The sequence below is a fragment of the Gymnogyps californianus genome, chromosome 1 (genome assembly GCF_018139145.2).
Source record: "Gymnogyps californianus isolate 813 chromosome 1, ASM1813914v2, whole genome shotgun sequence".
Taxonomy (NCBI): Eukaryota; Metazoa; Chordata; class Aves; order Accipitriformes; family Cathartidae; genus Gymnogyps; species Gymnogyps californianus.
The window spans coordinates 160,444,490-160,580,238 of record NC_059471.1 but is presented as its reverse complement, the minus strand read 5'-3'; the positions used below and the strand labels follow the sequence as shown (position 1 = coordinate 160,580,238).

At 46.4% G+C, this 135,749-nt stretch overlaps 4 protein-coding genes across 5 annotated transcripts; all 4 read left to right on the top strand.

The window, feature by feature from the left end:
• The first annotated feature begins 11,231 nt into the window (after nucleotides 1–11,231).
• On the top strand, nucleotides 11,232–18,867 carry EIF3D (eukaryotic translation initiation factor 3 subunit D). 2 transcript variants are annotated; one of them, XM_050905898.1, is made up of 15 exons: nucleotides 11,232–11,283; nucleotides 11,667–11,801; nucleotides 12,132–12,177; nucleotides 12,573–12,709; nucleotides 12,809–12,894; nucleotides 13,386–13,458; nucleotides 13,598–13,710; nucleotides 13,929–14,061; nucleotides 14,682–14,829; nucleotides 15,083–15,213; nucleotides 15,674–15,759; nucleotides 15,988–16,117; nucleotides 16,604–16,746; nucleotides 17,548–17,828; nucleotides 18,831–18,867. In XM_050905898.1, exons 2-15 carry the CDS (start codon nucleotides 11,679–11,681, stop codon nucleotides 18,842–18,844), a joined length of 1,644 nt encoding a protein of 547 aa, XP_050761855.1. In that variant the 5' UTR covers nucleotides 11,232–11,283; nucleotides 11,667–11,678; the 3' UTR covers nucleotides 18,845–18,867. The 2 variants fall into 2 exon arrangements, with proteins under 2 accessions (XP_050761855.1, XP_050761848.1); XM_050905891.1 differs by having other exon boundaries at nucleotides 13,595–13,710.
• A 532-nt stretch (nucleotides 18,868–19,399) lies between these two features.
• FOXRED2 (FAD dependent oxidoreductase domain containing 2) lies at nucleotides 19,400–28,671 on the top strand. The gene is made up of 9 exons (XM_050898466.1): nucleotides 19,400–19,427; nucleotides 20,019–20,564; nucleotides 22,148–22,399; nucleotides 22,919–23,188; nucleotides 23,910–24,076; nucleotides 24,734–24,899; nucleotides 25,415–25,656; nucleotides 26,540–26,710; nucleotides 27,485–28,671. Exons 2-9 carry the CDS (start codon nucleotides 20,041–20,043, stop codon nucleotides 27,748–27,750), a joined length of 2,058 nt encoding a protein of 685 aa, XP_050754423.1. The 5' UTR covers nucleotides 19,400–19,427; nucleotides 20,019–20,040; the 3' UTR covers nucleotides 27,751–28,671.
• A 1,674-nt stretch (nucleotides 28,672–30,345) lies between these two features.
• Nucleotides 30,346–39,363, top strand: TXN2 (thioredoxin 2). The gene is made up of 4 exons (XM_050914869.1): nucleotides 30,346–30,367; nucleotides 31,114–31,322; nucleotides 33,534–33,657; nucleotides 38,652–39,363. The coding sequence occupies exons 2-4, from the start codon at nucleotides 31,114–31,116 to the stop codon at nucleotides 38,766–38,768; spliced, it is 450 nt and encodes a 149-aa protein (XP_050770826.1). The 5' UTR covers nucleotides 30,346–30,367; the 3' UTR covers nucleotides 38,769–39,363.
• Nucleotides 39,364–62,253: 22,890 nt separating this feature from the next.
• On the top strand, nucleotides 62,254–135,387 carry MYH9 (myosin heavy chain 9). The gene is made up of 41 exons (XM_050910991.1): nucleotides 62,254–62,329; nucleotides 78,159–78,511; nucleotides 84,176–84,332; nucleotides 94,690–94,717; nucleotides 95,527–95,620; nucleotides 100,925–101,017; nucleotides 101,721–101,784; nucleotides 102,350–102,448; nucleotides 103,327–103,470; nucleotides 105,683–105,778; nucleotides 106,896–107,014; nucleotides 108,708–108,860; nucleotides 110,741–110,914; nucleotides 111,739–111,912; nucleotides 112,499–112,613; nucleotides 114,993–115,186; nucleotides 115,524–115,645; nucleotides 116,015–116,084; nucleotides 117,050–117,210; nucleotides 117,940–118,048; nucleotides 119,014–119,145; nucleotides 119,802–120,008; nucleotides 120,523–120,660; nucleotides 121,162–121,285; nucleotides 122,136–122,307; nucleotides 122,895–123,107; nucleotides 123,559–123,703; nucleotides 124,226–124,432; nucleotides 125,404–125,508; nucleotides 126,740–126,892; nucleotides 127,254–127,502; nucleotides 128,125–128,337; nucleotides 129,047–129,259; nucleotides 129,615–129,776; nucleotides 130,449–130,577; nucleotides 130,922–131,010; nucleotides 131,213–131,336; nucleotides 132,416–132,624; nucleotides 133,056–133,164; nucleotides 133,496–133,668; nucleotides 133,854–135,387. Exons 2-41 carry the CDS (start codon nucleotides 78,179–78,181, stop codon nucleotides 133,969–133,971), a joined length of 5,883 nt encoding a protein of 1,960 aa, XP_050766948.1. The 5' UTR covers nucleotides 62,254–62,329; nucleotides 78,159–78,178; the 3' UTR covers nucleotides 133,972–135,387.
• Nucleotides 135,388–135,749: the final 362 nt, after the last annotated feature.

Here is a 135,749-nt window from a genome sequence, read left to right as displayed (position 1 = left end):
AGCTGGGTTGGCAGCGGCTGCCTGGTGGAAATGCTTGGTGTCAGAGCCCGGAGCGGGGGGGGTTACTTACAGCCGGAGCTGCAGACCCAGAAATGGGTGAGGTGGCAGCAGGGCAGGGAGGTGAGAGCCCCGCGAAAGGCATCAGGCACCCGGCGTGTCCCCTCATCTCTTACCCTACCACCAGCAGCAGGGGTGCCACCAACACGCTGACATCCCCTAATCCTCCAGTGGGCTCCCGCTTGCTGTGGGACCCTCCATGGCTTTTTGGAGCGGACCAGGATCCCCACCAGACCCCGTCACCACCAGCTCGGAGGGGTGACAGGGAAGGGCAGCTACCTGAGCGACAAAGCCCGTCTGAAGCACGGCCAGGGTCTGACCCACGGCAGGTGAGCGAGACCATGAGCTGAACGAGCAGGCAGGACCAGGGGGGTTAATTCAGTGGCAGCAGGGGGGCAGCGGGGTGAAGGCACACCCGGCTCCAAGTGTCCCGGCAGACACCAATGGGTCGCAATGCCATCACAGCACCGCAGTCCTCCTCGCCACCCAATGCACCTCGCACAGGTTGATACCGGTGCTCAGCATCCGGATCCCCTGGCCAACACCGATGGGTCCCCACTCTGGCCCTCCCCGGCCCCCTCCTCCAGCCCAACCCCCTCCAGCTCACCTCTCCCCTTTGGGCCCCCAGTAGCACCTCACACCCACCCCACGCCTCCCCAGCATGCCTGTCAGCACACGCATTTCGTCGGCCAGCCGTCGGGATGCTTCACCGCCGAGGTAATGGGGGCGCCCGCCGCCCCATTTCTGCTCCTCCTCCAGGGACCCTTCCCGGGAGCAGCCTCGCCAAGAAGGAGGGCGCAAGGAGGGGAGACGCAGCAAAGCGGGCCAGGCGCCGGCTCTGGGGGACGCTGGGGAGCTCCCAGCCCTGCCACATGCACGTCTAGGACGCAGCCACCTCCCCGCCCCGTCTAGCTCACAGACCCCAAAACCTTCTCACCCCCTCCTCATCCCCTTGCCTGGCTCTGAAGCCACCACCAGTGCTGGGTGCCACCACTCGGGCATGGGTGGGATGAGCTGGAGAAACCCCCCCCATCTTCTCCATCCTCCCTGAGATGTTTCCGACCCCAGCCTGCTGCAGAGCTGGGGGCAAGAGGGTGCTCCCTCGCCACCCCCCCCATGCCAGTGGAGCACTGGGGAGATGCAACTCCACTTCCCACGCGATCCACTGCCCAGAGCGCATGGGGTGCATGGCTCAGCCCCCCCCCCCCAACTCCATGAGGTGCTCCTTCCTCGCAGGATGCAGATGGTCTTACTTTTTCCTCTCTGCTTCTCCCCTTCTCCTTCTGGCTTTTACAGGATGGGGCAACGGAGGGGGAGAGGCAGGGAAACAGCACTGGCCTGAAATCAGGCATGGGGAATGCTGCTCAGACGGGGCCAGCCTCCATGCCATAATAATTAATACTAATACTCAGCACTTATACAGCACTTTTCATGTTCAAAGCACTTTACAAACATTAACTAATTAATCTGTCATATTAAGTGATGTCTTAAAGGGGTGGCATTGAAAGCAAAGGGCTTGTGCATGGGTGGGAGCCCTCATTCCCCCTCTCTCCCAGGGCATATCATTAACACTTGGGTGGGTGCAAGACCCTAAAATGTTACCCTGTGCCCCTCCCGGGTCTCAGTGCTCCCCATGCCACTTGCTTGCCTCTCCCAGTGCTGGCTGTGTGCTCTGGCAGGCCCTGGGTATACCAAGGGTGAGCAGGGCACCAGGGTCTTCTCCACAGCACTGAGCCACTGAGGTCCTGGTAATGCGGAGACTTGTGACTGAGAGGTCAGTTAAAATATTTGGGTTGGTAAAGTACCCCTGCCCCAGTCCCAAGCCCCAGCAGTGGGGGAGGAGAGCCAGCAGGCCCTCTGCAGCACAGCAGGAGCAGAGATGCAGCACGCAAAGTCTGGTCTGATGCCTTCAGCCACATCCCCGTTGTGCCCCAGCCCCGGGACCTCTCTGGGGGCAAAGGCCATTCCCTGCTTTCAGGTGCCGGAGGAAAGCAGTGCCCTGCCCTGCATGGGGCTGATTTCTGACAGCCCCCCCTTCCAAATGTGAGGACACACTCTCAAATGCTGGCCGGGGATGGGTGGAAGGCAGGCAGGGCATCTGCCAGGGAGAGTGCTGCCCCACTCAGACGGAGCAATCCCCTAGGACGGCTCTGGCAAAGGATCCGAGCTCGAGAGGGCACGCTCTGTGCCCAAGGGATGCCGGCCAGTGCTGGCAGCGGTGCCAGGTCTTCCCTCACCACAGAGGCAGCATGGCTGAAGAGCGGGCTCCCTTTGGGGGACAGTACGGGGCGAGGGAGTGCTTCCTGCTGAGTAATGCCCGGCTCCTGGTGCTGGTGGGTCTGCCATTAACGTGTGCTCGCTGCTCCTCTGCTGCCTCTCTGATATAGACCACAGCCAGGGCTGGCTAGGTTTTGCTTCTGTGGGAGATGCTCTGAGAGCTCCTCATGTGGGGAAACCCAGATACTTGGCTATTAAATTAACACCGGGCATTTAACAGCATCATTGAAATGGTTTAAACACCTAGGAGCGGTAATTAGTAATAATGGTTTGGTGAGGGAGGAAATTAAGACCCAGGTATGGAGCCCAATACTTTTCTCTGCAGATAATTTTTAGTGCCAAATGACAACAGAGAGAGGCCAAGCGTCAGACACACAAGCCTACTGTCTTGCTTGCATGTGAGGACTGACATGGGGGAGGAAGACAGCCACATACCTCACCACTCAAAAGCCAAGCACCGAGGCCAAGGATGGAGAGAGGCTCAAGAAGGAGAGCTGATGGAGAAAGGGAGTCTGTGAGGAGGTACAGTCAACCTAATGAAAGCTGCTAGGTGAGCAAGGCTGGCAAAGGGCAGGCCAGCTGAACGTCCTGGAGGTCTGTCCAAGGGTAGACGTGGTTCCAGATGACTCGGCATCCCCTCCCCAGGTGCCTTCCAGCTGCTGGGGGCTTCTTCCCTCCTCTCCTCAGGCCCTTCTGGACACCCCCTGGAGAGAGAGAAAGAAGAGGCAGCAGTTTTGGTAGGGAAGGGAGGCAGAGCGAGGGTAAATTTTAACAGTAGCCAAGGACCTATACAGATTAAGGGGATATGAATTAAATGAGTTTTCCCTCCAAGAGCGGAGAACAAGTCATCCCTCTTGCTAAGCTGAAGCATAGAGCTGGACACTGCAGGGGCTGCTGCCCAGCATGCTGCTCCTCACCCAGGTGGGGCATTTACAAGAAGTCCTGACCAAACCAAGCGCACTCACACCACATTTTGGTGGCTCCACAGATGGCTCCGCAGAGCTCCAGAGCAGCCATGCAGCCAAAATGCCCCATGGAGAGGAGAAACTCCCCTCCAGCCCAGGAGAAGGGACTGGGACCTGTCCCCAGGACATGGGACAGGTCCTAAAAAGACCTTTTCCTGGGGATCTGTGCCCACAAGGGTAGGATGGACATCTGTGACGTCCCAGTGTCCATGGCGGACACTCCATCCTAAAGCCATCAACCACTGGCTGGCAGAGGGGTGCTGAGGACCTGCTGGGCATGGAGCTGCAGTGAGGACCCCCCGCCAGAGAAGCCAGGACCCCGATGGGCCATGCTGCTTCCCATGGGTGCAGCAGCAGAGGCAGGAGACTGGCAGCTGAGTGCTCGCCCAGCCCTCATCTTCCTGGGCTGAAAATCCCAGCTTTGATCTGGCTCCGGCAGAGCCAACGCAGACGTGAACCGTTCTGGCAGGGCGTTGTCATTTGTGCCAGTTTTACACCACGGAGAGGAGTAACATGTGAATGACGCCAAACCCTGCTGGCCTCATTTCGCTTGCCCTTTATTGAAACCTCCGGGCCTTGCACCCCAGGCATGGAGCAACAAGGGTGCAAACGGCTTGCGTGTGCAACGAGGGCTCGGACGAGGTGGCCTCAGCATCCTCCGCAGCGGTCGGCTCTTGACATTGCGGAAAGTCCGCAGCGAAGGAGCTGGCTGGCCCGGCACCGGCAGCTTCAGCAAAGGGGTCAAGATATATGGGTATGGGCTGAGTCCCAGAAACAGATCTGCAAGGGCAAAGCGCTGGGCTTGGGAAAGGGTTTTCTCTGCTGCTGCTCCTCCTGCTGCTCCTGATCCCCTCAGGGATGGAGAAAACAAGGGACTTTGCTCTCTAGGGACCTGTCAATCAGAATCTGCCACCACCATTTAATTTGCTGAATTTATGCCTGCCAGGAGCGCTGGCCTGGCTGCCTGTTCCTGAGCAGGCAGTGCCATCCCGTGGGACAAGCTCGGCACAGCAGCGGAGTCTCAAAGCCGCACTATGCTGGAGCCGGAGCAGCCACACAGATCCCACGGGAGACGCAGCAGTGGGACCCTTGCCCAGTGTCCCACTGGTGCACAGGGGTGGCCACAGACCATTTCCAGTCTGCCAGGGCTCCTCACTACCTGCTTCCCCTCATTCCCCCTCTCCTTCCAGCAGGGAAGCTCAGAGGGGACATGACGACGTAACTCACCTGGACATGGGGGTTCAGCTCACTCCCACCCGGGACAGGCTCCAGCCAGCCCAGGGGCAGGTATGATTTTAGGAGGGGAGGGCAGACGACAAAGCTCTTATCCTGAGCTTGGTGTGGCCATGAGGTTCGAGGCAGCATGTCCCAGCAAGCTGCCTGCCATCAGCAAGCCTCCCCACCTCTCCTCCCCTAAATTTTACAGCTCCTCTGGTCTCCGGCTAGTGCCGGGCCAGGGATCATGCAGGAGTGTTTAGCAGGGAGATACTTCATATGTGCAGAGAAAAGAGCAATCCCACGGAGCAGTTCCCAGGTCAGGGAGCCCCATGGCTGCCCCACATCTCCTCCTGCCCCTGCTGCTCTCCCCTGAGGGCTTGGCACTGCTCGTGGGCCCTTTTGGGGAGTTAGCAGTGCAGGGAAGGTCCCTTCCCAGCCCCTTCCCAGCCCCTCCTGCAGAGGCCACAGCAAAGCCTGGACCCGACCTTAGGAGTCAGCTGTGACCTTGGGAAGTGCTTCACCCAGAGGGACAGGCTGCGGACAGGGAAGAGGAGAGAAGAAAAGACCTTGGGCTGCTGCAGTGAGAGCTTTCTGGAGCAAGGCTGAGAGTGCGCATCCTTCCCAGCTGCCTCGGGGTGCCTGACGCCCGATGGGGGACATACGCAGCACGGCTTTGCCAGAAGGGACAAAAGCACCCGGCTGACTCCTCCAAAGACAGAAGAGAGCAGATGGTGCTGAAATCTGCTCAAGAGGAGAGGAAGGAATAGCCCTGAGGCTCCGCACTCCCTGTACCCCGAGAGGCACATTTGTCCCTGGCCAAGCGTGTCGGCCAGCCCCGTCTCTGACTTACCGAGGGGCAGGGAAGGGAATGGCAACCACGGGCTTGCTGGGCTGCTGTGTGTCCCTTGCCGCTGTTCTCTTTTGTGGGGACTTTCCTGAGTCCCTGGGAGGGGAACAGCATGTTATACATAGGTAGCATCTGCATTCAACTCCTTACTGCCTTGATAACTAGGTCTTGCGCAAATGGGGTTTGACTCTGCTCCCTAGCAGAAATCGCTTGGACTCTTTCTGCCTCCTGACATCCTGCTTAGACCTCTTTGCCTGGCTGGCATAAACAGTAAGCTTTCCAGAGGAGGGACCAGCCAGGCAGGAGTATTTGCAGAGCATGTTTAGCCCCAGAAGATTCTGATTTTTTACAGAGGTTACCGTAACACTGATGATGTTGAAGGAAATAACTGTGGGCGCTTCTGTGCTGGGCAAGGGCCCTTGTAAAGAAAGCCCGTGTTGCCTGTGGTTCTGCTCACACACACCAGGATCCTTTTCAGGGCAGCACTGAATATAGCTCAGGCACTGGAGAACCACAGAGCACGGAGCGGGGCTCCTGCAGCTGAAAAGCGAACCGCTAACTCAGTGGTGAGAAGGCATGGTGTGCCTCGCACCCTCCATCACCTGGGGCCCCATCCTCTTCCCCGCTGTTGGTCCGGCTGGATCTACGCAGCATTTCCCAGATGCAGCAGCCGTGACCTGCTTCTGGCCTCTGTTGACACGGTTCCCCATCACCATGATAGCTTGTATCTCTGATGTATTTCTCCTCCAGTGAGGCAGGGAAACGTTGTCCCTCCCTGCGCAGCATGGAGGTGCCAAGCTCCCACTGGGGAGGCTTACCGGGGTGGCCTGGAGGACAGCCACAGAGCAGGGATTTGCAGCTCAGCCTGTGGACTCCCAAGCTCATACCCCAGCCACTGCACCAGCCTTCCTCTCCTTCTGCGGGCTCGGAGCCAGCAGGGACGCTGCCGGCGCCAGCTGCTCTAATTGAGCTTTGTAGAATAAACTTGTGGAATTAGCCTGTTGGCTGCTGGGATAGAATTCAGCGTTGAGTGCAGATCAAAGGAGGCAATCTTGCTGACAGTTTGCAGGGAGACAGCCGGACCCAGGCTCCTTCTACAGCTCTGGAAATGGCAGTGTTCAGCAGCCAAGGATGAGGACTGAGCGTAATACACGCTGCCTCTTCGATGATACATGTGGTCCAGGCCCTGATGGTCAAAGCTACAGAAGCCTTGGGAGAGATCTGACACTGGTGATAAAAACGGTCAAAGCCAGGCAAGAGACAGCACTAATTCAGAGAAAGACAATTTTTGGGTGCACCATAAATTTGTGGCTTTTCCTGGTAGCATGGAAGGAGCAGACAACGCAAGGCCAGGCTCTGAGCCCAGCCTACAGAAGGAGCATGGTTTAAGAAGGGGAAGCCTGCCCTTGCCAGGTTTCTGTCTGTCCTTGAGGGCGAGACGGTCCGGCCCAGCAGCCATGGGGAGAGCTCAGCATGGCAGGAGGAGAAAGAGGGAGAAAGCCTCGCAGTGAAAGCACTATCTGCTACCAAGAATAATAAATTCAGCACATTCCCTGCGTGGACCTTATTGTACGGACATGGTTGGTCTGAACACACGCAGCAAATCTGCCAGGTGCCACCTGCTCCCAGCCCCGCTAGATCGCACAGGCAGCAAATTCAAACTCAGATTCGCAGCACGTGCACAGTAAAGTTGCTTTATGGTTGTTTTTCCAGGGTTCCTGAAAATCCGATCAAGCACTTCCCTGAAAAAGCTGGTGAGCAACTGCCACGCAAGGAGGGCAGGTTTATAGTTCAGCCTCCAGGGCACCCGGGAGAGGGAGGAAGGCGCTGGAAAGGAGGGCACCTTTCGCAGCGAAGCACCTGGACTGGGAGAACAGCAGACCGAGAAGGCAGATAAAAGTGCAATGGGAAAGATGGGATGCGAAGAGGAAGGCCAGGGAAAGACAGAGGGCTTCCCAGCCTGTGAGCACCGGCCTGTGGCAGGAGCCAGTTCATATACGGCCCAGGTTGGTTGCAACAAGAGCCCAGGAGCCAGCAGTGAGTTTTGCTGCTTTAAAGACCACCATGATGACTTTGGAAGAAGAGTCTGACCTGAAGACGTGTGTAAACATCAGGCTTCTCTGCAGAGGGAAGGTGTTAAGGGTGAAGACTATTTCCCTTGATTTCTGGGTTTGTCAAGAAGTGCGGGGCAGTGGAGACTAAGCATATGGCACAGGCATACTGTGTGTTCGTCGTTTAGCGAGGAAAAAGAACCCAACTGGCTATTTTTTATGCATTTGTTATAAGAATGAGAAAAGGAACTACTGGAAAATAGTGTTTTAATGTGAACATTAGTCTTCCAATCCTCAGCTGCCTCTTTGAGTGGAAGTACAGTCACACAAGCTGGAAAGCAACCCCTGCCTTAAGGCTTTCCAAGGCATCTTCAGTCAAAGCAGAGGTGATCTATTTTCTAGGAAAGGCCCCTCATGGGTTGGGCACTTGCTCTTGCTTTCCTTCACTGAAACCTGGCAAACCTCTGGTAACGCTGCCTGAGCTGCATATTGTCCTCGCTCAGGAGGAGGAGGCTGCTGCACAACGCAGAGCCAGCTCACAGAGCAGCAGCTCTCCAACAAGCCCCAAACCGCGGTGGAGGCTGATGGCGGTGAAGGTTTTGGACTGGAACAGCCACGGTGCTGGAACGAGCCCCTCTTTTACGGGTCTGCTAACACCAGCACAGAGCCCAAAAATGGAGCAGCGGGAGAGAAGAACAGAAAACCAGATGGGAGCAATTTATCCTGGCTGTTCTCATGAGCATCTTCCAGGGAAGAGTGATTAGCCTTATTAACTGATTAAGTGATTAATTAACTGATGAACTGAAATTATAGATCAAGGATCAAATGATTGCAAGCAAGTGTATTTTGAGTACTTTTCCGGGAAACGACGTATCTCACGTGCCTTTAACGAAAGCCAGAGGCCGGGCGGCGAACCGTGTGCGGCAGGGGTGCGCGGGGTCAGCAAGACAGGACGAGAGGTGCACGCAGCTGCGGGGCCCCGGCTGCAGCACGGCACGGGAGACGGGGAGGTGCAGCGCCCGGCGCGAAGCGGCAAGCCAGACAGAGCCGCTCCCTCCCCTCTTCTAGTCAATTTGACCTAAATGTGGCAGAAAATCTCACCCACTTCAAGACCGGATTTTTTTCTTAGAACCTTTCTTCCCCTTGATAAGAAACTGGAAGGTTACGTCCGTGCCCAGAGGAGCATTTATCCTGCACCGGGCACTCCCTACGCATGCTCTCTCCTCCGACCCACGCCTATACCCAACTCTGTCCCCAGAAAAGGTAGTTTGATGGGCTAAGCCCAAACTGCACATGGTCCATCATCTCTGGGAGAGAGCAGCAGTGCTACATTCTCTTGTAAGCACCTCACGCAGGCTCGGGAGCGAAGAGGAAGCCATGGAAAGGAAAGGATTTTGGTTTATCAGTCTATTTGTCATTGCTTCTCTTCATTCATTCCTTAGTCCGGTTTTCTCTTCAGAACTTCTTGCTCTTTTTATCACCATTTCCTAAGCAGTCAGTCCCTCTGAGCCCGTTCAGCCCATTGCCCCGGCTCGGGAGGGCGAGGGACGGGTGCTGTGGGTGTCACCTGGAGCTGGGATCACACCGAGCCACCGCCAGCAACCAGCGAGGCAGTTCCAGCACTAATGATGTTTGTCTCCAAAAAGGCTGTTTAGGTGAGACAGTTACAAATTGTATTTTATAAACTGTATTTCTGTAAGTGGATTTTTTCGCTAGCGGGGAGAAGTGCTTTAATAATCCCACTTCTGATTAATGGCAGGGTGTCTTGGCAAAGCAGAGACTGCTGTGGCTTCAGTTCCTTCTCAAGGAGGAATTACAAGTGGTAAATAACGAAGAAAATGCACACCTCTCTGCCTGGAAAATATTGATCTAGACTCTTCTTAGATAAAAGATACCCAGTAAAATTCTCTAAAGAGCTAGCTTTTAGCCTGTGAGCTGAAGAGATCTGTAAACTGGATCCTGCTCTTTTCAGGGGTAGAGAAAATTTCAATCACTCTGGCATGTGAACATCTGAGATTTAATGATTTATGGCCCTCACTCCCTGAGAAGAAATACTATCCCAATTACAGAGACAGGGATCTGAGGCACATGCTGTATTAAATCACTGGTTCCTTGTCTCCTAGAGAGGCCGTAGGGCTGAATCCTAACTTCCAGCTCTAGGACTCCCCTCCAGCAGGTCAAGGAAAGCCATCAGGGACAATGCAAAACCTTGAATACCACATTGTGAATACAGCAAGGGCAACTGCAATTGCCATTCTTCACACAACTTTACCTCTCAAAGTCAAGTGTTCTAAAACACAAAGTCAGTTGAATGATCACACAACTACAACCTGAAAAGTACCTGCTTTTCTACAAAACCATTGCATAGTTTGGAATATATTTTTATTTCAAGAGGCTGTGTGTGTGAGAAAATTAAGAGGCACAGCATTAAGTCACGCTTCCTGTCCTGTCACATGGCTTTATTGATATGCTTCTTGTCCAGAGCCCTGTTAAGTCTGCTCTCTATCAAAGTCATAAATCTCTTAACTTCTATCTCCATTTTTATCTGTGAAAACAGGAATTTACCTTTACAGTAACTAACTCCATCTCATGTCTGTAGAGCAACCTGGCACAACCAGATGGGGACTGCATGCTAGTAGTTGAAATCTTCATTTGACTAAGCTGAGGATCAGTATTCTTCTAATACATGATTTTAGGCCAGATAATTTGAATTCAAGTTCTTCCACAGAGAAAAAAAAAATATTCTTGAGATTGGGCAGTCCTTTGTGTGGTCGTGAAGCCCAAGTTATCTTCATGAGAGCAGAGGATAGACAGGAGGAGGAAATTAGACAACCTATCCCATCCCACTGCTATCAGGTGAGTCATTTACACCAAAACCATTCCCAACAGACATTTGCCTACCGTAGGCTTAAATACTTCTGCTAAGAGAAGTTCCACATTTCTAGGAAGTTTAATCATCATTACCGGTGGAGAAGATGTTTCTGACAGCTCACCATTGTTTGTTTGAGCTGCCGTGCTCTGCCGTGCCTTCAGCAGACGCAGAAAACAATGTTTTCTTCCTCTTTGTGACAGCCAGGTACAAACCGAACGGTTTTGTCATGTGTCACCCCCGGCTTTTCTACTTAAAAGCCAAAACCAAGGATTTTAATCAATAGGGCAAATTAACTATCATTAGTGTCACTCTCTTCCCACTCCTACGTGTTTTTGTTATTAAGCGGTAATTAAGAGGGAGTGAAATTCGGGTAAATGATACTGTCGTGACAGACGGCACAACAAAGCGGGAAGACAGACCAACTCGGCCCAGGCACACGCCACAGGGGACGCAGCTCCACGGCGTGCGTGGGCCCCTGCGCCCGCCCCGCCGGGCCAGCACCCCGCGGCCCCTCAGCAGCAAGGACAGGCGGCTCCAACGCCCTCGGCCACGAAGCTGGACGCGGAAAGAAACTCCGGCTGCCACGGATGCCGCGGCCGGACCAGGCACGGCCGCCGCCGCCCGCCCCGCGCTGCCACCGCCCTCGGCCCGGGCCCGGCAGCCCGCACAGCCCGCCGGCGGAATAGAGCATAGAGACGCTGGCGCCCACCCGCCGCAGCTTTTCTAGCCCTGCCCTCCTGCAGCTCTATGGCCGTGACGTACTGCGTTCTCTAGGGAGGCGCTTTACGGCAGCCGCACTCTGCTCCTTTGCGTTTGTTTTTTTTGGTGGGGTGTTTTTTTTTTTTTAATTTTACGACAGCGGCGCTCGGCGGCGCTGCTGTCGCGCGGCGCTGACGCGCAAAGGGCGGGCCGGGGTTGCGCGCGGCCTCTTTCCTCACCCACCGCCGCCGCCGCCGTCGCATCCGCTGCCATCGAGGCCGTGACGGGGCCGCGCAGGTGAGGGGGGCGCTGGGGCCGCCCTGGGGCCGGCCTCCTGTCCTACCGGCACCCGCCCGCGGGCATCGGGACCCCCGGCCCCGCCCCGGCGCTGCCACCGGTTCCGGTGGGGGCCAGGTCCCCGCCCGTCCCCCTGCACACACAGTGGCAGCGGCGACCGGGACTCCCCGTCCCACCCTGGCCGCTCCCCTCGGTGCGGGCCCGGCTGGCGGAGGCGGCCTCCCCGCCTTCACCTCATGGTGGCACCGCGCCCTGGCCTGTGCCGAGGCAAGGCCACGGTCCCCGGTGCCGCACCGGAGCGGGCGTCAGGGCGTGCGGCGGGGCTCGCCGCGCGGCAGCTGAGGGTTTGGGGTGGGTTTTTTTGCTGTTTTTTTCCCCTCTAGAAGTTTAAAAAAATGGCGAAGTTTGTGACGCCCGTGATCCAGGACAACCCCTCCGGCTGGGGCCCGTGCGCCGTGCCCGAGCAGTTCAGGGACATGCCCTACCAGCCCTTCAGTAAAGGAGACCGCCTGGGAAAGGTACCTCCGTCGTACCGTGGCGCGTTGGGCCGCTGCTGAACGAGCCCTGCGTGCCTTCTGGCATCCCGCCTCCACACGCTGCCCCCGGTTTTTGCTTCTTGCTACTGTGGCCTGCTCTTCTGACAGCCTTTGCAGGGCATCCTAACACGTAGCAGAGTTGTGAACAATTAGCAGGGCTGGCAAGCGGAGGTGGGAGTTGAAAGGATTAGTTCTGGAGTGTACGGCAGTGTTTGCTTCTGCTGCTTGGAGTCCTGCATGTATAAAGTCAGAGGTGGGGGGGAAACGTCACGTTAATACTCGCTTATTTTGACTGTTTATGCTTGTCCTTAGGTGGCTGATTGGACAGGAGCCACGTATCAGGATAAAAGATATACAAGTACGTGTTGTCTGGTGGCTGCTCCTGTGGTTTATTTCCTACAAAGTTTTCTTCAAGCGTCATTCCTGCTTTCATGTCTCACACCCGCTCTGGTGGTTACCTGCGCACCTCAGCAAGAGAGGCTTCTTAAATTAGGAAGCGTGCCTCGCCCTCGGGAGAGCTTCATGGGGCTCTCCTTGTCCTTAGGGCTTACTCCTGTTTTTTGTACTGCCTCATGACTGGGGCTTCTCAGGGAGGCTTGGAGGGGGAGAAAACATGCCAGGGTAAGGCAGGAGTCCCAATTTATGCATCATTTACGTGAAGGCAGTTGGAGGGAATTTTGGGGGAGAAAGAGGCAAAGTGTCAGGGTTTTTTTCCTAGAAGCTCGGTGTCAAGATGCTTTGTTTTATTTCCAGACAAGTACTCGTCACAGTTTGGTGGTGGAAGTCAATATGCGTATTTCCATGAGGAGGATGAGACTAGCTTCCAGCTGGTGGATACAGCACGAACGCAGAAAACGGCGTACCAGAGGAACCGTATGCGATTTGCACAGGTAACATGTTTTCAGAAACGGGCTCAAAGGAGAGCTTCAGCGGCACAGAATTATTTTGCAACTAAAAGGTTCTTTTTTTTCTTTCCTTCGTTTCTGCAGAGGAACCTTCGGAGAGACAAGGACCGTCGGAACATGCTGCAGTTCAGCATGCAGACGCTGCCAAAGAGTGCCAAGCAGAAGGAGAGGTGAGGCTGCAGATATGAACGTACCATACTTGGGTTGGAGTGCGTGAACATACTGTTGATAAATTTATGAAGTTACTGTAACAGAACCCACTGGAGCGAACAGTCAGCAAGGAAAAATTTCAGGATATTTCAAGTCCGATGTTCTGCTGATGTTGGTGGTAGTTACAAGCATGGATTTCAAAGAGCTATCTGAGAATTTAGGAGAATTTTTGAATCGTATTTAGGAAGTAAACATGGCGTTTTAAAGCGGAGCATACCCTTTCTGAAAACTGTTGCAATCTTTAGAGATGAAAATATTTAAAGAGCTGCTCAGAGTACAGAGCAGAGCTTTTAATGCCTCGGGCAGCTTGATCAACAGACAGCTCAGCAAATGTTTCAGTGGCTCGGTGCCTAAAAGCATTGCTCCTCTAGTCGTAATTTGGAAGCGTAGGAATGGTTGTGGCACGTAGGAATCGAGAACTTCTTGGCTTTTCCCATATTTGTCATTTTAGAGATCGTTTGCGCCTACAAAAGAAGTTTCAGAAGCAGTTTGGAGTGAGGCAGAAATGGGACCAAAAATCACAGGTAAACTAACAAGCTTTCTGCCCCCTGCGATGGTTTGGTTTCTCTGCCTGCGCTCACAGGGCAGCTCTTCTTGCACAAATCCTGATGTGCTGCGTCTCTGTTTCTCTCTCTATCTGTCCTACCTCTGGCCGCACAGCAGAAGCCTCGTGACTCCTCTGTTGAAGTGCGCAGTGATTGGGAAGTGAAAGAAGAGATGGATTTCCCTCGGCTGATGAAGATGCGCTACCTGGAGGTATCGGAGCCCCAGGACATGTGAGTTCCTAAAACAGCCGTTTGCTTGCTTCCTGAACTGACCAGAGTTTTGGAAAGCAGGAGGGCAAGGGTCTCCTGCCCTGGTCCCAGTGTTCTCATTGAGGTACCCAAAGCAGGGGGAGGTAATGGAACACCCAACGGGACCCTCAGTCATGTGCAGTTAGTGGGTCGTGGTCTCTGTAGGGCAGGGTATCAAGATGCTCCTATTACCTCTGCAGAGAGTGCTGTGGAGCCCTAGAATACTATGACAAAGCCTTCGACCGCATTACAACAAGGAATGAGAAGCTACTGAGGAGCATTAAGCGCATCTTCCATACTGTCACTACTACTGATGACCCAGTTATCCGAAAGGTACGTTTACTGGTTTGTAAAACCTATAGTGTGTTTCTCGGTGCGTGCTGTTGTTAGCAGACCAGCTGTCACCGTCAGACCAAAGTTAAGGGCAGAAAAATTCCAGATCCTTAAGCTTGCAAAGGAAAATAAGCATTAGCTGGTATCGTTATTTTTCTTAGCTCCAAGGCAGAGCTAGATTAATGCAAAACTAGGAATACTGGTCAAGGAAAAGCTGTAATTCTGGAAAGGCAAGCAGACCAGTACTTGAGCTATGTTGGGAAAGAAACTTCCATGTCAGAGACCTAGTTCTTGAGGTTTCTGCTTTTGGAGATGAGGAAGGCTTGGAGATTTCTCTCTGTGACCCGATCGGCAATAAGGAGGCATGCCTTTTCCCAACAGAATTAACGTTTTGTAATAGGTTTCTTACTTTTTCCTTGTTTGGGTGAGGGTGGGCCTGGATTGCTGGGTAATACCTCACACCTTGTCTAACAATTGATGGTATACCTACCTAGCTTCCTCAGCATGGGAGAAGAAATTAATGATCTGGTTTGCTAACACTTCTCATCCTGGCTGGGAAAGGGAAGGGGTGTCTGTTCTTGTTGCTGAAACACAGTTTTCTCCTTCTCCTGTATCCATAGCTGGCCAAGACCCAAGGGAATGTGTTTGCCACAGATGCCATCCTGGCCACACTGATGAGCTGCACTCGCTCCGTCTATTCCTGGGACATCATTGTCCAGAGAGTTGGATCCAAGCTTTTCTTTGACAAGAGGGACAATTCAGATTTTGGTGAGGAAAAGTCCTGAAATAAATTTCTGTTACAGTAGCTAAAGGGTCTAGTTTTCTTTATGCTTTTTTGAGTTTATTCTATGTCTCAGTGTCCAGACTTGAGACCCTTAGAACAACCTGATCACTGCAGTACACTTGCTAGCTGTGGGGGTAACTTCAGTATTGATCTGCTCCAGCGTGGGGCTGGAGACTCACTGAAGCTGACGTAGTTACTCCCCCGAGTATGACCACTTGTGTCTGGTTTTCTTCCCAGACCTCCTGACAGTGAGTGAAACAGCCAATGAGCCACCACAGGAAGAGGGCAACTCCTTTAATTCTCCGCGCAACCTTGCCATGGAAGCTACCTACATCAATCATAACTTTTCCCAGCAGTGTCTGAGGATGGTAAGGTCGAGCAGTGCTGGGTAGTAGGGTCTGTGTTTCAGAGAGTCTCAAGAAGAGACTTCATTAAGGCTGCTGTAATACAGCACAGAAGCGTTTCAGTTGACAGAGGTATGTTACACTGTTCTTTCAGTTTTGAAAGAGGTGGGATTACTTCTGGTGAGCAGTGTGACTTTGTTGTAGAAAGATTTTCACCTTTATTCCACAAAGAAGAAATCCCACTCCCATTGGTGAAGTGGGCAGGCTTCTGAGTACACTTAGTGAAGCTGAAGTGCCAGTAGAAGTACTGCCTACAGCGAAGTGACTAATGTGAAGATGAGGCCTCTCATCAGCTGTCTTAATATTTTAGTGTTTTTCTGTATAAGGGAAGTTAGCTACTGTTGCTATAAGAGAATATTTATCCAGTAGGGGAGAGCTCCCTCAGGTTTTTTCTCCTAACATGCCCTTCTGTTTTCTTCTGCAGGGAAAGGAGAAATACAAGTTTCCCAACCCAAACCCCTTTGTGGAGGATGACATGGATAAAAACGAAGTAGCCTCTGTTGCATACAGGTATGTTGATCTCTCTCTAATGCCCAGGTTTGGCAAGGGGGCACGATGTCAGCGTGATACGGAGGCAGAACAAGTTAGGAGTGTTATTGGTACAAGCTTTACCATGAGAGGGATTCCTAGACGTCCTCACAGTGAACAGATAGAGGGGGAAAGGATTTTGGTGAATGCTTGCATGGATCTGGAAGAGAACAAGGGTCAGAAATAACCAGCTGGATTGTTTGTTGGCAGATACCGAAGGTGGAAGCTGGGAGATGATATAGATCTCATTGTCCGCTGTGAACATGATGGAGTGATGACAGGAGCTAATGGAGAAGTGTCATTCATCAACATCAAAACACTGAACGAGTGGGATTCCAGGGTGAGGAAGAACGAGATCCCAAAGCTAGCTCTAACTGCTTCACTGCTGCCTGACATGCCAGGTATAGCAGGCAAGATGAGACCAACATCTGGTGGTGTACCCTGGGTGGTTACGTTCCACCAAAGGAGTGTAACTTTGGTGGACGAGCAGCGCTGATGGGATTCTACCCCAGATGCGAGGTAGCTGGTTTGAACCCTCTTGTCCCCAGGTGTTCGGCACAGTAGCTGGTCTGTTGCCATGCTTCCCTCGTGAACTCTTCCCTTGCAAACTTCCCTTCCTAACCAGCGCCACAAATGTTGGCCAATCCCCGCTGTTCGCGTTTCTCCCTTTCCGGTGCAAGGGCTCTCCTTGTCGGTTGCTGTTCGCATTCCCTTGTATGGTATCGTAAGGTAGATGGAAGAAACTTCCCTATGTGATGTCAAGATGGCTGAAGAGATGACTGCTGCTGGCTTGTTGGGTTGACCCTAGTTGTGATTCTCCTCTCAGTATTGCAATGGAGTAGACTGGCGCCAGAAGCTTGACTCTCAGAGAGGAGCTGTGATTGCCACAGAGCTGAAAAACAACAGCTACAAATTAGCCCGCTGGACGTGTTGCGCGCTGCTGGCTGGATCAGAATATCTTAAACTCGGGTAAGATGGGGTCTTCACGCCAAACATCTTTTAGGTGCATTTTCCATCGTTTAACCCAGTATACGTCAAAGTGAACCATTTGTAGAATGAGTAATCATAAAATCACCCCACGTTTTGAGTGGCCAAGAGGGAGAAGCTTGCGGTGAGCACTCCAGCCTTGGTGTAAGCTGCTTCCCCATGGTGTGCCCCTCGCCGTGACTGACCCTGTGAGACCTCGCGCATGTGACGGGCAGGTGGCCTCCATGGCTCTCAGCCTTTTTGCGGAGATTGCCAACAAGGGAAATAAATGCAGTGACTGTGCTACCTGTCAGGAATCTGATTGAGATCCTCAGTGCCCTGTTACTGAGAAACGGGATGGAGGGGAGGTATTGCCACAGCCCTTTTTGAACTGTCGGCTTAAAATCAGTTGAGTCTGTGCTGTGGATAATGAACAAAGGGCATTTGCTAACTCGGTTCTGGTGGTTGTGCAATCCTAGGTTCCGTCCTCAGATATGGGACTGATGCATTTGCATCTGTTTAATTCCAAACTTCTGGCTAGTCACGCTATTGCTTGATTTTTATCTGTGGGACTAATCCTTCCATATCTTTTGTACCACCACCATCTGATTTGGGGTGGTGGAAGGATTCTGGGTACATTACAGATTGACAGCTTGTAGCCAGGAGATCCTCTTAGCTTTCAGTGTTGGAGTATTATGTTTTTCAGCCCAGAAAACAAAACTGCTGCTTTTCTTGGTGTCGTTCTTCTGCTGGCTGGGCTTAATCTCCTGATGCCCCTCTGGTTTCTTCTTGCCCCCCCCGTAGGTATGTATCCCGTTACCACGTGAAGGACTCTGCCCGCCACGTGATCCTGGGCACGCAGCAGTTCAAGCCAAATGAGTTTGCCAGCCAGATTAACCTGAGCATAGAGAATGCCTGGGGCATCCTGCGATGTGTCATCGACATCTGCATGAAGCTGGATGAGGGGAAGTACCTCATCCTCAAGGACCCCAACAAGCAGGTGATCCGGATCTACAGCTTGCCTGATGGCACCTTCAGCTCTGATGAGGATGAGGAGGATGAGGAGGAGGAAGAGGAAGAGGAAGGTTCGTAGCATACTTGGTGATTTATGCTTTTAAGTGATCTACTGGTCTGGATGATCAAGACCAGATCTAAAGGGTGAGGTCTGACTGGTGCAGTGACAAGAGGGGAGCGAGGCTGGAGAACGTGTGGTCCCGAGGATGAGACTCGGTGGTGGAAAAGGTGTGAGTGACATTGGGAGTACTCGGCTGGAAGCAAAAAGAGCCGAGAGCTGGAAATGCAGATGTTGGGCCTCTGTATGGATACTGAGCAAGGACTGATTTTAGCAGGGGTGGGGGAGAGGACCCGGGTCCAGAGCACCGACTGGGAAGGCGAAGCCCGCCAAGGAGCCCTTCACTCAATGGCCCCAGCACTGGGGGGAGTGGGTGGGTGCTGATTTCTATTGGTACTGGGGTATTTTTTTACTACAGTTTTAGAAATGGGAGTGCCTGTAAGATGACACATTTAAAAGGCATGGTGGCCTAGCCTGATTTGAGGTAACTCGGTGAAGGCTTTTATGAAGTGACCACTGAGCGATCGCTAGTTGGCCAGTGTGGGAGTTTCGGAGGATTGGTGGTGCCGCAGTGGACAACTGCTGTCTTCGCTTCGCTGCCTAAAACCGTCTGTGATCCCTGACGCGTGATCTGTCGACAATGGGAAACCATTTGACCTGGAGCTCTTGCTCCTGTGGTACAAAAAATATCTTCCAGCGTTTTTGGGGGTTTTTTTTAGGCTGTAAACTTAGCCTGGCTCTCTGGTTTTCATTATGGAAATTTTAGGTCGCTGCGTAATTTGCTCAGGAATGTAAATTGTGTGATTCCAAATGACATGTGTGTGGTCTTGGCTGATGGAGAAGGGGAGTGGGGGGGACAGGCACACTGAGGTGGGGTGCATCTGCCGGAAGTGGCAGGCTCGTTTTCTCTTGTTCTTTGTGGCATCTCCTTGGCAGAGAGGGTTTACTTGGGGGTTTTGGGGGGTTTTCTTTCCCCTGCCGCGTTCGCTTCATTACTCTTTCTCTTCTCTTTCAGAGGAAGAGAGCTGAACCCCCCGGTCAGCTAAAGGCCGGGGGGGGGACCCGCAGCGCCCGGGCACCCCTCCCTCTCCCTGCTGGTGGTGGGGCGGACGGCGGCTGCGCCTTGGCACCCGGCCGCTCGGCGGAGAAATCGTGAGGGGGGCGGGGGGGAGAAAGCGGAATAAAGTTACTTTTGCTCAGTGACGCTGTGTCGTGTGCCTGGGGAGACGGGTACCCTCCCCGGACTGCCGGGGAGAGCAGGCTGGGGCGGCCGGGGCCGGCATGGCGGCTGGGGCGGCGAGGCGAGGCGCTGCGGCCGCTGTGAGGTAAAACTCGCGGCCTCCCTGCGCCGCCCGCGCCGGCCCCTTTAAGCGCCCCGCCCCGCCCCGGGCACGTGGTACGCGCGCGGCGGCGCCATGGTGCCGGCGGCGGGAAGCGGCGGCGGCGTCACGTGACGCGGGGTGGTGGCTCGGCGCGGGGCGCGCGCTTCCCCCTCACCCCTCGGCGAGCGGCCGCGCTGCCCCTCCCCCGCCCCATACCCCCACCCCCGCGGCGCGCGCGCGCGCCGGGCGCAGCGCGGGAGGAGCGGAGCGGCGCGAGCTCTATGGTGCAGGTGCGGCCGTTGGCGGGACGGGTCCGGCCGGCTCGTGGCGGCCCTGCGCGCCAGGTGCGGAGCGCGTCGCGTGCGGTGCCTCGCAGGTGGCAGCCATACCCAGCACGGCATGGGGCGGGGGGGGACGACACGGGACATCGGGGCCGAGACCGGTCCCTATTGGCGGTGGAGTGAGGGCCGCGCGGGGCACCCCATCTCCCATTGGCTGATGGGCTTGCGCCTCCCTTTCCCATTGGCCGTTGGAGTGAAGAGGCGCTGCGGCGGCTTGTGGCCATTGGCCCACAAGTGCTGCCCCACCTTCCCGCCTGCTGGCCTGACGCTGCCTGCTATTGGCTGGCGCAGGGGCCCTGTATGCCCATTGGCTGGAAGACCTGGGATGCCTTTTGCTATTGGCTGGCAGGGAGCAGGGCCCCGCCCCAACACCCCCACCCTGGCGTGAGGCCCTGAGGGGCGGTGCTGGCATCATGGCAGCCGGGCCTGGGCAGCGGAAGGGCGGGGACTGGGCAGGCTGAGGGTCTCTTCTGGGGAGGCCTCTGCCCACTGGAGCTGCTCACCCCCTGGGTGACGCCTCCCTGGTCCTCTCCCCTGCAGGGGTGGCTGTCCTGGCCGTGCTATGGCCCTGGTGGTCTGCTGGACGCTCCTGGGGCTGGCCTTGTACGCCAGCAGCCTGTGTGCAGTGAGCAGTGCTGCTTTCCTCTACCACGACTACTGCATCATCGGGGCCGGCCCCTCGGGCTTGCAGGTGGCCTATTTCCTCCAGCGAGCTGGCCGGGACTACGTTGTCTTCGAGCGGAGCCACGCTCCCGGCAGCTTCTTTGCCCTCTACCCTCGCCACCGCAAGCTCATCAGCATCAACAAGCGGTACACGGGCAAATCCAACAGCGAGTTCAACCTCCGCCATGACTGGAACTCGCTCCTCAGCCACGACCACCGGCTGCTTTTCCGACGCTATTCCAGCGACTTCTTCCCCAATGCTGACGCGATGGTGCGTTACCTGGAGGACTTTGCTTCCCTGCTAAAGCTGCGGGTTCAGTACAACACGGCCATCATCCATGTGACGCTGGAGAGGGACAGGCAGGCCTGGAACGGCCACTACTTCCTCCTGACCGACCAGGACAGGCAGAACTACAAGTGCAGGTAATGGGTGAACCTGGGGCTAGCCACGCTGTTCTCCACGGGTGTCTTCGAAGTCACAAAGTCGCAGAATAAATTAGGTTGGAAGAGACCCATAAAGGTCATTTTGTCCAAGCCCCCTGCCCAAAGCAGGACCAGCAACGTCAGGTTGCTCAGAGCCTTGCCCTGTTGAGGCATGAGTATTTCCAAGGATGGAGATTTCACAGCCTCTTAGAGCCTTAACCACCATCAGAGGGGAAAAACATTTTGCAGGGATTGGCAGAGTGGGTGGGCGGAATAACTGCTCGTGGGTAGGCGTTGCAAGCAACGTTATGCCTCGGACAGCTGAGGAGCTGGCAGGGCAGACACAAACTGGCTGCAATTGCCTTCACTGCAGGTTCCATCCTTGATAGGTAAGCTTGAAATCACTTTTGTTTTATCGCTAGATAATTCCTCTCTGTGAAAAAAATAACTCAGTCGTACTTGTTGTAGCCACTGCTGCCTTTATTGCAAACTCAAGTGAGTCAGTGCGGCAACACCTCACTTCCATTAACCCACATGTGCCTAGAAGTATGCCCCAGCCGACTGAAGCCCTGGGCTAGCACACAGCTGGCAGGGGGGAACCACAGAAAAGTGGGGCTGTTGCAGTAGAGGGAGCTGACTGTGAGAAATAACCCTCAAGGTTGCTGGTGCCTGAATTCCCCTTCCCCTTGTCATACTTACACGTGTGTATCCAGTACCGCCACTGAGCTACATTCCTAGAAACTTAGAAGTTACTCGTGTGAACATATGGAGTATATTTCTCACCTCTCCTGAGAACCTCAGCTCTATGACAGCAGGTCGTGCTGGCTGTCACTTGGAGGTGTGCTGGCTGGCAAGTTCGGAGGGGACAGAAGGCAATCCCAGACACCCACGTACCAGAAGCAAGTTGCTCTCGGGAGCTGCGTGAGCAAGGCTGGGACAGCAGACAGCGCCACTAGCCTCAGCTGCCTGGTGTTTCCATTTAAGTCACAAAAATTTCCCTAAGATTCAAGTAAAAGTTCTTATGGAGAGATATAAGATTACTGTACTTAATTTTAGTGTTAACGATTAGTGATGTTGCTAACATGCTTTTATAGCTAGTAGTTACATTTTAAAATATCAAAACCATTTTCTATCCCTCTTAAAAATTACTTTTGTTTTGCTGTACTAAAAGGCAACACAAATTTTAAATCAAAGTAATTTTTTATGCAATATATAATCAACCTGTGAAACTTTAGCATTATATATATCGTCAGTGAGTACATACGAGTAGTACTTGCACATTTATGAACAACGGAGGGAGATGTGTATGTACAGCACCCACACTGACTTTTGCTATATATAACAACGTTCCTTCCTATAGTTGTCTTCGTTGGCCTGAGAATAGGGAAGAGAGGAGCAGGTCATTAGGTGAAGCTAGGGAGAGGTTTCTCTTGAAACCATGACCTGTGCAGCTGGTCCAGCGTGGCTGCAAGGGGCACATCACAGCCATCTTCCACAGCAGGAGGAGGAAGGAGTGATGAGATGGAACAATGGCCCCATTCCTGTAATGCCTGCATTCCCTAGTGCTATCCCTGTTTTTGCAGCTCTTTGTTGGTCGCCACTGGGACGTGGGTCCCCAACGTGGTAAACTTCCCTGGCTCAGAATATGTTGAGGGTTACGAGACTGTGTCCATCAGCCCGGAGGATTTTGCTGGCCAAACCGTGTTGATCTTGGGCCGAGGGAACTCGGCCTTTGAGACGGCGGAGAACATTCTGGGCGTCACGAATTTCATCCACATGGTGAGCCGGTCACGCGTGCGCCTCTCGTGGGCCACCCACTACGTCGGGGATCTCAGGTAGGAAACTGCTCCTCTTCCTCTTTCTAACGCAGCTGGAGTACAAACAAGGAGAATCACTTCTTGCCCGGGCGACGAGCCAGACTGGCACAGGAGGTGCTGTGGTCCTGGGGGTCGCAGAGCAAACATGGGGCCTTCTATCTTTAGGTCCTTGGTTTAAAGCAGTCCAGGTTGCAGTTGCTGAACACAGGAGCTTGATGAGAGCTCTTTGGGGTCTGTGTGAAATAGGAAAATGTCCCCTTGGAAACTGTATCATTAAAAAGTGCTGGCTCTCAAGTTGTTGCCTTGCTTGCAATCACAGAGGAGAGCTGAGAGGTGGACTACATCCTGCAAGGGCAGCGAGGCTGTGTTACCTGTGCTGTTCCTGTGAGCCCTGAGGCTCTGGGGATAACCTTTGTACTGAAGGGGAGTGTGGGGTGCCTGGTAAAGGTGTCCCATTTTCAGCAGCTGAGACAGAACCGTGGATCCCACCTCTCCTCCCTTCTTTTAGCCCTTCTTACATTCTCCCTTTTTTTGTAGAGCAATTAACAATGGCCTGCTGGACACCTACCAGCTGAAATCTCTGGATGGGCTTCTGGAGGGCGACCTGGAAGATCTGGCTATCCTCAAGGACAAGAAAGGGAAGCTGCACATCACGCTCAGGTTTTACCTGGAGAACAGGAACACCAGTGCAGGCATCGACTCCATCACCCTCCCACAGGACGAACTGGATAATTTTGCCACCCGCGCACCTTACGACCGTGTCATCCGCTGCCTGGGCTGGAAGTTTGACTTCTCTATCTACAACAGGTGAGGGAGAACCAGGATCTCTAGGGAAGAAGGTATTTACAGTGAAGGGCCTGAGTTAGGGAGGAAGGGGAAGGGCAGATCCTCTCCTGGCAGCATTGCCCAGACCTCCGTGTGCTCTGAGCTACCTGGTGCTGCACAGTACTTTGTCTACCCTGCAGCTACGGCCGTGTCCCAGTGGGAACGTGTGTGCCACTGCCCTCTGACTGACAGGCTCTAGGGCTGAGCAAATGGCAGTGTTGGGACTTGCGTGACACAGAAAAACTTGTGCCTTTAGAACTTGACATCCTGACCTGCCAGATCACATGGAGAAGGCTAGCAGTGTTTTGGGATTTTTTTGGAATGAGGATGGTGCAGGTACAGATCGCTACAGAAAGGTTTTGTCTGCTTTTTTTCCCCTGAGGATGCAACCTTCACTCTGCCTTGGTTTGTCTCCTAGTACATCCTGCAGTTGAAAGTGCTACTCCTAACTCCACCGTCTTTCAAAATTCACTGTCAGTGGCTCAGGCTGGAATTTGATCTTGTCCAGAGCTACCTTGAGATAAGCACCCATGTCTTCTGGAAGATCCTCGTTGTTGTAGTAGTAAATCCCACTGAAGGCAGTGGGGAGCATGAAGCAGTGTCTTTGCAGTGGCTGCAAGATAATGTGTGCCTTATCAGAAACCCTTTTTATTTTTCCACCCCCACCCTTCCTGACAGCCTGCTCTTCTCTTTTGCACATCAGATCCCTTAGAATGATGCCAGGAAAAGGGAATAAAAAGAAGTATCCTCAGATCAAACCCAGCTACGAGTCCAGAGGCACTCGGGGGCTCTTTGTTCTCGGCACTGCTAGCCATTCTGTTGACTTCAGGAAATCTGCTGGGGGCTTCATCCATGGATTCCGGTATACAAGTGAGTACTGGGGTGTACAGAAAGGGCATAGGGGAGAATTGTTCCTCCCTTCGAAGGAACAATTCATAGCTTACTGCTGGAAAGAGATCACCCTTAGTCTTGTGCTGACAGTAAGAACGACAAAACACAGCCAAGCTGCAGCTGCGTCATCTGAAGTGGAGGAGAAGTGACTTGGGGTCATATCTGAAGTTTTTGGTTGTCTGTCTTTGTTTTGTCTTGTGTCTCTCTTGCCCATTGTCTCTTATTTATGTAACACAATAGATTTCTGCCTGCCAGATGCTCTGCCTCATGACAAGCTGTGGGTGAGAGGTCTGTGCTGTGGAGTTATAACCCAGCAGCTTTGGGCAGTAGAGAGAATTTCCGTCTTTATGTGTGTGTGCCCATCCTTATCATTAAAGGACTGCTCAGAAGTAATGAAATATCCCCAAGGACCCCCCGCCCCCTCACCAACCGCTTAGCATCACATCAGCTTTCAGAGGGCATCTCCACTGCAGTTACCAGCGATTGGGGTGGGAGATCCTGAGCACGGATGAGCTGTAAAGCTTATTTATTGTGTCCTGCCAGTATCTGTGTGTGCTGCAGCAGCGCGATCGGATTTCCTAAAAGCGTAAGCTTGGATTTTTAAATAAGCTGTCTTTGCTTCTCTCAATGTCTTAGCTCGTGCAGTCCACCGCCTATTGGAAAACCGTCATCATGGTGTCCCCTGGCCATCCACAGTCTACCCTATTACACAGCTGACCAATTCTGTCATCAAGCGGGTGAACGAGGCCTCGGGCCTCTACCAGATGTTCAGTGTCCTGGCTGACATCATACTGCTGAGAGAGTGAGTGAGTAATTATTCCCAGCACTGCATGCCATCGTTTCATTCCTTTTTCTTTACCATTGCTTTCCGTGGTGCCACCACACGAATTGCTCCGTTGCTGCCTAAGGATGTTACCATCACATAGGCAGCCGCCTCAAAACCTGTACCACTGCCGCAACTGGTGCCAGTATGCCCAATTCTGCCAATTACTTCTCTCCCTTAAAGGGCTGAAATGGTCCAGACCTTCCCTCAAGGTTCAGAGGTGTAGTACCCTTTTACTGTCTCCAGGAAAAAGCTTTCCGTGAGCAGTGCTAATGTAGAGAGGAATCCCATAATCCAGGAAAATAATGAAGTCTTGTAACAGTATCTGCAGCCTTCATAAGCTCAGCGTCAAGTCCAGCCCAGATCTGTAATGACCAAAAATAATTACTATCTGATGGCTCTTTGGCCTTAGCCTCGACCAGCTGAGGGGGTGTTGGATCCCAGCTGGCTTTTCTCTGGTGGAAAAGTCTGATGGTTGTGGTTGCAATTCACAGGAATGCCACAGCATTCGAATACCTGGAAGAGTACCCGGTTGGAGTCCTGGCCGAGCTGGAAATGCAGACGGGGAGAAAGGCTCCCAATGGGCTGTTTGTCATCATCATGGAATATGGGAGGAATTTCTCTGGGGCTGACAAGGATGTCTTCTACTACAACCGAGCTGTGGGAGAGGCACAGCATGCCTGGCAGTCCAACTTTTTGCACCCTGTTATTTACTATTACAAACGCCTCCCAACAGGTAAGCTTTCCTGTCTGTCCCTGCTAATTATCTGATACGAGCAAAATGGAGAGGGATGAAGATACTTCAGAGCCAAAGGGGGGGATGGGGGGGGCATACCTGCAGGCATTGCACACCCTTCTCCTCCACTTCCTTCATGTCCATCCTCTGGGGCACCCGCCACCACTGTGTGAGCTGTGAAAAAAAAGCTGGGAGTTGGCAGGAAGTTTCCATCAATCAGACTGATACGGGGTGTGGGGTGGGGGGGTTGTACCAGAGACCTCATGTTTGAGAACAGGAACAAACAGGCATACTGGGAGTTTCCCCATTCCCAAAAAGAGGAACGTTGCTTCCCTTTGGCCCCCTGCATGTATTTTGCAGAGTCCCGGCAGATGAGGCTGGGCTGTTCCATGTTACTGCCAAAAGAAAGCTGCTCTCTGTGGCCGGCCCAGCTCTGAGAGGTCTTGCAGTGATAGAGGCAGCCAAAGGCAAGGGTTTGAAGATGAGCAAACAAACACGCTCAGGATACATTTCCTTGGGAAATGAGTGTGCTGAATCTTCGTCTCCAGAAACCTAGGGTGAGGGTCCAGCCTGCCTTGCACAGAAAGAAGCGTGATGGGTAGCAGCATTAAAGCTTGAACGCAGCTCAGCCTGTCTGGCAGTCCCTGCCCAGGGGGAACAGGAGTGAAATGACAGGAAGTACTGCAGGCAGGGACAAGGGGCAGCTGTGCAGTGGCAGGGCTGTTGAGGACAGAGCTGGCAGAGGGGACTGCAAATGAAAGTAAGGTAGGGATTAAAAGGTCAGGACAAAAGCTGAAACAGCTGTCGTAGCTGCTTTCCACTCCCCAAGCTCTTTTTAATGCCATTTTGATTCTGAGAGATTCCCTTAATATTCTCTTGGCAGAGCGTGAGATGAGACTTCGGCCCCCGGATTGGCCTCTCCCCCGCCCAGACGCCGTCCATCACATCGTGGAGGACTTTCTGACAGACTGGACGGCCCCGAACGCTCACATCCTGCCGCTGAGGCGGTTTTTGGAGAACTGCCTCAGCACTGACCTGCGCAATTTCTTTGCAGGTAATTTGAGCACAGAGTCGAGGTGGCAGGAGGAGGAGGAGGGATGTGAGGGACAAGAGACAGGAGCAATCTCTTCTGCAAAGAGCTGAGATCTCCCTGTGGCGAGCTGGTGGTCTCACCGTCAGTCACACCTCTTTGATGCACTCCCCAGACAGTAAAAAGTGCCGGTGCTGCGTGTACGTTCCCAGATAGCCTTTGCTCTTGCTCACCACCAGAAAGAGACTTCCCCAGGCACACCCAGCTTTAGGGAAAGGTGTATGAGGTTGGGTTCAATCCCTTTTCTAGCTGCAGCTTTCCTTCCTCCTCCATTATCTGAACGTTCCTTTGTGCCATGGGGTACCAGATCTCTTTTCATGTACTGATGATGGGAGTGCTTTCCCATGGGAAATGGGAGTGCCGGGATGTGAGAGCTGGAGGGCCTCGGCTGCCTCCCTTCCTGGTCTGAAGACTGGTCTGGGAACCTCCTGCAGGAAGCCCACGTGGCACACAGAGGGAAGCAATCCTGTGGTACAAAGAAGATGCCAGAGGGCTGCAAGCTCAAATCCAGCTCCTTTTCCTCTTGGAGTGCAGACTGGAGATCCCACCCTGCATCTCCTGAGCTCTGCAGAATTAAGTCGATTGCTGCCATCCGGGGCAGGGTGCCGGGTGGGAAACTCCAATCATCTTCCCTCATGCTCTCTGCCTTTTGTTTTGAATGAGTGCTAAAGAGTTTATGGGAATTTTTCTCTATGAGGTATCTCTGCCGAGTCTGATTTTTGATCCTTTCCCCCGCAGAGTCCTGTTTCCTGTTTGCCTTCACCCATCAGAAGCTGCCTCCCTTCTGCCGGCAGGGGTACCTGAGAATGCAAGGGCTCGTGGGGAGCGAGGGGCTCCGGCGCCACGCGGTAGAAGCTGGCCTGCTGGAGGATTACACTCTCACAGACTTTTCGGGCGACAGACCCCCTGACAGCCACGAAGGGTCACAGGGCCAGCTGCTGAGAGATCACGCGATACCGGTTCGTCCGCTGCAGCATCTTGTTAATGCCAAGGATGAGCTTTAACCTTTCTCGCTGTACGCTGAAGCCTATAGGTGCTGTTGTGACAATATTGTAACAGAGATCCACAGCAGGATTCTGCCCTTTCCCGTGCACCTTTTCCATCCCCATGCCTTCCACTGATCACGAGTTGCCAAAGACCTGCTCAGATCTTGCTGTTACAAAGAGGACCACCGGGCTCTGAAGGATAAGCCAGGGGCCAAAATCCAGTGATGCTGAGGCTCCCGCGTTGTCCTTGCAGAGTTCAGAGTTGCCCGAAGGTGGTGTTTGTGTTTATCTCGCAGACCAATATCTGCAGCGACGCCCAGGGGTCACAGAAGAGAGTGCAGGAATGCCTGGGTAACTTAAAATGTCGTGTCCCTCTTCGGAGGTGACCTGTTTGCACCCTGTGGCAGCCCGGTGCAGGCTCTCTGGTCTCTGGATGCCGTACGCTGCGTATACTTGAAGATTTTTTTTGTGCACCGAATCCCGAAGTGGTACTCCAGGCAAACTTCCCGGTATTTTTCCTGCATTTGAGTTAGGGCAGTTGTGTAGCTTGAGTGGAGAGGGGTGGTTTTCAGTTACCGTAGACGTCGGGTAATTTGTCATTTCCCGGAGAGCACTACAAGGGACCCTTCCCTCCACGAAGGATGAGTAGCTTGCCTGGAACGCCTGGGACACAGAGACTTACACTGAGTTCGGCTCCGCTGTCCTCACGTTTTTCTTCTCCCGCACCAAGCAGCCTGAAAGGTTAGCCCCTGTCTTTTATAAAGCATGACCAATATTCCTCCTATTTGCACTATGTCCCATCAAGAAAGTTTCAGGTGGACTTTGATGTTAAAATGCTCGTTCTCTGTTTTATTGCCCTCCAGTCACCTTGAGATCTTACCGGCACTGACTGGGAGGTTGTCCGCACTTTATTGCTCCCTCTGTCAGCCACGTGCATTTGTCTGTTGCCTCCCCGTGGGCTCCTTCTGCAGCCCTGGAGCTGCAAAGCAAGAGCAGCTTCGAGCTTGACCTTATGATGTCCCTGTGAGTCCTAGGACGTAGAGGAGGAGGCGAGAGGGAACAGGCTCTCACCTCCACACACGTTTTCCAGCCCCTTAGCATCTAGAAGAAAGTACCCCTCTGCACGTGCGCTTCCTGATACCCCAGGCTGGAGGGGGCTGTACCTACCTGTTCCTAAAACTCTCCCCATCCTTTGAATTCAGCTGCTGTTTCTGTAAAGCCCCAGTTCCTGCCCCACCTCTGCTTCGTGCTTGGGAGAGGCTGGGGAGCAGAAGAGGTGGAAGAGATGACGAGTTCTTGGTCCTCTTTGGGAGTACTGGGCTGTGCTAGTCATGCTGCTGCTGCTGGAAGATGTTACGTGTTCACGTGCCGCTGGGAAGGGGAAACAACCACCTCGGCTGGTGTCGATCAGCATCCTTCCGTGGGCTTTACGTCCCACTGCCCCAGCTCCAAGGCCGGGCCGGGAATGGTTCTCATGGCCTGCAGTTGTCGGGGTGGTGCCACTACTTGCTACACCCTTGGCACCCTGGGCTTTTTATTTTGGGGCTGCCCAGGGGAAGAAAAGGGCCTGTGACTGAACTGGGTTGACGGGCTGTCACCAAGAGCCCGTTTCATTCGTTCCCTGTACGCGCTGACAGAGCGCGCCTCCCTGTTGTGCCTGCGCGCGCGCACCTTCCCCAGATGTCTCCTCTTCCGTCCTCACCTTCCCGCAAGAGATCCGCAGACTGCGCACCCACCGTACGCGCGGCGCCTCAAATTGTGATTCCCCTCAGAAAAGCGAAGATCACAAACAAACAAAAAAAACCAACGGCACCCGCCGGCTCTTCCAGCGCGCCCCGCGCCTGTCTCCCAGGGTTGGGATCTGGCGACCGAAACCCCCGAGGCCTTGCTGCCGCTCCCCTCCGGCAGGTCCTGGGGAGCGGGGATCTGGGTCCCCGCCCTTCGGGCGCGGCTGGGCGAGCGCCGCAGCTTTCAGCCTCGCCCCTGCTGGGGCCGATGCCATCGGAGCTGGCAGGGGGAAGGAGCGCCGGCCCTGAATCGTTTTTCCACCGGGCGGCGTGGTGAGAAAGGCCGCGGGGGAGCAGTCGGCCACACTGGTTTGTAGCCGCCCGTGGGAGCAGGGTCGTGGGCTGGGCCCAGTGCCCTGCCCCGTTGTGCGTCGCGTGGAAGGGAGTCAACGGCTGGCCGGCGGGTTGCAGGGCTGTGTCCTTCCTGGAAAGCTTAAGGAAGCAGGCGGAGCAGCGCCGTCCTTCGCCCAGCCCCGAGCGGAGGGGACCGACGGGACGGGACGGGACGGGACGGGACGCCGCCGCGGCCCGCGCCACGTGCGGAAGGCGCGCCGCGCCCCGGGCGGCTGTCGCGGCGCCCATTGGAGGGCGCCGCCGCCAATCAGCACCCAGGGCTCGCCCCGCCTGACACAGCCCGCCGGCCCCCCTGCAGGGCGGTGGGAAGGGGCTTGAAGGACCGCCACGGCGGCCAGTCAGAGATCGGCGGTTGGGGCGGCGGCCAATCGGTTGGGAGGGTGGCCGTTCCGTTGTTCGCAGGCTTCCTGCGGCGGCGGCCAATCAGCGTGCGGGGGGGGCGGGGCACTAAGCGGAAGTTTGGTTGGGCGTGGGTCACCTCCGGGCCTAGGAAGGTGCGGGGCGGGGGCTGCGGCTCGGGGGGGATCGGGGGGGGGGGACGGGGACCGGTCCTATGGCGCCGGGGGAATGGGGCCCTCCTGGCTAGGGCGTCCTGCTCTCTGGGGCTGGAGGGGAGAGTCGGGTCCCCATGGCTGGGAGGGTCCTGCTCTCTGGGGCTGGAGGGGAGAGTCGGGTCCCCATGGCTGGGAGGGTCCTGCCCTCTGGGGCTGGAGGAGCAGTGGGGCCCCCGTGGCTTGGGGGGGGTGTCCTTCCCCACCGGGTTGGGGGGCTGAGGGGGGAGCCCATGGCTGGGGGACCCTGTCCCACTGATGGGAGCTGCTGGGACCCTCTGGCTGAAGGAGCCGTGCCCTATGGTGTCAGGGGAATGGGGATCCCGTGGCTGGGGGGCCTGCCCTATGGGTGGGAAGGGACAGGCCGGGATGAAGGCCCTGCTCTGTAGGGCTGGGGGAAACGGGGACCCTGTGCCTGGGGCGGGGGGCCCTGCCCCATAAAAATGGGGAGGAAGCTGGGGTCTGTAGCTAGGGGTTCCATGGCAGGTGGGACCCCACGGCTGTGGGGCTGGAGCTGCAGTGGGGTGGCAAGGGCTGAGCATAGGCATGCAATGCCCCATATGTTTCTGTTGGGGCACCTGCTGGCTTGGGGGCTGCCCTGCTGAGGGGACTCTGGGCGGGGCACTGCTGCAGTGGGACCAGCCGTGGGGTGCACCCACCCCGCATACCTCCTCCTCCTCTCCCCACAGATGGCCCAGAGGCTGGCGCTCCGGCGGCTGCTGTCCCTCACCCCCAGGACGCTGCCCCCACAGGGCCCCCTGGCACCGCGTGCACCCCACGGCAGGGCCTTCAGCACCTCAGCAGGCTGCAGGAGCACCTTCAATGTGCAGGACGGCAGTGACTTCCAGGACCGGGTGGTGAACAATCCCAAACCCGTTGTGGTGGACTTCCACGCGCAGTAAGTTCCCCCCTATGGCTCTTGCGCCCCTCTCTGCCGTCACACATGCAGGTGTGTCCCTGCTGCTTTCCTGACACGGTGGCACTCTGGGCGTACCGGGGACGTGAGCGTGCCCGAGGGCTTCCCAAGCTATGGAGCTGCCGACCGCCCTGCCGGGCGTCTGGTGTTAAAAGGTGCTTCTGCGCCTACGGCGCAATCCATAGAGGTTTCGCGTGTTGGGTTGCACCGCTGTAGGTGTAGCTACACCCTGCAGGAGCGTAAAACACAAGTGCCAAGAAGGCGTTCCCCAGGCTGGCGTAGCTGCACCTCTCAAGTGCTCAGGTGTCACCCTGGTCCTGGCGTTGCATCATTCTGCAAAAGACACCTCAACAAAAAGCTCTGATATCTCCCTTTTTTAGCTTCGTGGATTAAGTGTCCTCTTAAAAACACTAAATGATGTTAACAGCTGTGGAAGAACACTTGGTATACCCCTGCACTGTCATGTTGTGTCTTTCCAGTTTTCTTACGCCGCATGCTCTTGAGGCAGGGCTCTTGACCGCAAATGCCTTTATGTATTAATAACAGCCACGCGATACCAACGGCAGCATTTGTCATCGATAAAAACGTTGTCATCCTCTTGCCAGTAAAAATATTCCTAGATGTTATCTGCCGGATTAATGATACTGATTATCTTTGTTTTCTCACGTATTTTCATAGTCCTGCAGTGCTGTCATGTGAGCCTGTTGTGGCTGATTTTGGGCAAACAGAGTATGAAAAAGCCCAAAACTTCTGCTCTAAATAGACCAAACTGACAAACCAAAGTGAACATTAATTGGGATCATCCAGGGAGGAGAGGACAAATAGTTGAAAGCCTCAAGCCTGATACAGAGGGAGGCTGAGCAGGAACAAAGTTTACCAGAGCTTCAATTTTAAAAGAAAGAGGCACTTAGACCTTTAACTCGTGTTTTCCTTGAACTGAGTAAGTTCATACCATCTGTCATGGTTTAACCCTGGCCGGCAACTAAGCACCACGCAGCCGCTCACTCGCTCCCCCCACCCAGTGGGATGGGGGAGAGGATCGGAAAAAAAAACCCCAACTTGTGGGTTGAGATAAAGACAGTTTAATAGGACAGAAAGGAAGACAATAATGATAATAATAATAAAATGACAATAATAATACTACTAAAAGAATTAGAATATACAAAACAAGCAATGCACAATGCAATTGCTCACCACTTGCCAACAGATGCCCAGTCAGTTCCCGGGCAGCGATCTGCCCCTCCCGGCCAACTCCCCCTGGTTTATATGCTGGGCCTGGCATCATATGGTATGGAATATTCCTTTGGCCAGTTTGGGTCAGCTGTCCTGGCTGTGTCCCCTCCCAGCTTCTTGTGCCCCTCCAGCCTTCTTGCTGGCTGGGCATGAGAAGCTGAAAAATCCTTGACTTAGTATAAACGCTACTTAGCAACAACTAAAAAGTTGTGTTACCAACATTATTCTCATACTAAATCCAAACCATAGCACTATACCAGTTACTAGGAAGAAAATTAACTCTATCCCAGCCAAAACCAGGACACCATCCTAACTGGTGCAGTTAGAGGATGCAGGGGGTGTTTTCTGTGTACAGGGCCTCGCAGTCTGCTGTTGCTGCACCTGGGTTGGGAATAGGTGGTCTCTCTTTGAACAGATGCGATGCCTCTGCGAGTTTTGCAGCTCAAGGGGAATTTCTGTAAACGCTGCGATGAGCGCGGAGGGGAAGTCTATGATCTGATGATTGGCCTAAACCGATTTGAGTGTGGGCTGCGGCCCCCGCACCCGGCAGTGACACTTGCTCCAGGGCAGCTTTGTGGTCAGCAGGGTCACAGCTGTGCATGTACGCACCAGCGAGGATGCAAAGCAGGGTAGGGATGAACGGCTGCTGAGAGGGGGCAGGAGGACCACCAAGGTTGGCAGAGCAGACTGCGGTGTGATCGAAATGACATCAAAAGCACCACGAACGCTGAATGGTGACCTCTTCTTCCACTCAGCCCCCCCACCCCCCCCCAAAAAAAGCCCTTGACAGCTCCTTTGCGAGAAAAATGTTTTTCTAAGCCATGTTTCGGGAATGGAGTTTCCAGGCTGGCTCTCGAATGGAATGGCGATGGTGCTAAAGGCACTGGCGTACCAGCAAGCCTTCCACGGCTGCTGCTGTGCTTGCCTCCTCTAATGTCCCCTCTCCTCTTTCTCCATCAGGTGGTGTGGCCCCTGCAAGATCCTAGGCCCCAGGTTAGAGAAGATGGTGGCCAAGCTGGAAGGGAAGGTGCTGATGGCCAAAGTGGACATTGATGATCACACAGACCTTGCTATTGAGTATGAGGTAGGAGCCGGAAGAGTGCAGACTTTCTTTTGCTGATGGTGCAAAGAAGGTCCCTCCCTGGGGAGAGGTGTGCCTGCACGGCAGCAGCGTTGGTGGGGAGGGGAAGCCCAGTGCCTACAGGTTCCTGATCCCTCGGGTCACTTGTTAGTAGCTGGATTTCGCTGTTTGGCTCTCCTCCAGCTCTGCTGCTCGTGCTCAGCATCCCCACCTCTTAATTCTGCAGAAAGGTGTCCTCTAAGCCTTGCAGGCATCTGTCAACGTGAATGCTTGCCTGGCCACGAGGAGCCTGCAGCATACGCAGCGTTTTAGTGCCTGCATGGGCTGCTCAGGTGCAGGGCAGGAACATGAAGTAACAAGCCCCAGTCTGCTCTGCTCTTGAACGTGGTTCTTCATGCAGCCAGCCCGTCCTCTCCCTTCCTTGTTCAAGATTTCTTGCTGGGTGATAATGTCCTGTCCTTCAGCCGCAGCACAAGGAGACACCATGGGTTCTGTTTGGACAGGTAGAAGCCAGGTCGGAGAACACACATAAGCACCAGGAGCATGCGTCCTGCTCTTGACAAGCGCGGACCTTGGTGCTTACACTAGTGTTTTACATGCCTGTTGGGTGTGTTCCCCGTGCTGCCTTGCTCCCAGGAAGGAGCAGAGTGACTGGAGAAGGCCACAACTTTGGTTTACGTGATTTATTTTTTTTTTTTCCCCTGTGTCAGTGATTAGGTAGTTCAAGAAATGCAAAAACTTCTCTGACGACTGTGCTCACCTCCATTGTCTGTCCTTGTAATCAACAACTCAGTCTACGGAGTCGGGGCATCCCTGTGTTTTACAGGGAAGAAAGTGCTTAATTTTCACTCACATATCACGCAGATGGAGCTGCTCCCCCTCTGCAGATGAAGTCCTGCTCCCAGGGCGGAGGCTAGCACAGGAAGCTCCTCAAGTTGCCCAGCAAAGTGTGAACCATCTCCTGAGCAAGCTGTCGTTTTGTTGAGCGTGGAAGAGACGCTCTGTGCCGTTCCCACACCCTGCCGAGCCGGAAGGAGAAGGAAGTGGAAACAGCTTGTTCCCTCCCACTCTTTCCCGAGGAGACCTTTCTGCCTGTGCTGTGGTGGCATGTCTACCCAGCTGGCACCCACAAACGTGACTTGCAGCTTCCACAAGCTGAGCATGAGAGCCTCCGGTGCTCTCTCGGTGGTGGCGTGCTGGCAGATACGCCCCAGGCCAAGGAAGATGGCTGCTGGCTCCTGAGCAGGGCTGTGCATTGCAAGCCCAAAGGCTGCGTAGCTTGAGGGTGCTGGTGGGAAGAAGTTGAAGAGGGTGAGGTTGTTTCAGTGGTGGTCAGAAAGTGCGTAAATCCTAATAGATGCAGGCAAGGCTCTGGTAGCAACCACCCTAAGGAGAAAAGGAGAAGAGAATAGAGATTATTAGCTCAACTCTTGTATTGTTCTAAGCCTTCCAGTAGATCGAATTAGCTGGGATTACAAGAGGATAATCTCCGATGACTGGAAAACGGCAATCAGAGTGTGTGCATGTGAAGAAAGGCCTTTAAAAAGAGGCTGAAAGTTCCCGAGTTGTGCAGGTTTGATGACACGCTGCGTGTGCTCTCCCACTGGATGGTGAGTGAGCAGCTGCACAGCCTGCTGTGTACATGCATTTGTCTGCAGGGTCTGCCTGTCTTGCGGCCCTGGTGGCATAGGTGCAGGCAGGATTGAGGCTGCGGCCAGGGCCAGCTTCCAGCAATTCATTCTGGAGCCTTATATACAAACATGATGAAGTTTTTGTTTTGCAGGAGGGCCTGGGGATCGTCACTGCGTCCTCCACTCTCGGAGTGATGCATATATCTGGTCTTGATCATTATCCCCATGGCTAAAACCCCATCCTTAGGCAGTGTCTGTGAGTAGGATAGCTGCAAACGGGTAGGGGTAAAGGAGAAATTTTTGCTTTGATCTTCATAGTTTGGGGCATCCTTTTCAAGGCAGAAGTTTGGTTCATGTGCTGAGCGTGTGCTTGGTTTTTCTTTGTCTTCTGGGAAGTTGCTGCTTAAGGAGATGTGAGCGTAAGGGCTGATGGGAGGACACCAAGTCGAGATCAAAGAGGGACCAAAGGTAGTGTTTAGGAGAGATCAGGAAAACCAAAGGTGGTATTTGGGAGGGATCAGGAAAGATTTATTTAAGGCCATTCCATTGGGGATCAGATGTCTGCACGCTAAGAAAGTTTTTGTTTCGGGGGTTTTCAGCATCCATGCCACCCCCACAACTCCTCCACTAGCTGCCAGGAAGTCTCCTTCCATCCATGTTTATTCCCCTGCCCACACACGCAGCCCCCAGCACGCCGCCTGATTGCACAACGTCCTCTTCAGCAGCCTCGTTGGCGCGGGAGGAGGCAGGGCGAGGAGGAGAGACCCCCTGGAAGAGCCAAGGAATGCCGGCGCATTCCTTCACACGCGCTGCTGTCTGCCCTCGGCTCCCAGCTGTCCCGGCTTAGCACGAAGCAGGGACGTGTTTCCTGCGACTAGAAATGTCCCCGGCGCCCTTCCCTGTCCAGTTATGCCCAGCACAAAAGTTCTTTCTCTGGGGATTCCTCCTTTTATCTAATACCTTTCATCTCTGGTTGTGGCCTTTCTCCACTGCTCCAGCCCGCTCCTGACCTCTCACCCCGAGAGCAGAAAGGGAGAAGGAATACTTTTGTTTAATCTGCCGTCTCTTAAAATTCTTTAGATTCATCTCTTGCCTTGGCCCGTTGCCCACGCACGTGGCCACTGGGAAGGGGCAGCCCCTTCTCCAGCCGCTGCGGGTGTGCAGCTCGGGAGAGCTGCTGGATACAGGGATGGTCGTTCACCAGTGGAGCTCGGTCCTGTGTTATGCCTCATTCTGAAGCCTGGGTGAAGTCCTTTCCCCTGCTCCGTTGTGTGGTATCCGAGCTTGTATAAAAGCCCGGGTTTCAAATGAGAGAGAATTCCCTTGGTACGGGTGCTGCCAGGAATAGCCTGGATGGCCATGTTTATTTATTTATCTGTGTGGTCAGCGCTGATCAAAAGCAGCCTGACTTTTTCTCTAGAAATGCTCTTGAGGGAGGAGGAGAGTTTGTTTAGGTTCAGTGCGGATGGGACCCAAAAAAAAGAAGGCAGGAAAAAAGAAAAAAAAAAAGGCTCCAACTTTGCATTCTAGAAATTCCCATGACTTTTGCTTCTCAAGCAGCAAAACAAAGTACGTGCTCTATTAACAGGCTGCCCTTGCTGCAGCTAGCAGGAAGGAAGCTGTCAAAAGCATCGTGTTTTCTGGGTGGACACAAGTTGCTCAGTGCCCCTGGTTCTCGCCCAGCTCTGCAGTGCCAGCCCCAAACCTGCCACCCGTTTTTGGGGTTTGCTTACCAGCATGAAAAGGGGAAGAGATGGAGGGATCGAGCCTGTGTGAAGCTCGTGGGTGTGCTGGTCAGCATGCAGAGCCCTGTAACCCGGTGTTACTCTTCTGGTTCTCTGTGGTGCTTCGAAGAGTCGCCCGTTCCTCACCCAGGCCGTAATGGCCTGATGCTTGCTGTTGCTGGTTGGGCATGCTGGTTTTTTGGATGGAGCTGGGGCAACTCTGCTCGTTGTTAACCCACTTTGCAAACCAGAGGGAGGCTCAGTGGAGCTTTGCCCTTCTCAGGGAGGGAGAGACCAGTTGAGTGCAGTGCTGATACCGTCCTCTCTCACCCCTAAAATCACAAGGGAGCGTGTTGGTGGCACCATCACCAGTGCTGGGGCCCGAGCCTTCCTGCTCCGCTCCCGCCAGTCACTAGGAGGAGCTGAAGATCGCGCGTTGCAGCAGCCCCAGCGCTCCCATCCCTTCAGATGAGACTGCACAAGCCCTGGAGGACAGACTGCGGGGAGCCACGCTGGACTGGCCGGCCGGGTGGGAAGGGAAGCACAAAATTTCCCTTTCATCTCAGGCTCCCGATGGGAGAAAAGCCAGCCCTCTGGCAGGTCTCCCGAGGAAGGATTTGCAGATCCTTGCTGGCAGCAGGGCTGGCAGCGCATGCGGGAAGGCCCCGCAGGCTGGCGGGGAGGCAGCAGGCGAGATAAGGACAGGACGTGTTTCAGGGGGGGAGGCTTTGCAGAGATAAGGGCACCGAAGCTGTGGGATCAGAAACATGATCAGATCTCACTGCCACCGCAGCTGTCCCAGCTCTGGTTGCTGCTTCTCTGGATTGTGTCCCTGGGGTCTCTTCTGTCGCCAGTCAGCCAGCAAGTCCTGGGGGAATGTTGTCATTTCCACCACTGTTCTCTTGGATAATTCCCAGAAAACTTTGTTCTGGGCTAAAAAAGCAGCGCCTGGAGCAGCGCAGCTGCCTGCTGGCTCTGGTCAGAGGGACTTTTTCACTTCTTATCTAATCGCCAGGGATCCGCAGTGGACAGCCACTGGTGTGTGACCAGCTAAACCACTGAAAACAGGAGCAGAAAAGGAAGGGTGGGTTGTCATTACCGTGATAGGATGGAGCAGGAAATCTGCCTGTGCAGTGATGGGGGGGGGATCCTCCTCCAGCTCCAGTCCTGTCTGGAGAAGAATGCGGGTCCAGTCTGATACCGCCCTGGCCATAAAATGTCCAAAGGTCGTCATGTCTGAGAGGTGTCCTGGTAAAAGACTGGGTTTGTTTGCTTATGATAGGACAAAAGCGAAGGAGAAGAGGAATTTGTACTGGAGAGGGGGGAAAAGCTTTACCTTGGTTCTATATTAGCTTTGGTTTTGTCTTTAAAATTTTGGGTCGGTCTTAAATGCGAAAAGCTGCTCAACCTTGACTTAAGCAGTGCGACGTGAGTCAGTGCAGAGATGAGGCCACAGGGAGAGGAGGAACATGGAGCTCAGCTGGTCTGTGTTTTGTGAGCGGACACGTTACCCTTCAGCAGTGTATGCTCAGCTCCCTTGTAGCCACTTCTTCTTCTGTAGAGCTCTATGTGGGGCCTGGGTGCAGCTTGGGCTCCCCGCAGCCTCTGCTCACCTGTGTCTCCCTGTTTCTGTTGCCCCCAGGTGTCAGCAGTGCCGACCGTGCTGGCTATGAAGAACGGAGACGTTGTGGATAAGTTTGTGGGGATAAAGGACGAGGATCAGCTGGAGGCATTCCTTAAGAAACTCATTGGAGCCTGAAGTAAAAGGGCAGCTGTACCTCTGCCTCTGGACACGTCCACGTTGTGCATTCCTTGCCTGGGAGAGCTGAGGGGCACGTGAACTGCCTGCCTTGTACAACCTGGGGTTTTCTTCTGGTTTGGGGTTTTTAGGAGAATGGACAGTATTGTAACCCTTCCCTCCCACTCCCCCTTCTCTTGAGCAGCAGTAGTTGTAAAGGGCGCTGAGGAGCGGGGCTGCTTATTCTCAAAATGGGGAATGCAGCTGGAATTAGGAGTCTGTGTTTATCAGCAAAGAGCTGACATGCGGAGCTGCTGCTGAGTTAAGAGGAGGAATGTTTTTCTCTTTGTCTAGCATCTGATAGCCCAGAGCAGAGGGCAGCTGCTCCCTGCAAGATGTGGGTACATACCTGCCCTGGGTGGGTTTGTTTAAAGCTGAGAATGCCTCTGCCTTGTCTGTGAAACATGTCTCTTTTTCCCTCTGTCCTCGTGTCGCTGGGACAGGTACAACTCCAGAAATCCATGGGCTCCCATCATAATTTTATAAGAGAAAATAGAGAGAAGTATTTTATGGATCTCCTTTTGTAGGTCTGTAATAAAGAGAACTTTATCGGTCACTGCTGTCTAGCTGGAGAATAAAACTTGATTCTCAGAAACCACAGGAAAGTCCCTTGTCTGTCCAGAGAGGTGAGAGGGAGTATCAGCAGCACAGTGGCTGGTTTGTAACCATGGGTTGGGAGAGCACAGGTTACGACTTGATCCCTACTAAAAAGTAATGTGCCGAAAAACAAACAAGTGAATTACTTTCATGGGGCTTTCAGTGCTGCTTCTAGGACCCCCTTTGGGTGCTGCTGGATCCGGGACGCTGGAGGAAGGACTCGCCTCCTGCGCGCAGAGGAACAGCGGCTCGTTGCACACAAGGAACCTGAGCTGTGCTCGCTCCCCCTGTGCTTTTCTCACTCCTTTCCTGCCCAAGGAGCCTGAGAGCCTCTCTCCCCCTTGCGTGAATGATTAAATCTGCTCACACAGGTGAGCCCAGCCAAAAGGCAGTCTTTTGAGTTTAATTGCCCTGACCTTTAGACTAAGGGAGGCAGTTGTGTGCTCGTATTGCAAGCAGCCTTCAGCCCTTCCCATCTCTTCCTACTCCTCCCCGTATACACCTGTTTCCAGTCAACCTGGCTTCTAAGTGCTCCCAGCCTCCTGGTGCGCTTGTAGGCAGAGTACAGCACCAGGGCTGATGCCTACTGTAATGCTTAATTCCAGTTTGCTTATCTAAGCTGCAGGAGAACATTGTAAGTGCTTAATAACCATGTACAAGCTGCCTTTTTTTTTTTTTTCCTTCCCAGCTTCTGTTCCCTTCAGTCACTCTTAACTCTGCTTTGGCTCTGCTCCATTTCACCTCCCTGGCATAGGTTGTTACGAGCGGTGAGGCAATTTTTTTCTGCACCTTTGCAGTAACGATTTATGACCTTTGAAGGAGCAGGGGAGTGGCGATCCAAGTCCTGCGTGTCCTGCTGCAACCGCAGTGCTGCAGGCAACACTGCTGCCACCTGCTTCCATCACCCCTGGGGCCTGGGCAGCAGCACAGGGTGGTGCTGGCCCCCAGAGATGGGTACCTCCCCATCCAGGCTGTGCTGATCTCACCCCCAGCGTGCTGCTAGAGGTGATGTCACTTGGATGTAATGTGGTAAAGAACTGTTGGTCAGTTACGATCAGTAAAAACCGGCATTTTATTTTATTTGGGAGACCACAGAAGCTATGCTGCTCATGTCCTGGTCATGTTTCAGGCCGGGCAATTTGCCCTGCAGTTTCGGTGTTCCTGCTCTGTAAACACTTCTAGTAAAGCCTGTCTCCATTTTCCTGCATGAGCAGGAAAAGTAGGGGAACAGCGTCACATACCCGACAATAGTCAACTTCCATGCTTCACCGTCCTACAGAACAGGAAAAAACACAGTGACTTTGCATTGTGTAATTAAGGGGCAGTATAAATTAGCTATTTTATCACTTCCTTCTAAGGAAAAGTGGAGCTAAGGTGCCATTCAGCTATTAAAGCGCCAGCACGCTTTAGGGTACACTATGTGAAAGCCACAGCTTCTCTGAGGTAAATGCTGAAGACCCACCTACGTGGTGCCCTGGGGAGATCCTTCAGAAACAGCGTTAATGGGTGGAGAGGAGAAGGAGGGGTTTGGGGGCAGCTTGAGATTCCCTGAGCGCTTTGCACAGTTTTCACCACAGGACAGGACTCAAAGCACAAGGATGTTTTTTGTGGCAGGATCTTAATTCAGCTCCCTGTTTGCTGACTGCTGGGGGAGGCTTCAGGGATTCCCACAGCTGCTGTTAATAACAGAGGAGGTGCAAGCGGGAAGCACTACCAGCAGTGTATTTATGTAGCAGTTAAAAGAGCGGTTGCACAGCAATTTTCATGCCACCTGAATGTGATGTTGGTCTTTCCCGAGAGAAGAAAGCTGAAGGAATAGGTAATTCCTCAGCAGTAGCTGCTTTTTCCATGTCAGCTGGGAAAAGGTTTCCTCTCTGCTCACTTCAGCAAGGATGCAGTTGGTTTTCCCTTTTGGAGTTAAGCACATCGAATGCTCCTCTGATCTGTTAAGCATTTGCTCTCTCCTGCCCAAGCCTGCCTATATTACAGCAGCTTTCTCAGCTTCCAATGTTCCTGGTTGCTATTTTAAGAGGACATGGCAGTCGGTGCCTTCCCAAGGGGAGCAAAGCTCAGCTAAACCCGCTTCTCCCTCCCCAGGTATGTTCTGAACCCAGCGCCGAGATCCCCCCCAAAGGTCAGGCGCAGTGCCTGTGTCCTCACAGTCTTGTCCAAGGCGCCCGATTCTAGGCAAGCAGAGGTTTTCCATTTGTTTCTGTTGGCTTTACACTTGCATCAAGCCCTAACGCAGCTGCTCCTTTCCCCAAGATGTTTGTGCCTGCCTGCTGAACTCCATGTTAACCTCCAACTGCTCTGGGCCACGGTGAATGCCTGCAAGGAGGGAGAGCTGCGCTGAGACCAGCTTCAAGTGCTGGTAGAGGATGGAAAATTCAGGTTGCCTGGCTTGCAGCGCACAGGGGGCTGTGTGTATGTGGTCCTCTACGGCTTTGAAGGGGACAGTTTTGGCCACGTTTGGCTCCAATGAGGTCTGGCCTCAGCAGCCTGGCCGCCCAGCACTGACAGTAAATCCTTTGCTTTATCAACGTATGATATGATTCCTCCTGTGCAAAGAACAAAACAAAGACCAGCTCCATGTCAACAGGGAAACAGCCGCCACTGACGCTGCCCTAGGCAGGGCCCTTCACCAGCCTGGCCGGGCTGTTTGCCCTAACAGCTTGTTAATCACTTTGAGCTTCCCCCCGGCCACCTCATTTTTCTCAACTAAGTAATTCTAGGATTCAGACAGAATCGGCAATTAAATTCTCCAACCCTGCAAGGCTGTTAGCTCAGCGTTGTTCAAAACTATTGCTGAATTGCATTAAGTGCTCACTGTGAGTTTCAGCTGCCTGCAAGTTAAAGAATAACAGCTTGCACAGCTGCAATATCCCGAGCAATAAAAAGATAAAACTACCATAGGCTAGACTTCCAGACCAAAGCCAAACTAGATCACCTGTTACACAGTCCCATCCTCGCTACCTGCCTCTGCAACCCACCCAGGCTCAAGTCCATCACCACACATGGGTGCCTTCCTGCCGCTCTTCTCAAGGACACAGGGTGCACTTGTGAGCTTCATGGTTTCTCTGCCTCTGCAGCTTTGTAACTTCAGCAACACTTTCCCTCTTAAAACCTTTCAGGCAAAAACCAGAGGCTGTAACTCACAGCGAGAGTGGCAGCCACAGGCTGGGCGCGATGCCGGAGGGGGCTGCTGTGCTGAGCCATGCCTGGTTGCTTTTTTCCTCAATGTGCATTCTACCATCCAGGGAGGGATGGAGGCAGGAGCAGCAGGGGAAACCCCAAATTTCTTACACTCAGAGGAGCCAAATGGGTGGAAACCGGAGACCTCTGGAGAGAGCTTGAAAATGTGGCATCCCACATCTCAGTGGGGATGGAGCGAGGAGAAACCCTGTGGCTGCCTTCCTGGTGGCAAGAGGTCCCTGCTGGGCAGTGAGATGGGGGAACCGGTCCCGTGAGGAGAGGCCAGAGGGGGACGCTGGAGCTGCTTGTGCCCTGTGGGTGGAGGAGAGCTAGCAGCTGAGGGCAACAGGGCAGCACCCAACCTCCCACCTGCCCGCATCGACTTCCTGGGCCCTCATAATCCAAATAGTCGCAATAAAAATGCACTAAAATTGACTGGGTTTTCTCCATGGCCTGCAGCTTCTGTGAAGTAATGTCCCTGCACATACATACGTGTGTTTATCTACTCACATACTCTTGTTCTCCGTTGTGGAGAGTGCCAGGAGCTTCTGGGGCTCACAGATGTCCCCAGCAGCTGTAGTTGCTGACAGAAGAGGACAGGAGCCAGCCTGTTTGCTCTCCCACTCAGGGGAAGGCTGAGCTCCCGGTACCCTTCTTGGCACACACTACTCATCCCTCTGCTGCTGAAGGCACCCCAGCTCCGTCTCTTATGAGCGGAGGAGTGGTTGAGCAATAGTGAAAAACAGGAAATTTTTGCAGTGAGAGTCCTCAGAAACATCCACTTCAAGTTGTCCAGAGGGTACAAAATACACTAGAGATTTTGGTGGTTTCCGGAGATGACGGTGACCTCCAGCCACCCACGTGGCTGCAACTCCTCCATGCTGGTCCCACACAGCTGGCAGTGAGAGGGTGTTTGTCCCAGCCAGCTCTGCACGCATAGCTTCATGGCCCCGGGACGGAGAGGAGCTGCATCTCCCAAGGTTGCTTTCTTGCTCCATCATGAGGCAATAATGCTTCCCCGTGGGGCCCATAGCTGTGGGTGCAGGGACTCCATGGCTCCTTTCCTTGCAGGTGGCTTTCACCGCAGGGCCATGCCATGCTGCAGCCAGCAGGTAACGAACACCCTGGGTCTGGCTAGCACAGCAGCTGTGATGGAGACGGAGCGCCGTACTGCATACGAGCTCCGGCACGCCTGTCGGTATTTATATAACATCGTTTTGCTTTAATCTGGCTTTTTAAGTAAATTGTCAAAGCCCTTTCTGTTCACTACGAACCTTTTTATTTTTTTTTTTTTTGACTGCAAGTTTCATCTTTCAAAGCTCAGCTAGTTTTGAGTGATGCTGAAAAACCCCATTTGCAATGGCTTTTTGTTCTGTGCCGGTACTGTTCAAGCAAAAGTGGTTGTTTTCTTTTTGTCCTGGAATAGCTCAGGAGTGACTGCATGGTCTGAGCTCAAACTTTCTAAAAATACTCACCCGTGAGGAGAGATCCAGCATGGCAGTGTTCAGACCCAGAGATTAACGCCTCGGAAAGGTGCGGTGGTCTGAAAAAGAAGCTGGTGGCAGCATTGTGCCAACTCTGGGCACTGTAAGCCCTGGAACTGCAACGCGTGGCAGGCAGAGAGGACCTGCAGAGTGCTGCGGGTCTCTCTGGGGCGCCAGGACCCAGGTATGGGGAAAGTCCACGCAGCGCCTGCAGAACCAGCCCAGGGGAAATACTGTCTGCGGGGAGGCTATTGGGTGACTCAGAAGTCGTAAAGAAAAGCACTTCTTGCTGCTTGGAGAAGCAAGGCTGAACGATGAGCCTGCTCCTCACCAGAAGCTGGTCTCCGTAACCACATCCTCTTGTCAGAGCGTGAGACAGGCAGCTCTGGGGGAAGGGAGGATGGCAGGGACTGAGCAAAGCAGAGATCAGGCATATGACAAATTGCAGGAAAGCATGTGGGAGCTCCTTTTTGTCCTTCCACTGGCTGATTGCAGGAAGCTCCCCAGGTGACGGCTTTGGCAGCTGCTGGGACAGGAGACCTTATTGTTCTGCGCTCGTGTTTACAGCCGTGCCCGTTTTCGGCAGGAAGCTACAAGACAAAACCCTCACGTTCTTCTTTCTCGCTCGCCGGGCTTGCTCTCAAGGGGCTGACCCTTCAGCTTAGCTCTTTCAGCTTAGCTCGCCACCTGAGGAGGTCCAGCTTCCCCTTCCCAGCCGGGCCAGGTCCCATGGGCTTCGCCCTAAGATCCAGGCAGGAGCATGGAGACTTTCCATAGAGCTTGGGCAATATTAAAGGTTGCTGCTGTCATGCCTGCCACTGCATTTCTAATGCTAAACTATGCGGTCGCCCAGCACACCAACCCCCTTGTACCTGTCTGGGCCCTGTTTAGTTCCCGTTCCTCTTTCCCTGGCCTTTGGCTCAAGTTCTGTTCTCAGTTTGGGTTTTCTTGGTGACATGCAGAGGAAGCACGTTTGGGGTTTTCTTAATCTGTCTGGCATTGCACAGGAAGGCAGAAGTTGGCACCACCCTTGAGATGAAAGGATGCGGGAACATGAGGGACCCGTCACTGCTGGTCTCACTGGAGCCTGCAGCACAGAAACTGGCAGCATGTGGCCGTCTCTGCAAGAGCACTCCTTAGGTTGCTGTCATCTCCCTGTTCTGCGGCTCCCCTGCAATGCTGTGCCTCCCTGTGACACTGTGCCCAGCCCATGGCGGCCAGCAGCACATGGCTGGCCCAAGGGCATGGTTTTCAGCCTCATCTTCTCCAGCCTGCAGCCAGGGGCACGGCAGCTGAGCTCTGCCAGTGTTAAATCCCAAGCCTTGTACCCCTGCCTCCTTTTTCCTTCCCTCTGTGGGGTTTTATACCGAGGCTGGGAATGACAGTCACGTCCCCTCCGAGGAATCAACAGGCTGCGGCATTTCCGTCGAGGGCGGCTGCACGTCGGAGGCTGCTGGCAGAAAATCCCCCCGCCACGGGGCTGACGGGGCACGCAGGTTGGTGTGTCACCGGCTCTGCTAAGGGGTGTCAGCCGGGATTTTGCATGGAGCGGATGCGCCCGGTGTTGTAATCTCACCTGGAGAGCACCTGGCTGTGGTTCAGCCCCCACCACGCTTGCCTGCGCCCGTGATCTCATGGGGTTTTGCAAGCGCCGGCTGGGCACAGCCAGCCCATGGTGGGGAAGCTGCAGGGAAGGCGCAGAGCCCGGGGTGATTCAGCCGGGGAGCCTATCTCCCAGCTGAGTCAGGCTTTATTCCAGCATCTCGGTGCCCTGCTGCGGGGGGGGATATGTCTACAAATTGCAGGAGCCTTCACAAACTGGGTCGCCTCAGCACTGCTGCCCCTTTGCCCCCCCCAGCCCAGCATCCTGGCCAAAGCTGGCTCCTGCCATGGCTGCTTCCTCTTTGCGGTAATGCTGCGCACAAACAGCTGCATCGTGTCAGCCCGGCGGGCTGCGCCGCCCTGATAAATGACCCGATTCCCGAGAGCAGGGATGGAGCTGCCAATGTACAGCTCCCTAGACTGAGGGGAGGGCAGCAGATGGCCCAGCTGTGCTCCGGGGACCTCACTGTGCATCTCGTCTGTGTCTCTCACCAACATCATGTCTCCTGGTGTCTTCTCTTGCCACACATACAGCAGTATGGGTAGCACCCAGGGTGTTTAAATCTGTAACCCCTGCTTTGCAGAAAGGGCGATTGGGCTCTCCCCGGGCAACAGGCTTGGGGGGTGACTGACAGTGCCGTTGGCACTTTGGAAAGCCATGGCCAATTCCTTGGAAAAAAAGTCCACAGAGGCTGAGCGCCTGCAAATGGTGCCCACACAAAAATGAAGGAGGGGCAGCCTCCAGCCATTGCCCACGGGCAGCTATCAGCAGCCCCATGAGCTTGGTCTGGGGGCACTAGGAAATGAAATGCCCTCTAATGGGGCGTTCTCCTGCCCCATTTCTGCCCCGGCCTCCACTGGCTCTGCCCTCTCCCGCACCAGGGCAGGGGGATGGGACAGGAAGGCCCTCATTATTCAGGGCTTGCTAATTAGACGGGAATGTTATCTCCAGCCCAGATGTCAGCTCTGACCTCCCTCTAACCTTCTTCTGGAAATCAAAACAGACGCAACTCTGCTTGTTTTAAAATAATAAAAATAAGCATTTAGGGTGAAGCAGGAAAACCTGGCCCTGGGGGTACAGCTGGGGAGGGAGGAGGGCACGCGACCAGATAAGCCTGGTGAGATACGCCAGCCAGGCTGCAGAGCTGGGAGGGACATGCCACTCTGCCCTGGGCAGAGAACAAAGTCCCATGGCTTACAGTGGCTGTGCACGTATTTTGGGCCCTCTAACCTATATCCAGTGCGCCAGTGGTGGTGGCGTAGACACGGCTTCCCATTCCATCCCATCCCAGCTGGGATGAGTAGGTCCAGAGGTGGAACTGATGGGGAAGGTCAGCTGAGTTTGTATCTTACCTCCCTGCCTTGCTTTGGGATTTACCAAAGGGTCTCAAAAGGAGATGCTGATCCCTGGACCGAGCTCTGCCTTTTAAACCTGACTTGACTGCCTTTTGCTCATGCCACCTAAGGCAGTCCCCAAATTGTTTCGGACTAAAGGGAGCTGGGTGACATGAACCCAAGGTGATTCTTGTCCTTGGCTTGCAGTAAAAACTTGTTTTCTTGCATTTCTGTAATAACCTTCTATAGCTGAGGAACAAACTTTGTCTGGCTCTGAACTGGGCCAGTCCTTTGAGCACCTCACCCTATGTTAAACCCAGGTTTACATCTCTGTTCTCCACAGCAGACCACATTGCTTTGCTCCCTCTTCTTTGTAAGCCCACAGCTCCGGTGTCGAGCTTAACACCGAGGAGGTCTTCACCCGGCACCCCTTGTCCTTCTGTGTCAGACATCCAGGCACCCTGGGCTGCAGCACCAAAGCTCCTTATGACAGAGGCTTGATGGCAGTCCTTGATGCAAAATGAGGAGCGGATGTGACCAGCTGAGAACCACCACTCTCGGGCTTTCTCATTCTGCTTGCAGCCTCTGTAGCTCGGGGCAGCCGCTGGTCCAGCCTTGGCTCTACCCTGCCCAGTCCATCTACACCGCAAGAACAAGAGTGTGGCCTGCACTGAACTGCCCCAAGCCCCCTCTCCAGGGACTCCTCCTGATGGGGCTTTCAGCTGTGTAAGGTGGACTGAGGGGAGCTGAGCTGCACACTCAGCCGGCAGTGCAGAGATGCCCTGTTCCTCCCTGCCTCCTTCCTCCCTGCCTGCAGATCATGTCCGTGACCTCTGTCAGCCTTGTACCTGACATCTCATATCCTTGCGGTGCACTTCCCCCATCCACAGCCTGGAGCTCATCTCAGCTTTCCCCATTTCCCATTTTTTATGAAGACGTCAGAGGGATTGCTCATCATGCTGCAATCCTGATATTGCAAAAGGCACCTCTGATTTGCAGTTACACATCATTTTGCCTACCATTATCCCCAAGACAGCAAGCAGGTAAAAGTTTTGAGGTCTCCCTTCTCACTTGCCTCCTTTGAAATCACCTGCTGGCCCACTGAGTAATGGGTGTTCTTTTTTATGCTCTGAAGGTCATGCCTCACAGTTATGACATCACAGCAGTGATGCATTGCCCTCCGGCAACATCACCAGAGCAGAACATGATTTCTGTTGTCTTCCAGCCCTAGCTACTGCCTGGTACACCCTGTCTCCCCAAGCTTCAGGGTTACTGAAGCTGAGTAATAGCTGAGAGGTGAGTAATGAGAAGCTACCTGACCAGATTTACATCTGACTGTAAACATCTCTGATAACAACAGGAAGGAGGATCTGTGCCTGCTAAGGTGCAGAGCTGCTAAGGGAGAAAGATGGTGCACAGACGTCCCTGGGTATGCATACGGGCGGCATTCACACAGCGTACCTGCAGTACAGCTCCGCTCAAAAACCAGCACAGCTCCCTGGACTTGAGTGAATTTGCACCCATTTTTATGACCTAAACTTCTGAGCCAATATTTACATGATAGGCGGATGCACCGACTCCCTGTGTGACACTGTGTACACGCACTGACATATGCTGGTACTGTGCATGCACACCCCAAGAAATGCACTCACAGACTCGTGCTTTTACAAGTATGCAGAGGCACCTGCTTTCCTCCAGGATGCGAGACGGACAGTTCCTCAGGCTGCTTCAGGATGGTCCTTTACATTTGCAAGAGGGACATTAACAAACTGGAGCAACTCCAGTGGAGGAGCATGAAGCTGGCCAGGGGGCTGGACCATCTGACACATGAGCAGGGGCTGAGGGAGCTGGGTTGGTTTGCAAAGAGAGGAGAAGGCTTGTGAGGGGGGCTATCTAACCACTGTCTTCTACTACCCAAATGAGGGTTATGCAGAAGGCAGAGCCAGATTGCCAGAGGTGCTCAGTGAAAGGACAAGAGGCAAGAACAGAGATTGTGGATTTGCCATCCTCAGAGATTTTCAAAACCCAGCTGGACATGGCCCTGAGCACCCTGACCTAACCTTAAGGCTGGTCCTGCTCTCAGCACGTGGCTGGACTGGAGACCTCCAAAGTTACCTCCTACACTAAATGCTGCTGTGATTTTCGTAATCCTACATGTTTGGCAATAGACATTCCTTAATTCAGATACTGATTGCAACCACTTGCATGTGGGATGCTATAACAACCCCTGTGCCCAGCCATGCAGCTGGAGTAATTAATTTACGGCATCACTGGAAAGAAGGCTTTCTGGCCTCTCCTGAGCTATAATTCCGTCACAGTTTCTGACCAGCTTATGTCTGGCTGCCCATGACCATACATTTCCAGCACGTCTCTAGCACCCAGGTAGCCCAACGGACCAAGGAAATGATCAAGCTGGAAACATCTCTCTCTCTTTTGGTTCAAGTTTGTTTTCAGCTAGATCAGCTGGCTGTGTCCTCTGGGACTGGCAGAGGAAGTGTGAAGATCAGAGGAGGGAGGCAAACATCCCCCCTTCAGGGGCTGCTTAGACTTGGGTTGGCTTCACGCAGTCATCAAGCCCCAACCCTGACCCTTGTGAGGCTGAGGAGGAACAAGATGTTCCACCCTTGCAGATTAACCTAACATCATTCATCCTGGGGGAAAGGGTGCACAGCCACTTTTTCTTGAGCCGCAGACGGCCTGCAAGCAGTTAAAGGGTGGCTGTTGTGGTAAGCTCAGGAGAGGGGGGGGATCACCTGAAATCACTCCCACCTGTGAACCACTCCCACAGCTCCTGCCCCCCTTGGCTCTTAAGATACGTGGCTTGCGAACTATAAAAACTCAGTACATGGTAGGGAAGGTCATTATGTCTGGCAGCGCATGCACCTCCGTGCAAACCTGGGTGTCTGAGAACTGGTAAGCCCATGTGGTAGCATCTAGCCCACTCAACCCTGCATTTCTGCGACTTTAACATAGCCACGACTACAAGAAGTGTATTATAGAGGAAGCTCTCAGTGCCTGTTTCATCTCTTATAAAACAGAGATAACTGCCTCCTGGAGTGCTACATATGACTGGTTTTGGTAAAGATTGCTGAGGGCTGGTGGTCAGTGTGTGTTTTGTCCTCTGGAAGGCCAGCCTTCCGCAGCTTGCAAGCGGCATGGCTAGTCCCTGCCTCCCGCCTGCTGCTCCTTCCCGAAACATGCCAGTGTTCGCAGAAGGAGATGGGTGCTGTGACATGTTTTGGTTTTTTTTTCCCCCTCCCATTGGGAGAAATTGAGTCACACTGGGGTGATGTCCTACAGGCTGGCAGCAGGCCCAAAACCAGAGTTACAGCCTGAATCCCCGCTCACTGTACCCCCCTCCCCATCCCAGCCACTGTATGCATGTGACTTAACATTTCATGTCCTTGGTTTAATGAACTTGTGTCAGGAATTTTATGTGCATAGCAACCTTATCTGATGACAGTGACATTTTTAGCATGTTTATGTTCAGTTTTATTTGTAACCAGTTCCCAGCATAGTTCAGCTGGGTGGATTGGACAGGGCTGAAATGTGTAAGAACCCAACGCACACATTGGCAGCTCAGCCAGAGATACTGGGGGGCTCCAAAGCACATCCAGAGGCAAAAGGATCTGCCATTGCGTTTGTGCACCAGATTTGCCAGTTGCAGCCTTTCACACACTCGCTAGTGCCTGACGAGCAACACTGGGGGGGCCGAGGGGAGGACTGTTTGTTTTTCCCTTCTTTTTTTCTTCCGGTTCTCAGTACTATCACAACCAGATGGGAATAGGTTTCCCACGTCGGATGCGGGGGACTCTCCAACCCAGTGCTCCCAGATACCCACAACATTACAAACGCAGACGTTTCTGCTTCACCACAGCTCCAGCTAGTAGGAGGTATGGGGGAGAAGGGGAGGGCAGCCGGGTCGTTTTGTAGTTTGAAATTTAAACAGCTGGATTCAGCGAGGGTTCCCAGGGTTTTTCCCGGGAAGGAGGTCAGCGGCTTGTGCAGGCAGATAGCCTGGGAGCAAGCATCAGGAGTGCCCCTTGAGGCTCCACCTCTGCAGCTCTGCCTCGAGTGGAGCGCTCTTGCCCATATAAGGCTGTGGTTGTCACAACGAAAAAGAGCCATAAATAGTTGTATGATTGTTACCTGCCTCGCTCTGTGTGAGACTGGGCACCTTCCCAAGTCAGACGCTTCCTGCCTGCAGCCTCCAGCCCTCCCCACTCCAGCTCCAGAACGGCAGCGTTTCCCATGTCTCTGCTCACGGATGTGCAAGCCCAGGCCACGAGGTCCAATTTCTCCAAGTGCTCTGCCCTGCATGACTCCTTGCCTTGGACGGTTCAAAGTGTAGAAAGCCTCCTGCCTGAGACTATTCACTTGCTTTACAAAGTGCTGCGGGAGGGGGGCTGCAGCTCACATGTCTATGTGCCTTTCTTCAGCAGCTCACAGGCCAAAAGTTTCCTTAGTTTGAAGGGTGGCACTTTCATTCTTCAATTGAGAGTGTATGTACAGGGGAAGGCGTAGGAGGAGAAAGAAAAACAGTACAGCAGGGCAAAACAAGACACTAGCGGAGACAGTAAGCAGCCCTATGCAAGACGTTTCTGCTTGCATCTTTTCTAGGGTATGAGATCCCACAGGAGAGGGTGCATCCAGCCAGGAGACTGCATGACAGGGAAGGAGCTGTGCTGACCAGTGTGTAGGCAGGGATCGCACCACCTTACTGAGCTTGGCCCTAATCCCATACCGTGGCTGTGGCACTTCTCTTGCAGGGTCCCCTGCACCCTACACAGCCCCTGGGGACCTAAGGCACATGGGGGCACACAGTGGGGGAGACTTAGCTGTGCTGTGCAGCCCCTGCTGTTGGTGTCAAGGCAGGAGGCTGTCCTCAGGGTCTTATGCTTAGCATGTGAGCCTTCAAATGGCCACCTTCCCCCATCTTTTCTCTCTAGGAAAATGATCTTCCGAGGGCATACTGCCCTTTCTGAAATGCAGTGCGTTCCCATGGGGAATACCTAAATGCAGAGGAGACCTTGCTGTCTACTGGAAGAAGCTTATCATGATGAGGAAGACACTGTGGGCTGAGCAGCAGCAAAGTCCTAGACCAGCAGTCAGGAGACCTGGTGCATCTGTCAGACAATTATTTACCTGTTTCCTGATGTGGCTGAGTTTTACTCCTTCTCCCCTTCTCAATTTTTCTCTAAGTAATGAAGCAATTCATTGTCAGTGCATATTTTAAACACTGACTCTCTTGGTTCCTGTCTTAGACCCAGCACACGCTTCCCAAAAGTTTCCTGTGGGCCCCAACTACAGCAGTTTAAGCATTTTCCATCGTACGTGAAGCAGCTCTGTGCTGCCATGGGTCCTTGGTTCCCTGACTTGCCTGGGCAGTTGGGGTAGTACCCTGTACCCAGCTCCTGCCTGGGACCTGCTGGAGGCACTGGGGCCTGCCTCAGCCTTTCTTCACTTCTGATTGCTCTCTCACACTGAGTTTGTCTGGTCCGTTTGAGCTTGAAAGCTCTTTGGGGAAAGCAACAGGAGCTGATCTTTGCTCGAGAATCAGTCTGTGCTACTGCAATACAGTGAGAAAGGAGGACTGTGGTTTGATGTGCAGCAATAAAGGGGGGAATGCTGATCTTCAATAGATATCTTCACTAGACTATCCCCAGTCTCTTCCAGAGAGGAGAGACAAGGTTGTTCCCAATGAGAACTGCTATGCTTGGGAAGCTGCCACTGAGAATTACAAGTTTTCCCCTAGACAGTCTTTTCCAGGTCTGCTGGCAGACCAGGAGACACAGACTCTGTTGGGACTGTAGCTTGAGCTACTCTTTCCCCACTCCCACATAAACACTGCTCCCCTGCTTTCTGGGCAGCTCCTTGGATGCAAAGGCAACCTTCAGGGAATGCAGATGTAGCCCCTCATCTATGCTTGAATATCTGGGTGCCTTCTACATTGTAAAAGTCTTGGGCAAACAGCACTATCACAGGCGATGAGAAGTGTGACACTGACTGGAGACCGAATCATAACGTGCTTCTCCTGATACTGTGGGTTAAAGTGCCTCACTCGACCTTTCTCCAGAAATTCAACAGAAAACAAGATTAGAGAGCACCAGTATGAAAGGTTTCATGCCAATGCAGGGTGTAAAACGTTTAGCATTAAGATGGCAGTTGTCCTTATAGTACAGTTTTCCGTCATTGGGATTGCCTCTTTTTGAGGCAGAACGACTGCTCCAAGCCCCTGGGTTTCTTCCTTCCCTTGCCAGGAGGCAGAGGGAGGAGGCGGGGTACCAGTGCCAGGGTGGCTGGCGCTCCCCTGCAGGACAGCTCGGTGCCAAGAGGTGAGGTCATTGCCATCAGGACACAAGCGTAGCGTTGGCAGGGAGGAGGGCAGAGGCCTCTCCCTTCCCAGCTGTTGTGTGTCTCTGGGTCTGAGCACACACTGAGCAGCCAGCCAGGACACCGGCAGGCAAAAAGATGTCCTGCGGGCCAAGCAGGGCCTTTTTAAAGCAAACTTTGCTTTGCAGATGGAATGGATGGAGAGGGTCTGGAGGAATTAAAGCTTGCAGCCCCTCTTGCTTTCCTCCGTTTCCTCCTCCTGTGGGCATGAGGCTAGCACTCATTTCAGGGCACACAAACCTAGATCACATTCTTTCCCATCCCCAGGCATTTACACCCAGAGTTACTTCCAGGGGACCATAATCTAGATTTTCAGTTTTAAAGGAGACTTTACAGTGATCTGAAAAGACCTTGGGCTCCTGTATCCTGAAGAAGCACAAAAAAAGGCATCTTTAAGTGCTTCTAATTATACCTTTTTTTTTCCTCCTGCTTTACATATTTTCCTGCTTGGGGTTTTTTTTTTTTTCTTTTCTTTGCTAATTAGAAGACTAATTTTAGAAATTAGTCTTGTCCACTCTGGAAAACTAATAGAAAATTAGTAAAAAAGCAGTAGCATGAAAATGAAAGTAAGCCTGGGGAAAGGTAATTGTTTATAACTGAGGGGTTTTGTTAACTCCTGTGCCTAATTAACACACTACAAAGGGGAGCCTTTGTTGAAACTTCCACACCCTGCTTTCTCAATTAAGGTACAAGAGAGATCATAATAAAAAGAGCTTGGAGACAGCTGGTATGTCCCCTAGCAAAGCCAAACCTGATTTAGCATTCCTTAAATGAAAAAAAAAACCCAAAACAAACCCAAACATACACATACCTTCTTTTCCTGCATATTCTTTTTTCTCCATGTAATGCAAAGCTCTTTCTCATGGATTCCTAGTAGGAACAAAAACCTTAAATTATGATCCTCATCACTGATGTGTTTTTAGCCCACAGGAAAAAAGGGCTGGGATGATTATTTTCAGGGTTATGATGGCTGTTAGAAGAAACTTTGCAGGAAAGCTGAATCATCGGGTGAGCATCTTGTTTTCATCTTTTTGCGTTTTGCTATCCCACATCTAAGGGGCGGCTTATGAAAATTCAAAAGGCTTTTATACATGTACATTCCTCTATAAAGAGTCAAAGAATTATAGGCCTCTGTGCTGTCTCGCAATTAGCCGCAAACTTACGTACAGGTGTGTGTTTCAAGTTCAGTGTTAGATGCAGCTGTAATCAGGAGAATGGTAGGGTAGCAAGAGGTTTAAGGATGCTTTTACTCCATGTGTAAACAGAAAAGACAAGGAAGGAGTGGACAGGATTTACCACAGGTTGAATGCCTTGACCTAGGTCAAGAGAGCAGAGCTATCTTCTCATTTCATGCTTTAGATTTGTATCACGCTTGAATCTGTAACTCAAAGTCCAAATATTCTCTTCCACAAAAAACCTTTTTAACCTCTTTTTTTTTTCTGAGCCAGTGCAGAAGGCAGCAGTGCTTGCAGGACTCCTTACATCCCAGCCTAACACAAGCTGCTACCTCATGTAGAGGAATTTCAGAAGCCCCCGAGCACCTCTCTCCTGCAGGTTTGATTCCTCTAACACTTTCGTGTCTCTTGGTAGCTGAGAAATACTGCAGAGCAGGTGCTAGCCTGCAGCTGGGCAGCTCAGTAGCCTGCTACTCTGCAGTGAGGTATTGATTTTTGACAGACATTGTGTGTTATGCAAACACGCAGGGTGCCCGGTGAGTTGCCTTCTTTGTTCCAGAAGAATCCCAGGAAACGATGCTCTGATAAATGGGAAAGAAGGTAACTGTGTTAAATGGAGTTCGTCTGCACCTCAGCTAAAAGATGGTTTCCCACAGTGATGGCACCTCATGTATCTCTGTTGGTATTTTCTCACATCCTACAAAGCTAATGCCTCAGTAAATCCCGGCTAATTTTCTGCCTTCTGTGCCAGTGCTGTCAGTTCAGTCTGCTGGTCCATCCACCTGACCCAAACACGGGGCTGAGAAGAAGGGCAACGCGTGGATCTTCTTTGTGCCCAGCTTCCTGCACTGGCCCATATGTTTCCAAAGGCAGAGCAGACCGGCAAAGCTGTACAGAACAGTCCACGCTGACAGCGGGAGGCCGGAGGAGCTGGGAGAATTGAGGAGGCTCTCAAGGGAGCAGGAAAGAAGTCCCAAATGTGGGAGGGAATCTTGGCAGAAATGAAAGGGGGGTTGTTGAGCAAAGCATGCACTGGCTCCAGACGCACAGAACTTGCACTATGTTACACTGAGAATCTGTGGGTGTGTTTGTAAGACCTGCCGCTGACTTGCAAGCACAAAGGATGTAGCCTCCTCTTATCAGAAAAATGTGGGCTTCAGTCTTGCAGAAGAGGGAGAATGAATGCTTGCGTAACTTCACATTGAGTCTTCTTTCTGGTTGTAGCCCGACAGAATGGTCCCAAAGCTTGGCTTTGACTGGACCGACTTTGGTTTCTGGCAGACAAAAGTGGTGTCTTTAATTGTGGCAGGCTATAAATGAGTTAGTTCCCCTGCAGTTCCCACAACAAAGCTACAGTGAGAATCTGGATGACTCTCTACAGCACTGGAAAAATCCCTTGTTCCTAGCATCTCTTGGGCATACTAGAATATTTCAAGCTAGTTTCACTTTGTCCTCAGCCAGCTCCCTGGAATGAGCACCACAGAGCCACTTCATTTGAGCAAATATTTGGCCTTGATTACTGTTGCAGGCTGAGCCCAAAAACAAACAGCAAACATGAGGTAAGCTGAGAGGCACCATTAGCGGAGCAAAAGCTCACGCAGTAACCTCAGGAAAGGCAGCAAGCTGAAAGTAGGAACGCTTTCATTTTTTTGTAGGGAGAGGGGAAAAAAAAGGGAGACTAAATTCCTGCTGGGAGAGGAAGAGGGAAGTGAACATCCAGTTAGATGCCTTTTATTTAGAGGTCCATTAAAAGTGACTGATGCTGAAAAGCAATTAAAACAATGAAAAAAATTGTGAAGTACTTAAACACTATCACCTTTATGTATTCTCTGAACTTAGGCCTGTTTTCCAAATAGCACAGTCACCCTGCTACTGAATTCCTGGTTCTGTGAAAACATGGCCCAGCATGAGACCTACGGAAGGAAAAGACACAAAGGTGGCGTAAAACTCTCCACAGCCCTACCTTATCAGGATGAATTAAACAGTGTTTAGATGGATTTGTCAATCTCTTTAAAGTATTTTTTTCCTTATCAATATCTGACCCAAACCTGGCAAGTACGTGTGCTACCTGAGCATCACAAGCATGACAGGTGCAGGGTGACAGAGGGGCTGGGGAGGGATGTTATTCTCCTTTCAGCTTATCGTCTGCTGAGTAAGAAGAATGCCCCCAAGCCCTTCTAAACTCAGGAATCTGAAGCATTTCTTACCCTCTCTGAGAAAGTGAGAAGGAAAAGGAGGTATTTGAGATGTTAATAAAGGATCCTTAGCAATTGTTGAACCAGGGAGCTGTGAGGCCAGGACAGACAAGCCTAAAATTACATGCATCGTACTGGGTGAATTATCACTGAAGGAGCTAAGCTGCAACAGATTGTGTGAAAATGTTTGTTTTCTGCAGCAAAGAGTTGCCATGCTTATTTAAGGCAGGTAACAGGATGTGTTCTGCTGGCATTTTGGACAAGTTTGAGTAGGCCCAAGGCAGAAAACTCAGATTCCACATCTCGGTTTTGGGGCAAAGATACTTTTGCTGGATGGCTTGTATTCCTGTTGGCCCTTTTGTATAATGGTGTTGCATGCCAGCTTTCTCCGAATTTAAAGCTGAATAGAAAACAGTGAGCAGTAAGAGAACAGGGCTAGAGGAAACAAGGTTAGGAAGGGGATATACTGAACTAAAAAATGTCTGTTGCTTAGCATTGTGCTTGCGTTTAGATGGTACAGATTATTATATTAGAATTCCTTGGAGGTAAAGAGCTCTGGGCCATTATTCTTAGTATGTCAGATCAGGAATGCGGTGTCTCTAACCATGCATAATAGAGTTGTAATCTCATCTCAGGGTTTGGAGGAACTCTCAAGCTCCAAGAAGAGTTTTCCTCTGCCTAAGACAGAAGTTTTCATTTAGGTGTGTTTCTGAGGATACTTCCATGACTTCCAGAGCACAACTGTTTGATAACCTGCTTCCCCAATAAAGGTCCCTTCTACAAGATGGTGTCACTTCCATTTTATTGAAAGGAGCGACACTGGCACAAGATCAATATACTTACTGCACTACATAACCAATGGGTAGAGATTTATGCCTCTGAATGGTATCCCAAACGAGCAGAGATGCTGTATGTAAATACTTTGTTTTTCAGCTGCAGATCTTGTCATTAATGTGTTAGGAAAGTAAAAACATGTTCCTCTTTTACTAGAGCTGAAGCAAGAACCACAATGAGGGAGCAGGAGTTCAGCGCGTTGTTCACATGGGACTGTGTGGGTGGAGGGTTGGGGAGAGGTGAAAAGTAGAATAACTGTTCTAAATGTTAAAGTATGCAAGGTATGGCTCCTCCTCTCCTCCGCAGTCTTGGGATGCAGGTATAGTTCCCTCTCAAATTTTCTCCATCAGCACTCAATTTGAAAGACTCCTGTCACAGTGCCTCAGTTTAATCCCTTCAGTTGTGCTGATGCATCTCTCTGTGGGCCTATAAACTAGATCAGTGAACTGATCTTTTTTCTTAACCTTCTTTTTTAACTCTACTTCAGTGATCCAGTTTACAACATGGCTTTTGAAACATCTGCATCAGCACCGCTGGAGCAGTGGTAAGCTATGACACAGCACTAGGAACGAAAGGCTAGTGGGAAAACAGACAACACCTTAAACCCGCTTCGCTGATGAGGAGGGCATGATGGAATCGCAGGCCAACATATGAAAACGAGCCAATTAAGCCATACCTTTTCCACAGCCATGCCAGAAGTTAGGTAGTCATGCTAAGGGTAACATCGTTCTATAAGAAAAGGGCTACTGTCCTCCTAACAACTGCTACTGGCTGCTTCTGAGACAGGTTACCAGGCCATGTTTCCCTTACTGTGGTCCAGTGCAGCTCTTTTATGTCAGCTGCTCCTGGGAGAATTTGGATGAACAGAGCTAGAACTTGGGCTTAAATGGTTAGTTACTAAATTTGTAAACTCTGACTCCCCAGTGGAAACATCACTTGCTTTCACTCCTTCCACACCTTAAGTTCATGGTTTTCCACTTTCTGCACTCTCAGTTTGGATTTGGCTTTTGTCATGGGAGCAGAACAATAAAGAATCGGTATAAGGGGAAAAGGAAGTTATGTGCTAATAGACGGTGCCTAAATTGCAGACAAATTTCAGTTGTCCAGAGGACACAGGCGTGAAGTCCACAGATACATGTGGCTTTCTTCTACAGACCCACCTCCAAAGAGCCATTTCCTTTTGTTACAGTATGTAAAACCCCTTTAAGTTCTCATCTGCATTTATAGCTGCTGCTTTGTATTAAAGCCACTCCAGAGCTGCTTTTATTTGAGAAATTCTAATTATGAATCTGCACGGAAACTAGTGATATTTCAGGCTTTTGCAAAAGCAGAGCTCACGCTTCGTAGCAATACCAGATTGTGACATTCTCCAGATCTGTACATGTGCGGTTTCTGTCTAAAGCCATTGTGGTTAGCATTAAGCAATGTGACTTCTGCGATGAAGTAAACACCTTTTGTCTCTGTCACTCTTCTTGTTTTACTCTCTCAAGCTTGTCATTAAGAAGCTAGTTTTGGAAGAGATTTCTTCTGCCTCGCAAAGCATTGGAAATTATTCACCAAAATGGATTTATCCACTTTACCTGTTTGTCAGATATAGAAATCAAATGTCCCTGCATTTATTGTTGATCACAGAAGGGCAGGCTTCTCCCAGGGATTGCTGTTTGCCAACAAACTTAAGCCCAATTGTCTTGGATTAGACCAGCGTAGGGGAAAACACTGTAGTTCAGCAAAGTGGGCGTTTGTTTGGTCTGCAGTTAAGGCTGGCAAATTGAAGAGGCATCTCTGGATGCTCACTGCTTAGTAGATTTTTTTCCCCTCTAGAAATACTACAGTACCATTAATTTACTCCCACCAAACTGGTAAATCCGTCTGCTGTTGACATGATGTTTTTCAGAATTCAATGACCATTACAGGTTTGTTCTTCCAAAGGATGCTGGCTTGCAAACATTGATGGAAAATGTGAGTGAAGTCGATCAGAAGGATCCAAATAAACATCCTGTGAATTTGTAGAAAGTAACAGATGTATAAAATTAATATGATAGCTTTTTTAGTCATACTTGTTTCTCTCTGAGGTGTGTCTCCTTTCCTGGGTAACTTCCTGCCACCAGATCAATACAAAAACCTGTTGCATGTATTTTCAAAGTAAGCAAGCTATGGTAAAGACATTTCAAATCTGACTTGCCTTAACTACCACACATCTACAAATCTGACCATGAGGGAAATACACAGAATTTTCAAAAGAGGTGGGATGCACTTTTTGTTAAGGGAAAGGATGGTGTAAGCCTGCAGCAATCTTTGTTCTGAACTCAGTTTTGATGCTTTACTGCGGAAGCCATCAAGAAAGTTTTGATATTGATTAAATAGGAGTGGGACCAAGTTCTCAAATTTTAGAAAAAAAGAAAAAAAATGCCAAACCTTAAGAAGACAGTCCAGCCTGACCTTAGACTTAAATCTTAGCATCAGGAAGAGCAGAGTACATATGAGAGTCAGAAAAGAATAAAAGGATTTAAAATGCCCAGTATCATACGCTCTTCAAAAATGACTTTGTGGCAGCCTTTTTATGTCTGCATTTCATGCTTGCAGTCATTATCTTTTATTCCCCACATTACTACTGCTGTCAGTTCATTCTGCCTTTTGTACTGGCTTTCCCAGCTAAGATCTGCTATTTTTCTCCTTTAAAAGCTTTATTTAGACTTGATACTGACTGCTTTCCTTTGCTTACCTTTCCTTTCTCAGCTACTTGGCTGAAGAGGCAGCCTCTCCTGTTCTTAAAAGGCTTTTGATATATGTAGTTACCTCCACTGTTTTCATTCTGCTTCATTTTCATGGGAGAATTTAAAACCCTGTTCTTCAACCAGTAAATATCCTTTCCATATGTTGGTCACTTTTTTTCATGGATCAAAATGAGTCACTGGATACTGCAGATCGTTTCACCATCTAAGGCGTCTGGTTATGTAGGTATCTCTGGTTGTCACAATTCCAGCTTCCTTTCATTTTCTGCCTTGAGGTACTAGTGAAGACCTATCCTGTATGTTCCCTTCTCACTGCCAAATTAAATTCTCATTTCTATTTTGTACCTGTATTTACACTTCTCATCTGCCTTTAACAATGACACCTCTGTATCCCCGATACTCAGCTGTACAAACCTTTCAGTGATTTCTCCCACTGCCTTTTGTGTCTTTAGATACAAAGGTCTAGCATTGTTTCCAAACTGCTGCAGTGAATCTTTCTAAGCCTGAAGTGTTTCACTTGGACAAGAGATGCTTACTTGAGACACTTCTCTGCTAACTTCTCTCTTTATTCAAGCCTTTTTCACTTAATTTGCCTGTTGTAACTTTGATAGTCATGGGTAAACTTCACCTCGCATTTTCTGTCACTGGCACCTACATCTGCAAATCTGCCCTCCTTGCAGAAAGTAGGAAGCCCCAAAGGGAGGGAGCCTTGTATTTCTGCATGCTTGTAAAATGTGCAATAAACCTCATCTGCATAGTTGGATCTGCCATATGGACTTCTATATGCTGTACTCTTTTCAGAAGGACTTTTGTCTTGCATCTTGGCTACTGCTTCCTCCTTTTACTCGTCCTGAAGTTCAGCCTTGAAGAGTGCTCTAGTAAATGCAAAGAGGCAGAATTACACCACCTCTTTTCACACCTCTTACTGTTTTGACATGCCTTTTAAAATCCATTTCAAGGCTCCTTTAATGTACGCACTTGGCTGTTCAAAGACCTCAGCAGCATCAGAGGCTGCTTATGCCGATGCTTCTGCTTGCCTCAGTTATGTCCCTTTATCGGGTGAAATGAAATTCTGACTTGCATCTTCCTACCGCGGCTACCTTGCCCTATAAGACAACAGGGTTGGGTGGGGACTTCTTGACCGGGCGGGGATTCCCCCTCCCCGTTTCCGAGGACTTCTGGGATGGCCTCCGGATGACAGGGCCGCAGCCCATTGACCTGCTACCGGAGGCTGACCCCGAGTTCCATTCTCCCAGCCCTGGGGACACGCTGGGGCCGGCAAACCCGAGGCCCTCCAGAGTGCCAGCGAGGCACCGCTTCCGCAGGGGCAGAGGCTGGCGCCGGCCGCCGGTGCCCGCCCGGCGCGGGGCATTGTGGGGCTGCCCTGGCACAGCCTGGCGCGGGGGGTTGTGGGAGCGGCTTGGCACGGCCTGACCCGGGGGCGGGGGAGGGCAGCTCGGGGTGCTCGGCCCGGCCCCGGTGCCGGCGAGGGGAGGCCGGGCCGCGCCGCCCGCCCCTCCCGAGCCCCTCGGCGGCCGCCGCTGCCGGACCGCGCTGCGCCGCGCCCCGCCCGAGCGGCCGCGGGGCTGGGCTGGCCCGCCAAGGGGCGGGGCTCCGCGCGCGCCCGGGCGTTGCTAACGGCAGAGGGCGCGAGGCACCACCCCCTTCCTCAACGGCTCGCCGCTTCCTCAACGGCTCGCCTCCGCCCTGCGGCCGGCTCCTATTGGCGGCGGCGGCCGTCAGCTCTCCGCAGCCGGTGCCGCCATTGGCTGGCGGTGCCGCGGGGGGGAGGGGGGGCGGGGCGGCGGCGTTGCTGGGCCGCGGCGGCTCCTCCCGGCCGGGTGCCTCGCAGTGCCGGTGAGCGAGAGGCGGTCGCGGTGCTTGCGGGAGGAGCCGGCAGCGTGAGGACGCCACTCTCTCGCCGGGAGAAGCGCAGCCGCCGCCGCCGCGGCGTTTCCCTCCCTCCGCCGTAGCCGGGCTCAGGTGAAGCCGGTCGGATGGGGCGGTGGGCGCGGGTGGCCCCGGGTTGTCCCCCCTGGCGCCGCGCTTCCCCCCTCGCGGGTTTCGCGCCTCTTTGTCCGGCCGGGCGAGAGGGTACCGCTCTCCCGCTGCTCTCCTCCGCCTTCCCCGCGGAGCCGGGGGGCAGGCAGCCCGGCTGGGCGCCAACCTGCCGTGCCTGGGGTGTTCCCCGTCCCCCCCCGCCCTCCTCCTCTCCTTCGGGGGCGTGTGTGCCGCCGCGCTGTGCGCCGCACGGTTGCATTATGCCCAGGGAGTTGCCTCTCTCCTCCCTCCACGCCCTGCTAACTGGCCTTCTCGGAGGTGGGGTGGCGTTATTCGCGCTCTTTTTCACCGGACCGTCCTCTCTCCCAATCCCTCCAGTGCGTCTCTTCCCCTTTCCCCCCCTCGCGTTTGAGTGTCCGTCCTTTGGAAGTAACGGGTAGGGGAAAATAGGACCGTTTGGCAGCTGTCAGGGCTGTAGCCTGAGTCACAGGCTGACAATCCTCCTGCAGACATTGCAATGGGCTTGGCTTCCGCCCTCAGATCTCGACTTCCTCGTTCGGTTTGGTCTGTACAGTGAAGCCAGGAGAGAGGGAGGAGGGAGTGACAGGGCAAGATGAAGCTTGCAGTAAAAACCCTTGCAGATAGCTTGTGCTTTCAGGCATCACCTCCAACCGAGTAGGAAAAGTTCTCTGGCTTTTAGTGATATCCTTACCAACCTCTCTCCAGTAGGTGTGGAAAGTAACAAGTTTCATAGCCCCCGAGGGTGGTGTGTACCCAGTTGGTTTAATAAGAATTGCTCCTAATTTGCCTAAACACAGGGTGAAATGAGTTTTAAAGCAATAACATGCTTCTGGTAATAAAGTGGGATTTTTCAGAAGTAAACTGCATTGATGAGGAAGCTCTTCATGCAGTGGCTGTTAAATTCCTTTTTTTTTTTCCCCTTCTTATGGTTCCTTTCCTTCCTCCTTTTTTTCTTCTTGAAACACCGTTTGTGCTCTTTGTCTTTCTTATTCCATAGGTTTTTCTTCTGTATCCCATGTCGTGATGTCCTGAGCCGCACCGCATCAGAGCGGACTAAGGACCTAAGCTTTTTTCTAAGTGAGCAGGTCTGTCCTAAACAGAATAATCTCTCAAGTAATGCATAAGAAATGCTTCAGACTTCAAGAGATATTGTAGTAGATGGACTTTGGCCTGCAGACTATGATTTCTGTGCCTGTGCCCTACACTATAAAGAAATATAAGTTAATTTGCATGGAGGCTGTTGAACCATGGCTTGAAAGATTAAATTACACATCCTTAACTCTTGTGTACATCTCCTGTCCATAAGGCTAGATATGGTAAAGTTTTAACTCCAAAGTAACAGTGCTCTAATCATTTACTGCTTGTGTAAAGATGTTTTTGAAATTAGTCACTAGGTAGCAATGTGACTAAGTTCACTTATCCATGGCGTTCCAGTAAAAGTGGCAAATCATGATGCAGATATGTATTGACTCATAGATGCACTGTCTGCAACTGTAGTGCTCTCTCCCAAAGTTTAAATGAGATAAGCAAATATTTTTGTTAACTAGAAAGTTGTAATGAGGGAGAAGCAATTGATAAATATAAGTGGAGTTGCCTTTAGCACAAAAGAGTTTTGAAGTTGTTAATCACAATTGCCAAAACTGTATAAACACAAGATTGTGCTGCTAATCTGACCTTGTAAAAACAACTAGAGTGAAATCATGCAGCAGTTCTATGAAGCTCCGTGTCAGGTGGAACTGTTTAAATTGACGTGTTCTCCTTCTTGATAGCTTTATTTGTTGCACTTATTCATAGTGCATGCACTGTCTTTCTGGAGGTGGACAGGCAAAACTTTCACTAACTCTAAGGTAGCTACAAAATTGCTCGTAGTGGATAGAAATGGGGGTCTGAACTTCTCATATTTAGTGACCTGGAACCTCAAAGTGAGTATGACCAACATGAAGCTGGTGAGTTACGTGGTTCTTTTTGTAATATGGTGTCATCTCTTGGGTGCTTGACTCGTATAGCCAAGATCTGATTTTGGAAGCTCTCTGGAGAAGAGACTTTGACCTCAAAGTTTGCTCTGCCAGGTAGCATGTAGCTGTTTCTGTATAAACAGGAAGACTAAATAGTCAGGTTCTATCTGTCCCAGGAGAATGGGTGTAGAAACTGAAGGCCTTTTATTGGACTTTGTTTGCATAGATTGTTAGGATATTTCTGCTATGGTTCTGGGATTATTTTTTTTTCTTTCAAGTTATTGTCGTAAGAAAAAGGTTGCCAGGGTGATATTTTCATCTGAAGAGAAAAAGAAAGAATAAGCTTTTTTTAATTATTTCCTCTAGGTGGATTTTGATATGCTTCAGAATGTTTTAAGAAGACAAATAGATTGTGAGAGCTACACCGTAATCTTTTAAGTGAATCAGTAATGAATGAGTAGTAATAACAACAAAAAGAAAAAGAATAAAATTACTTGTCCAGTAAAGTTGTAGGAAAGAGATTAGAAGAATTTCTGACTTAGGAGGCTGAAATAATCTGTGTTGTCCAGCACATTATTTTGGCATTATGAAAAATGTTGGAGAGTGTTCAAACTGTGGAGTGGTTAGTAGCTCTAATACTCATCTTTGAGTTGAAAACTGCAGTGGAGTCAGATGCCACAGGTGCTTAAATCTCTTTGCAACAGTACTCGGCACTGCAAACATTTCTACTACAAATGCGGAGACGTACATTTACCACTGCAACAAACTATCTTGAAAACTTGAACCATTATTATCTTGGCAGGTCTTTAACAATAACGTACTAAATGTTTATAATTACTAATAATTCACAGGTTAGTCCTCTGTCAGCAGGTACAAGGGAGTGTATGTATATCAGCATGGCTACTAGCTAAATGACAATATAATTCAGTTGTACTGGGAAATGAAAGTAGTCTGTCTATACTCAAAAATTCAGGTTTTATTCTGTTAATCTCCAGGATACTGAACGGACAGGACAGGACACGTGTCATAGGTATTGCGATTTCTGAGCTGATTCTGCTGAATCTTCTGCTTCTACCCCCATCCCTAGGGCTGTGTCTTGCCCAGATTTATGTCACTTATGAATTGGTGTCAGTATAATAGGGTGAGATATGTGGACTCACTGGAGGTACAGGAACCCATCTGGTTAATGCAAGGTTTACTGAAAGGGGAAGTCAAAGGTAAGGTTGTCTTATCCCCCACCCCTGTGTACCACATCTGCTTTCTTGCATGGTAACTTCACGCTATTGGGTAATGTGCTGAAGCTAACTGATGACTAAAGTGCATTTTAAAGGCTCAGAGTTAGTGTGCACATCTGCTAAAAGGTGTCCAAAACTTTAATCCCAAGTGTATGATTTAATATGTTTTTGTTCATTTGACTCAATAATGCACTTGGTGCCCTCTAACATCCATTTTTGTCTTTGATTTCTTGTATAAATATCTTATTAGTCTTTGTTTTCTTAGTTTATAATTGAGGCACAGCTGTTTGCATGTTAAGTAGAGAAATTGTGTGCCTGACATTAAGTCTTCTGTGGGTTGGAACAAAACTATAATAGCATAGGATTGCCTACAGCAGCATTGTTTTTGCTGGCAATTGCTCTAGCTTAGTGGTGGCTTGGTGACCTTGTACCTTAAATTTCTTTTCAGTTTAAGCACACCATGGTTCTAATTGAGTTTCCTAGTGTAGAAAGAGATGGAAACTAGCAACCTGGTTTAAGTAGAGTATGATGAGACAAACACAAATGCAACTTCTGCCCTGGAAGCTAACACAAATGGGTGTTGTCCAACTAAATGAAATGCATCAATTTACAAGTTCATCTTAATTATAGTTTATCCTCTTCACTTTTTTCTTTAGTGGCTGTGAGAACTTGTTCTGAGTACTTGAAGTAATAATCTAACACCGATCCGTCTTGCAATCCTAGGCTACTGTAGTGACTTAACATCTTCTGACCTCATTCCAACCCAGTCATGTTCAGCGTAATGGACTAATCCCTGTTTTCAGTTCATGGCCCTCTGGCCTGTTACTATTCAAGCACAATATGTAGCCTTTCTGAGCATCCTAAAAAGTATAAAGAAATAGTAGTGTCTACAATTTTCCAGTGATGGAACTACTATTGATTTCATTGTATGATACTTCCGGAGCTAGTACTGCTAAGTCGTGTCCTTTTTAAACATAGCAAAGTGGAAACTGTAAAATTGATCTAGCATACTTGTCTACTGCAAATTATTTCTTACAGAAGTATTACAAATGTATTACTGTTGGATGCAGAGAGGTATAATGAAATATAACTCTGCATACTGTGGTTTGACTCCATGACCTCTTTATGAAATTTATGCCTCTAGAGTTTTGTACATAGGGTTTGGATTCTGCTTGTCTTCATGACTAGAAATTTAAATTTCTCCTAATGCATGTATGCTGACTCTGCTGAGAGTAGTAAATAAAACCACATGGATGAGTGATTTCAGTAAACTCAAGCTAATAATTAATATATGTTGAGGGAAACTTAACTTGGAAATCTGTATCATAAAGTCTGCTTAACTGATGAATACTGCTATTCATCAGGAACTACCATTTTAATGGGTCTCGGCAGGAAATTCATTGTGATATATGCCTCAACACAGAGCTGGAGTTCTGATTTGAATGAAAGAAAAGTAGGCGTTCAGACTTGTAAGAAAAGAGGTTTAGAGAAATTTTACAGCTCAACTTTGACAGTCCTGTGCAGTCAGTTGTGTTTTTTTTTTTTTCCTGTTGGGCCGCTTCCTGTTTAAAATCTAAGATTTAAAGCATGCTCTTGTAATAGTTTACTTCCCTCTTTATTGTTTGTAATGATGAGAGTACATTCATCTGTGTTTTTCTTTTAAGGTCAAGACTTCACCAGTTCATTTGAATTTAGGCTCTTTTAATCAACCTTGGAGGTGCAGTAGATTTGACTTTGGTTAAAGTCGGTTGTGGCCAACACTAGATCCAGCTAGTTTTACTGACATACTTAGAGGTGATTTAAATATCCAAGAAAAAAAAAATGGAAACCTACAGCAAAATTTCAATTTAAAAAAATTAATTTCAGTTGCTTCTCTCTTTTTCTCCAAATATGACTGACTTAAAACAACTATTGTATCAGTTTGTAGGTAAATTTTCAGTCAGTAAGCTCTTTTTGACAGGGACTGTTACACGGTAGGTCTGCTTGCCATTTAGTGCAAGAGATTCCAGTCTTGCTGTGCTCGGAATCAATAAAATCAATTATTTTGAAATGTGTGAGTACAAATTAATTTTCATTGATAGTGTTTCTTTTTCTTAAATTGATAGTCTATCTGAGGATTTAGGCATATTTGAACAAATGTAGGATGCTTAAATGTAAGAACTTGGCACAAATGCTGAATGTAAATCTGAAGTAAAACCAATGAACTGGATGAGAAAGTTCCTGGCTAAGCACTTGGAACTAGTTGGTTGATGAGTTAAATGGACTTTTGACAGGTTTTTTAATGTAGATGAAGAAAAATACTTTCTGGCTTCCGTTTTGGCCGTGTTATTCATAGTTTAAAAAGTAGAGGAAGGTATTGACCATTTTTCTTTGGTCTTTTTTCTTCCTTTTTTGGGGTGGTTGCGGGGGGGGTAGCTGTGTGTTTCACAATTAGTGGAACAGATCAGGAGGAGTGGATTTGAGATGGTGTTCAGAAACAGGCAGTTTAATTCATAAATTGCTGGTTGCAGGTAACTATCTAGAAAACGATTTTAGTTACTTTTTGCTTGTAAATGCATCTGACGTAGTCCAAGAAATAGGTTTTTTTGTATTAATGGAATTTTATTTTTTTAGTAGAATACCACTTAATATATTTTATTCTTCACAGATGCTGTTCAGATGTCTTTGTTTCTGTTGTTCAGAGTTAGAGATGTTTTTTATCTCTTTTTGACATCAAGTAAAATGTATTCAGACTTTACAGAATTGTTTAAATAAATGGATATGGGAGTATGGATACACGTCTATGGTAGACTATTTACAATAATTAAGTAATTGGATACTTGAAACTGTTGTGTTTCAGATGGACGTGTCTGCTTACTGACAAAGGGAATTTTCTTTCTTAGAGGAGCATAAGTACAAAATAAGATTTCTCCACAGGCACAAAAACTTTTTAAACTGTGACTTAAGATTTGTGACTTAAACTAGTTCACTTAGCTTTTATCATCTGGGTTATATTGCAGTATGAATGTTTGTAGGAGATACTAAAGTCTTTGACCTTTCATTACACAGTAAATTATTCTGAATTGTTTTAATGGCCCTTCCCAAGTCAGAGTTTTGCGTAGATGAACTTGATCTTGCAGTTTAATGCAGTACATGATGGGAAATGTAAAATGAGAACACACAAATGTGGTGAGGAAGATGTATTAGTCATAATTTTTCTTTAAGGAAGGGATTGCCAATTTATTAGACAAACTGGTGTGACTTCTAAAAATTATCTAAGTGTTGTCTGCATAGCACTGGCATATACGTGTGCACAGTCAGTTTATCTTCTTTCTCCACATAGTGGGAGTTAATCTTTTTACATGGCAAATTTAAGTTTTTTCCTAATGGGCAGAACTATATAGGTAGATTTTAGTTCTTTAATGCTCTAAAAACTTGATGTAGGTTTAACTGATAAATATTACCACGCTGTATTATACCAATTCTATCAGGAAAAAGTACAACTGCAGTAATGGTTCAGCTCTTGCTCGTGTAGATAAGGAGAAGAATATCATACAATCATAGGATGGTTTGGGTGGGAAGGGACCATAAAGATCATTTAGTTCCAACCCCCCTGCCATGGGCAGGGAGGGCAGGGACACCTTCCGCTAGATCAGGTTGCTCAAAGCCCCATCCAGCCTGGCCTTAAACAATTCCAGGGAGGGGGCATCCACAACTTCTCTGGACAACCTGTTCCAGTGTCTCAGCACCGCAGCACTGTAGTATACATGGTTGTGAAGAATGTTGTTAACTATGGTGGAAACACATGAAACAGTTCTTCTGCTACTCTGTGGTCAGTGTTTCCTCATGTTTTTTTTTTTACCCTGTTATGCTAGAAAGCAAAACTTTGTTGGAAACTTCCAAATTATATTTGCCTCCTCTTATTGGGACCGTGGAATGTCATAGTATGTCAGCCTCCTGTCAGAAGGGGATAATTTTTTTTTCCAAAAAAGTCTTTTCCTGTAATGCCAGAATAGAGAAAACTTTATATGCCATATAGCCATGATTGTAACAGTTCAGACTAGGTTCCTACTTCAAGTGCCCTTGTGTTTACTCATTTCAGATTGAAAGATGAGTCCTTTCTTCTCCTTTAATACAAAAATCAGTGCTTCAGGAGATCCAGACAGGAGGGCATGGTTGGGTGAATTCTAAAATAAGAGGTGCCTAATGCTGTTCCTTTTTAAAGACTGATATATTTGACATTTAGGGAAGAAAGCGCAGGTCAGGAAAGGAACAAGCTAACCAGAAAACAAGCATGAGTCTGAGGGGTACAGACCAGACAAGTGTTCCTTGTGCGCTCTGCTGCACTGGGGCTTTCTCTAGAACATTGGTGATAATGGATAGCTAAGTAAGGAGCCACGAAGCTGTGCAAGACCTTGAATGCAATAGGGAAATGTCGCAATCAGAATGTTTCAAAGTTTTTCAGACCACCTTGAACTTGGTATTTATGCACTGTGAGGTTATTTTCAACCTGGCCTCCTTATACATCCTGGAGCTTAAGGCTATGTAGGTTTTCCTTCAGTGTAGGAGTTGCTGTTCTCATGTCCAGAAAGAGTCACTCTCCTCCTGCCCCCCACCTCCAAGATCACCTTCATAAACAGAGGTAGGTACTCTTAATGGATCCCTATGTATAGCTAGAAGAGTAGAGAATCAAACTTGGACCCTGTAAAGGTAGTAGACTTCTCTGTGCCAGGGTTTTTGCCTGCCATCCCCATAGCTGCTGTTAATGGTGGAGCGGAACTATTTGAAACAAGAATAAAAATATGAGATATAGCAGAAGGCTGTTTGTACATGGTCATTGTTTGGCACAGTAGGTTGAGCTGAAAGTGTCTAGAGAAACTTGGTTCCCTGCTGCAATGTAAAAATAATCTTTTTTAAAATGGTTTGCCAGACGTATTTGCACTGATTCTTGGTTCTTTCCAATATGAACTGGAAGAAAATTAGTATTATTGATGCCGAGATCAAAGCAATTTCTCAGTTAACGTAAGCAAGAATAATTGCTGCTGTAAGATGACTTTATCTTAGCCACATCCATGCTAAATATTTGTCTCTAAAAGAGTGAACCAGAACCATATTTTTCTTCTCTGTATTTAGGTGTAATTGTTTTATTCCTTGTTCCCTCTTGCGATGAAATGAAACCTGGAGTAGACAAAGATGATAGGGAGTGCTAATTGATATAGAACTGTGTATTGGAAGAGCTACCTTACACTTCAGTGCCTCAGAGAGTTCTTAGCAGATAGCTTTTTAGCCTTAAATCAGAATAGTAGGGAAGGGATGAAAAGTGACCCTGAGATAACAAGGACAGGCTGAAACGTTCCAAGCTCTTCCTCCCTCTCTCATGCAGTGTCCCTGGGGAACTCTGCATGCCTGATCAGAACTTTTGCAGTCCATTATGCCTCCTGAAAACAAGTCTTCCAGCAAAACAGCTTGAACAGCAGGGATGGGCTGCAGTTTTCTGAACTACAGCTGTCTCCTTAAGTGGGATTACTTTGCTGAGTGGTCACGAAGAATGTGTTCTCCCCCTGGAATGTTTTCCTTGTGGGCACACTGTCTCTGGAAGAGGAATTCTCTCCTCTGCTGAGAAGGCATGTACTGTACGTGCACTAATGAGAAACAACAGTTGCAGAAAGTGTATTATGCAGGATTGTAAACTTTGAATATTTATTCAAAGTGAATGGGGTTGGGTGGCAGCCAGCCTAGCTTTGTCATGCTAAAGACTGGACTCGAAATCAACAGAAGGCTACCCTCCCCCTCCCTAAACCACTGTTTGGTGTGTTTAAACAATGTGCACAGGCTTCACAGAACTGATTAACTTTATTGGTGCCATGTACATGGATGGTAATGTGTCTTTGTGTCTCACTGAACTGAGAAGGTGCAATTAAAATAGGGGCAAGCATACCCTCCCTGGCATTAACTTAGGGAAGCTATGCCTGGCCGTATTTGCCCATAACCTACAGTGGTTAATTTCTTTATGGTATGCAGTGCGGTTGCCCAAGATCGTTTCTGTGCTTGTATAGCCTGTGGTGAAGCCTGCGCTATCCCGTTTTCACTCTTTGGTACCCAAAACTAGCCTCCTCAGATTGGCATTAATTTGTTACATCTACATGTGCTTGTAGCTTCTGTTCTCCCAATCTTACCATTGATTTGAACCCAGTGGAGAGAAAAGATGACTACTAAGTGGCGTGCAAGGACAGTGTCTTACTTGTAGATGGCTTTGTGGCCTTTGCAATTTGCCGTGGAAAGTCCCAGCTTCACAGAGCAAACCTCCTGTGTCAGCTGTTACAGTAGAATATGGAAGTGCTGCTTCACACGTACCAGAAAGTGGTGCCTGACAGCTGATGAAGAGAGCTGGACATGTGGAAGCTGAGAAATATTTATTCCATGTTCATTGTTCTGAGGATGCATGCCAGGTACCTTTAGGCCACCTGGAAGATACAGAATACCCTTCAACTTCTTTCTTTCTTCTGTCTGATGTGTAGTCTGGTCAGTAGATCACTTATGTGTAAATGATAGCTGTATTACACAATAGATAATTAGATTCCTCCTTGATTCTTGGAGCCCTGTGCATACAGAGAAGGCACTTTAGTGCTCTACCTTTGAGTTTAACTTACAGTAATAAACACGGTAGCTGGCAAGTCTGGGCAGCACTACAGTCAAACTGAATATGCAACAATAATTGCCAGCAATCTGCATTCCAGTTGTGAAATAAATCTTTCAACAATGTATTGTGTGCGTCAGACTGTGACTAGAGAGGAAAGCAGTGAACTACAGTAAGCCTAATAGCAATCATTATGAATCCCAAATAAAGCTGGACTAGAAGAAATGAGTCTGGCAGCACAGCATCCTGAACAAAAAGGGTAAAGTGTAGCTGAATGCCTTCAGCTTGGGGGACTATCTGTGAGGGAGTATTAATTGCGAACTCGTGTACTTGCCTGATGTTGTATTCTCTAGTAGGACAACTGAAATTCATGATTCTTGAGTTCAGTCTGAAGTATCAAGCACTGGTGTGTCACAGTGTACTGAACTTGAGAAACAAGCAGATATAACCAGTCCATCAGTTCAGCTTCCTGCCAGCTTTTTCCCTTCCCTTCCTCTCCCCCTCCTCCCTGCGATTCATTTCTCACCCTTAGTGATTCAGACTTCAGTTTTTATATAGGTGTTACTTACAAATTGGAGCAGTTTGTGCTAACAAACTTTACAGTTTTCTTTCATCCTGGCACGTGGAGCTGTGAAGTGTCAGCCTAGTATGTCCTAAACAGATGAGATCTGAACAGTTTCTTCGTGAATACAAGGGAATTATAGGGAGTTTTTTTTGGTGGGTTAGGTTTTGGTTTTTAATGTTGTCAGTTCATGGTCACTGTAGGCAGTATGGCCACTAAAGTCTGCTTACTGTGCTTTCTAGCTGCACTTAATGCAACTGTTTCTGTTGATTTGGTGAACTGCATTCAGCTGGCTGGGGAAAGTGAAATAGTTGAGTTTGCAAAAATAATGCAAGTATTAGCTGTTCAGATTGTATGCTTAACAAGGATTCCCGTCATATGAATGTTACTGACCAAACTTAGTTTGAATCATTAGCTTCTTCTCAAAGTCAGATTATTTTTCAAATGCTGTGTATTAACAAAGAGTCAAGCTTCTTCACTGAGGACAATTTAGTTGTAACTGAAATGGGACTGTAAGTGACCGGTAGTGCTGTAATTTTCTAGTGTAAAAGTCTTGTCTTGCCTGTAGAAATGGTGTACGTTCCTTTTGCTCTGTGAAAGGGCCTTTTGTCTTGTATGCCATTCTCCCACAACCTGCTAAAGGTAAGCCAGTTTGGAACATGGCGTGAGAATTGTGTTCCTAAAATACTTTTAAACTGTATAAACAAAGGGAAATTAACTTATTTTAGTCTAAGGGAAATTAACTTATTTTAGTCTAAATGTGTTTGCTATTTATTGTTCATTCTTTTTGTCACCCTGATCTTTAGGGTAGCTCCTCTTGCACTGCTAGTATAAAGGCTGCTAGACAAACCATCTGCGGGGATCATGTCATGTGAAATCACAGAAAGTTTGTATAACAGTGCCTTACTGGTGGATATGAAACAGAAGAAAACTTCTAGTAACTACCTACATACGTCCCTTTTCACGCAGGCTCAGTCTTATAGCAAAGTTCTGAAATGGTGATCAGAGTCAGCAAGTATACAGTACATGTATCTGGCTATTTTATGTTCTCTATAGGCCAGTATTTCACAAACTTCTCATAATTCATTAAAGTAGGGTTTGTAGTTAAAGCTGTCTATTCCAATGCAGTAATGCATCTTTGCTAATGGTGAGGCTGAAGCCTAAAAAGAATGGTGTGGGGATCCCTACTTCAATGGCGGTTTGGATAACTCAAACTAGAAGTGCTTTCCTTGCCTAGTTAGTGCTCTAATACTTGTTAGTAAGTGTGATGCTTTAACTGTTGCCATTAATGCTCTTCTGAATATATTCTATTTCTACTTCAGCCGTTACCTCGGTAGTTTAGCATAGCCCAAGCTCATCTTATTCAGCAGTGGCTGAGTCCCAGGAACAATTCTGTGGCTGCTGACAGAGTAAACATTGGGGGGTGGGGGGGTGGTAATAATACAAATAGTTCTGGAAAATCAAATTGCAAACAGATAATGTTCTATGCTTTTAGCAGTTGCAAAACACTGTAATCAAAAGGAAGGGACCTTATAGCAGAGGCACCTTTTAGACCTTTCCAGGCCAGAGAAGGTGTTTGTTTCCAGGTTTTTGGGAAGCACTTGTTGCTTTAAGTAGGGAGAGGGGAGTGTGTGAAGTGTCTCATAATTCAGGCCTTAAGGCTGTGAAATTGTAGGAGGCTAAGGCAAACTTCTGTCCATATGATTATATTCAAATGAGGGTTTTAGGTAATTCTGCCTAGTTCAAAGGGAATGCATGGCATCTTAACTTAAAGCCAGTGTTTAATTTGTTCATCTCAAAAGAATCTGCAGGAAAATATGTATGTAAAGGGTTCTTGAAATTGTTTTTTAAGATTGGGCTACATATTATTAATGTCTTGGTCCTGTCCTATTCATGACTGTAGAGATCATTTTGCCTCCATCTGTGACTGTATGGCATCTTTGTGGCAACTATGTAGTTAGTCAAATGGCAAAAGAATGTCTTTTGGCACCTGAAATAGTGGAAAACAAGCAACATTTGACCAGCCTGTTCCTCGGACTGCTACAAACCAGAGTAAGGGAGCATACTGGGTTAACAGGGAAGCAACTGTAATATTTCATTTTTGGAAACAATACTAGGAAGGAGGCATTTAAACTCAAAACAAGGATGGTCTGTCTTCCTTCTGTATTTTTTGGTCTTCTTACCTATAGACTGGCGTTGCATCAAAAAGAATATTGTTAACGGTATTCTCATCTGACAGTTGCACAATAGCCATGTAAAGATAAATGTCCTTGCCCCACATAATTATCTACACCCAAAATGCAAACTACTAGGCAAACAAATTGCTTCCTAATTTGTTCCTAAAATGGTCATGACTTGCATTCGTTGCGCGTTGCTGTAAGGCTGCAAGAGCTTACTGAGCTTACTTCCTTGACCACTTAAGACATTTTTAGAAATGCCCAGTGAAATGCAGCATAAGCTAGGAAGATAAGTTTTGGAGCCCATGAGATGGAACTTGCTGAATCTGATTCCTCTGGTACTGTTCTTGTGGAGAAGGCAAATTAATGGTTGGGTTGTGGTATTGCTAGTTTAGAGGCCCTGTGGGTTCAAAGTCAGCCTCGAGAATAGCACTAATACCATGTTATCTTAGCATGATCCTCCAGTTTTTTAGTTCTAGTACCTGATGATTCTGTTCTGGAGCATATGAAAGCTGGTTTGAGATGGTGATAATAAGACTGTTTGCTGCTGCCATGCAATAGGGTAATTTTCAAGCCTGTTTAAAGTTTGAGGTGCAGACCATCTTTGAATCTCCTCACTATGTGGTAGTACTGGCATAAAAAATTCAGTGTTTGGTGAGACTTTAGAATAGCCATGTTAGGCTATTTCTCTTCGTACTGTGAAAGTTGTTGTTTTCAGTCCTGGGAATAAAAAGGAATAGATGCTATAGAATGATCCCCTGCTGGCTGAAGAATGCAGTCTTGCTGTATGTGAGATAGTTCGGGGTTCTCCTCCTGTGAGGAATTTGATTAACCTCTCTGTAGCTATCTTCTTTCCTCAGTTCTTGCCAGATCTAGAACTGGCTGGGGATACCCCTTGAAAGATTTCTTGTGGTCTTATGTATTTCTTATCCAAAAAGAATTAGTCTTTATCCCAGAATAAATCTCCAAGGTGTATTGAATGCAGTAAGAAAGTGAGGAATATGTTTAAGTGTAATGTAGGACACTTCAGATGGCTGGTTACTTAGGATTCCTCAGGAAATGATGAAACTGAATTTAGCTGAAGCATACTGCCTCTGTGTCCTGCCTGATTATAGCCAAAAAAGGCAACTGGTTAGATTCTGGGAGTTGCATAGGCAGGAAACTCTGTAATGGAGGGTAGAGCACAGCTGTTGCCTTGCCAAACCTGATACAACTCTGAACACAATTGAATTTTTTTTTTCTTTTCCCCTCCTTCCCTCCACTCCCTTTTTTTAACCCTTTGACCACAACCTGCAGATGATACTCTGCAATGTCATGGAGTCTCAACATCTTTTGTTGAATTATTAGTCTTCTCTATTTCCCACATAGTCTGTCAGACTAGCTGTTGTACGGTGGTTTTGGACATCTCTTGACAGCTCAAATTTTTCATGGTAGCCTCCTGATTGCTACATCTTATCTCTGCAACAAATCTCGTCATTATGTACCCATTAAAATCTGGATTTTCAATAAAAATATGAAAAGCCAGGGAGGAGGAGTTGCTCTGAGAATCACCATTGCATTGATTGAGGTGGAAGTGTCAGTGACCCTGTGGGGAAGGAAAGATGAGGTAAAGTGTGGGATAGCTGCTTGGCATATCCTGTAAGGCTTAAGACAAAGATTTTAAACTCAAGCTAAAGGAAATGATTATTTATAAAGTAATTTTCTCTTTGTTTGCTAAAGAATTTTTGGCTATGAATATACAGCTATCCATACAGTCCCTGGCACAAAGTTGCATACCACCTACAGTGATACATTTGTTGAAAGGAATTTCCCTACATGCTTACAAATGACTGGTGTGGGCATTTTTGCCCATCATTATTATAGCTGATGTTTTTCTGGCTTCATTCACTACTTGCTAATGCTGGGACTCAACATCTATTGTTGCTCTCATGCGTATTTCGGGAGTTGAACTGCTTCTGTCCTGCTCTCAGAAGGATACCTTTTTGTCTGCGGTATCTGTAGTCAGACTTCGCCTATTTGATTTGCAGTCTGGTTTGTAAATATGGGTATGTTCTGTAGAAAAGTTATCCCTGTAGATCCTGACAGCCTTCCGTGACGTGAATATTGATTTTTTCATTTCCTGTTCTTTTGGTGGTAAAGAGCTCTAGCTTCTATCCAAGTTATGAAAAACATATATTGAGGACACTGGTATCTTTATGAGGAAGGATCCAAGAAGTAATGTTTATGGGACCTTGTGAAGAGGCTGCTGTTACATGGTTAATGAGCCTTGACGCATGCAGTCCTTTCTTCTGATTGAAAGGATTTCTGAATGGCACCAATAAAATTGCTGCCTTATAAACTGGAAAATCCCTGGCAGTAGTGTTTGGTTTTGATGAAATGCTAAATCTAGGGTGCCATTTTCTGAGCATGCTGCCTAAATCTCCCTCTTGTAGGGGTGGTACTCTCTCTTCTACCTGACCACAGCTTCACAGAAGGATCCCAATAGAGGATTTTTGGCTGTAAAATTTCCTGACCACAGGTTTATTCTGTTACTGAATATATATATATAAAATACCTCCAAGAGGAGGTATTTTGCTACTGAACATTATCTAGAAAAAAAGATAGAAATTGGTGGGCTGGGTGTTGCTACTAAGCTGGTGATGGAAAGTGTCTAATATTGGTCTTAACTGGTGTCCTCAAATTATCGATGATGTCTTTTAGAAGCAAAGTGTGTCTCGTGTGTTGTCTAGACTGGTATATGGTATTTGATGCGTAGCTTATCAGAACAAGGAGATAGGAAGTGAAAGTGTTGATTAAACATTTATGATTATATTTCTGAGCTAATATCTCTACCAAGTAGAGCAGTGAGGGGCTAATCTTGACCTGAACGTTAGTGACATAGTATCTGATGCTATGAGTATTGGCACATCTTACAAATTGTTTGATGCTTGCCACTTTAATGTGCTTTCTCTTTTCTGCCAAATAATGGCTTCCAAATGCTTAATGGTCAGTGTTTTGTTGTAGGGTTTTTTTTAACTGCTTGCTAGTTTGGTTTTTTCATCCTCTTGGCAAGCAAAACCTTGACCTTATTGGAAGTTTGACAACTTACCAGTGCTTACTAACATGAAACTAAAGGAGGGGGAGGCATGCTCTGATGACCAGGGACTCAAGAGTACTTAGCATCTGCCTGTCTGTGTCTAGGAATTTGCAAGGCAACTTGAGGCTTTAAAAATATTTTTTTTTTTCTTCCCCATCTCTTTTCGCAGGTCCCCGATTCTAAAACACAATGTCGCAAAGAGATGCAGATAAGTACCTTTACGTGGACAAAAACATCATTAATAACCCCCTGACTCAGGCTGACTGGGCAGCTAAGAAGCTGGTATGGGTTCCCTCAGAGAAGAATGGGTTTGAGGCAGCTAGCCTGAAGGAAGAAGTAGGAGATGAGGCCATCGTGGAACTGGCAGAAAATGGGAAGAAAGTGAAAGTAAATAAAGATGACATCCAGAAGATGAACCCCCCCAAATTCTCTAAAGTGGAAGATATGGCGGAGCTGACATGCCTGAATGAGGCTTCTGTGCTTCACAACTTGAAGGAGAGATACTACTCGGGACTGATCTATGTAAGTAATCTTGTCTATTGGGGTAAGAGTTCTTGATTACATAGTATGTGGACTTACTGTAATCACTTGGCTTCTAGAATGTGTATGTTAACCTTTCATTGCCCCTATACACAACTCTCATGTAACTTAGCTTCTTCCCTCTACTTAAAATTTTTTCACTAAACTAAGCCAATCCCCCTCTGGTTAATGTTGAAGCTTTCAGGGAATGCTGTGGTAAATCTGTCTTTAACATTTTAATGTCTTCGTTTGCAAGACGTTTTGAATGCCACTTAACTTTCTTTTAGCAAGAAGTGAGAGCAGTTGGAAAGTGGTAAACAGGGAGTCTGATCTGAACTGAACCAAATAATAATAAAAATAAGGTCCTAATATACCTAACATCTGAATTGTGTTTTCCCACGTCTGGAGCTTCAGTGGGAAAGAATGTTAATGCCAAGCTTTCTGTGTTACAAAAATTCTGGATCTACGAGTGTCTTACTAGAGAAGGCACATATGTGCCTGCATGTGCTTACAGATAGGATATATTTCCTTTTCTTTCCACCCCAAAACGGACAAAAGCAGAGATTCCCGCTTCTTATTGCTGTGGAAATGACAAAGATACCGTTTATGGGACCAATGGTCATATCAATGAAGCATGCAGCAACTACTTCACTGGATACCAAAAGCAATAAATAGGGAAAGGTGGGGAAGGAGAATTTGGAACCTTGACCTGGTTCTTCAGTTCCCTTCTGATTTTCCTCTTCACGTGGCCTCCGTTTAGCCAGCAGATGTTCATCATGATGGCCTCTACTTTATTAATACTCTGCAGGCATAGAATGAATGATTAAACTCAGTGGTAATGTAAAATTTGGGTGCAGTGACTGGTTAAAACAGGAACTAGCGTTTCTTGGTTTGTTTATTCTCAGGCTAGCCCCTGCTTACAGAATTAAAATGGGACTGCCTGAGATGGAATCCTGAGGGATGTAGAAATGACAGATGTTCAGTATTTTTAGGCACTATGAAATCTTCTTCACAGTAGATTAGAAGATCTATTAAAATAAAATGTATTAAAGAATCAATTTCATATGTAAACATGTATATTCATACAGTCCTTGAAGAAAGTCTGTCTAGATTTCTCCTCCCCGCCTTTTTGTGCTGCCAAAACCCAAAAGCTGCCTCTCTTGTCATATGGAGAAGACAACATAAGTAAAAACTCTCTGCAATATTTATCTGTATGGTTTGGGTTTTTTTGAATGCTTACTACTTTGTCATACCCATAGGCATATAGTCTTTTATGCAGTCATCTTATGTGGCAAGCTATAGATGATCTCTTCTGCCGTAACAGGGACTCATGGTATCTAAGACACCATGTAGCAGGAATTCACCCTAGCTATCCATCTTGGGTAGAAACCTTTGTGAACTGTTGCCTTCTAAGTTAAGGAGCATGAACACAAGCTAGAAGCTCTGACTCTGGCTAGTGCTGTGACCACTGCTCTTCTGGAGTGGCATGAAGGCATATAGACAACTGTTGCAGAAATTATCGGAGAACATCTGAAGGATGCAAAGCTGATATAAACTTAGTCTGACTCCCACCATCTGCTCTCAAAATTTTGAGAGCTAATGTGGTTGGAGGTTCATGCAGTTAATTATTCTGTGTAGTCAATAACTCCTTTGACTATTGGTCAAAATCTGTTCTCAGAGGGAAGAATTTTGGTACTGAGATGAAATAGGATGTGCAAGATCATGTGTAACATTTTTAGAACAGGAAACATTGCTAGGTTATGTAATAAGTTGTTGAAAATAGTTCAACAGCATCTCAGTCTGTTGCACACTATGCAACAGGCTGTTTCACATATCTTGCAAGATATCCTCTGAAATTTCAGACATAGTCTGTGACTGTAATAAATTGAGTTTTTCTAATTGGACTGTAAGAAGTATTAAAAAATCTCCACACCCTTCACCCAAGTAAACCTAGCATAGTAATTCTCTTTTACAGAATCTTAGTCTTGCCAAAACTCTGTTTCTGTGCACTTGTGAAATGGACTGATCTCACCTGTCAGCAGTTCTCAAGAAGTCAGGAGATTAATGTGAAGGCTTAAAATACTTTTACTGGAGTGGCTGTTAGTTGATCATTAATCCTCTTGAAGAAAGAGAATACATGCAATGTATCTCTAGCATAAATGTCTCTGGAAAGATCATAAGCATGATTTAGTTCTGCTCTTGTCCTTTCTCTCTTCTTTGCCAGCAGGACTATGTGTTTTTGTGGTTTTTTTTTTCTTTTTTTTAACTTTATTTTTCTGTCTACCCATCCTATAAAAGGAAGGGGAAAATTTTATGGCTGGTGCAGACAAATTTTGAGCAGGGAGTGTCAAACATTTCAAGAACTAAGAGCTTGAGTCTGACACCAATTTGCTGTTGCCGTGTGCTGATTGGTTCTGTACTGAGGTGACTTGCTAATAGACTGACTTTCACATTAACCCTCTCTATTCGGAATGCTTTATCAGAAGATCATTTGCAGCTTCTGTGTTGCTTACCTGAACTGCATTGTTTGTATTCAGCGTGAAACTCAAAACTCAACCTTACATGTTCCAGTTATTTCATTGAAGTTAACAGTTGCTGGAAAATAAACTTTCTGATGCTGTCAGATTTGTGCCATGCTGCAGACGGTCCTTTCAGCTCTTCAGAGCTAGTTTAGCAGTTAGAAAAATAAAACTAGTTCCAGTTTGGCCCGTGTGTCACTTGAAATAGTTAGCAAAAGGTAATGCCAGAATTCTATTTTGAGATAGTAATGTCTGAAACAAAGAATAGATTTCCAAGCCAGCTGTGCTTATAATAGATTAGCCTTTCATTTGGAGCCTTGGGTTCAATTCAGAGATTTATGCATATAAGTCTTTACTTGTACTTTAAGATGAAGATGACTCTTGTCTTCTCTATGGTAGGGCTGGCAGCTTCTGCTCAATATAATTCAACTTGCTTCCTATATAAAACTCTGTCAGTGTGCTTGACCAGCAGTTGTGACATGGTGGTCTCGCTCAGTTGCCTATCCCAGCCATGATTAGTTGCCTCTCTTTATTAGACAAAAATACCACCTCACACATCTGTCTGAGATCATTATACTGCAAGGAAACTTCCCTTAGGTATTTCTCCTTGCAGCCAGAATGCTGGAAGAAGGTGATGGCTTCTTCCTGCATACCTGCTTCATGGCTTCATCAATCTAATTGAAATTAATGTCTTCTGTTTTTCTGAAGTGCTGCTCTCATCTGTAAGCCTGCTTCAGTCCAGCTTCAGACCTTTACACTGTTCTTACTTGAAAAGCAACAATTCTAATTTGTCAGCAAACATGGCCATAAAAAGTCACACAAATACAGACAAGAAAACTTTACATTCCTTGTGGAATATTACTACAGTACTTGCTACCACTTTTCTTTTGCTCTCGCTTCTAATCCCCCAAAAGCAGCAAACAGGCATTTAGCTTTATTAACATCTTCAAAGGAGAGGTAGGTTTGGTCTATGGCATGAGTTACAGTTTTGTTGCAGGGGGGAACAGGGACTATATAGGGCATCTTCTTTTGATTGCTACGTGCATGTTGCTGCTGCCATGGGATTTGAGGCAAGAAGGTTGCTAATGCAGACAGCTGGAACTGGCAGCCTAGAGGGTTTTTGTTTACTTGTTTTCCAGAACTCTGATAAAATTACAGCTTTTCTTCTAACAGTTCAGTTGACTCCAATGTTAATTATTTCCATGCCAGTATAAGGAAAAGGTGTATTGCATGTACTGTGAACATGCTACTCTTGAGTTGACTCCTTTCTACCTCTTGGTCCTACTCTGTCTTCCACTAGTGTAGTCAATGTCAGAAAAGCACGACCCAGTCTTTCAGCTGCTATTCTGTGCTGTACAAGTACTGTCTGACATGATGGAGAACTAAGGCTGAGGCAAAAGGAACTAGCATTGCCAAGTTGGTTTCTGCAAACTCCTTAAACTGTTCCTTTCAAGCACTACCTCAAACCTAACCTGACTATAATGTCTCACTGAAGGTTAGCTTCCTGGAACTTTAGAAGTCCTACAGTAAAAGGTTTTTAGCAAACTTTCATAGTTTCCCACTTTGGAAGGAGATTTAGTATTTTCTGTAAGCTATTCAAGTATTCCTCAAATATTTAAAAAAAAAAAAAAAAAAGTAGGTCTGGAAACATATCCTGGTAGTTTATACTGGGATATGGAAAAGGAATCTTAAATACCTATAAAATTTTTGCTTTCTGGGGGACATAGGATGAAAGCTGTATCTGAATCTGCTGCATATAAGAGTGGGCTAATTACTTAACATTAAGCCAGCATGGAGAAAATTTGGATATAAGACTATAAACTGTGTAGTAGATGCTATTTTCACCCTTCTGATCACTGTAGTCTAATCCTTACCTTTATCTAGCTAAAGAGGCTAAATCTGATTATGTACTCTCTGCACTCATTGTGGAGAACTCTTTACCACTCCAAAGCACTCTTCATTGAGCAAACAACAGAAGAGATGGTAGCAATATAAATAAAAAGTGCCAAATGTACTCTCTTCCAGTAGCACTGCAAGTTGCTGTAGAAAGCTACTCCTCTCCAGATGTTTCAAACAGCTGCCTCTAAAATTGACAGGGAACTAGGGTAGCTCTAAACCCCAGGAGCAAGGCTTGGAATGCTATTCTTAGAATATCTAGGAAATATCTAAGAAGCCTCTGTTCCTTTCTTTGCAAGTAAAATGTTTGTTAGGGGGTTTTTTTAGATATTCAGATCTCAAAGATTTTTTTTTTCTTTTAAGAAGCTTAATATTTTCACTAGAAGTATTTTGACAGTTGTCTTCCATTAGAACTGTAGAATTTAAGCCAGTGGAAACCAATTGAGATATCGAGGTTTGCTGTCACAGATCAATGAATTAAACATTTGAGATGAATTAGAAGTAAACTTTGGCAAATGTTGCTGACTCTTTGAGCACGGAATACTTTAGAATTGTTTTCTATATTGACTAGTTCAGTACTATACTACATTAATGACCTTACAGTGTTGAATCTAGTTGTAGTTGTTACATTATAAATCATGAAAGTGTTCAGGCTGGAGGGGTCTTTAGGACGCCATCTAATCCAACTTCCTGTTCAGAGCAGGGTCAACACTGAATTCAGCCTAGTCCAGTGGTCTTGAAAACCTCTAAGGAGTACACTGGTCTTATTTTTCTTTTAGTAACTATTTTGGCTTGAAGTTTTATTATGTTGTAGTTGACCAATTACTGGATAAATGAATAGCAAACATGAGGCAGAACATAATAAAATGCATGATTCTAGGAGCTGAGCACCTACCTTATATAATGAAATGAACATTTGACTTGAATATAGGAACTTTAGAAGGAAGAAAAGCCAGTCGTAGTGGACTGTTAATTAGCCAGGGAGCAGGCCAGTTTGATATCAGTGTGACTAATGTGTCAGTTGACGCTCTGTGCATACTTGGAAAGGTTGAGTACTAGTCAAGTTGATATGACTTTAGCTGTTGCTCAGATTCTAATACTGCTTAGTGGGAAGCATCCCACATAGCATCACTGGAAGAAGCACTTAAAAAAGGAGTGGTTTGGGTTTTTTCCAAGTAATATACTGTTAAAATGTGCAAGTATACAACACTTTTAATTCCTGTCTTTATTTGCTGCGGCATTTTCTTTCCAGACCTACTCAGGCCTGTTCTGCGTGGTAATCAATCCTTACAAGAACCTGCCCATATACTCAGAAGAAATAGTGGAGATGTACAAAGGCAAAAAGAGACATGAGATGCCCCCTCACATCTATGCCATCACAGACACAGCCTACAGGAGTATGATGCAAGGTGAGTGCTGACTGAGATAATGACTCTTGTTGAAATCACAAATCAAGGTTGCAGTCAAAACACTGTCGGAGAACAACAACTGGCTGTTATCAAAAGGCATTGTTGCCCCCTCTGTCCTTGCTTACAGACACCTGACACCTACTTGGTACCAGCTTTTGTGTTCAGGTGAATAGCTTTCTCCTGCTCTAGTGGATTGAAGAACCTTACAAAGAGTCTGGCAAGAGCTAAACTTGACATAAAGAACAGACTGGCATGAATGCACAGGGTTCAGAGAAGCAGGCAAGGAGAACTGAGATAGTGAACTTTCCCTCTCAGCGATGAGACTATGGAACGATAGCTGTAGGTGGGCAAGTATGTGTATTGGTTGATAGAGGCTTTTAACAAAAGTATTTAAAATCCAGTCATACAGTCTGGTTGGGTGAAACAAGCTTAGTATAACCTGCATTTTGAAGTGTGATGGTCAGTGGTAGTTTTACTCATCAGGAGTTGTTTGGTTACATTATTATTCTGTTAAGAATAAAACTTACTATCAGGCAATATTAAATACATCTGTTGGCTTTTCACAGAATAAAAGAAAGCAAGCAGATTGACCTATTTCCCCCCCCCATGTATACAAATGAGAAGTAAAGAACCATATATATTGTCTGCTGCTTGTTTGTCACTTGAGGACTTTTAAATACGGAGCTCTGAATGTCCTATGCATGTCGCCCCTTCTGAGAGGAGGTCTTTCACAGAGTCAGTGCTTGTATTTGGGATGCTTGGAGAGTGTTCACGTATGGAGGTATTTTGTGCTTTTCTTCCTGTTTGTAGCTGGGTTATATGAAGAGGCTTGCTTTGTAAGATTTAAAGGATATAATGGACTGTTTGATTTGGCATGGCTTGTATGAGTTTGATTACTCCTTCATTTTCTGATGACTAGCAATGATTAAGGTGTTTGTCTCTCCTAGGTCTTGTCATTAGCCTCACTTTTTTGAACACAGGCCAGATATAATAAAATCATGCTATAAAATTCTAATTAGACTCAGTTTTAGAATTCTGCTTTTCCCCTGCCCTCACTACCACTTGCACCTCCAAGCATAGGAGGACTATAACAATATGGTCGCCCAGAGTGGAAAGGGAGCAAGAATTCCTTCCGCTTACCTGTGTTAGTGGCTTTAACCAAATTTTACGTGTGGAGAATGCTGAGAAAGGTTGCTGAAGTGTGCTGCCATGCAGAGCACATGGGAGAGCTAACATGATGGATCGATTAAGCTATATTTGTAAAAGCCTTGGGTGGGGAGGGGTGAGCCATACAGACATGCTGCAGTGGACTGGTGGCAGGGTACTGATGGCAATTTGTTGAAGATGTGGCAGATCTTGAAGAAATACAGCTATACTACTGATATGTTACTCTGAAAGGAATGCTGTATCCAGAGGAAAAAACTTGTGAACCTGGACCTATATAGGACCTCACTTCCCTCAGACAAAGACTGGATCTGCCATGAAGGACAAGGACAGATGCACCGCCTGTACTATATGTGGCAGCATGGTTGTCCATAAACCTACTATCACTGTTTCATTTCCTTTCTTACTTCCTTCTCTCCCTTGCCCACTCCTTGTCAGCTCAAGTACCAATGTATATTTTTCTTAAACAAGCTATTGACTTAACCCAGCACAGTTACTGTTCCCTAAAAAGAAATCTTTTCTACATAGATGTCTGAAACAGTTTCTTTGGCACTGTTGTAAGGAGACCGAAGAAGTCCTTTTCCATGTATAGACAACAGTTAAACCATTTGGAACTGCACATGCATGCATCTTGTCCTTCATCCCTGCCAGATATATCTGTATGTGGCAGTGGATATCCAGACAGATGCAATTCTGCAACAAGGGACAGGTGACCTTCCCTGGTCTGATGGTGGTTCAGAGCTAGTGATTAATCTACATGGATATTTTCTTTCCTTTTGAAAAGAGACGGTATCTCCGTCAGGCCACTACTTCAGTGATGTCTAAAACTCAGAAATCCCAGATTTCAATTGCTTTGGTGTACAAAGCTAAAGAATGGCAGCCCTGCCTCTGTTTTCCTAGCATGGGAAAGTTGCTATGGGCTCTGCTGGAGTGTTTACCTTTCCCAGAACAATTCTAGCTATTGCAATATTCTCAGCAGTATTGACAGTCTAGAGGTTTACCCCAGCTCTTCTTTGCCTGGTTTGAGATATCTTGTCACTGACTTTTTGGAACACTTGTTGGATGTGAATATCATTCCCAGTTAGCTTTTGAACTAGCCTGCTTTGACCTGTTTAACTAGGTTTGGAAAGATTTGTGTGTGTGTGTTGCTTCACGCGTGTGTACGTGTGCTAGCAAGAACCCTAGAGATCGTTCTAGGGTTATTTGCTGCCTTATTTCCTTATTGCAAAGGGTAACAGTAGCATTCTGATGTCTGCTACTGGGAGTGACGGTCAGTATGTCGTTGCAGTCTCTGGTCCTGGCTAGCCTCTAGGGCAATGGAAAGCAACATTCCTATTCTACTTTCTCAGTTTTGCTTAGCGGTGGGGGAGGCTTGGTGCAGCAGCCAGTGGTATGGCAGGAATCTCTACAGAGAATAGAAGATGAAAGGGTCCGGTGCTCCACATGAGCCGGAGGCATTTAGGATTAGGCTGCCTTCCCCAGGTTACTTTCAGAGCCCTGAAGACTGGGAATCCTTCATGGTCTGGAGAAGGATAGCAAGCTGTTGACTCTGACTTCTGTCAGCATGGGGTATAGTTATTTCTTAAGCTGACAGAGCAGAAAAGCCTTGCATGTTAATTGATTTGGACTCTGAATTTTTTTTTTGGTTTTCAGTCAATTTATGGTATTTTAATAAGCAGGCCATTCAAAGGGATGTTCATCAGGAAAGGAACTGGGAAGGGAGAGGAAGATGAGAGCTTTATTCCAAGCTCTGCTAATCCAGAAACTACTTAACCCTTTCCAGGCATCTGTGCTGATGCACTATGGGTGAGCTTGGTCCTCTTTTTGTGTCTACCCTGGTTACTCCATTCACAAAAGTGTCATATGGCATTTATATATTCCAAGAGGTTAAATTGCTTTTTGTTAAATTTCACCAGAAGTACTTCCTTGAAGCAACAACGTGATAGAGCATGTGTTCACAGTGATTTTTTTTCTTTTTTCCTCCTTTCTCCAACCCAAGACAATGAGATGAAAACATTATTTTGCTGCATGGTACTTGGAGAGACTTCCTGTGCTTCAAGAGCAGAACTCTAGGGAAAAAAAAAAGTGTAACATTTTTGTTTTCAGAGAAAACAACCATTTGTCTTAATGTTTCTGTTCTCTGGGTAACCTGGATGCCAGAAGCCTCAGGTCTGACTGCTTTCAGAAGAATTACTCTTCTGGTGCTGATGATTGAAGTACAGTGCCTGCAAGTGGAGTGGTGTCTTGAGCAAACAAATCATTATTCTAATGCAACAGATGTGTACTGAAGTGGTACATTCTTTACCTCAATTCATAGTCTCCAGGGGACATATTTAGAAAAACATATTTTAAAGCTGTTAAACAGCACCTCTTTGTCTATTTGGAACACATATAGGGAATTTTCTATGTCAAATACTGATAGAAGCTAGAAATGTCATTGGTGTCTGGAGCATGATGGCTGTTTTAATGCCAGTGTCTGAAACTTCTGTAATATGTTAGATCAGTATGGTTATTCTGGTCTCCAAAGCTCAGCCTGCTCAACTAAGAGACAGGTAGGCAAGGGAATAGACAGCACATTGCTAATGAATGTACTCCATCTCGTTTCTCATCCAGTTTCTCCACATATTAGTGTAAAGCTCCTAACGGTTCACTGAACAAAACTCTTAAAATCACTGCGCAGTTATTAAACCCTCCTTGACCTTGATGGATTAGTCTGCAAAGGAGCCTGTGCAGTCAGCACCTTGCTGATATTCACTTGGTAGTTAGGTAGTCTCTGGGTTTGGTGTTTAAAAGAAAAAATGCTGAAGCATAGTAACTTCATGATTTTTATTGACCTTGTTACATTAAGGGAGGAAACAGTGTTAGTTATTGTAAGACAAATCACTTGCTGTTGTAGATCTTCACATGCACTTCAGGCCCAGTTGTCATTTTCACAAGAAACAGTCCTCTAGATCTGCTTCTATAGAACATGACCTTGAAATATTTTATTTGTAATTCTTAGATGTTTACATATTTCTTATGTTTCTGAGCTAGTAGAACACTTCTGTTTTAACTTCTTGGTCTCAAGTCTTCTTTCTTAGCTTGCTACTTAGCATTGGTCTGCTGTGCTGCACTGTATATTGCGCTGTACCAAAGTGCATCTTTATTTTCTACACAGTATTCTGTGTGCGCTTACCAATTCAGGGATACTTGATTGACAGAGCTATTCAGATTATGTAGAGGCACAGATGTCTCTTTCAAGTTGCATGTAAAGGTCAAGTTCTGTTTGCACTAAACCCAAAAGAATATAGCCTGTGGTTTCACTAGTTTGTTTCCAAGATTTGTCCAAATTTCTGATGCAAAGGGCAACGTTAAGTTTGGATACTAATTATGGAGGATGTTCGTTTTGATGGTGTTTGTATACAAATGGCAAGAAAAGATGTGCGTCGTTTCTGATTTTCTTAAGAAATGTTTTACATACTTAGAGTTACTTGAGATCTCTAAATGCAGCGCTCAAAATCTGTGTCTTGAAATGTGGTTTTCAGTAGAACAAGGAGCTAAAAAAGAGTCCGTTGCCCACTTGTTTTTTAGTCGTTACCACACCCTTCTTGCTTCATTCCTGTAAACCAGAGTAGGAGCTCTCTGGCAGTCACTTATGTAATGGTTCAGCCCTTGCTGTCAGTCTCCCTGCAGTTCACTGTTTTAGTGTCCTGAGCTGCCTGAGCTTTTGCAGGCTGTATACCAGTTTTTCTTTCCTGTCAGAACTTCATAAACATTTGTATAACCTAAAATTACAGCCTAACTTGTTTTCCTGTTTTGCTATCTCCAGATTCAGTTAAGGAATGCTAGAGAAACGGGTGTGGGCTCTAGTCCAAAAATGGCTTGGGGAAATAAATATTTGCGTTTGACCCAGTAGGATATATTTCATTTTTTGAAATGAAACTTACTTTTCTCCTTGTGACTGTTGTCAAACTTCAGATAATGCAAAGCTGAATCTTGGTACTGCAGTGTTCCTGCCAACTCAAGTGGTTTTTCTCCTTTTTTTACATCTTGAAGTTCTGTTGTTGAGAGCTGTCTTGGATGTGCTATGTTTGTCCTTCATTTGATTTCCTTTTTTTTTTTGTACTTGATGATAGATTATTAGCATTTTGAAACTTCTCTGTAATGCATTCCTTAAATGATAATGCAAAAACAGGCTCTCAGGCTCGGTTCTGGTGTTCCCCTGGAGTGTTTTTGATGCTACTCAAACCAGCATGTAGGTTAAAGCACCACAGTGACCATATTTGATTAGATTTTATGCCAGTGGGGTTGTTGCAAGTAGCATAGTGTGTCAAGTGCCTGGGGCTCCTTCTGTGTTAGAGCCCTGAGGGAAGGACATTGGTTGTAAGATTACGTTGAAGTCAGAAGAGAAGTTTGAGGAGAGACTGAGGAACTGAAACTACTGCATGGTTGAAGCACTTACATGCATTTAAGACTAATTCTTCCTTTAGGTCAACTCTCTAACTTGATCAGCCAGCCAGTTGCCTAAGTTGGGCTACAGGCTTTCACTGCGATGCTAGGGGAGCAGTATAGTAACGGAAACCTAGAGGGCTGGGCTGCTCAGTTCTGCCAGACGCTCGGTGGTTAGGAGGTGGGTGGTACCATCTAGCTATGGTTAAGCTTTTAGCCTTAATGAGTCAGCTATAGGCAGGGGACTGCAAGCCAAGCCTTTGCCTTTCAGCTACACTTCCTCTTAGCTGGAGAGATGATGTCACCATTGTGTGAATGCTATATTACTTCTCCTTTTATGGAGATGAACAGGCTTGAAACTGGAGTCACTCATGCAGAGGAAGTGGGTGATAAAGGCCTGCTAGGATGTTCTGTAACTGAGATGTGGAGCTTAAATTGCACATTCTCTTCTAGCCTCCCAACCTTTTTCTTCTCCCATCCCAAAACATCTAAAAAGAAAATTCAAGAATTTGGATTAATAAATTTATCAATTATGCCAATATATTTGACCACAGCAGTTCAGCATTCCTTCACATTCGTTGTTTTGCAGTAGAATATTTGGCTGAGGACTTTTTATGTACAAGATGTCTCCCTTGTGAAAACAAATTTTGGTTTAAGTAAGTTTTTTAATGTATGCTGAAGGTCCTGGAAGCAGTCTAAAATGTGGTCTTTTATTTTTTGGACTGAAGAAAGTCAAGAATGAGTTAGATGATATGGGGGGTTTTTATATAGTAAAATTAATCTACGGATCTTATTATACTATACTGCTGTATAGCTTAAATTTGAAGGATGTTTTACTTCCTGAATTTCTGGATGCTTGAGGCTGCTCCTTCTTATGATCACTTGAATGCTATGATGATGAGAGCTAAAGAAGAGCCTAGATAAAAACCTTTCCTTGCCAGCTGGTCTGAAATACAGAATTGTTGCTATAATTAACTAATGAGTTGTTATTCTGGATTGTTTTTAATAAGTGACTCTGCTTAGGATTGACAAGCAGATGCAGATTTCTTTTAATCAGGCGTTTCTTGATTGTGTTATTATAAGCAACTGAGTTTATGGTACCCAGCACATTCTCTTTTGCTGAGTAGGTTGCTTGCACAACTGACAATGGAGTAAAGGCAAGTGCTGACTGAAGTTGTGCAGTACGCCCATGTTGAATGATCCTTTAAAAAAAAAAAAGGGGGGTGGAGGTGGCCTCTTGTCTGGGCAACAGAATCCTGATTCGTGATGGCACAAGTCAGTATTGTATGGAGAATGAATATTGGCATTTAAAGCAATTCTTAATTGGAAGTGTATCTAAGAGTTACACTTTTGTATGCGTTAGCTCTTTGGCCCTTTGGTCGGCTCCAGTTTCCTGTTGCTCAACACATTATTCGAGTTGTCTGTCTGTACACAATTAGAAGAATTCCAGCTATCCCAATGACTGCTGCTTTGCAGTGCTGGGAAAGAATTTCCCCCGGTTTGCAAACAGGAATGTTGCCTTTTATGGCAGTGTCTGCACGCTGCCGGTGACTTGCCTGCACTCGCAGGTACGTTCCTGCTGGCTTAAAGCAGAGGTGACTAATGCAGCTGCAGCGGGCCACCAGGAGAGTATGCTGGGGGAGGAAAACGTAGTGCCAAGAGAATTTTGAACACTGTCTGTGACTTTTCCTGCCTGAGCACCTTTCAACACCTTGCTCTGTGTTAAGGTGTGGAAAAACCTTGTGCTTGCCCCTTTGGGACTTCTCGGGTCAATTCAGGGTGCTGTTGCTACCTTGCCTCACTGGAACGAGGCTCGAAAAGAGCTTCCCAACTAAGTATGACAAAACTTGTCACGATCAAAAAGTGTTCAGTGCCAAAGAGCTTCTTAGCATTATCCGATGTTGATCATCTCTTTCTCTCTGTTGGGCAGTGGGTTTATCTGCCTGCTTACCAATGTTTTTTTGCTGCAATAAGGATCTTCTGGAGGAGAGGGAATGGGAAGGCATGTGCTATTCAAATGTTTGGGACTCTATTGGCTGTTTGAGGAGCCCCAGCTCATAATTCCAAGACCAGAGCTGGCTACCAGGAATAAGGATCACCTTCCTTAGGGTTATGGTTTTTGTTTGGGTTTTTTTTTTTTTTTTCTTTCTCTCTCTCAAATTGGCTTCTTAGAAAAGCCTCTGTAGTACCTGAACATGAGTATAACCTTTTCTAGGACAAGTAGGCTGCTTGTTTATAGTCAAGCTTTCGAAAGTCAGATGTTATTCAGAGGCACAATCTTGTCCTTTCACATAGCTGCTTTGTGATAGAGAATTGCACCCAGGTGTCCCACTACTGAAGAATACATTTCCTTAGGCAATCCATAAATGAATCATTAGTTATTCCCCTGATCCACCCTCAAAGTGCCCAGTCACACAGAGGGCTGAGCCCTTGACCCACTGGGAACCTTGAATAGGTGGGGCCCTTGGAGCTGGCTAACATCTACTATTAGCCTGTCCCTCAGCAAAAGGAGTGCATATCTTAAAGGCAATGAATAAAATTCAGCACTTGAAAAAAATGAATATGCAATGCTAGTAAAGCTGCAGTATCTAGTTTTGAATGCTTAAGAATTTGCTGGACCAAAACCATTTGACTGATGATTTTCTTCTGCTTGCTTTCTTCCAGTCTTAGGGCTGATCAGCTCTTACTGAGAACAGTGTTAACAGGGATAAAGCAGATTATTTTCCTCTAATTTTTTGTGCTCATCTGCATACAATCAGTTTCCAGTACAGAAGCTTAAGAGCAGGAGTTGCCTATCTGTGGCGTGTGAACCTAATATTTCCATTCCTGGTTTCAGAATAATTTAAGAAAAGGTAGAATCTTAAATTTGGTAGGTTTACCTGCTTTCCTTATTCCATGAAAATGTGTTCAAAGGCTAGGTATACTTCTTTCTTTATAAACTGAGTTTATAGGAGATTTTTCTTGATGAATATGGCATTCATGATGTTAGGACTGAAATGCTAAATTCACTTGCAGCAGCAGTGTTTAAGGGTATAGAAAGTGGTTTCAGGTACTTGAACTCTATCTGACTATAAAGCCTTCCCTAATTACAGCTCAATCTCTTTATCTTGCACAAAACAACTTGAATAGTGACTCAATTATATCGTCGAAGTACTCTCTGGCGGGGAGAATACTGAGTGTACTTGGGTTCTCTAAGTTACTGGAGGAAGGAATAGAAAGAACCAGTAGCTAAAATATGGAGACAGTCACATCCATAAACGTACTGATGAAGGTTACCAGTTGCTGTGAAATAATTTATTAGAGCAATCCAGTGAATTGTGTACTCCCATGGATGTTTGACGCTTGCTTTCTCTCTTTAGAGATTAGACTTCAGTCCAACACAAAATTGGGGCTCAGCATGGAAAAAGGAAAGAATGATAATAACTGGATGAAATCTAACTGCTGTATTACTGAGGTTCTCAGACTGGATGATCTGATAGTCCTCTGGTCTTGATCTTAAGCAAAAAAACCCCCTAAAATCAAACAAAACCAGAAAACCACAGCCAAATGGATAACTTACAAACTAATAGGGATTTTGAGTTTGGTGGCAGAGTCTGTTCTGTGAGTGCCCCAATAGCTCTTGTGGACTGTCTGTGACTGACTTGCTGTGCCCAAGTCTGTTCCATGTCTGAACAGGTCTTGCTGCCCCGTGATGACTGCAAGCTACTAAGGCTGTTGTGGTGTAGGCATAGGCACTCTCCAATCTGCCCAGTGCTCCCAGCTGGTGTCTGGTGGCATTGGGGAGGAATAAGATGCAGATTTGGGGGCGCGGGTGGGGGTGGGGGTGGTACAGGGTGGAGGAGTGGATGAAAGGTGAAACCGAGGCAGAGGCAGGGCAGTGTGTTCACATAGAAGTGGTGGAGGAACAGTGGGGTGAAGGCATGGTGGAAGGACTAGTCAGGACTGCGTATGAGGAAGTGGCATCGTAGGTGAAAGCTGAAAGGAGGTTAAAGATGTGGGAGAAGATAGTGGTGGATAGGCTGGGTGAAGTAAGTTCTGTAACTGGAAAGATATTATCATCCACAGCTGGGAATTGAACACAGGAATTAGTATATCTACTGGTATGTCAACATGAAAAAGGAAACGTTTCTACTGTTACCAGCTGCTGTGATAATACAACAGGGGATGGTGCCACAAACAAATCAGCTGTATAGGACTTAGGCTGCTGCTCAGTGTTGTAGTTTTCAAGTCCATTCTGTACAAAATAAGTAACAAAAATTTCTCACTGAGCTTCCAGTGTTTGTTTTGGGGGTGAAAGCCTCTGTTTGATGTGAGTTTTTGGTACTTTGGGATTTCTAACGGTTGCTGTCCCACTTCCCCCCCCGCCCACTTCTGTTTCCATTGCCCTGCTGATAACTTTTGTAAATCAGTATGGCCTCGTATAATAGGGGCAGGGGGCTGAAGAACAAGTAGATGTACATCAAACTGTAGCTCTGTGGTAAAGAAACGTTCAGTGGGAGACTTCTGTATTGTTTGTAGAAAAATTGTAATGCAAACAATATTCTTTCTGGATGAAGAAAATGAAATTGCTATGGTGCCATTATACTTTGACATATGGTGGGAGGTTGGAGTCTATTGCTGGAGAAGGGGTTACCTGGCCATATTTCTGAAGATACTTGTCAGAGTTTACTAGTTCCTGGTTTTGTCTCTGGTGTTGATTTCATTCTGTCACACAAATTTGGTTTTAGAGTCTTAGTCTGACTAATTTTTTAAAATTTTATTCTAGATCGAGAGGATCAGTCCATCCTTTGCACGTGAGTATTTACAGTTGTCAGCTCATCTGGATGTCAAAGTTTGTGTGTTTAAATTCTTGGTTGGAGGACTCTCTTAATTGTAAGTGCTTGGGGGTAGGCTTAGTAAATCAGGTAATAATGAGAGTCAAGGAAGGTCCCACTGGAGTTCCTCCAATATATATTTAATCCTTTCTGCATAATAATTTTCGTAAGAAGTGGAGGAAGAAGGGAGGTTTTGAAACAGCCCCTGTGCTCAAACTCCTAAAGAAATACAGCTTTGTCAATGGAAAAGACTTGGAGCAGTCCTTCAGATTTGATGCAGCTGTTATGTTTAAGTACATTCATACTGATGAGGCTGATACAGTAACAGATACTCTTGATACAGCAGTTTCTCTTCTAAACACAGCAAAATTGGTTGGCCCTCAGTTCTGCTTAAGGAATTGGTATGTTTCTTCTTGCAGTCAGGAGGCTTCCTTTTGAAAGATTCACTTCATTACCTTTCACCCCTACCTCTACAGCAGCCTCCGAATTATTCCTCAGCCACTTGGCAATCTTCATATCCAAGTGACTAGAAAGCATAGTTCTTTATTGCCTTCCCTCCTCCATGCACGCAGATGGAACCTGCACCCAGCTGCAAACTGGCTGAGGGCTAGCCTGCAGTCCAGCTACACTGCTACTGCTGCCAGTACAACATGTTTTTTCTTGGTTTTGAGGGAGGTGCTGCAATGGCCAGAATGCAGTTAAGGAGCTCTGTGGCCCTTTTGGGGTTAGAAATATGAATATATCCCCCTATGTCTTGTTTGTGAATGAATTGCAGATTTTCTTTGCAGAGGTGAATCAGGAGCTGGTAAAACAGAGAACACCAAGAAGGTCATTCAGTATCTGGCTCATGTTGCTTCCTCACACAAGTCTAAAAAAGACCAGGTAAGACCTAGGTTTAATGATGCTTTATTGCTGTGCTGACTTTGGACAATAAATATATATTGGCTGATGTTGGTAAAAGCTATATTGCTCAATAAAAGCCTAGATACTAACATCTGTTAGGGGACTGAGGAGGACAGTGAACTATGAAACAATAAAAGTTTGTAAAAAATTGCAAGCCAGGGAACATTGTTCTAAGTCATAACTCCTTTGAATTCAGTGGACCTACAGTGGGGATAAACTCATCCACAACCTCTTGGATTTGTGGGCAAGTGCATGGGCAAGAGACACTATAAATGAAGCATCACCCGTACTGATCTTTTCACATGAATGTATTGCTTATAACCAGTCTAGGCAGTTTAAAACTGATCCTTCGGTGGAGGAGTTGTCTCCTTTCTTCTGTACCTTTATAGATTAGGTCTGGCTATTATACATACTGTCTCAAAACTGGAGAATACAATGATAGGCTAGTGGACATCAGCTGAAGACTTTGAAATTGTAGGAAAACATTAGAAGGGTGGAAAACAGCAAGTGTTAGCAGCACATGAAAGGAGGGTGGTGGTGATGGTGGGAGGACTTTACAGATGTCTCACTTATATTTTTTTCCCCCTCCCTCTCCCCCGATGGACTATTGCCGAATTCGTCAGTTGTATCCTCGTAGGTGAGCTGCACGTTTACTGCACGTTCTGCACCAGGAATGCGTTTTCTGTCCCATTGTGTGATTTTTTTGAGCAGCTTTTCACTCCACACCAATATCACTTTCTGCAGCTAAAACAAATCCATAGACAATTCACAATTTTTTTTTTTTTTTTTTTTTTGTGTGGTGCACAGTAGTCTTTTTGTGAGGATGTTCAATTGGAGGCTAAAGTAATATCAAGAATACTTGTGTTCTGTGCTCAATACTAGTTTGCATTTAAGGTTTTTCTTGCAGGATTTTCCCAGATATACCATTCTAGAAGTATTCCTTCAGGGCAATAGGACTGGACCAGGCTTTCCTAGAACCATAAGTGTCTAGTGTGTATGGTGTTCCTAGTAAGATAAATGTAGTTAGGTGTTTAGCTTTCTATTCCATGCAGTGAGTTGTCGCTGCAGGTTGCAAAGAAAGGTTGGAGGGAAGGCTGCCCTGCAGACAGAGTGTTCCAGGACTGTGAGCTTGTTAGCCAGAGCTGAACGCGTTGGAAATGTTCACTGGTGAGCTGTGTAATGAAAGCCAGATGCCAAGTGTGTCTGCTGTATCTCTACATAAGAGTTTTCCCATAGTAGCTTAATGTGTAGGCATGTCTTATGTATGTAGAGTATATGAATAAGAAGGCATCTCTGCACACAGGCATGCTATGTGTGTGCGCACACATAGTAATAAGTAACTTCTGGAATCCAACCAAAAAAAAACTTTCTATGTGCTAAACTTTCAGACATATGAAGGCTTTTTCCATGGTCTGTCAGTAGCTGTATTTAGAAACATTCTCCTTTTTTCTTTTTCTTTTTTTAAGTGTGGAAAATAGAATCATGGTGTTGAGTTAAGTATTCTTCCACTGCTTATCCTTGAGCAAAATTTCAACCACCAAAGCAGGACAGGCAGTCTGCTTAGGAGAATGAAACGGTCCTAAGTTGGACTGGTTGGTGATTTTCCCAAGTTTGATATTTACTTCCGCCCCCCCCCCCCCCCCCCCCAAGTTTTGATTCTTCTGAAAAGTCCCGCAGCTCACATTTTGCTCCAGTTTTGTCACTAAACAGTAACAGTGGCCTTACCAGAGAGCATTTAGAACTGGAGTCTTTGAATGTTAATTGGCAATGAGCGCTCTATGCAACAATTCTTTACAAACCTTAAACTTGGAACCAGATTATAAGGGTTTATGAAGATGAATACGTTAAATTTTTCAAGGATCTCGGGTATACTGGTCATGGCAGATCTTTAGTCTTTAGGTAGAATATGATAGTGTCGAACCTTTACGCTGCAACACTAGGCACAGAACTTAACCAATGATAATATAGAAAGTAGTGACACTTTATCTACCAGGAAGATTTCTTGAGTGTCACCTATTAGAAGTTTTGGATGTAAACCCCTGTTTTTCCAAGTATCAGAGCAAGATCAGATTTATAAAGCATATTCTTCAATTCTAGCTCTCTTGTTTTGGAGGTAGCGGCACCTTCCACTGATCCCAGTGCATTAGTATATTCAGCTAAATAGCTTCTAGCTGCATGGTGTGACTACTAAGCACATTAAGGCTGCTTTTGGGGCCTTCTGAATCTAATTATATAAACATTTTTTTTCATTTGATGAAACTTTATTTATGGAAATTGAGATGGATGTTTTCCCATGTTTAGTCTCTGCTTCTCTACTGACTTAAATCAGTGATTGTTTTTTCAAGATGAGAATGTTCGCAGCTGATCAGAAATTCACAGGTAATAGTTACTAATGCTGAAATATTTGTAATGAAGCTTAGGTTACTGATGATCCTTCTCCCTTCCCCATCCAACCCACTGTTGTTGGGATTCAGTTATTTGAGAATCTCTCACATGACTGCAGAGAAGAATACAAAAGCAAATCCCTAAAGTGTAAAAAAAAAAAAAAAAAAAAAAAAAAAAAAAAAACCAAAAAACAAACCCAAAAACAACCCCCAAAGACCCCACCAAACCAAACAAAAACCCCAAACACCCTCCCCCATCTTTTAGTTTTTTAAATAGCACGCTGTTAAAGCTAGCTGTGATTTCTAGATGCCTTTCTCCATACTTCCTGAAGAATAAATGGCTGGCAAAACCTCTACCTTGCATAGAAATCATTCCAAAAAGTGTATGAGATGCCAAAAATTCAGAGTACAAGATAGATGTCAAGGGTTTTAGTTGCTTTTAATTGGTGTTATAACTTCAGAGCAGTAGAAAGGGAACGTACTGAAGAGTGTGCGCTGCCCAACCACAGGCTAACAGATCCAGTTACTGTTATTGCTTCTGTTTTCATGAGGAATATTGTACATACTTCAAATGCATGCCAAGTATTAAACAAATTTGTTTAAGGTCAAGGAATGGCAATTACAGGTGTCAGAAAATTGGCAGCATCTTAATGACAGGAACCTTAGAATTTCTAGAAAGCTTGTGATGGACAGCTCTGTGTTGTACTGGTTTTGCTTTGCAGAATTACCGATTGTATAATAATAATGAAGTCTCTTCCTTCAGAGAAAGGTGACCATCAAAATTTAAAACCCAACAAACTCCACCCAAAAACGTCTTTAAAATTTTGAAGATAATGGAATTGTCTTTTTGAACTAAGACAATGTACAGTGAGGAATGGATACATTGCAGTAATCGCAGCCACTTAATCGTATGTGCCATTGCCATGGCATGCTGAGAACTTGATCTTCCCACTGTATCATGGTGCTAAGGCAAATCATGAGAGCTAACTGACTTGACCAGCTCTTTAGCATTTTCCTTTCCCTACAGCTTTATATTGCTGTCAGCCTGAGCTGGCGTTCTCTGTGCATATTGCTACCTTGGTGGTTCAAGAGACCTAATCGCCTCTAATCTACAGTTTACCAAGACCTACTTGACACTAATGACGCTTTCTTCCTGAGGTACTAAATAACAGGAGAGTCTATAGTATGGATTTCTATAAACTTTTGATCTTTATGTAGCTGAGCATGACCTTAGTTTTATTTTTAGCCAAATAATTAAAATAGATTTGATGTCAAAGCCTGACTTCTGTTTAGAGGAGAAAAAAAAGGGCTTTTTTCTCTTCCCTCCTTGTTTCATAGTTGGGTTGAAATGCCATGTTGCTGGTTGAGATGCCAGCATCGGAGGGGATACTCACTTACATAGTAACGGATTGCAGTTGCAAACAAAGGCCTAGGACTTCACTGCAGGATGGGGAGGAGGAATGGGGTGAAGGAAGAGTGTTCCAACTTCAGTACATGTGCCAGAATAGGAGGGGAAATGTGAATGCCACAGAGTTTCAAGGACTGAGCCCTAGTTTCGAGGTTTTCTCCTTACAAAGCCACATGCTGGCTCTGTTGTGAGAGAGCAGATGTCCCAGCTCAGGTTCCCTTCCCAGGGCTAACCCCCTTGTTATACTTGACAGTGAATGAAAGTGTTTGCAGCAGCTGCCCCTTCTGTATATGTGCAGCCCTACAGGGACTGAGGGTCTTGTTTGGCCTTGCACTTTGCAAGCATGAAGTGAAGTCATTGTGGAAGTAAGAAATAAAGACTTGTAGTTCTTTGTACAGTTTCTCATGTATCTTCCTTTTTTTTTTTATTGCATGTATTTTTAGAGAGACTGTGTAAGGACTAATCTGTTTTATAATGCACTTTGAGAATGAATGGGAACAATTTTCCTTTAGAAACACCCTTAAATAATTTGCCCATAAATTCCAGTTCTCGCGAATCAAACTTCATTTCCATCCGTTATGCACAGGAAGTCTTGAGTACTTACTGGTAACTGCTAAAAAGAGAAACATTAATCTAAACTGTCATTTTCTGTCTCTAGAAGCTTTTTAGGTAATCTTGAAATGTATAGAACTCCATGCTTTTAGCCCAGAGGACAAGTAATTTTTAAAAACAGCCAGGGATATATCTAGAGCCTGCAGGAAAAGGTGTATATGCTCCAATGGTCTAGTACTTGGCAGGGATAAAGGTTCTGAATTTTCTTTTTCTACAGCTCCAGCATTTTGTGTTCCTTGAGGGGAGGAGTGTGCGAATATGGCAGCAGAACGCAAGCGATCATGCAGTTTGTGGGATACCACTAATTCTTTTTTTTTTTTTGTGTGTGCCTCCTTACAAAGGAGGTTTTTGCTTGTTTGTATTTTGGAAGATGTAGACTCTTAGTGCAAGCTTTTTGTTTTGTTTTTGTTTTTTTAAAACATTAGACCTTTTCAGAGTAACTTCTTAACCTACTACTAGCAGAGTTCAGGGCTGTCTTGCAGTAGCAAGACAGGATTTTCCTCACTCTTCCAGCCTAGATAGCAAGACACTTCTGGGATGAGGGCCTGATCTTGAATGGTACGGTGTTTCGCTTTGATCCTGGGAAGTCTGTGGGATGTTATGGCCAAGTGTCTTTGCAGGGCTTCTTGTTAACAGAAAGACAGCACTGGGATGCCCTTGTGTTGAGGAAGGGAATAAGGCATATTTGTGAATGTTTCTGTTTTACCCAGATAACTAATGAGTCTCCTTTGAAGGTTTAAGGGATCGTCTCCTGAGGTTTCATATGGCTTCTCTACAACAGATGCCAAGCTAGTGTGAATTGAAACTTCAGCGCTGGTTTGACCCAAGGTTAATGCAGTGAACTGCTACCTACTTTATTAATTTCTGATTTCTCTCTAGGGAGAACTGGAGAGACAGTTGCTCCAGGCTAATCCCATCCTGGAGGCCTTTGGAAATGCCAAGACAGTAAAGAATGACAACTCCTCAAGATTTGTGAGTATTACTATTCGATGTGGGTGCCAGTATTCTACACTTTCCAGAGGGAAGACTTGATCTGCTTTTGGGTGAATTGCTGCCATGGATAGGACAGGGATAGGACAACTGTGAGTGACTTCCTTCAAATTAATCTGGGAAGTGAATTTCATTCAGTGAATTATCCGGAATAGACCTGATAGGTCTCTGGAATGAAGGAACCTGACCCCGTGCCAGGATCATCTATGCCGATTTTTATTGTAAGTTTATTACAGTCAGTTTTATCCTGGAGAGCAAATACTGGTCCTTATTTTGCTTGCTCTGGAGAGCAATGGACAGCATCTGAGAGGCAGATGGGGGAGCTAGAGCTGGAACTAAATGAAAATGGTTGAAGCTAACATTGAGGGAGTTGGAACTGTCTACATCATATAGCACATGAAACTGAAGGGACCCTAGCTGTGGGAAATCGAGGCTGAAACATAATGAATTTGAATTGTAGGCTGTCTGAATGTCAGAAATGTCTGAAAGTGTTTGGTGTCTTGTTTGTTAAATTGCCGTTGTGATCAGCAGGCATTGCCTATTGGCTGACCTTATGTTTTGCCTAAAACCTGCCTGACCTGTTCTGAATTTCCTTTCCTGGATTAAAAAGAGAAGGTTGACCTTTGTTTACTGCTGTTACCAGATAGAATGAATACTAATTTTAATGCTATTATCTTCCTCTTAGGGCAAGTTCATCAGAATCAACTTTGATGTCAACGGCTACATTGTTGGAGCTAATATCGAGACCTGTATCCTTTCTGTAACTTCTTAAAAGGAGAAGTTAAAAGCTATAGAGGTGGCAATAATGGTACCTAACAATCTCTTCACAACTGACTTTCTGTTTGTCTAGTTGAGAAAGTGGTAGGATTCACTTAAATTTATGCTGGCAAGATTACTGTTGTAGTCTCCTGTTTCTTCATATAGTATTTTGTGACCTTTGTGATCATGGTGGAAATCTTTTCTGAATGAGTGAATTCTAATCTTAGGAGGCTGAAATGGAAGCATAAACTGCAATAAGATGAATAGCTTTGGAATTTCATAAGCCATTCTCACTTCTGTCCAAGGCAAGTAGGGATGCATGGCCACTGTTTTTCTTGTTTTCATCAGTTAAGTCTCTCTTATCATAGCCATCATTCAGAGGCTGGCAGACTGATACCAGAAGCTTAGTGGGTTGTTGACTGATACAGATTGCTAAATCAATATCCCATTGATGGGATGAGGCATGAGGAGAACATCAGGTAGTATGAGTGTTTTTTCCTGCCATAGAATAGGAAGTGATTTGTATGTCCTGCCATATGCCTTGACTCTCTGAAGATCTGCTGGAGAAGTCACGTGCAATTCGTCAAGCCAAAGAGGAGAGAACCTTCCACATCTTTTACTACCTGCTATCTGGGGCAGGGGAGCATTTGAAGAGTAAGTCTGATTTTGTTGTAGTTGTGGTGTTCCCTTATCACAATGACAGAGGGTCCAATACACTTGTAGGCTAGGACCTGTTTCTTCATAGTTTCTTGGCTCTGCCTTTTAGATACGGTCACCCCTCCTGCACTTCTTCCGTACACTCATACATCCCTTTGCCCTCCCCCTGCACTTCTTGGTTCCTGAAAACTTGCTTCTCTGGTTCCTTCCTGCACTTGTCTCCTTGCCAGCAATGACATTACGCCCTTCCTTATCTAAATCACTGTCCCCTGTTTAGTCTCATCTTGCATGATGTAAACACTTCTAGTGCAGGAATGGTCCTACTGTGGTGTACTCGGCATTTAACCGAATGGAGCAAAGCTGCTAGCATGTAAGCAGCTCTAGAAGTCTAGGATCCTAGTGCACCTAGCTTTAATACCTCAGCCTAGTAATCGGGGTCCATGTTGTGCAAGAGCTGCAAATTTATCTGGACGAAGGACAGAAGGAGAGGATTTTTCTCATAGTTGCTACTGTTTCAAGAGCTATATATTAACTTTCACCTGACTTGAAATAAATGAAGTGTCTGAAATGAAAGGCAAATTTACTTTCAAGTTAATCCCTGCTTCTTATAGACTTAGGGCATAATGATGATTGACACTGCTTTGGTGGAGTAGTCCAGAGAAGGGCATAGAAAGAAATAAGGCAGAAAACCTCCAATTTTATCTAAAATACATTAAATGTTCAGCATGCAGTAAAACTGGGCTTAGTTCTAGATTCATCCAGCACCTGCTAGCATATGCAAGTCAGAAATTTGATCTCAGTGATAGCTTGTTGTCTATTAAAAAAAAAAAAAAACACAAACCCCATAGTAACTTCTTTCTCAATTCTTTCCTAAGCTGATCTGCTGCTGGAGCCTTACAACAAATATCGCTTCCTTTCCAATGGGCATGTTACGATCCCGGGTCAGCAAGACAAAGATATGTTTCAGGAGACCATGGAGGCAATGAAGATCATGGGCATCCCAGATGAGGAGCAGATAGGTATGAATCCTCTGAAGGGCTTAAATGCAAGGAAATGAAAGAGAGAACAGATCATATCTCTCTGGAGCTTTTTTGTTCTGTGGTTCTTTTTTTGTTTGTTTGTTTTGGGTTTTTTGTTGGTTTTGTTTTGTCTGGTGTCCATTCCCCATCCCTCCTCCCCCCAAGTGAACAGTGTGCAAGTAATAAACTTAGTGGCTTTGGAGTGACCTACCTTAGGATCTACCAGCACAGTTTCAGTTTATACAGTTAACCTTAGAAGTCAAGCAGCTAATGAAAACATACTTCTGCTTGCTGTTTTTGTTCCAAATCTGAGGGTTGTATATCCAGTTTATGAATAACACATCCAAGATACAAAAATCTCCTCATTCTCTTGTGCGATGCACGGCTTGTGTGCTCCCCCTATCCCTAAGCAGTGGCTTTAAAGTATCTAATCCAACCACTGCTGGATTAGTACTTTGAGAATGGCCTGGTGATAGTGCCTTTCTTTCCAGCTTAACACTGAACTGCTGATCAGAAATTAATATTGTCTGATTCTGGGAGCACAGTACCATGGCAGTGAAGCTAGAATTGCATGAAGCCAGCACAAAGTGCAGTGATACGTATTCACCAGAGCTCTGTGCTGTCTCATTCATGATCTGCCTCACGGGTTGGGAACCAGTGTTCTGCAAAATCTCAGTTTCTAAATGTATAAGGTCTTCTAAAACTAGAACTGTTTTTTCTCTATGCTGAAGCAAGCATCTGCGGTCGTTTGAGGTCACCACCTCCTCTGCTGGAGGCTGCAGCTCTTGTGGCTGTAGGGAATATGTGCCTGTGCCTTAACTGTTGCTCTTCACAGTCCAGCCTGTTATAAATCCACGCTGTCGTTATCCACAGTTTAATATGGTTCTTGATATCCTGAATCATCTGCTGTATGGAGGTGAAGAGAAATTTGCCTAAAGCAAATAAAAGAATTGACAGCCTAATTTATTGTCAGGATGTCCTGCTATGCTCAGTTTTTTGAGTTGGATTTTTAATGTATGCTCTAGGGCATGTCTTTGCTGTCACACAGATGAGCTATTGGTTCCAGCCACTACAGCAAAGATAGCTTTATGTTTTGCACTTGCTGTTCAAAGTGTGTAGTGCATTAATGTTGCTTATAGGCATAGAAGAATAACATATACAGTAGCTGGCTGGGTGGTAGGCTTACTTAGTTTTGATGTAAAGTCTAAACACTAACTATTTTCTTTTATGAGACAACATCAAAATAAGCTGTCTGTCCAAGTGCCAGGACTCCAGTGCCAGCTGTCAAACCACTGAATTTCATAACATGCCACTAGGAACATATATGTTTCTTTTCTGTTAGTCCTGATGTAGCATATATAGAGCCTTCGTTCACTCTGCTATCAAAAGGATATTGTTTTAAAACAAATGTTTCTGTAACAGGTAGAAATTAGGGGACGAAAAAATCTTTGGTACAAGATCCCCTTTGCAAGTGACTGGCAGTTTAATTTGCTCAAGAACTAGAAGCTATTATGCAATGAGCTTTGATTGATACATGGTGAAAATTGAATTGATGCTACGGCAGTGAAAAATATCTTTCCTGTCCTAGCATCTGATGCTGCTTTTGTGACGTGCACTATTCGAAGAGTATGAATATATCATTAGCAATGGGTGGGGTGCTTCAGCATATAATTAGTAATAGTTACGGTACAGGCACTTTCACCCACATCCTGCTGCCCTTCATACATTATAATGTATGTCTGTATGGACTACAGACCTTGGTCAGGGAGCTGAAAGTGATAGAGTTAAAGGAACAAAGTCTTCCTTCTCTTAATTGGTTTGTACTCTTAATAACTGTCTCTTTCCTGTGTTTAACAGTAGTCGTTGAGGAAAACAGTGAATTTTGGCCCTCTAACAGAGAACAAACATTTCATCAAAAAATGTAGATGTTGTAGGGTGGCGCATTACCCTCAATCCTGTCTCCCACTTTACTATAGTGATGTTGAAAATGGGTAAATTTCCAGGCTGTGTAGTCTTGCATAGGAGGGACAAGGAAAGTCCTGTGTCCTGAATGGGAATCATATAGAGGAATTACCTGTAGTGTTTTTTCCAAGTTCCAGAAGGATCTTTGGGATGTTGAGAAGGGCCTCTGAACCATGTCAGGAAAGGTAACTGGGTCACATCAGGGCTTTTGGTGATGTCTGACACTAAGCTATTATTATTATTTTAAAAGGTCTGCTGAAGGTTATCTCAGGTGTTCTTCAACTTGGCAACATAGTCTTCAAGAAGGAGCGTAATACAGACCAAGCCTCTATGCCAGACAATACAGGTAACCAATTTCACACACCACCACCCCGCCCCCCCCAAGAAAAATGCAGAAAAAAGCCTACAGGAGCTTCTCACAAGTAGAATAATATATTACAGTATGTAGGGAGTGCTGGAGTCCTGTTTTTCTATAAGGTGAATTATTTGTCAAAGGAGCTGACATGCTCCTTTATACAAATACGCACTGTTTTGCTAAGCATGTGTTTGCAGCCACCCATGGGCAGGAATGTGGCACTGTTCTTGTGACAGGGCTGGGCAGGAAGTACACGTGATGACCAGATGAAAAGGATTACTCTACTGGAATATGTAGTGTGTGTGTGTGTGTGTGTTTTAACTAGGCTAGGAATGATTGCTCCTACAAACATATATTATCGGACTTTAAGGAGTGTTCTTTCCTGACTTTGTAGGTAGACTTGTAACTGCAAGAGTGAGGTGGATAGTTTTGTGGTGGGTATAAAGTTTGTGTACATATTTTAATTGCACTGCCCATTGTTGCATGTGTAAATCGTACCATGTTTCACATGATGGAAGGCTATCTGATGGAAGACTTAACCCTTAGACCTTCATTATAGATGTACTGCAGAAATATAAGAGGTTGCTAATTTATCTTTAAGTGTTTATATTTTGGGCTATTATTATTATGGCAAATATGCTCTAAATGGCATTTTGGGGAGGAGAGTAAACCATTTGGGTTTTGGATCTTGAATCTGAAACACAGAGTTGCCTCAAAGACTAATCAGTAAATGAAGACAGAACAATTAGCTTGATTAAGAAATCCGTTACTTGACTTATCTTTAAATTGATTACAGACTATGAACGTTCTAAAGCTTCCATGTTATGACTTAGTGGTATGAGAGTATTGCTTCAAATTTACTCTCATGGCTTCTGGAGAAACTCAATAACCAGTAGTATGGGTTGCAAGAGTTTTTGGGGGATTTTTTGGTTTTGAAGATACCTTTTTTTTTTTTGTCTCATCAACCTATTCTTCATTTAAGGTTTTTTATTAGCTGTTTCGTGACTCTCTTGGGAAGGCAGTTGCAGGAATATTTTTCTTTTTCTCTTGCTTTCTGTGAGAAAACCAAAAGAACATTAATTTCTTTGTTTCCTCTTACCATCTTTAGCTGCTCAGAAAGTGTCTCACCTTTTGGGTATCAATGTGACGGATTTCACTAGAGGTATCCTGACTCCTCGCATCAAAGTTGGGCGAGATTATGTCCAGAAAGCTCAGACCAAAGAGCAGGTATGCATTCTCTAAAAATGAACGAGTGCTTTAGTCTTTAATCTTGCCGCCACAAAGCTAACAAATGTGTTAGAGGTTTCTGTAGCATTTAATAACCATCTTTATGACTGCAATTTATACCAACCACACTTGAATAATGTAGCGTACATATTGCTTCTAGTATTTGCTCACTTGATCTCTACAAAGACAGAAATCACCCTGCCCCTGTAGCACTTTTTCTCATCTGGGGAAAAAAAAAGAGGATGCAACTCCCCTAATTTTGGTGACTGGCTGTCCCAAGGGAGTAAGTTCCTTCAGTGCTGTATGCAAGGATGACATTTTCAAGTTGCTGTAATACAGAAAGCACCATTTTTGAGTAGGTCAGATACTAGGGTGGAAGAATTTGCTGCTCACCCTTGAAACTGATTGTAAGTTTTGCAACACTCTTGAATCAGGTTGTGCTCTAAATGGAACTAGACAGAGGAGCTAGTGGCCTCCTGAATGGAGCAAAGCCCCTGTGCTTACTCACTGCATGGCTTCTTTATGAACACATCCTTATTCTCAGTGTAAATAAACATGCCCCCATAACATGGAAGGGATTAGGAAGAGACTGAAGTCTAGAAATAGTCACAGGCTGCCTTTCCATTTTGATATTTAATTTCTTACTATACATAGTATTTTTGTGTCAATCACAGGTAGGGTAATGGCACGGGAGGGAGGGATTGCGCTTCACAAATCCTAAAGTACAAAAGAATTTAAATGCTTTTCTTTGGGCCTATGAAACATGCTATGTTACTATAGTCTTTGGAGGTGACTGGACATAATTTTTCTTTCTTGAATACCAGGCATTGGTTTCTCCAACAGGCAGGATCCTGAAATTTGACTTTGACACACTAAGTTAGTAAGACAAATTCTTTGCTCTTGTTTATGGAGTATCATTGTGCCATCTACTTTTCATTGGGAATAACCTTGGAAATGAGCCTTGTTCAGTGAGTTTGGTGGTGGAGAGAAAATCTCAGACTACAGTTAGGCCATTAGATGCTGAAACAGTGTGTCGTGGTTTAACCCCAGCTGGCAACTAAGCACCACGCAGCCGCTTGCTCGCTCCCCCCACATTGGGATGAGGGAGAGAATTGGAAGAGTAAAAGTGATAAAACTCGTGGGTTGAGATAAAGGCAGTTTAATACGTAGAGCAAAAGACGTGTACCCGAGCAAAGCAAAACAAGGAATTCATTCACTCCTTCCCATCGGCAGGCAGGTGTTCAGCCATCTCCAGGAAAGCAGGGCTCCATCATGCGTAACAGTTACTTGGGAAGACAAACGCCATAACTTGGAACATCCCCTCCTTCTTTCTTCTTCCCTCAGCTTTATATGCTGCGCATGATGTCATATGGTGTGGAATATCCCTTTGGTCAGTTGGGGTCAGCTGTCCGAGCTGTGTCCCCTCCCAACTTCTTGTGCACCCCCAGCCTGCTCGCTGATGGGTGGTGTGAGAAGCAGAAAAGGCCTTGACTCTGTGTAAGCGCTGCTCAGCAATAAGGGAAACATCCCTGTGTTATCAACACTGTTTTCAGCACAAATCCAAAACATAACACTATACCAGCTACTATGAAGAAAATTAACTCTATCCCAGCCAAAACCAGCACACAGTGTAATCTGTGCCTTCCTTTGGATTATAATGTAACTCCTGATCTTTTGTCTTTTTTCTGTTTAGGCTGACTTCGCCATTGAAGCGCTGGCTAAAGCCACTTATGAACGTATGTTCCGGTGGCTGGTTATGCGTATCAACAAGGCATTGGATAAGACCAAGCGACAGGGTGCGTCCTTCATTGGAATCCTTGACATTGCTGGCTTTGAGATTTTCGAGGTAAGGAGATGTCAGGTCCTTGCACTTAGCACAGTTTACCATGGAGCAAAGACCGCTGAAGGAAATAACTTTAAAACTGGAAAAGAACAATATAATTTTGGAAAAGATGTGTATGCCACTTTTGTTATTTGAGATCTCTGCTGATGTGAATTGTCAGATAAGTTATTAACTAACTTAAGTGGTTCATTCTTTAGTATTTTATGTATTCTGCAAATGTTTTATCTCATATATATATATTCTGGTGCTTACATCCTTTTTGGCATGTGCGTTATTGCATTCACATAAATGTGAATTATTTTAATTTCACAGTTCCAGGTGTTCTTGATTTTTTTTTTTTATAGCTCACAGCTTAAGAGTTTGCTAACCTACAGAAAAGTCTTTTAAAATGTCGTGTAGAGTTATGGATCACCACTGGACTTAAAATTTTATGTCCCATTAGTCTGTCCCAAAACACTTAAGGGATGACCCACTGAAGCCTATTAGCATCATTAAAAATTGTTAGAAATGCTTTCTTCTTCCTTCTGATGAGTTTTGGAAAAGTCCAAGACAGGGTAGACCAAATCAGATCCAACATAAATTCTGACCTATGTATGCTCCTTTCTGCAAGAAGCCTGAAAACTGGGGATCAGTGTGTGATTTCACATACAGCTAAACGGATTTAACAGCAGCTCCTTGATGCAGAAAAGGAGTGAACTTGTTCTTTTTTCCCTCTGCTGCTCCTGGCTGCAACTGCTTGTACTGTTCACCTCTCTAGCCCTGTGGAAAATGTTTTCTTAGGGTATTTTATAATTGAATCAGTCTGCAAAGGGGAATCTGAGCATAAAAACTGATGCAAGATAAATGTAGGAGAGGAAGAGCTGAAGGAAAGTTGAGGGAGAGATGGAAAAGTGGGGAAGTGGGAGCTCCCTCTGTAGGTGGCAGTGAACTGTTAGACCAAACCATTATGTCTATGAAACAACAATTTTAGAATGTGGCTTTGCATTATACTTAGTCTGAAGCAACCACAGGTTGCCATCAGAAGAGAACTATCCTGCCATTATCCCAGCCAGGCAGCTCCTATCAACCTGTGTTATGCTGGATCTAGCTCATGTGCAGCTGCAAAGTGAATTGGACCAATTTATTCATGAAATGGAAAACTAAGACACAGAAAAGTTGATATTTTTTTTATTTTTATTTTTTTTTAAAACACCCCCCGCCCCCTCCCCCTCTCTGATCAGTTTACCTTTGGTTTCATGGTTGCTGGATCTCATGAAAAGGAGGGGAGTGGAAATACATGGTTAGGAATTACTGAAACATGGAGGAAGTAGAACAAGACCATTCTCTTTAGCAGCTGTATTATATTTAGTGTGGTCTAACATGAAGATGCACCGTGGGTTATTAACCTTGTCCTTACAGTTTGAAGAAATCTGGAGATGTTGAAGAAATTTCCCTCACTTTCCTTGCTCTGACTTTGTATATGAGGATTAAAAAGGGACTCTCCAGTCCACATGCTTTTAGGAATTTGTCTTCAGGCTTCTGTAGCTTCCTCTTCCTATGAAGAGGACTTTCCAGCTCTGAGTTTGTGAGAAAACCAGAGTCTTTTCTGTTCCCGGGTTAAGTAGCTGCAATAATTCTTCTGCTGTTTACAGCTAAACATTCTTTTGCAAAGTCTGAGGAACAGTGTGTATGAACTTCCCTAGGGATTGCAGCAGTGATGCAGTGGCACATGACAGGAAAGGCAGTTCATCGGCAAATGGAGTTATTGACAAAGGGCGGTCCACCCCACACAGAACACTAGCTTAAATTCCTGAACTATAGATGTGATCTTTTGTGCTAGGAGAATAGTAGGTGTGTTTTCAAAAGCAACTGTTCAAACATCTTTCTACCTTTTTCTTCATTAGCTGAACTCCTTTGAGCAATTGTGTATTAACTACACAAATGAAAAGTTGCAGCAGCTCTTTAACCACACCATGTTCATTCTGGAGCAAGAGGAGTACCAGAGGGAGGGCATAGAGTGGAATTTCATTGACTTTGGCCTGGATCTGCAGCCCTGCATTGACCTCATAGAGAAGCCGGTGAGTTTGTTGTTCTGCTATTGAGCAGCAAGAAATGACTGCACTAATTTTGTCATTGAGGACATAACCTCTACCTGTAGACTGGAAACTAGCTTTCTAGCTTTTGTAATCCTCTACTGACACTGTGGTATGCTTAGAAGCAGAAGTGAACAGTTTCCTCTTTGTCTGAAAGTGTGTCACCAATAAATCTGTTAGTATAAGTTCTGTAGGAAATATTGCGTGAAAATAGGTCTACTCAGCCACTTTTTCCTCTCACAAAATTGTCTTCATTTGTGTAGATCTGCATGGTGCTAGATGTATGTGTGGCTTACCATAAGTAGTGTGAACTTTCTTACTTAACTATAAGTGTCATGAGAAGCTGTGAATCTCTGTTGCTTTCATTCTGCTCTAATGAAACTTGGAAATTTATACATCTCATAGTAGATGAGGACTAGTAAGGACTAGTTTGTGAAATGTTCTGCTATGGTCTTCTGCATGTAGACACCTGGATATTTGGAGAACAGTGTGATAGTGTTCCTTCTATTAAAGAGATTCCCGCCCCCCCCCCCCCCCCCTCCCCCCCCGTAAAACAACCTAGATGGATGTCATGGGAGAGACAGTCTCATAAAAATGTTCAGAATTCAGGATTTTGAAGAATTATTAACAATTTCTATTGAACTATTAACTACTTCTATAGAAGTAGTTGAACTGATACCACACAACAGGGGAATGTGATGGGAATCAGGCTTAGGTATCCTTTTTTGTTTTTTTCCTAGCCATCTAAAGGTGTTAATTATTGGTGTAGTCATGTATTTAATGATGTTTTGATGTTTCCCTTCTTTAAGGCTGGGCCTCCTGGTATACTGGCCCTGCTGGATGAAGAGTGCTGGTTCCCAAAAGCAACAGACAAAAGCTTTGTGGAAAAAGTTGTACAAGAACAAGGCACCCACCCCAAATTTCAGAAGCCAAAACAGCTGAAAGACAAAGCTGACTTCTGTATCATACATTATGCTGGCAAGGTAAAGAATTAGCAGCTAAAATGTGAGCACTGGAATGTGTGCTGTATTTTCTAATGCATAACCACTGCTTCTTAGAAATGGCTACTTACCAGAATGGCTGCCTATGGGAAACCAGTGGAAGATTTCACAAAGTTGTTCCATTGCTGTGGAAGTTACAGGGCCTAAGGGGATTTGCCTGCAAGTTATATATGTATAGTTGAAGACATGTCAAACACACCAATTTAAATTTGTTCTCTGTGACTTGGTGAGATTGGAGGTACTTTTCAGAAACCTTGCATCAAGACTCAAGACTTCATCACCAAAAATGATGATGCAGTTGGTTTTTTGTGTCACACTCTGGGTGGTGCAAACTAGCATTGCAAATCCATTCCCTTTACTGACAGACCGGAACATGCAGCTGTCTGTTAGGGTTTGAAATTTGTAGGTATACTTGCTTAGATGGCAAATCCAAGAATGATTAGGTAATCTGTTGTTGATTGTGCAAACCTCAGTGCTACTTTTATAGACTTTGCAGGATCTTGTTGCATCTTGTGCTGCAGAAACCCCTCCCCGCCCCCAAGTTTCTTGACGTGTTTATCTTCTCCAGGTGGATTATAAAGCAGATGAATGGCTGATGAAGAACATGGATCCGCTGAATGATAACATTGCTACTCTTCTCCACCAGTCATCGGATAAGTTTGTGTCTGAGCTGTGGAAAGATGGTATGTAATTAAACTTAATCTCATTTATTTTCTCTTGTTTTATGTGGAAGAGTTTGTTTCATCATCAAAAGTCTGTGATGAGCGGTGTTGCTTTTTTCCCTGAAGACTAAGCCACCAAGATGAGCATTATCTGGTACCTCCTTTGCTTAGATCATGGTATTTCATTAAAAGTTCACTGTAACTCAAGAGAAAGGTTTGCTTGCATCAACTTATGTTAAGCTTGCTGCATATATAGCAATTATTTCTCAAAACCAAGAATGCCAGGATAAAATATGAATGCACCATTATGTCCCAGCAGCTTGCATAGCTGCAACACTCAAACACAAGATCTGAGGTTGAATCTGTTTTCAGTCCTGAAACTAGTGTGTTCTTTCTGCAGTGTTGTTCAGTATTTTACTCTATCTTCTCTGGGTTTATCTGCTTTTGAGTCTTACTGTTGCTGTCACTTTCTGTGGTGGGTTTTCTTTGACGTCTCTGTCTGTTGCAGAGATGCAGAACGTTCAGAGAGCCTATTTCTATCAACACTTTCCTATTCTTCATCTAGAACCAGGTGACTGAGAAACCCAGCTGTCGTGTCATGTGTGTAATGCATCCTAGAGCCATGCAAAAAATGCTTCCGTTAACTTCTCTTTGTCCCTTTGTCATACCTGCTTGTCTTTCTTGTTCATTTCCTCTGCTTTGTGCTAGTAGCTCCTCACGGACTTTAAAACAAAAGCAAAACTCACCTTGCAAGTGGATACAAGAAAAATATGGACATATTCAGGTGCTAAAGGTTGCTCTTGCAAGACTTGCATAGGAACAGCTAAAAGCAAATCCCTGTCAACTGTTTGAACGTGGAGCTAGCAAGGCTGTATTTCTTGCAAGATTTGGAAGGAAGATTTCTGAGACTGCGTTTAAACTGAAATCCAGTTTACCATTGATTCTAGTATTGGGATTTGACTTCAGCTGCTGATCATTTAAAAGAAAGTTAGTTTGGCAAAGGAACTTGTACTGCATGAAAAATGGCCGTCAGCAACTTGTGCCTAACAAGGCCTTTGCTGTGTGAGATTCCTTTTGAACTTGAAATGTCAACTGAACCACAGCTTATCAGTTCTCATTTATTGTTCTTAGCTGGATCTTCTGTTGCAAGTGACTGTCCTTTTTGCTATCTTGATGTAGATTGCAGGGCTCAAGATTTTTAAGAGGATTGTTCCAGCTGCAATCTGGGACACTCTTCTGTGGATTTCCCTGTGATGTCATCTAGTAACATAACCTTCTTTTCTTTCTGATAAAGCAACCTTGACCCTATTCTAACAGCTGCTTTAGAAGTGAGCAGCTCTAAACTAACATTAGCTGTAAATCAGAGTATCCTTTCTTGTTTCTTCTTTTGTCATGGTTTCTCTTAGCAGTTTTTTTTTTTTTAATCAGAAGCCAGTTGAGCACAAGTTGATGTATTTTCTGAAGTGAAGACTGGGAGCCTGAGCGTAGGCATCAGCCAACCACTAAAGATAAAGTGTAGTAGCAGCTTGAAGCCCTTAATAAAAATGTACTGAGGGTGTGGAAATTTATAGTGGTACAGTTGGTTTTGGTTGGGTGAATTTTTATCTCCATGTAGAAGAGCAATGGGAAAAAGTAATGCTTTAGTTTCTTCTTGCCCCTGCTACTCTCAGATCTAGCTGGCTTCTATCGAAAAAAAGGATCTGTGGAGACCACCCATCAAGGTGATAGCTTCATCAGTGCTTGGATGTCGCTGTAGCATAGTGAAGAAACTGTTGGGGCAGGGAGTTCTAACTTTCTCCTAGTGGTATTGTTCATGTGTCTGGCATAGAATACTTGTACTCCAAAAATAACTCAAACAGCAGTATCTTGAGGTTTGGTTTCTATCATGCCTTTTACCATGTTTGCTCAGTTTACAAGTAGATACGGCTTTTCTGATCACCGGTCATGGCAGTTCTGCCTGTAATGCAAGAGTAAAGCTGGGCTTTTTCTCTAACTGTGGCCCCTTCTGGGTCAGAGTTAACTAATAGTTGACTCTGCTGGGCTAGCAGCTAGAACTCTTGGTTTGTTGTTTTTCACTGTAACCTAAGCAAGTAGAAGCATCTGAAACTCACTTCTAGATTGCTCTTCCAGAGCTGCCATCCAGAGCATCAGTAGAATATGTTTGGGAGTAAGTTTGACTCCATCACTCAAACTTCCTGTAGTGAGCTGTTGCTTTTTTTTCCTTCCTGCTCCTATCCCTGCACAAATTCTGTACAGGAGTCGACATCTGTGTAGAGATGAAGCAAAAAGGATCCTGCAGCTCCTCTCATTTATCCTGTTCTACCCAGATGTTCTTTGTATGTTCCAATGCTTCCTTTGTTTGTGGCAGAATTTTAATGCTCTTTCTTGTGCTTTCTCTAGTTGACCGTATTGTTGGGCTGGATCAGGTAGCTGGTATGTCAGATACAGCATTGCCAGGGGCGTTTAAAACCAGGAAGGGTATGTTCCGAACAGTGGGACAGCTCTATAAAGAACAGCTGGCTAAACTGATGGCTACCTTGAGGAACACCAACCCCAACTTCGTCCGTTGCATTATCCCCAACCATGAGAAAAAGGTAAAGACTGTTACAACAGTACAGCTCATGCAGTCTTACATGGGCTTCCTGAGGCATGTAGCTGGGTTGCTATCTTTTGTCAGGTTTTGCAAGAGATCTTAAAGAGGTCCTGTGTTCTCAGGATGTCTTTTTAAGGTCATCCTAAATAACTGTACACTTACCAAAATGTTGGAGACTGATCTTTGCAGTTCTTCTTAAGGTGGCATAAAAGCTTTCAGTTGCTTCTAATTGGAAGAGAGAGAACTGACTGCTTTACAAAAAAGAGGGGGAGGCAAGGGGGTAAGCCTATTTTGTAAAAGCTTTGTGGTATTTATAAAATACACTTTTTCCTCACTAGGCTGGAAAACTAGATCCCCACTTGGTCCTTGACCAGCTTCGCTGTAATGGAGTGCTGGAGGGAATCCGTATTTGTCGTCAAGGTTTCCCCAACAGAGTTGTATTCCAGGAATTCAGACAAAGGTAAGGCCTAGAAAAGAATCTGAAGCAGTCTTTACCCTGGCAAAGTTAAGACATAACTGCAAAAATTGAAGTATTGTATTGCAATTAGATTGCCACTGTTTTCAAAGGCAGCACATCTGTCCCTTGGTATTCCCTGGCACAAAGCCTCCCAAAAGCATCTTTGACTTTCTCTAGTAAGCATGTAGTTGAGGTGAGGCGTAGAGACCTCATCTAAGACTGCTGCTTCATACTCTGTTGTCTAGAGATGCAATTTTTTTCTTCTAACAAGACCGTAAACTGTCAAACTCATAATGGCATAGGAATGCATTACTGATTTTGTTGTTGTTTTCAAAAACCAGTGTAACTAGTCTAATGCTTTCTCCTTTTCAGATATGAAATCTTAACTCCAAATGCAATTCCCAAAGGATTTATGGATGGAAAGCAGGCTTGCGTGCTGATGGTAAGACACCTCAGAAACTCTACTTGAATAGAATAAACTTTATGGGTGTGGTTTGGAAATCGGGAGTTGTGCATGTTAAATATATCTTGTAGTCACAGACCAAAATTCCAAAGTCAAATGTTTTGTCTGAGAGAGGGAGGGTGCAAAAAGCTTTCTCTTGGCTTCGCAGATGGAGGCTTTTGACTAGCATGAGGTTCAATAATCCTAGGCAAAGAGGATCTTTCTGTTTCCGCAGATGCATACCCTTTGAGATGCCAGCAGTATTCATGGAATCAAAATGCTTAGAAGCATTAATGTTATCTTTAGCACATGCTTAAAGTATGAGCTTCAACAAACTTTTTGTAATGGCCTGCTGATGACAAATGCTTTCAGTGAAGGTTCCAATTAATTTCTGCAGAATTGCCTGCTTCAAAGGGAAAGCTTTGGCTCTGTAGCTTGAAGACTAGGGGAGACTGAATTGAATTTGGCTGTAAGAGATTCCCTTTTTTCTGTCTTAAAGGAGTATACCTTATTCCTCTTAACTAGTATAAGTGTTGACAGCAAATCCTTTAAAGGATGGGAAAGTTGGTTGAGGTGCCTTTTTCTGACAAAGTTTAGGACTGGGAAAAGATAAATAGGATGGATCAATAGATGTGTTTCCATTAGGAAAGGAAGAGGGCTCTTGGGACTAGGCATATGTTCCTCACAGCATCCTTGTAGTTCTGGGTACTTGATGTGGTATTGTATTAAACAATGCTTTCTATCATATTTTCTGTCTCTGGTTACCTCCATTTCATGCTGTGCTTGGCTGAGCTCCAACTCCTCTAATTGGGACAGGACTTTATGGGGAGCTAGCAACTTTGGTTGGCCTGAGTGTCTCATTGTAGGGAAGGGGTATCTTACAGCCATGACACATAAATATGTTTTGTGATGCTTCGCCTGAAGCGGTGTTTGCAGGAGGTGAATTCTTCTCTCTCTCATTTTAGATCAAAGCATTGGAGCTGGATTCCAACCTTTACCGAATTGGACAGAGTAAAGTGTTTTTCAGAGCTGGAGTCCTTGCTCATCTTGAAGAAGAGAGAGACCTGAAGATCACAGATGTCATTATTGGCTTCCAAGCATGCTGCAGAGGCTACCTGGCCAGAAAGTAAGGACCATATTTTGTAACATAATTATAAACATATGTACTTCTCCCATTCAGGTACAAGTTTCTCTTCAAAAAAAGCTGACTAGAAATTATATTTTGTCAGAAAGGCCATGATTTATTTGTTGTATGTAACAGTTGATGGTGTGTTAGGGTTTTCTGATCTCTGTAATGCCAGGCTTCTGGCACCTGCAAGAAACTCCATGTGCTGCTATCCCACATACTACCAGAGCAGTAAAGTCTATTCCTCTCTGCAGGAATACTATACAGCAGGCAAAGTTTTTGACAGAAGTGCTGCAAGCTGCAGATGTGAAAATGAAAAGGTAGAGTACAGTACAGTACTCATCCAGGAGGTGTAGGATTTCTCTTAAGCTATTAGGTAGGACTGCAAATGGTACAGTTCTAAAAACAAAAGTAGTGTCTGTCAGATTGGTAGGAAAACACACCTCTGTTTCAGATCTCCCTTTTTTTGAAGTGAAAATAGTGAGGCTTTTCAGATTAGAAGACATTAGGGAAAAACTATTAAATAGGAAATTGAATAAAGGAAAATATAACCACTCTTACTTGAGCAGAAAAAACTTGAAAAGATAGAGGAAGTTCACTGGAAATTTTGCTGGTTTTTTAGGAGGGAACCTTCTAAAGTAAGAATGTAGAGGTATCTAAGAAAGGGCTTGGTGGAGAGAATTGCATGCCACTGTGGGTTCCTTTGTCTGACCTCCACTTACCTTGCAGAGCCTTTGCCAAGCGCCAGCAGCAATTGACAGCCATGAAAGTGCTTCAGAGGAACTGTGCTGCCTATTTGAAACTGCGGAACTGGCAATGGTGGAGGTTGTTCACCAAGGTAATATTTTTTCCGTTTGCAATTTTGGCAGTTTGATTGCAATTTCAGCTTCTCAGGTTGAACCGGAGCACAAAAACAACTCCCTCTGCAATTGGGCTGGCTTGCAACTACACCTTGATTCATTTAGGCAGAGAATATCATAGCGTATTTTATAGCTATGCAGTATGCCTGCATAAACCAAGTGCAAGGCTATATCCAAGTAATGTGGAAAAGCAGAAGTCATCTCTTAATGCTTTATGCCTAAGAAGAGTAAGAGGATTGCTGGCTTTGGTGGTATGGCACTTCAAAGAGTCACTTACTACGTGGCTAGTCAATTTAGCTAGACAAAAATTGTTAATACGGGGATGGGTTGCCATCTCTTTCTCCAGGGTTGTAAGAGCAAAGCACTGAGGTCTGATCTTGCTGTTAGACTTGTAGATATTTTACATTTATAAAGACAATGAACACATGAAGAAATGGTCTCTTTTCTAAATGTATGAGATTTCTTGCTTTTTAGCCATGAGACTTTGCACCTAAATGAGAGTTGAGAACAGAGTTTAAACTTCTCTTCTCTTTCCTGTGAAATGACTTCTAAGTGTTTTTGATGGGGGAGCACAGAGATGGGTGTTGTTGTTTGTTTTTTGTTTACATTGACCTACCTATGAATTTCCCCACTGCATGGCAACTTTTTTATTCTCCTGCTATTACTACTTATCCCTTGAGGGTCTGGAATTTACCCAACCCTTTTCTGATGCATCCCATCCTGGAGGACCAGTTGGGCAGGCAGAAAATGTGTTATTGGCAGAGTAGATGATATCTAGTCCTCTATGATCCTCCCAGTGTTCACAACAAAACAATTGGTCAGTCCTTCAAATATGACACTTATGTAAAATGTTGTTTTATTCAATGCTTATCAAGTACAAGGGCATTTCTTCATGTTTCCCTTGTTCCTTATACACGTCTCATTCCCTTGGTTTCCCTTTTAGGTGAAGCCCCTTCTGCAAGTAAGCAGACAGGAAGAGGAGATGATGGCCAAGGAAGAAGAACTAATAAAGGTCAAGGAGAAGCAGCTAGCTGCAGAAAATAGACTGAGTGAGATGGAGACCTTCCAGGCCCAGGTGAGTTTGCAAATCTCATGTGTAAAAGTCATCCTCTCTCTACCTGGCCAACTGCTTGAGAGCACCTCCTTTTGCTTTATTGGTCTGATGGACAAGCTGTGGGATTCCAGCTTGTTGAAATATGTGACTTGGCTGCCATCTTGTTCAATTTCCTTTGCCCTTCTTCCCAGCTCAGTTCCTCTAGCAGGTCATTTTGTACAGTGACCACCTATTGCCCTTCTATAGCCATTATGTGAAGAAAAGTCTCATTTGGCTGAGTATTATAGCAAGCTGGTTGAGTTCAGCCTCCTCATTAATGGAATCCTTTTTGCTTGGATCACAGAAGGTGGCAGCAGGATTGTTTTTCTGTAGGGCTGATAATTATTTATGTTACTTTTGCCGGGGAAAACTAGACAATCTCCTTATTTCAAATGGATATGGTCTTGAGAAATTTGTTAAGGCTAATGTAATAGGTGGTTGCAGTGCATGGTTTGTGAAGGAGAACAAACACTTAAACTATGTTTTGATATTTAGCTTTTGATTAGCAGCAGGAGACTGCTGCAATGATTAAGACTGTAACTGAGGAACACAGGAGCACATAACTTCACTTAACACAGATTGCTAAGTGCTTTGGTAAATTGGAGCTTGTCTTATTTCTGGCTTTGTGTCCAATGTAGCTAATGGCAGAGAAGATGCAGCTGCAGGAACAGTTGCAAGCAGAAACTGAACTCTGTGCTGAAGCTGAGGAGATAAGAGCCCGCCTGACAGCCAAGAAACAAGAACTGGAGGAGATATGTCATGACCTGGAAGCAAGGGTGGAGGAAGAGGAAGAACGGTGTCAACATCTGCAGGCTGAAAAGAAGAAAATGCAGCAGAACATCCAGGTAATGCCTTAGGAATGCTGTCTCTTGTCAGTAAAGAGGATAGTAAGGGTTAGAGTGGTTCTTTTGTCTCAGATTGGAGGGAAACGGGGGAGAGAGAGAGAACAAAAAAAAGCATAGAAAAATCTATCTGTGGAAAAAGCAATAGAACACAGTGATTCTGGTGCTGAGCCTGAGGCGTTCAGTCAGTCATCTGGAATGAGCTGTTCCATTCTTGAAGATGAAGATGATGGCCACTTGTCAAATACTTAGACAAGTCTTTGCTTAAGCCAGGTGTTTTAGGAATGGTAGCATTCTTCTTTGCAAAATAGCATTGTTTATTCTGCTAGAAAACTTGGTTGTTAGAATGCAGTATGTTGCATTAAGTCATGATAGAGATGTCACTTCTGGGAAGTACTAATAATACCTTGAAGGAAGGGTAAAGAAACCTTCCAAGTTCTAGTATTGCTACCGTGCTGTTACCTTGGTTAGTGAGCAGCACTGACAAATGCCTTGCTTTTCTGCGGGTGTTGTGAAGGAACTAGAGGAGCAGCTTGAAGAAGAGGAAAGCGCAAGGCAGAAGTTGCAGCTAGAAAAAGTGACCACAGAGGCCAAATTGAAGAAACTGGAAGAAGATGTGATAGTTCTGGAAGATCAGAATCTCAAATTGGCTAAGGTAAGACTCCTGCAGCTTCTTACGCAGGCTAAAGATGCACGGATGTTTCTCATGGAGCCACCCACCAAAGGCTGACCTTTCCCATATTACAGGGAAACTTGTGAATGAATTCAGTCTTGTCTTTGACAACTCTGACCTGAATTTTTGAAATTAGCTGCCTGCCTATATTCTTTACTAGTCAGTATTGTATGATATTTAAATAGCCTTGACTAAATAAAAATCCATGAGCAAACATTTTCTGATACATTATTATGCCAAACAGTATCAAGTTATTTCATAAATAGTCTTCCCTTTCAGCTTTGGAAGGGCTATCAAATACAAAACTTGAAGTAACCATTTATTTGAATGCTATCTGTAATCCTGAAATTATTTCTTTCATTCCAAGTTTCCTTGTAGCAGGAGTGGGCACTCATGACATTGACATCTTTAAGCATAGTCAACTCTGGAAAAATCTCCTGTAATTCCTGCAACTGCTTTGACACTGCCTTCTCAATTCTGCAGGAAAAGAAACTATTGGAAGACAGAATGTCTGAATTTACAACGAACCTGACAGAGGAAGAGGAGAAATCTAAGAGTTTAGCCAAACTCAAGAACAAACATGAGGCCATGATCACAGACCTTGAAGGTGGGTGGGTTTTGGGGGTTTTTGGGGGTTTTTTTTGGTTTTGTTTTTTTTTTTTTAAAGGCAGATCCTGCAGAGGACTTGCCTGTTTAGTTTTAGGTGGTTTCTTGTTAAAATTTGTTGAACTTCAGTTTCATTTCTAGAGTTTTAGTCCTCTCCAGTTTCTGAGGGGTTAAAAATTAGTCTATAGTGTATATGCTATTGATCAGTTTGTTAGAGCTGTTCAGTGGCTGGCTGAAGGTTATGTGCCTTGTCAGCCGAGCCCTTGATCTAAATAAAAATCCTCTCCAAAGCAGCAGGCCAATGGAGAAGAGAGGCTGGTTCTCTTTCTTCTGCTGTGGAAGTGTGTCCACTTTTCTACTTCCAGCAGCATCAATCTGTCAGGGTTAGTGCTGTTTCTGATATCCTGTTTGCACAAGTTCTTCAGAGTTCAAGCTAGAGGCTTGAACCTGGGCTAGAGGCCCAGGTTAACACAGCAAGAGGCAGCCTATTTAGTTTCAGTAAAGGGAGAGCAGACCTTGTGTTCAGCATCACTTAATGAGTGCTTATGCCTGTGTGGTGTGGGTGTTGGGAGAGACTGGCATTGTGCTGGGATTGTTCATTACAGTGAAAGAGGGGAAGGAGGTTTGGCTGTAAGATGAGGAAAAGGGAAATTGCCCAGATATGTTGTGAGGGCAAAATACGGGGGCACTTGCATGTATAGGTCCTGACAGAATAATGCACTCCAGCTACAGTTCGGAGAGTTGTATTATTAGGAGAGAAACTATTGCTTAAATCGCTTTATTTTCTCTGTTCATACAACGTTCTTTGAGTATGTCGTTTGTGTAATTTAATGTGTCCCCATCTCCATCAGAACGTCTGCGACGTGAAGAAAAGCAGAGGCAAGAATTGGAAAAGACTCGTCGAAAGCTTGAAGGGGACTCCAGTGATCTGCATGACCAGATTGCTGAGCTGCAGGCTCAGATTGCAGAACTCAAAATGCAGCTGGCCAAGAAGGAAGAGGAGCTGCAGACAGCCTTAGCTAGGTGAGAACATGACCTGCAGGGTTCAGGGACCACCAGGTTGGGAAGTATTTCTTGTCTTGTGTCACTTTGGAATAGGGACTAAATGGAATCTGTGGCTGTTGTATTTCAGCCTATGGACTGTTAAGATCCATGTCCTTGGCATCAGAGTTCTTTGGCTGCTGCTCACTGCCACATTCTCTGAACAGAGCTAGATTATGAATGTAATGTGCACTGCACACGTTTCACTGGAGCAGTAAGATTTCAGAGGGGGTTAAAAAGTAGTGGCAACACGCTGTCTCTCTGGTAGTTGCTGTATTCATCTATTCAGTAAAGTGTCCAATTTCCAATGTAAAACAGTGCTTTCTCTTCTGCTTTCTTCTGTTGTCAGTCTCTCTCTGTCCCCTTCTTTAAGGTAAGTAATTGTGCTCTCTTGAGTATTGGGAAATAGAACTTAGAATTTGTAGATGATATATGGATCAAAGTTTGAATGTAATATTGTAGAGCTGACCAATACCAGCTTTTTTCTTGATTATTCTTGGTAGGACAGGTGTTTTTAATTTACATATGGTATAAATCTGACTCTGACCAGAACCCTATGTTGAACACAGGGTGGAAGAAGAAGCAGCTCAGAAGAACATGGCCCTGAAAAAGATCAGGGAACTTGAATCCCAGATCACTGAGCTGCAGGAAGACCTGGAGTCAGAGAGAGCATTCAGGAACAAAGCCGAAAAACAGAAGCGGGATCTGGGAGAAGAGCTGGAAGCATTGAAAACAGAGCTGGAAGACACGCTGGATTCTACAGCTGCTCAGCAAGAGCTCAGGTAACTCCAACATGTAGCTGTGTTGTCTTACTTGGGTTTGGTTTTGACTTTTCTAATAAATGCTGCCGCATCCAGTCTCTTACCAAAGCAAGTCTTTGCCTTTATCAGGGTAGGCTGGTTAGCAGCCTCAGAAGGAGGTAGTGTGCAAGCTGTAGTCAAGACTGTATTACCTCACCTGATGTAAGAAAGTTAATTTGCTCCCTAACCATAGTGTTCGTGATACCCCTGAAACATTCATACTTTCAGGCTATTACTACTTGGGCTGAAAGTAATGCTGCCAGCTTATGCTTAAGAAGGGTGCAATGCTAAGTTCTAACTTTGAAAAGTGTCTTTATAGCTTGTAGGGCTAAACAGACCTTGGCATTTTTCTACATTAGAGATGCTGTTCGTGGATATACACATCTGTTTGATTCTCTCCTTGGCATCTAAATGGAATTTGTGAATTTTGCAGGTCAAAGAGAGAACAAGAAGTAACGGTTTTAAAGAAGACCCTTGAAGATGAGGCAAAGACTCATGAGGCTCAAATCCAAGAGATGAGGCAGAAACATTCACAAGCTATTGAAGAGCTGGCAGAGCAGTTAGAACAAACCAAACGGGTATGTGGAACAGAAAACACAAGGCCAAAGCAGTCAACCTCCCTGAAATGATAGCTGCTCTATGACCATCTTAAAGCTGCAGAAGAACCTGAAGTGTTCATTATACTAGGCTTCTGATACATGTGCTCTTCTTCTCTTGGTAGATCATTTTTCACTATGAAGCATATATGAAGTTGTTTTAAATAGTTGCATTCATTCTTTTTTCCCATCAGGCATGTTATACTGCATAGCCAAGACATTCTCGTCACTGGTGGCACTTGTTGACTTGTACAACCTTTAATTTGGAAATCTGATGGTGCAAGACTATCTCCTGTATTGTTGTCTTCTCTGATTGTTAAATTGTCTCCTGCTTATCAGTGATAGGCTGTTCAAATCGTTCTGAGTGAGCAGTCTACAACTTAGCTGCTAAACATGCAACATTAGCTTGCTTGTTGGCGGGGGGGGGGAAAATGTACTCAGTGGAAGGATCCTGCCGTAGCTGAAGTCTGAGGGGTTTTGCTGTTTTTTGTTTTTCCTCTTCAGGTAAAAGCAAATCTTGAAAAAGCAAAACAAGCTCTGGAAAGCGAGAGGGCTGAACTGTCCAATGAGGTGAAGGTTCTTCTGCAGGGCAAAGGAGATGCTGAGCACAAGCGGAAAAAAGTAGATGCTCAGCTCCAAGAACTGCAGGTGAAATTTACAGAAGGCGAAAGAGTAAAGACCGAACTGGCTGAGAGGGTTAACAAATTGCAGGTGAGTGGCATGGGTTTTCCTTAGCTTCTGATTCAGCTCAGGGCTAGAGAGAAGAGGTTGTAGGATGGTACCTCCCCACAGCTAGTTCAAAAATCTTGTTCCTCCTGAGGATAAAGTTCCTACAAAAAGCAAATCCATAGTTTGCTTCCCGAGGACTATGCAAACTCCTTAACTCATTGCCAGGGCAGGACATTTGGATTGATGTCGCTTATCATGAGCAGCTCTGAGAAGGGGAAGTAGCCAGCTGCCATTTGAGTTTTGTAAGCCTTACAGTATCAGCATGTCTGCTCCCCTTCAGCATGCAGCGGTTTGTACAGTACAGTTCTGTAAACATTCAACTGCTTGTGGACCTGGAGTGGCATGAACAGACTGATGATTGTGTAACTAATTTGGAAGACAGTGTCTTGAAGCTTTGTAATGTGGTTGATGGTGATGAGGGCTGGCTCAAGGGTGATGTGGAAATTTAGGATTTTCTCCTCCTTTCTTCAAGGGAACAACAAATCCCTTTGACTCACACGGAGCATTGTCTTCTGCCTTCTCCTTTATGGAGGGTTGTCAGTAAAAGTTGAGCATTGCTGGTGTGTGCACTATCTTTTGGAGTGTGAAAATGTAATTTTGAGACTCTAGATATAGTCCTGCAGCAGACAGTATAAAATAGAAGAGAGTTAGTTTAATAGAAGCTTTTAAAATTCTTGCCAGGCTGTCTAAAATCTCATATAGGCCTTAAAAAAACCCAAAACAACCAAAACCAGAAGGCTGTTGCAACAGAGGTGATCCCAAGTAAAAATCTCTTTTTGACTTCCCATATTTCATCCCTCGGACTTTGGAAATGATGCATTCATTCCCCTGAGAGATTATACACGTGCCTTACTGTTGAGAGGTGCCTCAGTTTTCACTTTTGGGTCTCGTAGGTGCTCACCTTTTGTTTTTGCTGATGCATTTATTAACTGATACTCTGATCTCTCCTTCAGGTCGAGTTGGACAATGTCACAGGTCTTTTGAACCAGTCTGACAGCAAATCAATCAAATTAGCAAAGGACTTCGCTGCTCTGGAATCACAGCTTCAGGATACACAGGTGAGAGCTTTGGAAGCCAAGGCATCTGTGTGTGATGCAGCCAGTGTCTGTTACAAATTCTTAAAGTGAGAAATCGCTCTGGACACCATTAAATACTGGATATACAACACTTCAAAGGATTGGGTCTGGCTTTTTTTTGCTAAGGGGTTATATTGCATGGTATTGAGAGCATTTCTGCAGAAACAAGCTGTTTATCTTCCTTCCGCTTCCTCAGTATGTGGAACATATGTAATTTTCCCTGTCTTAAATTTAGAAGTCCTCCTCTATCACCTTTCTGCTTGAGAGCTCTTTAATGCTAGAACTGCACTGGAATGCTAGGTTCTTGTTTGAGATCTTCATAGTCAGTATTTGACAGGGTTTTTGTGTGTGTGTGTGTGATTTCCGGAAATTTGTAAAGTTAAGCAGAAAATTTTATTTCCCAGTGAATGCTGGGGAAGTGATAGATTCAAATATTTTGTTATTTTTTCAGGAAAAAATCATGCTTAGTCTTATACTTTGGGATAAAACAAACATTTACAGTTAATAGAATATGACTTTTGGTAAAGCATGGAGTACCAAGCAGAACGTTGGAAGGGAAAGGAAGAGCGCACCAAACCTCAGATACTAAGTAACCTTGAACAGTCATTGATGTCCTGTTTACTTATTACTCTTTTTAAAAAACAGACTCAAAGATAGTGCACAATACAAAAAAATTATGCACTAGTTTGAAGACTGGTCTTACTAGTCTCTACAGATCCTTCAGCTCAAGCGCTGGCAGCATAAGTCAATAAATGTTGTTGGTAAATGACCAGTGTCTTACAATTCTGCTAAGACCAACGTTGTTTTTAACCATGCTAAATCACTTTAGCCTGTTGTCCGTTTCTTTGATACTTGAATATGAGAAAGTCATGTAGCAGAATACAGTCACGCTATTGTTGGGAAAGGTTTTAATGCTTTGTGTGCTACTCAGAGGACTCCAGAAAGGACTGTGGATGGCTTGTGTGGTGAAGTAGTATACTTTAATCATTAGAGTGTACAAGAGAATAGGACCCTTCTGAATATTTTTTTTTTTCTATACTGACTTACTGGAAGACAATTATTTAAATTCTGTCTTTGGTTGTCTTATCTGTGAAATAAGTTGCATACTTAAACTCAACTTCAAAAGTACTCATTCCAGAGAGAGTGGGTGAGGATTGTGAGCCTTTAAAGCCAAGGAGCGGTGCTGAATTCCACTGGGGTGTTTGCTTTATAGGAACTGCTGCAGGAGGAGACTCGCCTAAAACTGAGCCTGAGCACTAAGCTGAAGCAAATGGAGGATGAGAAGAACAGTTTCAAAGAGCAACTGGAAGAGGAAGAGGAGACAAAGAGAAATCTGGAGAAACAGATCTCTATTCTTCAGCAACAGGTACAGAGTCTGCATCCCATAAACCAGTGACTTTTGAGAGGAAGCATAAGTGCAGGTCTGTCTTGAAGGAAGTAAAATCTAAATGCAGAATTGACTTCTAGTAACAGAACCTTTCCTGGGAAAGGGTGATCCTGCTGATTTGGGTGAGAGAGGAAATAGAAATCTCTGATGATAATCATATGAACTGTTTGTAGATTTCTATCCAGGAATTCCTTTGGGAATTCAGTCATACAGTATTATCTGAGGAGGGAGTAGTACCTTCAGAAATGAGCGGACTTATTTCCTCAACTTCTGGTGCCAGTAAACTACATATAGTGTTATCTGTGGTGTGGCTTCATGTGCGATCTTTTCTCTCCTTCAGGCAATAGATGCAAAGAAGAAGATGGATGATGGTTTGGGCTGCCTTGAGTCAGCAGAGGAAGCCAGGAAGAAGCTGCAGAAGGACTTGGAGAGCTTGAGCCAGCGTTATGAAGAGAAGACAGCTGCATATGACAAGCTGGAAAAAACAAAGACCCGCCTGCAGCAAGAGCTGGATGACCTCACTGTGGACCTCGATCATCAGCGGCAGATTGTTTCCAACCTAGAGAAGAAGCAGAAGAAGTTTGATCAGGTATGACTTCAGTCACTGGGCATTCAGTAGGTGTATCTTATCATAAATCATAGAATAGTTTGGGTTGGAAGGGACCTTAAAGATCATCTGGTTCCAACCCCCCTGCCATGGGCAGGGACACCTTCCACTAGACCAGGTTGCTCAGAGCCCCATCCAACCTGGCCTTGTTGACAGGTCTGCTTTAAGAATATCTAAGCAATGCTGCTTGGAGAATGCATATTTATTTCTGAACTAAGGCATACATATAGAGTAGAGAAATAAGCTTTCATAGAAGTAAATTAGTTCTGTTCCATGCATAACAAGTTTAGTGATGCTCCTTTTCCCAAAGGGATAACGCTTATATCAAGACCAAGATCAAGTTCAAAGTGTTGTTTGCAGATCATCTTTGAGAGAAAGTTGGAAATAATAGATTGGAGGCCTAGGGAACCAGAAGTTGGTTCATTTGAGGTCAGCACAGTTATTAAAGGTGGGATGGCATGCTTCATTCTTTGAAGCTGCATTTTCTTGGTTCCTTCTATCCATGGCAGAACACTATTAAGAAGGCAGTAACGAAAAGATGCATGTTTACCTTGTTAGAAAATTGTCAGTGGTTCCTCAGAATACTGATGCTGTGCTCTTGTAGCTATTGGCAGAGGAGAAGAACATCTCTGCCAAGTATGCAGAAGAACGGGACCGTGCTGAGGCAGAAGCCCGTGAGAAGGAGACTAAGGCCCTCTCCCTGGCCAGAGCCCTGGAAGAAGCCATAGAGCAGAAAGCTGAGCTGGAACGAATCAATAAGCAGTTCCGCGCAGAGATGGAAGACCTGATGAGTTCAAAGGATGATGTTGGGAAAAGTGTAAGTATGAAGTTAAAATATCTGAGCAGGAAATGTTATACAGGTGATGCTGTTAGTTTAAGACTGCAAAAAGCTTATGCTAGTGTGAACACAGAGGAGTGTAGTAGAGAATACTGGACACATTGTGAGTTTGTGAATGTTATGTTTGTATTACGTTAGTAAGTGGGAAAGATGGGTTGGAAGAGCCTGAAAGATGACCCAAATGAGGTGGTGGCAAACTGAAAATTAACTGGTATTGTTGTGGCAGAGATCAAGGTATGATGTGAGCCTGATATGTAAAATACAGGGATGAGCCAGGCAATGGAAGACAGTAACCCCAATATTTCAAGACAAAAAATGTTACAAGCAGGAAGAAAAAGAAAAAATTCAGAGGCTAGAAAGCATTTTCTTGAATTCTGTCAGAACCAGAGGTCTCCAGCTCTGATAAGTCTCCAGTAGGTCAGGACTGGGCTAACAAATGCTTTTCTCTTTCTCCCCACCACCACATGTACATGACCAGAACTAATAGGTAATCATGATTCACACTGGCAGCTTGCAGGCACGTGAGCAGCTGGCTTTGAGGGGTGTCTCTGCCCTAATACAGGGGACAGATGCAGTGTTCTTGTATCCTGTCTTATGTGAGTGGCTGTTCTTAGCCTTTTTTGCTCTTAGGATAGGTGAAGTTGTCTGCACTCTTTGAGGAAACCTCATGTGTGGTACTGTGCTGTAGGTCCATGAGCTGGAGAAGGCTAAGCGAGCCCTGGAGCAGCAGGTGGAGGAGATGAAGACACAGCTGGAAGAGCTGGAGGATGAACTGCAGGCCACAGAGGATGCCAAACTGCGGCTAGAAGTGAACCAACAGGCCATGAAGGCACAGTTTGACCGGGACCTCCAGGGACGTGATGAACAGAATGAAGAAAAGAAGAAACAGCTGATTAGACAAGTAAGAATTGCTCTGTAAATCCTGAAAGTGTTCCGTACACAAAGGCACTTGTGTCCAAAGATGGTTAGACAGACACTGCCAATCCACAGATTCTTGTTAATGGTAACTCTCCAGGCAGTGCTGCAAAGCTGTGAGAGACTTTCCCCCTTGTGTGCATGATTGTTCAAACAGCCTTTGTCTATCAAAGAAACCCGTGTAGCTTTATTAGTGAGGAATGTTAGCCCCATCCCCCTGCCAGGAAGAATGAAAACAAGTCACATGCTTGCACTTACGTACAGTTTGAAAGGGGAATGCAAAAAGTGGCTGTTGGGAAATCAAGGAGCTGAAACGCTGATGCTTGTATTTCTCCATACAGGTACGGGAGATGGAGGTGGAATTGGAAGACGAACGAAAACAGCGCTCCATTGCTGTAGCTGCCAGGAAGAAGCTAGAGATGGACCTGAAGGATTTGGAAAGCCATATAGACACTGCTAACAAGAATCGTGAAGAAGCCATCAAGCAGCTCCGCAAACTGCAGGTGAGACACTGCAACTGTTTTAGCTGTCAGTGTAGAGCATTTACCCAGGGAAATGGGATACAAGATTTCACCTCATGAGAACCGTGCATCAGTGTCACACGAGCAGCAGAACCTTGTAGCAATTTACCGTGAAAGATTTATTAGCATTTCAAATATCCTTCTAACCCCCATCTGCCTGTCTAACTCCCTGGGAGACAAGCTGTAGGGAAAGTCTACTCTAGTGCTTGCCTCAGGTCAGTGGTTTTGGAAAGGATTATGGAGCTGCAAAGCTAGAGGGACTTAAATATCACTTAGGCCTTCTCCTGCCCCAAGACAGTTCTGTTATGCTTTGTAATTCCTACAGGTATTTGTCTGATCTGTTCTTAGGAAAAGCTCCAAATCCTCCCTAGGCTGTCCGTTCCATTGCTTCACTAGAAAGCTTCCTGTACCTTCCCTTCCCCCCTATTTTTTTTCTGGAATTTAAGCATTCCTGTTCGCTTCCATTACTACTTCTGTTACTTGTGAAATGGGAAAAGGATGGTTCCTCTTCTTTTTACAGCAGCCTTTTTGGTAGGTGAAGATTAATGAATCCCTGTTTCCATTTTCCCTCTCTGTGCTTCTTGTAAGATAAACAAACCCAATTTGTTAATGTGGATGCTCTGAAATTCATCCTTTTTTGTTCTCCCTTTTCAGGCACAAATGAAGGATTACATGCGGGAACTGGAGGACACACGTACTTCCAGAGAAGAGATCTTGGCACAGGCTAAAGAAAATGAGAAGAAGTTGAAGAGCATGGAGGCAGAGATGATCCAATTGCAGGAGGTAATGGAATATGCGTGCAAGTCAAGGGTTTGTTCATTTTCTTTGGCCAATAACTAAATGTAGCAGTCTAAGCTGGAGTGGTTATTTCCTTTCCTTTGTACTTTTTGCTCTGCTTAAATACAAAGTCCACTTAAAAATGCAGAATTTGTCCCTTTCTTGACAGCTATGATAGAAGCGTGCAAAACAAGGGAAGCTGTGGGGTGGGAGGGGAACAGACCATGTCTTATAATTAAGTCTGGATCTAGCTAGAGACCATACCACCCATTACCAGTAACTACTCTTTCCTATGCTGCATTAATTGGTAGCTTCCCATTGGATCACTGACCGTCTCGTTTTCATTCCAGGAACTTGCAGCTGCTGAGCGTGCCAAGCGCCAGGCCCAGCAAGAAAGGGATGAGCTGGCTGATGAGATTGCCAACAACAGTGGTAAAGGGTGAGTAATGTTCCTTGTTTAAGGGTGGAGGAGCTGGTTTGAGAAAATACTTTGCAGGCTGTTATTTTTATGTAGACTGCAGCATGTGCTGTATCCTCTCTGCTCTTGAAAGACTAAGCTTATTTTGTAAAATTAGAAGTGGCAAGTTTTCCCCAAGGCATTAATGCCACCAACACTACTTCAATGCTTCTCTGTCCTATAGAGCACTGGCCATGGAGGAAAAGAGACGCCTGGAGGCCCGGATAGCTCAGCTGGAGGAGGAGTTAGAAGAAGAACAGGGTAACACAGAGATAATCAATGACCGGCTCAAGAAGGCAAATCTTCAGGTACCTGTTCAGGCTGCGTGTGCCAGTAGGGGCTCTCTAGTCTGTAAATCGTCAAACTGCGCTCTGAGTAATGCCAGCTGCTGCTTTGTGTACAGTACAGGCCCTCGGAAGTCCGTAGATGTGAGCAAGATGAAACACCTGAATACCACAATAGAGAAAATAGGGTGGGCAGTCAGAGCTCATGTTAACTCACTGGTTTTGACCATTTAAATCATTGGGTAGCTGGAACAATCTCCCAAGTTTATAAAAAAGGGACTTGGAGTGGGGGGGGTTCTGTATTAAGGGATTATGAGAAAGATGATCTGTAGCATGCTGCTCCAACTTGGCATGCTGAACAGTGCCACAATATGTTTGGAAAATGGCTTTTCTGCCAGTTCTATGCTGCTTCAAATGGACTAACCATATGGAATTTGTTAGGCTGCTATAGAAACCATGATCTTAATCTGCCTGTTCTCTGCCATATTTTATCTGCCTGACTTTGAGAGTCAGGCATGTTGTTTTCTTAGTGCTCCAAAGCCAAGGAGCTAGGCTGATGGTTTTCTAACTGGCTTGTTCACTCTGGTGGATGAGAGCATAGTTCTCTACTTGGCTGACTGTCAGCCAGAGCCCTGGCTTGGAAGTGGACTGAGTTCTTGCCCTTTCACCTTTGAAAGTCACTATTTTTAAGCTGCATCTTTGTAGTGGAAGTAGACAGACAGCAAATAAATGATAGATTAGTAAAGCACACGTTTTGGATCCACTTGCCTCAGGATTTTTGTAATTCACTAAGACTGATAATTACTGTGTTAAGTGCCAAACCACGGCCTTCACCCCAGAGAGCATTGTATGTGATTGGCAAATTTAGCCCTAAGAGGAGGTTGATAAACCTGTTATTCAAGGAATTACTTTGAAAATCTGGGTAAACTAAGATATTTTGAGAAGTGCCCTGCCTACGGACAGCTCCCTCTGCATCAGAGTTATTCCCGGTATTCAGCTCACCCTGAGGGTCCTTTTTCTTTGCGTGTCAGAATGTGTCTGAGAAATAAATCGGCCTTTCAGGCTGGAGCGCTCGATATGCTGAGTACTTGTTCTCTCTGCAGATTGATCAGATGAATGCCGACCTGAATGCTGAGCGTAGCAACGCACAGAAGAATGAGAACGCTCGCCAGCAGATGGAGCGCCAGAACAAGGAGCTTAAGCTTAAACTGCAGGAGATGGAAAGTGCAGTGAAGTCCAAGTACAAGGCTACCATCACGGCCTTGGAAGCAAAGATAGCACAGCTGGAAGAGCAGTTGGACATGGAGACAAAGTATGTCCTAGTAGAAACTCTGTCTGTTTTACAAGCCTCCACCCACTCTGGCATTTTAAGCTCTTCTGAACAAATTCTGATTTGCCCGAGAGGGCTTCATCGTAGGTATACTGGGTAGTACAGAAGTAAGATCTTGGCAAACCTTCCTTGTTTTTCACTGTAGAGACTTCTAGCTTCTTTCAGACTTAACCACTCCTAAAACTGCAGCTGTGATACACTTGCTGCCCCTCTGTAGCTTCAAGAAGGGTCATGTCTGTGCGACATCAGTGTCTTTTGGTCATTTCTGGGAAACACGGCCTCTCATCCCCTCTTTTTCTAAGTTAGGAGGACTTTTGCTGTCTTCCTCATTTCTAACTTGCCCAAGTCAGGTCATACTGTTGGGGACAACGGGAGATAAGTTCTTGTCTGAGCATCACTGTATTGCTGTGTAGGGAGCGCCAGGCTGCCAGCAAGCAGGTGCGCCGTGCCGAGAAGAAGCTGAAAGATATCTTGCTGCAGGTGGATGATGAGAGGCGTAATGCTGAGCAATTCAAAGATCAGGTGTGTATAGTTACCTGCAGCATTGCTGAGTCTTCTGGTGGGAGGATTTCCCTTCTATGACCAAGGCATCATCTGCATGTAAGAGGGCTCTAGCATTAACCTTCCTATGGATTTCTCTTCTTTTCCCTCACTGTGATAATTACAAGATGATACAGATGAAAAATGTAATGCTTTTAAGGAAAAGCTTGGAGCTGTCAAGTCCTAGGCAGCTCCCTTCAGAAAGGGAAGAGGGGGGCCTTGGAAACTCTGCTTTTTGCTGCTCTAACTACTGTGGTGTAACTCTGGGGAAACGTTGATAGCTTTTTTTTCCTCTCCCCTCCCCCCCGCTCAGGCGGACAAGGCAAACATGCGCTTGAAGCAGCTGAAACGCCAGCTTGAGGAAGCAGAAGAGGAGGCCCAGCGAGCCAATGCATCCCGTAGGAAGCTCCAGCGTGAGCTGGAGGATGCCACTGAAACAGCTGATGCAATGAATAGAGAAGTCAGCTCCCTGAAGAGCAAACTCAGGTAAGGCGGAGCGCTTTGTGCAATACCTTGGCAGCCGGTCCAGCGTAGTCTTGCTGTAACTGCCCACAGTGGCAGCTGCCCACAGCAGTGTGGCCAGGTACTTCCTTACCTCCTTACAGAGCCTGCCCTGTCTGGTGAGTTCAGTGAAACCTTGTGTTGCTGACGCAGTGTCTGTCCCTCCCTAGGCGCGGGGACCTGCCGTTTGTCGTGACACGCCGAATTGTCAGGAAGGGTGCAGGAGAGTGCTCCGATGAAGAAGTGGACGGCAAGGCAGATGCTGGTGATGCCAAAGCTACTGAATAAGTCCTCCCATTTGACCCAGGTTACACGTGATGGAGTGACCCATCCACCCTCCCCTCTTCCATTGGACTTTCAGCAAACCCTGTCCTCCTAAATTGGCTGGGGATCTGCAGAGCAAGCCCAGCTCTGTGTATCTGGAGCCATCGGGCATCTGTGTTCCTAGTTTCCTCCTCTTTCCAGTTTCCTAATCCTCTTTGTATTTAATGCCAAAGAGTCGGGGCTCTGAAATCTGACCAGCAGTTTGGCCACTACAAAGGCCTGTAGAACTGTCCGTGCCACGTCTGCTGGTGAATCCTTACACAGTCTGGAGGGAATGGGGTTAGGGAAAGATTATTTTTGCTGTAAATCTCCTTTTGTCTTTGATTCTAGCTGCAGGGAAGCTCCTTCCTATATTCTTTCCCCTCCCTCTTTGTTTGCTTTCGGCAATCATGTTCAGTGACCTCAGACTTCTGCCTCTCTTAATCTGCCCACCCACATGGTTTGGGAGCAGTTTCAGGAATAACGGTGTGCTTTGGCCATGGCAACTTGCCCTTTCTTCTTTCACATGTTTCCAGGGAGGGGTGAAGAGGGAAGCTCCTTTCAGGACCAGTTACCTGGAGGACTTGCCAAAGTTGTCTTTTTTTCTTTTCTCCACCCCCCCCCCTCCACCCCCCTCTTATTTTTACTGTCTGGACAGATCTCTGAAGTGCAATGATGTCCTGTTAGTGTCTCTGCCTCTGAGCGGTTTCATCTAAGGTAGCGTGGACCAGTAGTTAATGACAGGCTGAGGAAGCAGAACAATGTCCTTGTGCTTGTCTGAGAATCTCTGGGGGACCAAATATATTTAATGGTAATAGACAGAATCTAGCGGAATTTAATAGGGTAGTGGGCAGAGGGTGGGGATAAGGGGAAGGAAATCCCTCTTTTATTGACATGTCCAAGCCTCTTGCACCTGCTCTGTAACCAGGGGTTGGGATTAGTTATTGTGCACCATTGACTAAGAGTATATTAAAAACCCTTTAATCTGCACAGATATATGTAAGGCCTTTGTATCTCTCGTAATAAGTAATTAAGAAAAAAATAAAGGTCTTTATCACTGCCTTTCTATTGGGACCATGGTTATATATAGATAGTCTTTACTTTTCTACACTGTACACTGGTTGGTGGATTTACCTGTATTCTTAACCATATTGTATATGCTGCATTTAGACCTACTTATGAGCGAAGTAAAAATAATTAAATATGAAGCACCATACTGTATGCCTGAAGCGCTCTAAATGCAGAAGCCTCGTGTCCCAATTGCTGTCACAAAAAAATTAAATTTTTTTTATATAATAAAAGTGCCTTAGCATGTGCCTCAGCTGTGTGTCACCACTACAGTCAGTAATGGTTTACTGGTGCTCCACTGATGTTACCAATAAAGATTATTCATGTGCTGCAGTCCGTGTGTGTGTGTTGCCGTTCCCTCCTTCCCTAGGTGCAGTGAAGACCATACGCGTCGCCTCCAAAGGTAGTGGCTGTGGTGTCAGAGCATCGGCCTGTCCTTTCAGCAGCGCTGCAGACCTCCCCTGACGCTGAGTGACGCTCCGTAGCTGAAATCAGGTGTTACAGTACCCTCAGCGTGTCACCGGGGCATCTGGCAGTGGCCAACACGGGGGATTTTGGAGGAAGATAACGCACCTTGTTTGTGTGCTTTCAGAGAGTTACCTATTCAAAACACGAGGCTGTGAATTTGAGCCGCACTAGTTCTGTTCTTGGCCTGAAGATGGTATTTCTGAGCCTGTGACTAACAACTGTGCAAA

Excerpts from the sequence above, each read along its gene's own strand:
- EIF3D (XM_050905891.1), top strand. The coding sequence starts at position 11,679 with ATGGCGAAGTTTGTGACGCCCGTGATCCAGGACAACCCCTCCGGCTGG. Across the intron at positions 13,459-13,594 it reads AATGGGACCAAAAATCACAG|CAGAAGCCTCGTGACTCCTC; the intron begins GTAAACTAACAA and ends CTGGCCGCACAG. Across the intron at positions 14,062-14,681 it reads ATGACCCAGTTATCCGAAAG|CTGGCCAAGACCCAAGGGAA; the intron begins GTACGTTTACTG and ends CTGTATCCATAG.
- FOXRED2 (XM_050898466.1), top strand. The coding sequence starts at position 20,041 with ATGGCCCTGGTGGTCTGCTGGACGCTCCTGGGGCTGGCCTTGTACGCC. Across the intron at positions 20,565-22,147 it reads AGGCAGAACTACAAGTGCAG|CTCTTTGTTGGTCGCCACTG; the intron begins GTAATGGGTGAA and ends CTGTTTTTGCAG. Across the intron at positions 24,077-24,733 it reads CCATGGATTCCGGTATACAA|CTCGTGCAGTCCACCGCCTA; the intron begins GTGAGTACTGGG and ends TCAATGTCTTAG.
- TXN2 (XM_050914869.1), top strand. The coding sequence starts at position 31,114 with ATGGCCCAGAGGCTGGCGCTCCGGCGGCTGCTGTCCCTCACCCCCAGG. Across the intron at positions 31,323-33,533 it reads GTGGTGGACTTCCACGCGCA|GTGGTGTGGCCCCTGCAAGA; the intron begins GTAAGTTCCCCC and ends TTTCTCCATCAG. Across the intron at positions 33,658-38,651 it reads ACCTTGCTATTGAGTATGAG|GTGTCAGCAGTGCCGACCGT; the intron begins GTAGGAGCCGGA and ends TGTTGCCCCCAG.
- MYH9 (XM_050910991.1), top strand. The coding sequence starts at position 78,179 with ATGTCGCAAAGAGATGCAGATAAGTACCTTTACGTGGACAAAAACATC. Across the intron at positions 107,015-108,707 it reads AAGCTCAGACCAAAGAGCAG|GCTGACTTCGCCATTGAAGC; the intron begins GTATGCATTCTC and ends TTTTCTGTTTAG. Across the intron at positions 120,009-120,522 it reads AAATGCAGCAGAACATCCAG|GAACTAGAGGAGCAGCTTGA; the intron begins GTAATGCCTTAG and ends GGTGTTGTGAAG.